We start from the raw sequence: 144,179 nt of genomic DNA on the forward strand, positions 1-144,179 counted from the left end.
AGCCCCACCTTCCAAAGCCTGAAACAACTGAGTGGCTCCATGCCAAGGGCTAGTCCCACTCAGCTGCACTCCTAAGAGAACTGACATCATCCTTGTTGGCCTCAGGCCTATCACAACTGTACGTCCCTGAGCGTAACAACCAGCTACACTGGGTACCAACCCAATTAAAAGAACAATTGCAATAAGAGTGTGCTAATAGACTTTGTAGCCAACAGTGCTGAGGCCCCTCCAAACCGGATTTACAAACGGCTGGCCAGGGAAGGAAAGATCAGACTCCCTGGGTACCTGCAGTGGGAGCAACCCTGCCACAGCAGAAGAACACAAGTAGCCCACAAAGGGGTCACTCCTGGTTCTTATGGTCTGGTGACGAGAGGGAAGCGCACTGCTGGGCCTCATAAGGCATCTCATACATAAGGCCACTTCTCCAAGATCAAGAGACATAGCCGACTCACCTAGTACAAAGAAAATAGCACAGAGAAAGAGGCATAATGAGGAGGCAAAGGAATACTTTCCAAGCAAGGGAACACTACAAAACACCAGAAAAAGAACTAAGTGAAACAGAAACTAGCAACCTCCTTGACAAAGAATTCAAACAAAATATAATGAGGATGCTCACAGATATGCGGAGAAGAATGGATGAACACAGTGAGCACATCAGCAAAGAACTGGAAGATATAAAAAACAAATCAGAAATGAAGAATACAACACTCGAAATGAGAAATTCACTAGAGGGACTCAATAGCAGAGTAGAGGAAGCAGAAGAACGGATCAGCGAGCTAGACCAAAGATTAGAGGAAATCACCCAAGCAGAACAGAAAAGAGAAAAAAGAATTAGACAGAATGAGAACAGTGTAAGGGAACTCTGGGACAATATCAAGCATGCTAACATTCGGATTATAGGGGTCCCAGCAGGAGAAGAGAGAGACAAAGGGGCAGAAAATTTATTTGTCGAAATAATAGAGGAAAATTTTCCTCACCTGAGGAAGGAAACAGACATCCAAGTTCAGAAAGCACAGAGAGCTCCAAACAAGAGAAGCCCAAAGAGGCCCACACCAAGACATATTATAATCAAAATGTCTAAAATTAAAGACAAAGAGAGAATCCTAAAAGCAGAAAGAGAAAGGCCACAAGTGACATATAAAGGGAAGCCCATCAGGCTGTCAGCAGACTTCTCAGTCAAGACCCTACAGGCGAGAAGAGAATGGCACAACATATTTGAAGTGCTAAAAGGATAAAACCTACAACCAAGAATACTCTATCCATCAAGACTGTCATTCAGAATGGAAGGAGAGATAAAGAGCTTCCCAGACAAGCAAAAATTAAAGGAGTTTACAACCAAGAAACCAGTTCTACAAGAATGAAGGGACTTATTTAAGTGGGAAAGCAATGACCACAAATAGAGATAAAAGAAAAAAAAATTATCAAAAAACCCAAAACAACGACAAGAAAAAACAGGCAATAAAATCACTTGTAAGGTAAAAGTATAGTAAAGGCAGCAGATCAACTACCTGTGAAGATAATATGAAGGTTAAAAGACAAATGTACTAAAATCACCTATTTCAATGATAAGAGGGTAACGGATAGACACACACTAAACAAATGACTATATATGATGTGAAAAACATATAATGTGGGAGGAGGGGAGTGAAAAAGTAGAGCTTTTAGAAAGAGGTCAAGCTAAAGAGTCTATCTATTCAATATAGACTGTTATATGCATAGTATATTAAATAGGATCCTCACGGTAACCACAAACCAGAAACCTATAACAAGCAGGAAAAAAAGTAAGACAAAAGAAATCAAACATATTACTAAAGACAGCCATCAAACCACAAGTGAAGAGAGCAAGAGAAAAAGAAAGGAACTGAGAAGAGCTACTAAAACACCCAAAAAAAAGAAAAAGTGACAAAATGGCAATAAATACATATTTATCAATAGCCACTTTAAATGTCAATGGACTAAATGCTCCAATCAAATGCCATAGGATGGCCAACTGGGTGAAAAAACAAGATCCATGTATATGCTACATACAAGAGACACACTTCAGACCTACAGACACTCACAAACTGAAAGTGAAAGGATGGAAAAAGATATTCCATGCAAATGGCAAAGAAAAGAATGCGGGGGTAGCAATACTTATATCAGACAAAATAGATTTTAAATCAAAAACTGTAATAAGAGACAAAGACGGCACTACATAATGATAAAGGGAACGATCCAACAAGAAAATATAACACTTGTAAATATCTACGCACCCAACATAGGAGCACCTAAATATATAAAGCAATTATTAACAGACATAAGAGGAGAAATAGACAGTAACACAATAATAGTAGGGGACTTTAACACTCCACTTACACCAATGGATAGATCATCCAAACAGAAGATCAGTAAGGAAACACTCGCCTTAAAGGACACATTAGACCAGATGGACTTAGTAGATATATACAGAACATTCCATGCAAAAACCACAGAATACACATTCTTTTCAAATGCCCATGGAACATTCTCCAGGATTGATCACATATTAGGCCACAAAACAAGTCTCAATAAATTTAAGAAGATCAAAATAATACCATGCAACTTTTCTGACCACAAAGGTATGAAACTGGAAATCAGCTACAGAAAGAAAACCAGAAAAGCCACAAAAATGTGGAGATTGAACAAAATGCTACTGAACAATGATTGGGTCAATGAAGAAATCAAAGAAGAAATAAAAAAATTCCTGGAGACAAATGAAAATGAAAACACGACATGCCAAAATCTGTGGGATATAGCAAAAGCGGTTCTACGAGGGAAGTTTATAGCAATTCAGGCCTACCTCAACAAAGAAGAAAAATCCCAAAAAGACAATCTAAAAGTGCACCTAAAGGTACTGGAAAAAGAACAACCAACAAAGCCCAAAATCAGCAGAAGGAAGGAAATAATAAAAATCAGAGTAGAAATAAACGAAATAAAGACTAAAAAAAAATAGAAAAAATTAATGAAACCAAGAGCTGGTTCTTGGAAAAGATAAACAAACTTGACAAACCCTTAGCTAGACTCACCAAGAAAAAAAGAGAGAAGGCTCAACTAAGTAAAATCAGCAATGAAAGAGGAGAGACTACAACGGACACCTCAGAAATACAAAAGATAATAAGAGAATACTATGAAAAGCTATACGCCAACAAATTGGATAATCTAGAAGAAATGGATAAATTCTTAGAAACATACAACCTTCCAAAACTGGACCAAGAAGATGTAGAAAATTTGAATAGACCGATCACCAGTAAGGAGATCGAAACAGCAATTAAAAACCTCCCAAAAAATAAAAGTCCAGGACCAGATGGCTTCCCTGGTGAATTCTACCAAGCATTCCAAGAAGACTTAATCCCTATCCTTCTCAAACTCTTCCAAAAAAATTGAAGAGGAGGGGAGGCTTCCTAACTCCTTCTACGAAGCAAACATTATCCTGATACCAAAACCAGACAAGGACAACACAAAAAAAGAAAATTACAGGGCAATATCACTGATGAACATTGATGCAAAAATCCTCAACAAAATACTAGCAAATCAAATACAACAATACATTAAAAAGATCATACATCATGATCAAGTGGGTTTCATTCCAGGGATGCAGGGATGGTTCAACATCCACAAATCTATCAACGTGATACACCACATTAACAAAATGAAGAATAAAAATCACATGATCATCTCAATAGATGAAGAGAAAGCATTTGACAAGATACAGCATCCATTTATGATAAAAACTCTAAATAAAATGGGTATAGAAGGAAAATACCTCAACATAATAAAGGCCATATATGACAAACCTACAGCAAATATCATTCTCAATGGAGAAAAACTGAAAGCCATCCCTCTAAGAACAGGAACCAGACAAGGTTGCCCACTGTCACCACTCTTATTTAACATAGTATTGGAAGTCCTAGCCAGAGCAATCAGTCAAGAGAAAGAAATAAAAGCGATCCACATTGGAAAAGAAGAAGTGAAACTGTCATTCTTTGCAGACTACACGATTTTATATCCAGAAAACCCTAAAGAGTCCACTAAAAAACTTTTAGAAATAATAAAGGAATACAGTCAAGTTGCGGGATACAAAATCAATGTACAAAAATCGGTTGCCTTTCTATACACTAACAACGAAGTAGCAGAAAGAGAAATTAAGAGTACAATCCCATTTACAATTGCAACAAAAAGAAAAAAATACCTAGGAATAAACTTAACGAAAGAGGTGAAAGATCTGTACACCGAAAATTATAAAACATTGTTGAAAGATATCAAAGAAGACACAAAGAAATGGAAAGATATTCCATGCTCTTGGACTGGAAGAATTAATATTGTTAAAATGTCCATACTTCCTAAAGCGATCTATAGATTCAACGCAATCCCTATCAAAGTTCCAACAACATTTTTTGCATAAATAGAACAAAGAATCCTAAAATTTATATGGAACAACAAAAGACCCCAAATAGGCAAAGGATTCCTTAGAAAAAAGAACAAAGCTGCAGGTATCACACTCCCCGATTTCAAATTATACTACAAAGCCATGGTAACCAAAACAGCATGGTACTGGCACAAAAACAGACACACAGATCAATGGAAAAAAACTGAGAGCCCAGAAGTAAACTCACATGTTTACGAACGGCTAATATTTGACAAGGGAGCCAAGAGCATACGATGGAGAAAGGATAGTCTCTTCAATAAATGGTGTTGGGAAAACTGGACAGCCACATGCAAAAGAATGAAAGTAGACCATTCCCTTACACCATGCACAAAAATCAACTCAAAATGGATTAAAGATTTGAATGTAAGACCCGAAACCATGAGACTTCTAGAAGAAAACATAGGCAGTACGCTCTATGACATTGGTCTGAGCAGCATATTTTCAAGTCCCGTGTCTGACGGGGCAAGGGAAACAAAAGAAAAAATGAACAAATGGGACTACATCAAACAAAAAGTTTCTGCACAGCAAAGGAAACCATCAACAAAACAAAAAGACAATCTAACAATTGGGAGAAGATATTTGCAAACCACATATCAGATAAGGGGTTAATATCCAAAATATACAAAGAACACATACAGCTCAACAACAAAAAAACCAACAATCCAATTAGAAATAGGCAAAAGATCTGAACAGAGATTTCTCCAAAGAAGATATACAGATGGCCAACAGGCATATGAAAAGATGCTCAACATTATTAGCTATCAGGGAAATGAAAATCAGAATTACAATGAGGTATCACCTCACTCAGGTCAGAATGGCTATAATTAACAAGACAGGAAACAGCAAATGTTGGAGAGGATGTGGAGAGAAGGGAACCCTTGTTCACTGCTGGTGGCAGTGCAAACTTGTGCAGCCACTATGGAAAGCAGTATGGAGTATCCTCAGAAAATTAAGGATAGATCTACCATATGATCCAGCTATCCCACTGCTGGGTATTCATCCAAAGAACTTGAAAACACAAAGGCATAAAGATACTTGCACCCGTATGTTCATTGCAGCATTATACACAATAGCCAAGACTTGGAAGCAACCTAGGTGCTCATCAAGGGACCAATGGATAAAGAAGATGTGGTATTTATACACGATGGGCTACTACTCAGCCATAAGAAATGATGAAATCCGGCCATTTGTGACAACATGGTTGGACCTTGAGGGTATTATGCTGAGTGAAATAAGTCAGAGGGAGAAAGTCAAATACCATATGATCTCACTCATAAGTAGAAGATAAAAATGACAAAAAAAAAAAAAACACATAGCATTGGAGATTGGACTGGTGGTTACCATTGGGGAAGGGGGGAGAGAGGAGGGCAAAAGGGGTGATCAGGGTCACATGTGAGGGGATGCACTATAATTAGTGTTCGGGTAGTGAACATGATGTAGTGTACACAGAATTCGAAATATGATGTACATCCGAAAAAATAAAAATTAAAAAAAAAAAGGAAAAGATATAACATGAGTTGGGACTTGGAGAAAACATTTATGCTGAAGAAGAAGCTGCATAAATTGTGGAAATCATGGGAAGATAACTAGAGACCTTTTCAGTCGTCCTGTACCCCTTGGCACAACATCTACTCGTTTATCTGTTTCCCAAAGATTTATTGAACAATTGTCTCTCTCAAGCCCTCTGCTAGCCTTCAGAAATGCTTTGTGAACAGGAGAGACAATGTCCCCACCTCAGTGAGCCTGCCTTGTCTTTCACACATGCTTATAATTAATGATCAGTCAGTGCCGCTTGCCTGTTGTCCTGAATACTGACATCTTTGTTGCTCCTCCAGGGTATTCAATCAATAGGTTTATGTTCAATAAATCATAATATTTGCTAACCAAATATTAGCAATTTTCCCGAAGATGACTTCTGACATCTGAGGAAACTGTACCAATATGAGTTTTTAATACAAATGTTTTCCCTCTCATCATACCCTCTGGCCAATATATAATTCATGAAGCTCATTGTTTTTGTTCAACTCATTTCTAAAAATATATTCATTATTGCTCATTTTTCTCAGACTGTTTTATCCTATTTCTGGACACCACTTGTTAGTTTTTTCCCTTTTAATAAATCTTTTAATGCTAAGACCTTAGAACTTTAGGAACGCTAACAGATTTCCTAAATATTTTCAAAGAAATACTTCAGGAAGCAGAACATGAGACTACTCACTACCAATCACTAACCAATGTAACATGTTAAATACACCAAGCGAAGATGACAGTTAAGGGCATTATGGAATCACATGTCACATACATCAACCAAACACATACTCTGGGCAAGCTCCTCTTCAGAACCCCTAATTGTCTTCCAGCAACTTTATAAATATTTTTGATGAAGGAATGTTCACTCCTTCTAAGATACCTAGCTCTTCTCTATTGCTTTTTATTCCCTTTTAAAAATATTGAACCTAAATTATTTCTCTCTATTAAATTTTAAACTATTGGTTCTTGCTCAGCTTTCTAAAGCATTCTGTAAGAATTTGGGGCCCCCATTAGATGATAGCCTTTCACTATCTTGCTCCAGGTTATTCTCTTTTCAAGGTTGATTGTACTTAAAGACTCTCCATACGATGTATTTTTAAACCTTTCTCCTGAAAATATACAAATGTGCTTAAAATGACCAAAAACCAATAATAGATAGTGGGAATGGTAAAGAATGCTTTTATTGTAGGACTAGACTGGCTTCCTCGAAGCGCATGAGGAAATTTTCAGGAAGCTTTGTATCACAGCAGAATTTCTAGGAATAGTAAATATTGGAGCTTCTTCTCCTATCACTTCAAAATAAGCAATACTAACTGTCGAGATAATGACTGTCCTAACACATAGTTGGGTGGATAGTTGTTGACGTAGAGCCTTTCAACCAGTGTGGTTACAGGTGTGCTGAGATGTTAATCTTCTTCACCCACCATGAGGATGGCTATGGTGGCCAGAGTCCCAGGCTGGTTGCTTCTATCCACGAGCGGCTTCACCTGATTATACCATTGTTATATGCAAATAATGTCATTTTCTGTCAGTGCCATGACATAAGTATGTTTGGGGGAAAGTGGATTATTTCGTATAATATACAAGTAATTAGAAGTTTGCTTCCTACAGAAAAAAGCAAAAACTCCTACCCAACACTTGCTCGTCTCACTAGATAGTCCCACCACTGGACATTCTATTGGGTTAGACATTGAAGACTCTTTTGAAGTTACATGTATTATCTGAGGGCGCTTACTCTTTAAGCACTTACACCAGTTTCTTGGGTATATCAAAAAAATTTTTATAAAGATTTTGAGAGGGCCGGCCTGGTGGCGCGGCGGTTAAGTGTGCACATTCAGCTTCAGCGGCCCAGGGTTTGCTGGTTCAGATCCCAGGTGCGGACATGGCACCGCATGGCAAGCCATGCTGTGGTAGGTGTCCCACAAATAAGGTGGAAGATGGGCACGGATGTTAGCTCAGGGCCAGTCTTCCTCGGAAAAAAAAGAGGAGGATTGCCAGATGTTAGCTCAGGGCTAATCTTCCTCAAAAAAAATAAAAGATTTTGGGAAATTAGAAAATAAAGTGATGGCTAAAGGGTAAGACCAAAAGTCTATGATGCTACCAAAAGCATAAAGTGGACAAGCAGCATGATTTGGCAGGTCAAAGTGCAGCATGAGCAGAACTTTCGAAATTTTGAAGGAAAAGAAAAGAATAGAACACAGGATGAGAAGAATATTCCCTAAAGGAGGAAAGAGACAGCCACCAGGAGGTCATGATAGGTCTTCCACCCCGAGTGGAAGTGGTCTGTGGGTGCTATGTCAAAGGTCCTGGGAAAGGAGTGCAGTCAATACAACACTCCTAGTAAATAGCCTGCTGCAACATCTCCTAGCTTCTTTCATATAAGTAATGGATTTATAACACAAGACCAACTTGTGAAGCCCATAAAGAGTAATACTCTGCCCCAAAATTTCCAGTAGAATCATTCACAGAGAAGTGTAGACACATGTATAAGACAGACCAGGATAGAACTTCCACGAATATAATAACTTTTGAAAACAACCGGGGCTAAAGATAGTAGTGTCAGTTTCTGTGAAGTGTTGGTGGCCATTTTAGGATATTAGTAGCAAGTAAGAGAAGAGGAGTGAGCATTTGATTTTTCTAATAATTCTAATGCTCAACATTCAAGAAATTCTGGGGAGAAGTTGTCTTTCCCTGTCTTCTACCAGTGTATGTTGGCAAGAGGTGGGTTAGAATTGGAAATGTCAATCCATACCTCACAGGTCTAACTGCTAGGATAGATCAGGTCTTGAGGCCGCAATGGAGACAGGAGTCTTGTCCAATGCCCACGGCACTCTGCTTGGTGTTCAGTTTAGCCCAGAGTAGGTACTGAAGTTTAGTCCTGTGTCTACTGTCTTCCCAGCATCATGCTGAGAAGGACATCATCTCCACTTTCATAGACAAAGTCTGGTAAGGAAAGATTCATAAACAAATAGAACTGTGCTGTATAATGCATAAAAAAGCAGTCTATACAAGACGTATAACAGTGGAGAAAGCAATACAGTGTAGAGGGCAGGGAGCACTTCACGTAAAAGGTACTGCCTGAACAAGGTTTTAATGATCAAAAGGCATTTTCTAGGAAGACAGGAGAGAGATGTGCATTCTCGGAAGAGGTAAGAACATGTGCAATTGTGTGATGTGTGGTGAGAATTAAAAAGAGTTTGCGATGGCTCAAGTGTTGGTATGGAAGAGAGAGAACAGGCTCTAGAGAGGGGCATGAGGGGCTTTGAACAGCATATAAAAGAGCTTTGGCTTCATCTTGTAGGCACAAGGGAGTCATGTAAATATTGTGAGCAGAAGATTGTACCTTCGTGTTTAAACCTTAGAAAAATTACTCCAGTCATAGTGTAGAAGGTAGATTTGAAAGAATAAGACTGGGTGTTATGAAATGAATTAGGTGGTTATTGGAATAAGAGGGAAGAAGAAAACAAGGGAAGCAGGAGCTAAGAAGGAGAGAAGCTGATGAGCCAAAATGCAAAAGTGGAAGGCAAATCTAACAGGCGATCAGAGAGGTAAAACCGTGGCAGACCAAGGGGGTAGCCAAGAGCACGCAGGTAAACAACTGATTTGAAGTTACCCCTATATGCAGTAAGGACCCCCATGTCACTTCTCTGATGTATGATTGGGTGATTCTGTCTACTCGAGGGTCATTTCTAACAGGATAACACTGCCCTGGGTTCTAGTGACCACAGCTCCAGCAACCACCAGGCTCTAACAGGAGCGTCCAGGGCAGCAACAGAGGCAGTGACAATGGTAACACCATTCCAGAAGGTTCTGGGACCTGTTATCCTTCCTCAGTGTCTTAGTGCTAAAGAAATAGAAGTGGGACATGAAGTAGTGGATTCTCCTCTGTGGCAAAACTGGGCCAGGGCAGCAGCTATGGTTAGCTCCCAACTAGTGGCCTTTGTCAATGACGTAGGAAGACAGAAGTTGGTGAGAATCGAAGACAATGTTTTGGAAACCTCAGAGTGAAATATGGTTGAAAACTTGGTCCCACAGCCTTGAGAAGTCAGGAAGTTTCCTTTGTTAGGTGAAGAGTTGAGAGGTAGTTCTATTTAGAGGTCATGGAAGCTGTGGAGGGAGGATCCCAGGGCCTCAGCAATGCAAGAGTAATTTCTCTCAAGGAAACCAGGCTGTGGAGGAAGGAGTGAATATGTAGTCATCCTCATAGAGTGCGGACAGGATGATAACCACCATAATTAACAGGAGGGGATAGGGATCTCTTGGAGGGAAGCTTCTCCTTTCTCCTGGAGAATATGATCACTGTACTCATGGTACCTACAACACCCTCAAGGTTTTGTACTTCTGAGCATATAAGGGTGGAGCCACCCCTTAGACATAGGGTACTGGCACACCCATGGAGAATAAAGCCACTCACATCGCAGTTACCTAGAGATTAGATACATGTCTCTATCCAGAGGTTTCAGCAAAGTGAGACAGCCAGCCATCCAGGACTCTCCTCCTCTTGATCACAGAATCAAAAGGCACTGAGCCAATTCCAAACCCCAGATCCTAAAATGACACTGGAAGGCATGCTAAGAAATTGGAAATCTAAGGGAGTTATAAGAACCCTTGAAAGCTCAAGTTGTAAGCAGCATATGAGATGGAACAGATCTACAGGGGATCTTGCCTTCCTGTATGCTTTTCTCCCATCCCACCGCACCCCTCATTCTTTTCTCTTCCCTTAAAATCTAGAAAAGTTGTTTTAAAAATCTCTACCTGTCTTATTTGAGCTTAAAAGAAATATGAGGACAGGGTTCCCATTTGAACACCTGCTGGTGGGAAGCATCTGATTCCCTTGGGATCACAGAGGTGGTGTTGGTGTCAGAGGTGAATGAAGTAAAGAAATCCAAAAGAAAGATAAACATCAAGCCCTGGGTTTACCTAAAAATTCTCTTTCTTGTATTAAACATCAGAGGTTTTAGATTTTGTTATTTCATGTACTCTAGTCAAAATTTAGCAGACTCAATGTGTTAAGAGGAAACTGAGGCTTTTTCCTAGCCCAGCACAGTTGGGAGCAGCGCGGTGTAACAGGGGGCAGTGTTCAGGGGACAGGATTTATAAACGTGGCCCTTGCCTGGTACCACTCAGCCCGGCCCAAGACAGCATCTGCAAACTAGTCTGACCATGAAAGTCATGAAAATCACCTGGAGATTCTGATTCAGTAGGTCTTCCCCAAATATCTGTATTTTTAAGAAATGCCAATTAATATTCACAACCAGGTATGTATTAGAAACGGTCTAGTTCTAGGATTATAGGTCAATAAATTGTTTTAAAGTTAAGTTGGGAATATCTAAATAAAGTACATAACACACCCTTAAGCTTAGCAACTTTTCACTTGATGAATGAGTCAGCAGTATTGAAAACCTGTAGAACTTCAGTACACAACGAAGTCAAAATGTTTTGATTTTGCTCATCAGCCCAGAGAGGAGTACCGATCTACACGAGCTCAGCAAGCTGTTGAACCTGCTTTCGCCGTGGTTGGCATTTCTGTAATGTGAGAATATTCATCCCTTCCTCATGTGCTGGTTGTGAGGATGGAATAAGGTAACATACTTGAAGTCACCAGCAAGCACCGAGGGTAGAGCAAAACTCACTAAATGTTGATTCTCTCCTTAGAAGCTAAATGTGGGAGACAATACATGGAGGATGCCTCACATCACTGAAAAATACATGCAGGTGTACTTGCTAACACATGTTATGAATTAATAAAAAACATAGGCAAGATACAAAAACATGAATATTTCAAGTCATGGTATGAATATTTCAAGTCAAGAACAGTCTGGAATCATAAACTTCCTCTATACTTAGCTGTCACTTTTATTATTTTATCACAGCTACTCCTCTGCTCAGGATTATGACCACTGAAATACTTTATCTTCTCTTCCCCCAGCTTTATGGTTGAGAGATTTTATACTGCTTATCAGGTAAACCTTATGCTATCTATACCGAGGGTGTATTTATTTATTTTGCTCACTTTCCCTTGAGTCTTAATTTGAATAGAAACATCTGTTTAATGGACTAAAAGACGCTTTGTCTTTTGTTTCAGCGTTGGTTCGGGTTCATATGACCAGCCACATTAAGGAAAAGAACAAACTGAAACCGGAAGAGAGGCGTTAGAAGTGTTGGAAAATCACAAGAGTCGCTCTGCCCTTTTCACACACAGATAAAAAACTTTTTGGAAGGATAATTTGTCGACATATTGATTCATTGAAATATTAATATTGAAAAGGTAATTCATTTAATATTAATGCATTAATTATTTTTCCCCTCACTCCACAACTCATTTCAAGGTAGCTCGGATCTTTCATTTCTTGTGTCCAGGCTTTTGGAATGCACAGATCTTTCAAGTCTCACTCCTTTGAAAAGTTCTTTGTGAAGCTTAAGTCCTTTGCAGAGGAGACGGAGGCTGCCTCTGAGGCACCGTAAGAAGTGAAGAGACGTTCCTGGGGGCTCCAAAGAACTCCATGTCTGACGTTCCAAAGGGCGCAGAGGTCTGTGAGTTTGGAGAGTGGTGTGGGACTGTGCTGTCTCCCACCGCATCCCCAGTGGGTGGTCAGACCTCAGTGGTGTGAGTCTGTAGGGCACCTACTGAGAATCAGCACTGGGCACCTGGCGTTCTAGACACACCAAAGGCGACAGTCTGTTCCAAAACACGCAGGGCCACAAAACTCAAAGAGACCCAACAGGAAAGAAAATGAGGGTGTCTTGTCAATGATCAAGACTGTTCCCCGAAGTTGTGACCCTTCCTAAGCCCGAAGACCTTAAGGTGGCCCTGTGAAAAGGAACCGATGCCCATGGGGGGGCCAAAAGTTAGAATTAGGCTTATTTAAAGAATATTTTAACATGTGCTTTTTAAACTGAGCTTGTGGATTGAGATTTGTACCCACCGTAACTTTATTATTATGACTTCCAAATAGCTGTTTTGTCGTTTCGTTTTATAGTGATGAATATATTTTTCAAAAATACGCTCCCAGCTAAAAGATCCTAGAAGCTGTTTCAGAGCTTCAAAGTTAAAAAATAATAATAATAAGGTTTATATAAACTTGCCAGGAGGAAGCCAAAGGCTGCCTTTATGTAACATTCCCATCCCCTTTTTCCTCCAATAATTAATTTTTATTTGAATAACATTTAGCCTTGATGGATGGTTGAGTTATTTGAAATAACGAAGGGTTAAGAAATTTAAACACTACTGCTTGGGGTAGGACATAAACTATGAGATGTTCCATCTCGGTTAAGGTCGCCATGAACTAATATAACAATAAACAGTCTGTAGCTGCTACCTGGGCAGTGCCTAGAAAACGAATTTATTGCCCAGAATTATTCTTTATAAAAAATTTATTGTAACTACTCAAAGAAGTTAACATTGGGTCATTCCCTACGATATGGAAATAATAAATGCTTGCTAATCATATATGAAAAGAATTTTACATCAATAATTATTAGCTCACTGCAAGTCCTTGAAAACATTCACAGTTGTACCGTTCCTAGCTATCAGATTAATGGAGTCAACATCCTGAAGTAGAAAAAGGAATGGACAAAAAGGAACAGTACTTGTCGTATAAGAATTTATTTTTTATTAGCATTTTCTCTCTGTTAAGACAGTTCATATTACCAAGGAGATAGATTGTAAAGGGAGGCCAAAAGTGAATTGTTATATTATTTTATCAAAATAGAAAAGTTTTTTTTTAAGGGAAAAGCAATGAACTGAATAGCATCTTACTGAGTCAATAGCTCTTCTATCTTAATAATTGTCTTGAAGATGCTACTCCATTTCAGCTTTTCCTTTGCGTGTCTTTTTATCCTGTTTTATTTTTTCTCCAATTTTTAAATTGGGGAGCCAGGCCCATATTCTAATTGCCATGTTGCTATGCAAAAGCACGGACCATTTTGGCTTGGTTTTTCCTCCTGCCCTTAGCAATAGTTAAATAAGTAAATTGACTTTGCAGCTTATAATAGCCCTGCTGTTCCTCATTCTTCCCCTTGCAAATTAGCCCCTTAGGAAGACACTGATATTTAGACTTAGTAATGGTAGTGGAAAAATACTCAGACTCTTAAATCGAGAAAGATCTCTAGATGAAGTATCATATTCATTCATTCATTTAAAAATTAATTCTTCCACATGTAGGGGTTATGAGTTTGTGAACCACTGGTAGATCTTCGAGAGCTGAAAGAAAACTAGGTTAGCAACATGTAAATGAAAATTTGTTTGCTGTTAAATTGGTTCAAGCAAATTTAATTTTTGTTTCAATAATACTCTCATATATAGGAATACAAATTGAATACAAATCCACTATGAATAAATGCTTTGAGTATGAATATGAATTTAAACAGTTAAGTAAATATGTTCATACGTGTAGCTATGTAAACACAAGTTTACTCACTCACACAGAAATTTTCTGTCTGTCTGAAGAAGGAATAATGGTTGAGATCAATCCCACAAACTAATGCTGATCCTTGACAGTCTGTTAAACCAAGCAATCAATCCTCGAACAGCAAAAGGAAGAGAACAAGGGAGAGATAACATCAGATTGGATGGTTCTATTGCAATAATTCCAGCAATAGGTGCTGGGAGTCTACTCAAGGCTGATGGCAGAGAGCACCGCCCTCAGGAGAGATGCGGTGTCGCATTTACATGTGCATCCTTAGACCTTGGCAGTGCTCAGTACACCCCAGTCACGTAATACATGTCTGTCATAGGGAATAAATTCACAGAAATTTGGGAAAAAACAAGAGCATTCAATGAGTTGTTTCAAATAGAGTCTTAAATCAAGAATTCTCAAATTTTTTGAAATGTAAACAATGGAAAGTAGAGTTGGTTCCTGGGGAAAATTTGTTGGTGTCAGTGATGGTCAGTTTTATGTGTCAACTTGGCTAGGCTATGGTACTCATTAATTCAATTAAACACTAATCTAGGTGTTGCTGTGAAGGTATTTTGTAGGTGTGGTTAACATCTACTATCCCTAGACTTTAAGCAAAGTAGATTATTCTTAACAATGTGAGTGGGCCTCATCCCATCAGTCAGAAGACCTTAAAAGCAAAACTAAGGTCTCTCTGAGAAGGAAGACATTCTGCCTCGGGACTGCAGCATCTACACCTATGAAAAGTTCCAGCCTACCTGACAGATTGGCCAGCCCCAGCAATCACATAGTGCGTGAACCAATTCCTTGAAATAAATTGGAGGTACATATATGTGTGTGTGTGTATGTTTATATGTGCATGTATATATGTGTGTGTATGTGTACATATATATATACATGTGTGTGTATATAGAGGCAAAGGTGGCTCAGGCGTAAGTAACCCAAAAGTCCTTTAAAATGATAATAGGGCTACGTTCAATTTTCAAATGTTGCCTTGAGACCTAGCCTCAAACCACTACATTATAATCAAGTTGCAATGGTCAGCTTTATATTTAAAGTATTCAACCTTCCATTGCTTTAGGAAACAGTTTGAAAACCAAAGAAAGACCATCTCATTATAAGATGGTATTTGCCTGAAAATGTCAACCCAAAAAGGACATTATCAAAGGAATTCTTACTAAGACACTGTATCAGTCAGAGTTGTCCAGAATTTCCTTAATTCAACTAATGTGGGGCATGTTGATTGTTGACATGTTGCTGTAGACACTGGAAGCTCCACGACTGAGCTGAGAGTTAGACATTAGGGCTGATGATGTCTGGGAAGAGGTCTGGGAATCATTAACAGGGATGATGTCATTTGAATCAAGGAATCTTTCACTGGACACTACTGTCTCATTCATTGAGTGTTTACTATGTGTCAGGCCCACTGCCCAGCACTGCATGTACAGGATCTGATATAAGCCTTGTAACTAATAAGTCTTGTAACTACTCTCTCCTATAAATATTACTCTACTGTTTTCTACTGATGGGGAAACTAAGACTGGAGAAGTCAAATAACTTGCCCAAGGTCAAAGATCCAGGATTCAAATGCTTGTCTTTCTGATACTGGATCTCATGGTCTTTTTACCACAAAGCTATTGCATAAATCTGTCTCATATTATAAATGAGGACATTGAACTCACAGCCAGAGTTAGGGGATGGGGAGAAAAGAAGGGACAAGAAAAGTTGTCAAAGGAAAAATAACCCCAGAGATAGGAAGAGATATAGAATAGTGTTTTAAGTTTCCAAAGAAGTAACAGGAGAAGTAATCCTTAAAGAAATAAGAAGGGAGTGAGAATCATTGTTGTGTGCCAAATAGATGTAAAGAATAAGAAGAACAGAGAGAGGCTTTTGATTTGTCTAGAGTCATTGAAGGTAGGAATGGTGAGAAAAACAAAGAAGGTGGTGGTAAAGAAACAAATTAAAAAGATACGAAAGAAATTACAGTTAAAAGGCACATAGAAGCTAATAGTCTTCTGTCAAATGGTTCAACGGAAACACATGAAAGCAATTTGCCTCAGAAAGTGGGGAAGAATATCTAAACTGCCTCCACGGATCCACGTAACCCGTAAAATAAACAAACGGCTGCGATCCTCGCTTCCTGTGACACTTCACAAAGAACACAGACCCACCCTTTTAAAGAAAATGAGCCAGTCTCTGCTGTAATGCAATACCCAAAATAAACCTGAAAAAACAACACTGTTGAATGAGTTTCTTATTAAATTTAAAGACTGAGGCCGAAGGGAAACCCAGTTTACTTAGAGGAATGAGAGAAGCTGATAGATATTTGTGAAGATGCTTAAAGAAACTTCTGAGCACTTTCAAAGGCTTCAGAGATGGAATCAGGTTTTTGCCGTTTAGTTTTATTTCAATAGTGACATACCTTTCCCTTGATCCTGGCACCACTGTGTCCTTTAGACACTGATGTAGGGGAAAGCGGTGTGGTCTTTGACGCACAAATGAAACAAACAAACATACACTGATTTCTTTCATTCAATCAGAAAATTAGAGAACTTAAAGAGATTTCAGAGCCACAAACACAGAATGTCAGCTACAGGGTCTCTCCCTCGATTGCTGCCTGGGCCCAGGGCCGTCTTCAAAACCAACAAACTGAAGCGTGTACCGAGTTAGTCTTGACTGCTATGCAGTGTGGAAGAGGGTAAAAAGCTAAATCGGACGTAAAGCAGCCTATTTTAAAAAATGATATGGAAAAATAGTATATTTTAATTCTCCCTGATTCAGCTATCTCTAATGTTTCATTTCGGGCAGCAAAATTATGTTCAGAGACTCGGACTGTCTTTGACAACGGTTTATTTAACACAGGTTCACTGTAGTAATTAAAATGATTTCACAAGCCAGTACCATACAGGATAATGTCTCTTAATAAGCCAATAAAGAAATAACATAACAGTCCAAACCTATGACAGATTAATCACACTATTGTCCCAGGCAAGGGGTGATGAAAAGAATAAAGTCCAAATTTAATTTGACGCATACCTTCATGTAGATTGGTACACGGGAGCGGTGGCTTAGCCAACCCAGAGCTGACGTCCAGCTGCCAGTGCAAAACCAAAGTACTTTGTTGCTCGAGTGCATTGCTAGGGAATGACAACGCCACTGTGGATGGGCAAGGTGATCTTCTGGGGCTGCTACAGGGCTTTCACTTCTGCTGTAGAGGATTCGCCTTTACCATGGCTGGAGCCAAATGCCCCAAGCTCGTCGGAGAGCTATTTAGGTCAGGAAAGAGTCGCCTGGCTCACACAATATCTTCACAAACTTGTGATATTTATAGTCTAAATGTGTCCTTGTCATAGTTGTTTCTCTACATCTTCTTACGGATAAGGCCCCCAGCATGTTCATCAGCTGAGCTCCTGAGTGCTTGTCAGTGCTAACAGATGAGATGATGACATCCTGACACAGCTCACATCACTTTGATCTCAAAAACAACTTCTAAAAATAACTTTTTTTTGTCTTGGTTACAAACAAGTGGATTTGAAATCATATCAAACCAATACACAACATCTAACTATCAAATTGAACATTTTCCACATAAGGCACTTAAAAACAGGAATGAATCCTACTTACTGGTGTAGTGAACACAGGAGGAATTGGTCCCATTCTCTGCCCCTAGCCCAGAGCACTGCTGTCCAGGAGTCCCAGCATTCTTTCCCTTGGGACGATGTTGCTCTCTGTAAACGCCATGTTAGTGGCTCCTTTGAGACCCCCAGGTCTGCAAAGTTTTTATTCAGAGGCAGTTTGAGGAAGAAGATTCAGGCCATCCTCTGAAAGGGGGTGTTTATGTCAACAATTGCAGCAACCCCAGCACGTCCCACCATCTCTGCTCTCCACCCTCCTGCAGCTCTGGTCCAGGGGAGCAGAGCCAGCTCCTAGCTGTGTCACCTCTTCCTAAGGCGGTTATGTCAGAACTGAGATCTACCTTTCATCGATTCCTAAGATATGGTCAGATCAACATTATCATCAGTTTAAATATTTTATCTTGGGGCCAGCCCAGTGGTGTAGTGGTTAAGTTTGCACGCTCCACTTCTGTGGCCTAGGCTTCGCAGGTTCGGAGCCCCGTGCTGACCTGGCACCCCTCATCAAGCCATGCTATGGCGGCATCCCACATAAAATAGAGGAAGATTGGCCCAGATGTTAGCTCAGTGACAATCTTCCTCAAGCAAAAAGAGGAAAACTGGCAATAGATTTTGGTTCAGTGCCAATCTTCCTCACAAATATATATACATATTTTATCTTACTTAATGAGAAGCAGAGTTAACTAACATTTAGAAATCAAGTCTTCTTGTAGCCAAGACTTGCTGGCCAGCATAATATCATTTCTCATTTTTTTAACATTTAAAAGTAAAGTATGCTCATAACCTAATCCTAAACTAGTGATTTCTATATATAAAAATATCTCTGGAATTTTCCTTATGCAGGCTGACACACACTTTTGTTTTCCTTATCCCCTAATCCCAATGTGAGATCATTACAATGAGAAATTTAAGAATTTTCCCAGGGGCTCAAAATAATGAAGCATGGGCAGGACCCTAACCTAGGCAGCTGGGCACTATGGAAAAGATAAAGCTGGCTAAGCCACCACCAGCCTGAAGGACACCACTCCCGCTCTCTGAGGGGAGAGAGAGAGAAAGGCAGATGCTAGGTGAATCCCAGAGGCTACTTTTTTTATGCCCTGCTTATTTCCAAAAAGAGAGAATTTGAGGTAGTTCCGCCAATGACTGGTTAGTCTGCTGGACTGCTCAGCTTCTGAGAAAACCGCTTAGAAATAAGGCAGACAGGAAGAATGAGAATATCTCAGTGACAAACTAATGATGACCCATTTATAAAAACAAGGAAGAGAAAGGAGGCTAGTATTTATTAAACTGTTATGTGCAAGATTCTGAGCAAGGTACCCAATGCAGACTATCTCATTTCCTCATCTGAATAACCCTATTAGGTAAAAAGTTATGCTCATTTTGCATATGAAGAAACTGAGGGTCAGAGAAACGAATTAACCTGAATCACGCATCAGGTAAGCATCAGAGCCTGACTTTGCTAAGGGTGTCTAACCGAATCCCATGCTCTTTCTCCATTGATGTAATAATAAATATCCCTAAAACAATGAAATAATATACTATTTGCAGAGCTCTTTACGATTATGTAAAGATTTTACATGACTGTCACTGAATTTCCATAATTAACCTTTGAGGTGTTTCTACACTAGGAATTGTATTTACTCTCTGTTTTTACCATCATTTCCTACTTGTTCATATGTGCATGCTTTATCTCCTCAGAAAGAATCTAAGATATAAACTACTTGATTTGGAAGAGGGGCAGTGAAATAGAAATTACCCTCTTGACTTTTGAATCTCCTATACGTGACCAGCATCATTTCTGATGCCCAATAGGGAAACAATATATATTATACATTCGTTGGCTTGATTGAAAAACTGAGTCATTTTTAATAATCCTTCTCTAGTGAATGACTCTAGCACCTGTACTTCTTGATGGCTTCCATAACAAGAAGTGAAGCCACGTTGCCACAACTCTTTAATGTATTCACTACCATTGGTCAAACACATTGAACTGTTACACTGAGATGCTGTTACGGTAGGAAAAGCATCAATGAAGAGTACTTAGCTAAAACCCCATCTTCTTCAAACAAAATCACTACATTGCTGTATGGAAATACCAAAATATTTTGATTGATAATGAAAAAGTCTGTTCTAAAACAATGAAAATCTTACATTGTATTATTTTTTTTATTTAGCATGCCCTGGTTTTATTTGATTTTTTCCTCATTACACAAATATTTTATGTATCATGAGCAAATAAATGCATTATTTAAGGGGAAAAAAACCCACTATATTTGACTGCACCTGAGTTTAAATTTTGTGACCACTGCATTTTAAATTGTACATTAATAAACATTAGTCAGTGTAAAACAGAGTCTTTGACATTAGTTTTCCATTATTTTATTTGCTATTTGGACATACTCAGTGCTTAATACAAGTCAATATCACTGTGATTCTTAAAAAAAAAATTAGTTGCCTTGACAGTAATGTTAAAGCTCTATCGGAGACAAAATGCTAAACAATATATCTCCATTTACTACATAATAATTTATTCTGTGAATTAAACAGTCAAAATAAATTTCCTGCAGTTTATCTATTATTTGGTGCATATTCTAATATTATCCACACTCTAACTACAAGAAATGAGTCTATTTTGGTTTTGTTTTCTTTATAACTAAATAATAGGCTTTATTCACATTTCATCAGTTTTCCCACTAATGTCCTTTTTATGTTCCAGGATCCAATTCAGAGTACCATGTTGCTTTAAGGAGTCATGTTTCCTTAGTTTCAAGCTGTCTGTGGAAGTAGTGGTTTGCCATGGTTAGTGTATGCGTATCTTTATAAGAAATGGACAAACTATTTTCCAAAGTAGAGAGAGTTTTGAGCATTCTTTATATATTCTGAATTCAAGTCCTTTAGCAGATATTGGATTTGCAAGTATTTTCTCCTGGTGTGTAGCTTGTCTTTTCATTCTCTTAACAGTATCTTTCACAAAACACAAGATTTTAATTTTTATGAAGTATAATTTATCAATTTTTAAGAATAGATTGTGCTTTTAGTGTAATATGTAAAAACTCTCTCTCTTTGACAAACACAAGGTCGTGTAGATTTTCTTCTAGAACTTTTAGAGTTTTATATTTTACATCAAGGCCTGTGATCAATTTTGAGTTAATTTTTGTATAAGGTTTGAGGTATGTGTCAAAGTTTTGTTGTGGGTTTGTTTTTTGTTTTGTTTTGCTAAGTTTGCATACAGATGTCCACGGTGGGTTCTAGCACCATTTGTTGAAAAGACTATCCTTTCTCCATTGAACTTACATTGCATATTTGTCAAAAATCAGTTGACTATATTTCTGGTTTTGAACTCTCTATCCTGTTCCACTGATGTATGTGTCTGTGCTTTTGCCAGTATTATACTGTCTTGATTAATGTGGCTTTAGAGTGAGTCTTGAATTCAGGTGGGATGGATCCTCCAGCTTTCCATTTAAATTTTAGAGCTAGTTTGTCAATATCTATAAATGTCTATAAATAAGGTTGCTGGGATTTTGATTGGGATTGCATGGATCAAATTGGGAGAATCAACATTTTGACCATATTGAGTCTTCCAATCTATGAACACAGCTTGTCTCTCCATTTATTCAGGCCTTCTTTATTTCTTTCATCAATGTATTGCAGTTTCAAGATGTAGATCTTGCATGTATATTGTTAGATTTATAACTAAGCACTTTTTTCATGCTATTGTAAATGGTATTTCTTAAATTTCAAACTCTAATCATTCAGTGCTACCATATAGAAATATGGTTGACTTTTGTATAATAACCTTGTATCCTGTGACACTGTTAAGCTCATTTATGATTCTAGGAGCTTCTTTTTTATATGCTTTGGGATTTTCTATATAGTCAATCAAGTTAGAGACATTTTTATTTCTTCCTTTCCAATTTGAATGTCTTTAGTCTTTTTCTTGCCTAATTACATTGGCTATTATATTTTTAAAAGAATACATTTTCAGTATTTTCAGAAAGAAAATTTAACTTAAAGTCACTGCTAGTAGTTTTCAAATACCTTTTCTTATACAATCCATTTTTAATGAATAAAATCGTATTATTTTTAAGTGAGGCAGCAGCTGAGTAAAGAGAAGAGCTCTTAGTCTGGCTGTCAGTAAATTGTGAGGTTTTGAGCAAATCAATCTTACCTCTCAGAATCTCATTTTCAAAATGAGGAAGGTAGTGATGAATTGTAATATTTCTTTTCATTAAAAATGCTGTCGTGCTATGGAAGTTCCTTCAAAAATAAACTTGTCTCACCCTCTCATTTTAATGATAAAGAAACTAAAGTGTACAAAATTTGTGAGTTATGCTTAAGATCACAAAATATGTAATGCCATTGCTGAGACAGTGGCATTTACAAGAATTGAAACTGGAACTTCTAATTGCTACTCCAGAGGCTCTGTTCATGTATATCAAAAATGCTACACACCACCTTTGTGGTTACTAAGCAATATTCAGACAGAACCTTGTCCTCTGTGTTCCACTCCATTCCCATCCCATTTTGTTTGTTTTGCTAGTCATCCATTCCCTAGATTGTGTGAGAATAAGAGTGAGTATTTGCCCCTCCACTAGATTATGAACACCTTAAAGATTGGGAACATGTAAAAAGTAACTTTTTAAATCTCTAGCACTGAGTGAAAGGTTCAGAATTTGGTGGGTTGTTCAACATTTGATGTTAAATTGAAGTATATTAAAATTTAATTCTTGGAGACTAAATACAGAAAAGCCAGAATGGTGAAATTTCAGGTAGTGTAGTGTGGTTGAAAGAGCACATATCAGAGTGTCAATGGCTGGGGATTTAATCCATGTTCTTTCCCATAAATCCATGACCCTTCATATGTCAAATCACTTCTTCAGGTCTCTAAATAGCATGAGAGTAAAAATACCCTATTGACCTGAAGAAAGAAGCAGGACCAGCCGATAACCTGAGATCCTATCCAGCTCTAAGAGACATGTTTCTATGAAAACAACGTAGTCATGTACATGACATTGTGTAAAATAGACAAAGATATCAATGTATGTGTATTCATAGCCTTCTCTCCTCCCCACCTTCAAAAAGGAAGGAGTATTTTTTTGTTGGGAGACTAATGGGCTTAGTATTTTTTGGTATGTTTGTCTGCAAAACCAATAGCCAGGAGAACTGGAAAAAGTCTGGAAAGGCTAGATTTATCTACACTAAAATAGAGAGAAAGGCTTCGGGAAAGAGAATGGAATTCTGAAAAAGAAAGTGTGGAATGATCAAGCCAATCTGCAATCAGTTTGACCCAGCGGAGAATCATTCTGGGGAGAATTGGGGTGAGTTTGGTAAGGCAGAGGCAGGGGACATTCTGGAAGTAGCTTCCATGCCTTTTGAGTTACTGAGAGAGAAACAGAAAAAATAAGAAAGAATTTTCAGTTTTTCTATACATATTTTGAAAGGAATCTCCCACTCTTTTGCTACACAAAGGCTTCAATATTTTTTCAGTGTAGGACTAATGATTCTTTTTCTTGTAATGCCATGCTGAAACTGATCACAAAAAACAGCAAACTATGTTCACATAGCATTATTTTGAAATTTTGGTTAGTTTCACAAGATACGTGATTTTCACAAAACTCTCTCAATCCAAGATGCTAAAATTCTGCTGGTCAATAATGATCTAACTCAAATGTCCCCTCCTCCATGAAGCCTCCCTGCTCTTCCTGTTAAGATACAATTCTCCTTTCTTTGTTGTAGTCATTAGAGACACCCACAAATCATCTGGTTCTCCTGCTCCAAGGCACATGATACAATTGCACCTGCTCATCGTCTTGAAGTTGGGCTCTCCACCTAACTTGTGATCCAGTGAAATGTGGACAGAAGACTTTAAAATTCAGTGCATAATTTTCATGTTTCCCTGCCCTCACTATTTACTCTGCCACATATAAGTAACATGCCACATGGTAGAACTTACCTGAGGGTGGATCCAAGAGTGAGACATAGACCAGAGCTTCCAGGGGACCCATGAAAAATAAACATATGTCAGTATAGACCATTAAGATTTGGGGGCTATTTGTTATCTTAGCATAACCTAGCATTTCCTGACAGATACATAATCTTTGTGAAGCTCTCTGATAGTACTTATTACTTTCTATTTCACTATTAAACTTATTGGAAAATATATCTTAACTCATACTCAAGCCCATAAGCACTTTGAGGGCAGTAGCATTATCTTATATATGTCTTATTATTTCCTATTGTGGGCAAAAATTAGTGAATGTATAAATATGTAGTCAAGACATTATTTATTATAGCTATTACTTACAGCTATCTATTACTACTCTGACAAGTTCATGGTGAGTTAAAATTCTACATAAAGTGTTTCCCTAAATTTCTTGTGGCTTTCTAACTAATGCTCTGTAACTATGAACCTCCATGATTTTCATTTAAAAATAGTTGCTGAAGTCACCCACTGAAGTGATCCGTAGTGAGACAACCTCGGAGAGATGATTATGTTTCTGTCCTAGCATGCATAAAAGCAATCAAGGAAAAGCCATTTTAAAGCCAATCTTAATGAACATAAGAAATGCTTAGTAAAGGAGAAATCTGTAAGAGCCTCTAAATTGTACCCAAAAGAATGAGCTTTAAAAGAAAACATGAATGTAACGAAACTCACCAATATTTCAATGGTTTTGAGATTATGATTCAAACATCTGATTTATAAATTAACACAGAGCTTTTGGTAAATAAAATAAAATTGGTAAATTGAACCTAACTATCATTTTATTGCAAAAATAAATTTTTAGAGATGAATGTCATGCATCAGCTAAATAACTTTTCCTTTTCTTGCTGAACAACTCAATTAAAACCAGACATGTAGAAAATCACAGAATAGCTTAATCACAGAATAGCTTAAGGTCAAAAAGGAAAATTTCTGCTTTAATTTAGCCTGTCTCATCAACTAAAGTTCCGCATAAAGACAAAAGTTCCTCATATTAAAGGTGAAACCCAGAGAATAGACAAAAACAATATGAGAAACAGCCGTTTGTTATCTACAGTTTAATAATCCCAGAGCCACTCCTGACTTTTCTGAAACAGAAATAAATAGATTAATATTGCCTCTGATAGGCATTACTTTAAAATTGTTTTTCTTCAAGGGTTAACGTCGAGTTTTTAGTATTCTATAACTTGTCATAAATAGGAGAAAATTTCAAGTGTTACTGAAATATTCATTTAAAAAAAGATGACCAGACTCCATCCTTTAAAAATATATATTGTTTTAAATTAAATTCCTCTCCTCAGGTTCCCATAAGCCAGTTGGTCCTCCCAAAGAATTTGAAGTCAATTTGGGGGTATTAGATCTATCTTTATCTAGTGGCCAGATTTTGTTCCTGACAGATGCCATGGCAAAGTGATCTCCATCTTCATGAGGCTGGCCCGGTGGCCTAGTGGCTAAGTTTGCACACTAGCTCGGGCCACCCAGGGTTCACAGGTTGGGATCCCCAGTGCAGGTCTAGTACCACTCGCCCAGCCATGTTGTGGCAGCATCCCACATGAAATAGAGTAACAGATCTTAGCTCAGCAAGAATCTTCCTCAAGCAAAAAGAGGAAGAGTGGCAACAGACATTAGCTCAGGGCCAATCTACCTCACATAAAAAGGAAAAAAAAAATGATCTCCATCTTCAACCAAATACCTTTTGGCATCTATTTAGCCTCATCCAATATGCTGATGAAGTGATGCTCTGAAGGGGTAGTATGAAAACACTGATTGACACCAGCCTCAGCTCTTCTCTCAGGCCTCTTGTCAAGACCCTGGCCAACTCCAGCCGGGTATCTACAGTGAAACATCCCCAGCAGCAGGTCCTGTCTCTACTGCCAGTACTGTTCTTCTATACTGCAGAAGAAAGAAAAAGCAAATTAGGAAAAAAAAAAGAGTCAGGGAACGACACGGGCCTGTACTTTCTGGCCACACCTTTCATCCAGGCTGTTCAGTAGAGCTGGCTCTGCTTAAGTAGTTGATGTTAAGGGCTTGATGATCAAATGCTTAATTACTTAATTACCAAAACTGTATGGCACACAAAAAAAGAGATGTCCAGATACAGGTGGAGTTTGTGGACTCAAAGTAGATATAGAACTAGCTGTAGATTTTCATTATTCCCTAATCCCAAAGGTTGCTCATGAGCAATTTTTAAAGCTTGAGTAATTCATGAAACTGGGGAAGGATGTCAGGGGTAGCTGCAACATTAAAACAAAAGGCAGAATTTCAAAAGAAATGGAATTGTAACAAGACCTCAGTTGTGCTAAGCGAAGTTTTTTAAAACTCTTATTAATTTTTTATGATAATGGAGAAATACACAAGGTGACCACTCCCCACCCACTGCAGTCCTGCTCCTACAGAGTGCCCAGTGCTGTTGAGAGCGATCTCTCTGGGCTTTTTTCCTAGCAGGCTCAGGGTTCAAGTACACACACACATATACACACACACTTTTCTTTACCAAAGTGTGAGTGTGCTATTTATGTTATTAGGCAGGTGAATATGGTATTCTATTCTAAGATAACATTTAATTAAAATCTTCCCAAGTCAAAGTAAAAGGAAAAAAAGTCAAGATAAAAAAATAAATATTTATATTTATTTAATATACAAAAAATAAAAAACTTTTTTTAGTTTCAGTTTTTAGTGTTCTTCTAAGTCATGAGCAACCCATTGCTTTATGCAATATGCTCTCTGGTTTCCTTCTATTGCATTTTATTAATTACAAACAGTCCCCTCAGAACAATGAATAAAATACATTTTTTGTGTTATTCTTCCTTAAAGCTCCAAACACAAGAGATTCGAAGGAAAGCTATTATTCTTAGCAGAATGAATTGAGGTTCACTAGGGTCTTTTCTATTGGTTCATCTTTTCATGTAATAGCCAAACTGTACTCCCTCTTGGCAGGGTCCCTAAACCACAGATCAGAGAGCCGCGATCCACATCTGAGCCCCTTGCGTCATTGCCGCTCCTTTCTCGCCAAGAAGGGCTATGACCACCAGGTTTTCTTGTGCCCTGTCATGAAGTTAAATTTGTTTGTAAGCAACAAACAAATCTCTAAAGATATCTCTTCACAAGGAAGGAAAAACTTACAAGTTCATTAGCACAATTACCTTTTATTTCTTTAAAATCAAATTTCTAAATGTTCTATAGACGCTTTCATCCTCAGTACTCTCACTCTAAGAAAATTTTCTTTAAATCCCTACGATAAATGGTTATTTGTGACAGAACAGCTAAATCAAAACAATTTTCTTCATTTTGAATTGGAAAAATTTTTTCATAAAAGAAATATTAGTAAAGTGAATATTTTCCTAGATACATGTCATTACATTAAATGACCCCTTTTCTTTCTCTTGCAAAAAAAGATATTTAAACTTGAAAATTCTAAGGGACAAATCTGGAACAGCCAAGACTCTAAAGTTTTTTTTAAACCAGAGAACAGTTACTATCATCAGAATATATTTCAGATCAGTTCATTCCACGTTTTCTTTAAAGATTGGCACCTGAGCTAACAACTCATGCCAATCTTCTCTTTTTTTTTCCCTGCTTTTTCTCCCCAAATCCCTCCAGTATATAGTTGCATATTTTAGTTGTGGATCCTTCTAGTTGTGGCAATCCACTTTTGAAATCAAATCTTAAACTGTAGAAAATTTAAGTCTGTAGACTTAAAAGATATACCAGAGGATTTCATAAGCTCAGAAACTGATTTTTGAACCATCAAATACGTATATAATAAATGAGCACATAACAATTTGAAAAGAGGGGAAATTGTTAATAAATGTTTATGCATCAATGAACAAAACAATTAAATTTTTTTATTATTAAACTACCTAAATATATAGATATGACTTTCTTTTGAATTCTCCATGATGAGGCCAGTGTTTCTAGATAATTATCACCAGAATAAATATTCATTCACTGAATGAAAGCACAAGCAAATGAGCAAATGACTCTATTAATAACAATCATGATACTATGGTAACTAAGGCCAGTAGACCAAGCTCTCCCATCAGTTTAATGAAATGAGAATATGGGGTTTTAAATGTGTTTAAATATAATTGAGAGTCCATCAAAAATAATTTAGTTTGAAGTAGTGAGTTTTGTTGATTTCATAAGAAAATTTAAAAGTTAATTTGACTTTAAAAAAAAGTGGCCTTGAAAGAGTAACAAGATAGTGTCCCATTCTACACCATAGAAAACTGGACAAAATATATGAAGCAACTGTTTTCAAAAATTAGGTGACACACAGGTGAGACTGTGATCCCTGGGAAAAGGTAAATACACAAGATGAGTCCAAAGATGGTCTTTGATTTTTCCATTGAGAAAATTTCCAGCCCGTGGAAGAGTCCAAGCAAGGTCTCAGTGAGTTGAACAGACAACTCAAAACAACTCAAAAAACTTCTGACCGAGGAGTTCAAGGAGGCCTAGGTAGCTAGAATTTGTGGGGTAGAGTTCTACAGAGGAAGGAAATATGTCATTAAAGAGTTCCAGAAATTTATATAGGAGTGCCCATGAGTCTTTGGCTAAATATCAATCTGAGCATGTGCAACATAAAACCTACAAGGCTGAGGAAGTATAAATTCCAAGAAAACGGCAATTACTGGAGAACTGAAGGCAGAAAAAGAGCTGCGAATAGTTTGAGTTTTCAATAGCCAGAATAGAGGAACCTCAATGAACACACAAGGCATTTAGTAGAAAGCTTAAAAGGGGCATACCTTAGTAGTAGAGCTAAACTAGCCTGAGAGTAAAGTTTCCTCTACACTTTCCCTAAAAAAACCTTTATGTCCTAAAATAAGCATTAAAAAACCAACGAACCAGTAAATTGATTGCCTGCAAGAACAAAATCCAACATTCTCTAAAGGAATGCAACAAAATACAGAAATTAAAAGCATAAATTCATAATGTCTAGGATCTAATTAAAATTAGTTAGATACATAAAGGAGCAGGACAATTATCAGAAGAAAAATCAGTAAATAAAACAAACCCAAAAATGACAGAGGATTTCTAATTATCTCACTAATTTGTTAAAACAACTATTAAAGATGTGCTCAAGGGGGCCAGCCCCGTGGCCGAGTGGTTAAGTCTGTGCACTCTGCTTCGATGGCCCAGGGTTTCACCGGTTCGAATCCTGGGCCTGGACATGGCACTGCTCATCCAAGCCACACTGAGGCGGCATCCCACATGCCACAACTAGAAGGACCCACAACCAAAAATATACACCGACATAGAGGGGGGGCTTTGGGGAGAAAAAGGGGAAAAATAAAATCTTTAAAAAAAAAAAAAAGATGTGCTCAACATGCGCAAGATTTTAACTACATGAAGAAAGAATGCAAGACATAAAAAATAACAAAACGGAATCTCTAGAGACAGAAAATGTAATACCTGAATTAAAAATATCAGTGGATGGATTGAGTAGAATAGATACGGCCAGGAAAAGATGGGTAAACTCAAAGACATAGCAATATATATTATCTGAAATGAGACAGAGAGAAAATTGAACGAACTAAATGAAGAGAATTTAAGTGACCTCTTGGACAATATCATGTAATTGGAGTCGCAAGAGGAGAGGAGACAGAAGAGCATACAGGAAAAATACTTGAAGAAAAAATGGCCCCCAAATTTCTAAATCTGCTGAGAACTACAAATCCACAGATTCAAGAAACTCAAGGAACCCCAAACAGACTAAACCTAATGAAAACCAAGACAAAGTAAATCAAATTGCTGAAAACTGTTGATAAAGAGAAAGTCTTCGAAGATGCAGCCAGAGAAAAAAGGTTACATCACCTAACGGAATAAAGATAAGAACTATTAGAAACGTTTTCAGAAACTATGAAGCTAGAAGGCAATGGAACAACATCTGAAAGAAATACAATGTTAACAAGAATTCCATACCGAGAGAGAAAATAAATTTCCAAATTAAAAGTAAAATAAAACATTTTCAAACCAAAAAGTTCTGAGAGGATTTTGTTGCCAGTTGACAACACAAACAACAAATGTTAAATAAAGCTCCTGAAGTAGAAAGACATCCAAATGAAGCCTAGAGTTTAGTTACTAGCAGCGTGCCAGTGTTGGTTTCCTAGTCTGACAAGTAAATCATGATAATAGATGATGTTAGCAGAGAGGGAAACTGGGTGAAGGATGTATAGGAACTCTCTGCATTAATCTTTGCAACTTTTCTGTAAATCTGAATCTATTCCCAAATCAAAAGTTTATTGAAAAAAATTAAAATGTTTGCCCTTTGAATGATACTATTAAGGAAATAAAAATGCAAGTCACAAAATGGAATAAAATATTTGCAAAACATATTATAACAAATGGCTTATATCAAAAACAAATTAAAACTCACCAGTCAATAATAGGAAAACAAACAACTCAATAAAAATGGAGAAAATAGGGGCTGGCCCAGTGGCACAGCAGTTAAGTTTTCACACGTTCTGCTTCTCGGCGGCCTGGGGTTCACCGATTTGGATCCCAGGTACGGACATGGCACCACTTGGCAAGCCATGCTGTGGTGGCGTCCCACATATAAAGTGAAGGAAGATGTGCACGGATGTTAGCTCAGGGCCAGTCTTCCTCAGCAAAAAGAGGAGGATTGGCAGTAGTTAGCTTCCTCAAAAAATCTTGCTCAAAAAAAAAAATCTTCCTCAAAAAAAAAATGGACAAAATATTTTAACAGAGGAGATACAGTTGACATCTCACTAAAAGCCAATGACCATATCATTAGTTATTAGGAAAATGCAAATTAAAACCATAATGAGATGGCACTACATGCTATTAGAGTGGCCGAAACTTTGAAATCTGACAGGCAAGGGTCTGGAACAACTGGAACTTTCACAGATTGCTCATAGGAATACAAAATGGTATGGCTACTTTGGGAAAAATTTGGTAATTTCTTCTAAAGTTAAACATACAGTTGTCATATTAATCACAATTTCATCCCTCAGCATTTAACCAAGACAAATGAATATATATGTCCAAACAGAGACCTATACACAAATGTTCATAATATCTTTATTCATAATAGCCCAAAACAGGAAACAATTCAAATGCAAATGAGGAACGGATGGATAGAGAAACTACATGATGGACCACTACTTAGCCATAAAAATGAACAAACTACTGATAATTGCAACAACATTGATGAATCTCAAAATCACTTATGCAATGAAAAAGAGCTGATGTAAAAAGCCACACACTATATGACTATTTACATGACATTCCGGAAAAGGCAGTGCTACAGGAACAGAGATGAGTGGGTGCCAAGGACTGGAGGTGAGGATAGGATATTGCCTAAAGCGGTCACAAAGGAACCTATTGGGATGATGGAAATATTCCATGTCTTGATTGTGGTAATGATGCATGACTATATACGTTTGTCAAAATTCATAGAACTATACAACTTAAAAAGTAATTTGTTCTGTTTGTAAGTTATACCTCAATAAATCTGACTTTAAAAAACACAGATATCTTTGGCAGTGGAAGGTAAACTTTGCGTAAATGTTTAAGCTTTAAAGTAAAAATTCAGAGAATCATTTGCTTGTTATAGCTGCCTCAAGCTCTGCTGCTACTTACCCTGGGGACAGTTAATCAACTCTCCTCTGCCCTTAGGAATATTCCAGCAGAAAAAAATGTTAAGAGAAACTGACATTCTGCATAATTCTCCATTCCTTGAAGGAAAATTTCTTTAGTAACTTTTTTCTTTATTGTTAGAAAACTTATCTTTTCTATTCATAAAATATCTGGGCTATACATCTCTGAATGGTAATTTTTCTGAGTTGTCCTAAAAGACTCTGCATTTGTGGTATACTGCACAAAGAAAAAATAATGCAGCTGCCTTCAGGAGGTGACAATTTAAAACAAATGCCGTTGGAAGTGTACGGCCTTGAAGGAAGTGGTTCAATTATTAAGAATCGTGCTAGGGTAAGAAGGTCTTTTTAAGTTTAAAAGGAAATTCAAAAACAATGCATGTTTAAAGTGATAAATATGAACGTCAGCATTTAGAGCTATTGGATGTCAAAATTATGAAAAATAAAATGAAAAGTCAAATGACAAACTGGGAAAAATGTTCACAAAGCATAAAATGGACCGAGAGTTAATATACCAAGGGCTCCCACAAAACTATAAAACAGAATAATCTAGTACAAGTGGAAGCAAGGAGTATGCATTGACAGTTCAGAACAGAATAAATCAAATATTCAAAGGACAATGGAAACTTTTTCATCTTGATTAATAATAAAAGGAATTAAATTTTTATCTATTAATTTTTTAAAGAAAATGATCCATAAGGTGCAAGAAAATGTACTCAAATATTGTTGGTTGAAATGCAAATTAATGCAAATATTCTGGAAAACAATTTGCAATATGTATCAAAACTTTCAAAATATGTGTTCTGTTTGTCTCAGCAATAAAATAAGCACTGATATATGCAAATATTTAGCAGCATGGATATTCATCTTGTGATAATTCTGAAAATTATGAGTTGGAAATAACCAATGGAGCTATTTAAACAAATTATACTACTATGCAAATATTAAAGTAACGTTGTAGATGGGGCCAGCCCAGTAGCATAGTGGTTAAGTTCATGCGCTCTACTTTGGCAGCCCAGGGTTCGCAGTTTCAGACCCCAGGCCCAGACCTACACACCACTCATCAAGCCATGCTGTGGCAGGATCCCACATACAAAATAGAGGAAGATTGGCATAGCTCAGCGACAATCTTCCTCAAGCAAAAAGAGGAAGACTGGTAACAGATGTTAGCTCAGGGCCAATTTTCCTCACCAATAATAATAATAATGCAGAAAAATACATTATGAGATATCTAACAAGAAACATACAGAGCAGAACAGAGTAAAACACAAAAAGTTTGATCTCATTCATTAATTTATTTAAAAATAAGGAGCTGAAAATGTACAAGATAAGCCTGTAACATTTTTGTCATATCAAGAAGCCAAGAAGCTATTAAGAACTACTAAGGTCTTTGTAGGACTCTGGAACAATCTTGGAGAGACTCTTCCACTGGCAAAATATGGAAAAATTTGAGCATCAACAAGAACAATATCTGCAATGGATTTAAACGTATCAAATATATTTAAATCCATGAGTCTGCAATGATACTCCAGATAGAAAAAAGAAAATCTCATTGGTTACCTTTGTTAATCAATTCATTATTGGATACTGAGGAAATTAACTCTATTTTCTTAGCTGGCAAATAAATGGAAAAAATCAGGAATTTATCCTCTTTGCTATATAGAATGTAATTCAATATAACCAAAAGATTGATATAAGATACTTCTTTATACATATAAGTGCTTCTCGTACTTATAGTATATAACTACTTATACATACAAGCACTTCTTTACAGAAGTACTCCAACTAATAAATGGAGAGTGTTAGAATTAGAAATTCATGATTGTTCAATATTTAATGATTAATGGATCTAGGCAATGAGCATCAATGACTGCTAACTCCACAATAAGAAACAATCGGATATCACATACAACTGACTTAAGAAAAGACAAGGGAGAGAGGACTATGTTGAGTAACACTATGGAAACACCATCAGAAAAATGCAGAATATAAGAAATTCTACATCAAATAATATTTCCAACAAAGAAATTGAGAGGAAATAAAATAAATGGAAGCAGATCTTATAGACTTAAAAACAATTAAGACATATCCAACGAATTGCAAACCTAATCTGGATCCTAATTTAGATGAATAAACAAGAAAAACAAGGAAAAAGTAAAAGAGAAAAACAGTCATGAGACAATCAGGGAAATCTGAACACAGACTAGACATTTGATGATTTGGTGATCATTTTCAATGTGACAATAGTATTATGATTGTGTGTTTTCTTAATGTCTATGTCTTTTAGAAATACAGATTTATATATTTATGAATAAAATTATATGATGCCTGGAATTTGCTCCAAAACAATTGGTAGGGGGACATATGGTGGAAATTGAGTGAAGGTAAAGATGAACTCATGTCAGAATTAAATAACTGTTGAAGATGAGTGATAGGTACATAGGCTTATTATATCATTTTCTCCATTTTTGTGTGTACTTGAAACTTTTACTATGTTTTGTGCTTTGTTACAAATGACAGACTGAATCTGTTTAAGTTCCCTACTATTCAATGTGAGGAGTACTTCTTCACTGTCAAATCGTATTGCCACAGAGCCTATTTTTACCCATTTGTGGCAGAGACTGCTATTAATTCCTCAATATTCCTTTTCACTGCTTTCTTAGCAATAAAATTTTCAGCCTAGAATTCTCCTAGTTTTCCTTGCAGCTGGCCACATGACAAAGATTTTGCTAATGAGATGTAAGCAAAAGTGACCTGTGCAGCTTCTGGGTTGCACTCACCCATTGTCATCGTCCTTCTTAAGGGATGGATTGCAGAAGATGTAGTGAACCAGCTTGGACCATGCAGACAAGAGTAATATCCTGGGATGCAGGAGGAGCATCTTTTACTGTCAAAATCACTCTTCATTATTCAGTGTATTTTCCTGGCGTCTGGAACAGCAACTCCATCAGATACTTCCTCTCTGTACTTCTGACAATTTTTAAGTTGAAATACACATAATTGAGGTCTCCTGTCTCTATAGAGTATACAGGAGGCCTACCTGCTTGTGGAAAGTGACTCAGCTGCTTTCTCCTTCTTGGAAGAATGATGTGTGTTCTCCCTCACATACCATGGTAGAAGGAGCAGAAGATACATAGTATTTGCTCTTTGTTTTTTTCAAAATTGTTCTCCAGGAACTATACAAGTATAGTGTGATTGGAGTATGGATTAGACGCAGCTTCATAAGTTTGACATATTTATATTAACTTGAGTATAGATATTTTAGATAAGTTAGTAGATTCAGATTCAGTATCTAATATAAAGGCCCTAAGTTGTTACCCAGATCATAAGCAAAGTCAGCCTGCCATGAATTGTTGGTAACATTAAGAAAGATTATTGTGTGGCAAAAAGTAGACTCAAAGTCACTGAGGTAGGAAAATCCAGTGTGCAAATGGAAAAATTGGCCTCAGATAGAAAAACTCATATTTGAGTATTATGAAAATGAAAAAATATGAAATATTAAAAAACTATATCCTGAAGCACATCAAAGGAAAAATAAACTAGAAAAAATTCTGAAAACTCTGGAGCTCAACTGCCTGCATTTAAATCCCGGGTCTATCACTTTCTGTCTGCATAAGATTGGGCAAGCAACTGAACCTCTCTCTGCCTCAGTTTTCTCATCTGATTATCGGAGATCACAATAGCACCTGCCTTATAGGGTTGGGTTGGCTATTTTACATGTACAGCATTGAATTGTGTCCTTCCAAAATTCATATGCTGAAGTCCTGACCCCTAGAACCTCAGAATGTAACTTATTTGGAAATAGGGTCATTGCAGATGTAATTAATTCAGATGGGGTCATGCTGGAGTAGGGTAGGCCCTTCTCCAATATGATTGGTGTCCTTATCAAAGGACAAATTTGAAGACAGATACACAGAGAGCGAACATCACGTGAAGATGACACCAGAGATCAGGATGATGCTTCCACAAGCCAAGGAAGGCCAAAGACGGCCAGTCAACCACTAGAAGCTAGGGGTGAAGCATGGAGCAGATTCTCCCTCACAGCCCTCAGAAGGAACCACCTTGCCGACACCTTGATCTCGGACTTCCAGCCTCCAGAACTGTGAGACAATAAATTTCTGTTGTTTCAGTCACCCAGTTTGTGGAACTTTGTCACAGCAGCCCTAGCAAAGTAGTAATACAAGTGTTAAACGAGTCATTACATAGGAAGCATTAAGAACAGAATCTTGCACACAGCAAGTGTTCAGTAAAAATTAACTATGGTTATTATTTAAAATTAGAAATCTTTCATTTATGTTTTTATTTGCATGACTCTGCACAGCACCAATAACTATAATAAATGGGAAAAATTAAACTACAACTAAGAAGTTACCAAGACTGAATGATTTTTCTACATTTAAGGAACTATCATGGAATTACAGCAATGGGGATAAAACATTTCTTTAAATTATCCTTTAGTTATAAATTATGCCATTTTCTTGCATATATTTGGTGAGGAAGATTGGCCCTGAGCTTAAATCTGTTGCCAATCTTCTGCTCTTTGCTTGAGGAAGATTGTCACCAAGCTAACACCTGTGCCAGTCTTCCTCTATTTTGTATGTGGGACACCTGCCACAGCATGGCTTGATGAGCAGTGTGTACGTCCACACCCAGGATCTGAACCCAAGAACTCCTGGCTGCCAAAGTGGAGCACACGAACTTAACCACTATAGCACCGGGCTGGCCCCTCTTGCACATGTTTTTAAATGAAAGCATGATAAACCAAATTTCATTCAGCTACAAAAAGAGTAGTATGAAAATCAACAGAAGAACCTCAAGATAACTCTCAGGACCTCATTTACGGTACTCAGTTTATGCCCTGGAGAATGGCAATCTCTCATACACTAATTTACATCATTTTACTATATTTACCTCAGGCATTCTGTCACTTATTTTTTACAAAGTATAATCTCTATTCTTTTTTTTTCTGTAACTGCAAATAAAACCACAGAGTGTGTTAAGAGTTTTATGAGGAACTGCAGCTATCTTTGACTTTGAGCATTATTTCTTTGAAGAAAAATGACAGGATTTTTTTTACCACATTTCCATTTGACAGGCTTTAGGTTATTAGCCAATATTTTAAACATTAAAATTAGACACTTGGATTAAAGTAAAAGTATTAGTATTCTACGCAATCATGCCATTTATAATGAAATTTTCAAAAATGAATATTAGTTAAGGAAAGAACAGTGTTTACTTAGAAGGATGAAAGCCTTGGAAAATGTGTTTGAATCATACACATTTTGAAAAAGTTTCTAACTTTGTTTCAAAAAGCTGACGATAAAGGGGGGATTTTTGTTCTTACTTTTTTTTTCACTATCTTGTTTCAGTTTTTCAAATATATAAGACTACCACCTGCTTTCTGTATCTATGGATTTACCTTTCATGGACATTTCATATAAACAGATTCATACAATATGTGGTCTTTGTGTTTGGTTTCTCTCACTCAGCGTAATGCTATCAAGGTTCACCCATGTTGCAATATGTATCAGCATTTCCTTCCTTTTATGGCTGAATAATATTCCATTGTATGTGTATAGCACATTTTGTTTATCCATTCACCAGCTGATGAACATTTAGGTTGTTTCCATCATTTACCTATCATGAATTAGTGCTATTATAAACATGTATGCACAAGTTTTTGTTCGAAAGCCTGTTTTCAACTCTTTTGTATGTATGTACCTAGAAGTGGAATTGCTAGGTCTTATGGTGATTCTATGTATAGCATTTTGAGGAAGCATCAAATTGTTTTCTACAGTAGCTGCACCATTTTACATTCCCATCATTAATGTACAAGGGTTCCAATTTCTCTATATCCTCACCAACACTTATTTCCCCTCTTTTGGCTATACCATCCTAGTGATGTCAAGTGATATCTCATTGTGGGTTTGATTTGCATTTCCCTAATGACTAATGATGTTGAGTGTCTTTTCACATGCTTCTTGGCCATTTGCATATGTTCTTTGGAGAAATATCTATTGCAGTCCTTGGCCTATTTTTGAATTAGGTTGTCTCTTGGTTGTTGAGTTGTAGTAGTCCTTTATATAGTCTGGATACCAGAGCCTTATCAGATATATGATTTTAAAATATTTTCCCCCATTCTGTGAATTGTTTTTTCCACTTTCTTGATAGTATTCTTTGATGCACAAAATTTTTAATTTTCATCAAGTCCAATTTATCTATTTTTGCTTTTGTTGCTTGTGCTTTTGGTGTCATGGATAAGTAATCATTGCCAAATCCAAGGTTAGAAAGATTTACTCCTCTATGTCTGTGTTTTCTTCTAAGAGTTTCATAGTTTTACCTCTAATATTTAGGTCTGTGATATATTTTGAATTACTTTTTGTATATGGTATAAGGTAAGGTTCTAGATTCATTAGTTTGCATGTAGATAGTCAGCCATTTGAAATTTGTGTTGATAAAGGTAGCATATAGCAACTTGTACTATATTTTTATAAGTAACATATTTGATGTGGTAAAATATCTTTTAGTAGTCAATTCAGAGTGTGAGACAAGTCAGAATAACCAGGGAATGCAATATATATAAATTAATTCCACATTTGGCCTCCATTACTTTCATCATTAATATTAGTAAGTATAAAGAAAAATTTATAAGCAAATATGAGACTGTTACCTCCATTTACCAAGTTGAAAATCACATGGAACAGTCACATTGAAAGGATACATGGTATGTAACTTAAAAGACAATTCATTAGAAAGCCGAGAAATAAAACCACACATCTACAGACAGCTAATCTTCAACAACGGAGCCAAGAACATATAGTGGAGAAACAAAAGTCTCTTCAATAAATAGTGTTGAGAAAACTGGACAGCCACGTGCAAAAGAAGGAAACTAGACCATTATCTTTCTCCATACACGAAAATGAACTCAAAATGGATCGAGGACTTGAAAGTAAGACCTGAAACCATAAAACTCTTAGAAGAAAATATGGGCAGTATATTCTTTTACATCAGTCTTTTCAAATACTGTGTCTACTTGGACAAGGGAATCCAAAGAAAAAATAAACAAGTGGGACTTCACCAGACCAAAGAGCTTCTTCAAGGCAAAAGCAACCAGGAACAAAACGAAAAGACAACCCACCAACTGGGAGAAAACATTTGCAAATCATGTGTCTGACAAGAGACTGATCTCCAAAATATATAAAGAACTCACACAACTGAACTACAAAAAGTCAAAAAACCCAATCAAAAGATGCGCAGAGAGGTCTGGCCCGGTGGTGTAGTAGTTAAGCTTATGTACTCTGCTTCAGCGGCCCAGGGTTTGCTGATTTGGATCCCAGGCATAGACCTATGCACCACTTATCAAGCTATGCTGTGGCGGCTGTCCCACAAATAAAGTAGAGGAAGATGGGCACAGATGTTAGCTCAGGGCCAATCTTCCTCAGCAAAAAGAGGAGGATTGGCAGCGGATGTTAACTCAGGGTTTATCTTCCTCAAAAACAGAAAATGGGCAGAGGATATGAGCAGACGTTTTTCCAAAGAAGACTTATAGATGGCCAATAGGCACATGAAAAGATGTTCAACATCACTAATCATCAGGGAAATGCAAATCAGAACTACACTAAGATATCACCTCACACCCGTTAGAATAGCTATAATCACCAAGACAAAAAATAAGAAATGTTGGAAAGGATGTAGAAAAAGAGGAATGCTCATACACTGTTGGTGGGAATGCAAACTGGTGCAGCTACTATGGAAAACAGTATGGAGATTTCTCAAGAAATTAAAAGTAGAAATACCATATAACCCAGCCATCCCACCACTGGGTATTTACCCAAAGAACTTGAAATCAACAATTCAAAGAGACTTGTGCACTACTATGTTCATTGCAGCATAATTCACAATAGCCAAGACATGAAAGCAAGTCAAGTACCCATCGACTGATGATTGGATAAAGAGGATGTGGTATATATACACAATGAAATACTACTAAGCCACAAAAAAGACAAAATCGTTGCATTCACAACAACATGGATGGACCTTGAGGGTATTATTTTAAGTGAAATAAGCCAGACAGAGAAACACAAAACACCATATGATTTCACTCATATGTGGAAGATAAACTAACACACAAAGAGAACAGTTTAGTGGTTACCAGAAGGGAAGGGGGCTGAGGGTGGGCGCAAGGGGTGATGGGGCACATTTACGTGGTGACTGATAAATAACAATGTACAACTGAAATTTCACAATATGATAAACTATTATGACCTCAATAAAATTTAAGAAAGACAATTCATTGGTATTTTGTTTATTGGAATAATAACAAATTTTAGCAGTTAAATGTTTCTGTGTAAAAGAAGTCACAGTGACCTTGTGTACCTGTTCTGTGAAGAATTTTTCAACACAAACTAGATTTTTTAAATTGGGAAATATGTTTCTTTGGCCAAGATACTTATTTTATTTCTTTTAGAGGTCATACTGTACTAGTGACTCATTTCTCTATCTCAAAGCTGACAGCCTGCTATACACCTTGTTGAACAAAAGCAATATTAGATATAGAATTTTCAGTGGAACTTTCACTATTATTTAAGGCTTTCCTTCTAGTTACCATGACAATGTGATCTAATCATAGATGTTAGAGCTCAAAGGGCTTAGAGAAATGCTAATAATCTTTCCAGCAGGGAGGATACTACTAAGATTATTTCCTGATCACATTATTTTATAGTCACATATTTTACTAGTCATATAGCTAGTAAGTGGTGGTGGAAACACCAGAACCAGATCAGCAATCTAGTACACTTTTCTTATTATTATAGTATATTTTCAATGACAATAATGCTTTTGGTATGATACCTATCCCCATATTCTGAAATCCCTTTCCCCTTATAAGAAATAAATTGTAGACATGGAAAAAATTAGAGCCTTAATTATGCAAATATGCTGAGATATTCAAGAGAGTGCTCTAACAATAACAGCTATGTTGAAATTTCATTAACTCCTCTGTCTCCATAAAAATTAGTCAAAGTTTCTTTTAGCAGTAAGTCAAAGGGCTAATGGATTGCTTTATGAGCTGATAACCCTTACTATTGCTAATGGTCTCAAGAATATTAACTTTGTTTTATAAAACTCTTTAAAGATTTTTATGAGAATTATCCATTTAATAGTAATTAATAAGCTTAATGTTTAATGTTGTGATAAGCAGGCATTCAGTCTTTTTTAAAGGACTCGTGCCATCAAATGGAACTAAAAATCAAAGGGCTAGTGAAAAGGCCACCCACAACGTAGATATTCCCATCCCTAAGTGGGCCCTCAGGCCCCACCCATCCCCATCCCCCCTCCTTCTGCAAGGATACCTACTAAGCCAACAGAGCCAGCAGCACCTGGTCAATGCCTGACGTGGACCGCATTATTGCCTCCCCACCAGTTCACTCTGTTCCGCCACCCCCAAGGCTCTCACAGATCAAATCCCACGATGGCTGAAATTCCATCGAACACCCATAAAAGGGAAAGCACTGGTCAGCAGCAGACAGCCACAACCTCAGTGGGCCAGGTGGGCATGAGGTATTTGCCTACTAGTGCCAGCCCCATCACTACAGTCCGGGGTCGCTCTCGAGGGACACTCAGGGGTGGGGATCAGCATACAGGAGCCACAATAGCCTGCTGGTGGTGTGGCAGGCAGACACCAGAAGAGTCCCTAAGCAGGGTCCACTGGGCCTCCCTAGGGACAGGTCAAATGCATGTGCAAGATAGAGGCTAGCCTTCTGAGAGGGGAGGAAAAGGGAAGCCAATGAAGTGGCCTAAAATACAGAATTTTTAGGCGACTGACTTGTCTGGTCACTAACCAGTCAGAACATAATATTGGAATAGGCTGCTAGAGGTCTGCTGACACGCCTGGCATTACTTCTTTTGTTGCTGGACTAGAAAGGAGGTCCAGAGTCCTGGGGAAGGGACTAGGATGGCCATGGTGCTTGGTGACTGCAGCTATTTACCAATCAGTACAAGAGACTGATACTTTAGCAAATGGTTAATTATCACCTCTGCCTAGAATATGGTAAGTATTTAACAAACACTGGTTATTCTGATATGATATGATCATGATAAGAATCATGTTATAATTATGATTTTTATTCTGTTTTGGTTTTTGCATTTTGTTGTTCTTGTAAATAGCTAGGTAGGCTAAGCAATTACTGACATCTCTTTCAACAGATGAGGAACTCAAGGCTAGCAAGTTTCCATGATTAACACAAAATCACACACTTAAACACATCCACGTCTTTTGCTTCCTATTTCAGTGCACTTTCCCCTCCACCACCGTGGAGACGCAGGCTTAAAATGGCGGGAAACTACAGATGTGAAGGGCTGGGGGAGATAAAGCTAAAAAATCAAGGAGCTTGAAAGATTAGTATATCTAAACTAGCTTAAGGAAGTGGAAAGCAGCTAAAAGCAGAGGCATAAAATCGGATCTGTCAAGGTTCAAAGGGCAGGACAAACTGAGAGGACTTATGATTTTACAGAAGATATATCAAATTTTCTTAACGCTCTTGGGGGTTATATAGCCAAAAGTGAAAACAAGAAGAGAGAAGAAAAGAGGGAAAGAAAAGGTCATTCAAAACTTTGTGTGGAATCCTGGTTAAAAAACACTGGCAAAACCTAATTTTATATACATATATATAATCCTCTACAATAGTTACAAGAAGGAAGAAAACTAACGTTATTGAACACTCTGTGTCAGGCAGTAAATTACATATTAGAGGCAAATATGACACTATTGCTGACCTTGAGAAGCTTACAATGTAATAGAATAGGCCAGACGTGCAGATGGATAGTTTCAATACAATGTGGTAAGCTCCAGGAAAGAGGTGTGCACGGAGTGTCCAGAAAACAAACAGGAGGGGCACTTTGCTGGCCTGGAGGTAGAGGGGGCAATTATATAAGGCTTCTTCTAGGAAATGCCTAAGAGCTGAACAGTGAGTAGTAAGAACTGACCTGATCAAGAAAGGATGGAGACAGAGGGACTGAAGCGTAAGAGAAAAATGGCAGCAGAAGGAAGGGTTTGTCACAAAGAAATGAAATAAAATAGCACGTGCCTTTTAGGTGTCAGGAACCATATTTGTTGTTTAATGCTTATAACAATATTCAAAGTAGGTATATTTATCCATGTTTTACAGATGAGGAAACTGAGACTAGTGTCAGAGCTGAGACTGAAACACTTATCTGATGATAAAGTTCTTTCTGTTACCATTCAGCTTCGCACCCAGCCCATCTTCCTCTACTTTATTTGTGGGACAGCCGCCACAGCACAGCTTGATAAGTGCATAGGTCTGTGCCTGGGATCCAAACCAGCAAACCCTGGGCCACTGAAGCAGAGTGCATAAGCTTAACTACTAACACCACCAGGCCAGCCCTCTCTGCCCATTTTTTGATTGGGTTTTTTGACTTTTTGTAGTTCAGTTGTGTGAGTTTTTTATATATTTTGGAGATCACTCTCTTGTCAGATACGTGATTTGCAAATGTTTTCTCCCGGTTGGTGGGTTGTCACTAATTCACTAGAAAATGATTCACTAATTCACTATGACCTTAAACAGGTCATTTACTCTGGCCTCAGCTTTCCCAACTGCAACAGTGCGGGGGCGGGCACTCAGACTGCTTTTTCCCAGCCATTTTTATTATTCAAAATAATCTTTACTAATGTACATGTAAGCGTTCTGCACAGTTATAATCAATCAATTTCCTTATCTTGAAAATACCATTTTGTATTCATTTTTTCTCTTTAGTGTTATTTCATACAAGCAATAATATTTTATATCTATCAAGATGGGCCACAGAGCTGTGGTTTCAATTATGTTTTTAGTATTGAATTGCTTTTTTTTTTCTTTTTACCTTTTGACCCCCTTCACTCATTTCTCCCACCCCCTAACCCCCACCCCCTGCCTCTGGCAACCACCAATCTGTTCTCCATATCTGTGAGCTCAGGTTTTTTTTCTTAGAGTCCACATTTAAAAGAGAAGATATGGTGTTTGTCTTTTTCTATCTGACATTTCACTTAGCGTAATGCCCTCGAGGTGTATCCATGTTGTCCCGAAGGGCAAGATTTCATTCTTCTTTGTGACTAAATAAAATTCCATTGTAGATATACATGCTACAACTTCTTTATCCATTCATCCATTGATGGACACTTAGGTTGTTTCCGTATCTTGGCTGTTGTAAATAATGCTGCAATAAACACGGGGTGCATCTATCTTTTTGAGTTAGTGTTTTTGTTTTCTTTGGGTAAATACCCAAATTGCTGGATAGTATAGTAGTTCTATTTTTTATTTTTGGAGGAATCTCATACTGTTTTCCATAGTGGCTGTACCAATTTGCATCCTCACCAACAGTGCACAAAATGTTCCCTTTTTTCCACATCCTTGCCAACACTTGTTATTTCTAGTCTTTTTCGATAACAGCCATTCTAGCAGATGTGAGGCGATATCTCAGTGCGATTTTGATTTGCAGTCACCTGATGCTTGGGGATATAGATCATCTTCTTCTGTACCTGTTGGCCATCTGTATGTCTTTTTTGGAAAAATATCTATTCAGATCTTCTCCTCTATTTTAATCAGATTTTTTGTTGTTGGCTATTGAGTTGATGAGTTCATTACGTATTTTGGATATGAGACCCTTATCAGATACATGATTTGCAAATATCTTCTCCCATTCATCAGGTTTCCCTTCTCTTCGTTGATGGTTTCCTTTGCTGTGCAGAAGCTTTTTATTTACTCCACTTATTTTTTCTTTTGTTGCTTTTGCTTTTTGTGCCAGATTCAAAAAATCATCACCAAGACCTATGTCAAGGAGCTTACTACCTATGTTTTCCTTAGGAGTTTTATGATTTCAGGTCTTACATTCAAGTCTTCAATCCATTTTGAGTTAATTTTTGTATATGGTCTAAGATAGTAGTCCAGTTTCAGTCTTTTGCATGTGGCTGTCCAGTTTTCCCAAGACTATTTATTGAAGAGACTGTCCTTTCCCCATTGTATACTCTTGGCTCCTTTTGTCATAAGTTAATTGAGCATATATGCATGGGTTTCCTTCTGGGCTCTCTATCCTGTTCCCTTGATCTGTGTTTGTTTTATACCAATACCATAGTTGTAAGATAGTTTCAAATCAAGAAGCATAAACATTTTCTCTCTCGTTTGCAATTATTTGGAATTATTTATTTGACAGGTTCATTTTGGAAACTCTTTTTTCTCTTGTTGCCTCTGGGATCTCACAAAAGCTAAGTGGGCCTGGGTCAGGGGTTATGGCTTAAAGCAGGTGGCTCTAGGTCTAAATTTCCTAGGAGGAAGGGCAAGGAAATTGAAGTTTCCCACTTATCCTGACAACAGGGCAGAAATGCATGCTGGGACTGAGACAGACGGCCTGCTTAAGAAGAAAGTGCTCACCTACCACAGCATTTCCCATGTGGTCTCAAGTACCCAAGCATGGCACTCTGAGATGTGACAGTGAAAGATAAACTAAGTTCAGTATTCACAGACTATAGTTAAAAATGAATCCTCCTCAGGCCATTTGCCAAGATATCAAAATCTTGTATCATTGTGTTACCTTTGATTTTGCTTCTTATTTTTACTTATGGAGAAATGTATCCTTCTCATTATTCAAAAGAAAAAGTCCTAAAAAAATTTATTTTCATTGTTTTTATTGTGCAATTTTTAAAATACAGAGAAAAATATAATGCTAATGATTCTATTTCCTGTGATATTATGTGTTTCTTTTTATTGCTTCTGGAACCATTTGAGCCTTTCCACTTTCTTCTTATCACAAACTAGTCTCTATTTATCTCAGCCTTTTTATTATTACAAATAATTATAACAAATAATGTTCTCCTAAAACAAATTGGGCTATCACGTAGGTATTTTAAATTTTCTTTCTTTTTTTTTGATCCTATACTAATCCTATTTGGCGGGAAGGATGTTCTAGTGAGCACATAGAGAAATGTTCTTCTCTTGGGCTGCAGACAGTTTTTATGAACTTTCATCTGATTTTCTCAATTGACTCAGCCTCGAGCAGAATGTAATTTAGCCAGACTTAGTATTAGGATACAGCATCACTTCACAAATTTCCCTGCTTACAGACAAGTTCACCTCCCAGTTCAGATTCTAGAGGGTATGTTGTAACTTAAAATGCCTAGCACATTTCCTGCAAAACAGATGGCCTTAGAAAACTTGGATTTCCTTGTAGGTGTGTGGTCCCATCCTTACACTCTAGGTAGTACAAGACTCCCACCAAATTCCCATATGGTGGAAAACACTTTCATTGGTTTCCAATTTGGAGGACAAAGATGTGTGTAAGAGATCCATCATTTATCAGTTATGTCTACCCAAAGCCCTGCGTTAGGAGTTATTTTGAGAGGGTTTTTCACTAAGTCCTCTGCTTTCCAGAGGTTTGTCCAGTTACTACCAATTCTATTCATTTGGGGTAGGTGACCATCTTTAACATCTAATTAGGAAACGAAAAATGGTCTCAACCTCGTGTGCACTTTGGAAACACCTGAGGAACTTTAAAAAATATCAAAGCCCCAGCCCTATATCAAAGATCCTAACATCAGCATTTCTAAATGCTCCCCAAGTGATTTTAACAAACAGCCGAAGTTGAGAATCACTGACCTTGAGTAGCAACTTAGTTTTCCTTCATTTTGGCTCAGCTGCCGTGGAGGAGGGGAGCCCTGTAATCCAGTAGTCCCCAAAACTTAGCCCCCAGACCACTCACACCAGCATTATTTGGGAACTTGTTCAATGCCACTTCTCAGGCCTCGCCCCACTGCATCAGAAATTCTGGGCATAGGACCCATAATCTGTGTTTTTACAAGCCCTCCAGGTGACTCAGATGCACACAAAGGTTTAAGAACCACTGCTATAATATATCAAGACTTTTTCAGATTTTTTAAGTCCCACAGCACAGAGTGACACACAGCACGTGGAGGCTGGGTCACCTCTGTTCTGGAACTAGAGCTTCAGGAAACAGGCTGATGCTGTTTCTTAATCCTCTGTGTTCTATATTGCCGTCCATAAAATCTCCCACCTGAATCCCAAATTTGCTCAATCCTTCATATAAGTTTTTGGTGCTGTTGTGACATTATTTTGCCCCCATTCAAGTATTTTAATGGAAGTTAACGTCATAGGAAGTTAAGCCGAGGGGTTTGGGTCCTCAAACTCAGGTATCCTCCTCCCAGAAGTTCTTTAAGGCAGATTCTTTATGTGAAATTAAACAAGTACAAATGACTCAATATGGAACAGTTCTTTCTCTAAAAGTTTGAACCTTAGATTGGCAGCTAAGACATGGCTTGTCAATTGGAAATTCAGTAAAACAGCATTAGGGCGGGTTAACTGTGAATCAATCATTTCTGTGTATAAAAAAAAAAGGAAGGAAAAGAAGCTTTTCTTTTAAATCCACACTTGATTTGCTTTTTTGATTATTTTTTCTCACCCTCCATCGGGTTCCCGCCCTCAAGGGAATTACATAATGGAAGAAAGTCCTTTTTCGGAGTTAGTGGGAGGTGGGCAGTTGATGGATGGTCTCAATTTCTTTTAAATGGCAATTACTCCGAAAAATAGATCTAAAAAATAACTTGTTGAAATGTTTTTGAATCAAGAGGAAAAGTCAGTAGATGCTATGGACTGAATTGTGCCCCTCCCCACTCCCCACACGCCAGTTCAAATGTTGAAGCCCTAACCTCCAGTGTGACTGTATCTGGAGATAGGGTCTTTAGGATATAATTAACATTAAATGATGTCACAAGGGTGGGGCCCTAATCCAATAAAACTGTCACCTTATAAGAAGAGGAAGAGATCTCTCTGTCTCTCTCTCTCTCTCACCTCTCTTCTCTTCTTCCTTCCCTTCACCATGTGAGGACACAGCTGGAAGGCAGATATCTGCAAGGCAGGAAGAGAGTCTTCACCAGAAACTGACACTGCTGGATCTGAATCTGGAACTTCCAGCCTCCAGAACAGTGAGAAAATAAATCTCTGTCGGTTAGGCACCCCGAGTCTAGGGTATTTCATCATGGCAGCCTGATCTGCCTAACACAGTAGAAACTGTAAAAGAATAACCACAGTGCACATTTACAGAGTAATGGCTCTCATTTTTTAACAAAACAAGTGGACAACTGAAAGGATTTCCAGTTTTATGGTTGCTTTTCACCCAATAATTTTATATGGACTGTGCAAATTGCCTTTCTTAAAATAATCTCAAAATACAAAATATCCTGAACAAGCATATGGGTGTTGAGCAAAGGTATAAAAAGGATTCAAAAGAGCCACAAAGATAGTAGAAAAATAAGAACTATTTAATTTATGTTAAAAAATAGAATTCAGGGGCTGGCCTGGTTGGGTAGTGCTTAAGTTCACACACTCCTTTGGCAGCCTAGGGTTCACAGGTTTGGATCATGGGCAGGGACCTACACACCGCTCATCAAGCCATGCTGTGGAGGTGTTCCATATACAAAATAGAGGAAGATTGGCACAGATGCTAGCTCAGGGCCAATCCTCCTCACACACATACACACACACAAAAATAGAATTCAAAGATGATATTCCTAAAAGCCAGTAAAAATTCACTCCAAGTAAACCCCATAACATACTTGACTGCATTCTGCATGTCAACTGCTTTCTGATCTACTGCCAATGGAAAATCTTTCTGTAATTCCAATTTGAATTATCAAAATTGGGAGCTGATGGGTTGATGAGCACCTTATCTCTTCTACATGAGACCACACACAAGGAGTAGACCAGCCCATTACTGTCCACTCACAGATCATAAGGCCGCGTCAGATCTACTCAGTAAGCTGTCCCTGGGCATAGGACAGCCTGGAACTTCTTCTCCAAGCAAGGAACACTGCTAGGGAAATTGACGTCAGGAAGGAAAGTGGGGAAGGCAGGCAAGTCCACTGACATGACCCACAGGATTTCATCACCGATCTCTGGCAGAGCCGTGCCTAGAACTCGGGTCACCATAAACCAAGTAATTTTCCAAAATTACATCCAAAAACGTAATTTTCATTCAACTATAAGGTAAACTAATATCTCAAAGACAAGAAAACGGTGTAAACATAATTGCCCATTTTCTTATATTAACATAGGTCAAGAGTTTCATGGAAAACAGGTGTTCTATGAGGGGGTAATGGGGATTACTTGAAAAAATTAATGCTTGAAATGTTTATAAATATTATTTAAATACATTTATTTTATAAGTACACGTGAATGTATATGTAAAAAATACTAGATATGTATGTATGTGTAAGGCAGTTATTAGACACCTATATTCAATGGTTCTTTTTTGTCATATGGCAATCTGCCTTCAGGAAGTGGTACGGCTTGTAATCAAATGCCTGAAAATTGCACAAGCTCAAGATGTTTGATCTGAATACTGACCCATAAATAACACTTACCAAGAATCGTTTGTTTTTCAAGGCATTTATAAGATTGCCTTTGGTAAATGTTGTGCTTTTTTTTCAAGTTACAATCTATAGTTGTAATATTATTTGATGACTCTTGGCCCTTACCCTCTCTGCAAGTGTACATTATAGCTCAGCAGCTCCTGTCAGTGTTCTCTCGATTCATTATAACAAAGTGCTCCCTGGTCAAACATCTTGGGGAAATGTTGTCCTCAGTGATACTTCCAGCTTGGAGCTTGTTCCAACCAGCACTTATAGGCGCCATAGGTAATCTGATAAATATTGTAAAGAGAGCAGTAGCCCCGTGACGTTTCTGTGTCTGCTTCATACCCAGAGATATGACTCAGTCATTCTCACAGCTTCATGACCACTGTTGTTGTCATTGGGGGATGGCTGGCAAACACTCAGTTCTACTCTCCCAAGGAGTTTGCTCTGCTACCTGCTTCCATTCTCCTTCTCCACCGGCTGTCCCAGCTCAGCTAACTCTAGGGCCCCTCTGCCTCCTCACTGAGATTAAAGCATGCTGGAGCTGCTCCAGGCGCAATCACAGAGGGAGAGAGTGAGTCACTGCTAGAAGTACCACGGCTGCCATTCCCTTGAGCCACAAGTTGGCTTGAGGGAAAACTGCTAAGCATAACGGTGCCTTAAGGGCGGACAAAACTGATGAAAAGGGTGATGCGGTCTGAATAACAATATAAAAAAGTAAAAAATTCAAGTTCCGAAAAAGAAATGGAGTGTTGCTGAGGAATTGCAAAGGCATACAATGTCTATCAAAGAAGATGATATTAGATAGCAAAACCAGTCGGTGGCATTATGGAATGGGGTCCCCTTGCAAGACCGCAGAACTGGTAGAGACAATCAGAAACATTCCATCTTGATGATGTAGTGTAGTTTTTTTCAGACACAGAATTAAGTTTACCTTTGAGATAGGTAGTCCTTCATTCTGAGAAAATACCTCAGGTAGACTCGTTAGTTGAGCAAACTAAGCGTTCACACATTCTAGGGGGACCTTGGAAGGCACCATTAACCAAAAAGCAGACGATGTAGACTGAACATGTATTATTTTACTCATTTAATTTGTTCTTCCTCCTTACACTATAAGCTCCGTATTGGCAAGAGCCAAGGGAGTCTGTCCCACTCACGATGCTTTCCTCAGCCCGTACAGCACAGGGCCCCGCACACGGTAGGCTCTCACATATGGTGGAATGTATAAACATATGGATGAAGCATAAATCATGTTATAAACATAACTTACAAAGTACGAGGGCAGGACTAACCCATCAACAGTGCTTGTCATGTGGAATGGCTAGTTCCGATTAGAGACGTATTTATTATGAATGATTTTCAGATATGTTAAAATATGAAACAAATGTTAAAGATATATTTAGAACAATATTCATCTAAGAGACTAAACTTTATATTTATCTTTCACTGTTTCTCTGTTATCTTAAATTCAGGAATAATTATTCATACTTCTGTCATACAGTAGCGTCTATTAAAGGTCACTTCAGTTATATTTGCCTCACAACAACCCCTTTAATTCCCTTTATTGGACTTTAAAAAACTGGGTATTGTTATTTGAAAAGTGAAAGGGAACTTTGTAATTAAACTTTTAGATGTACATTTTTGTCATACTGAGGGTTTAATAAGTCAGGGCAGGTAACAACAGAGGAAATGCACAAGAACAAATAAATATCTTCTCTTATCATCTTACCATGATTTCTAAAAATGTCTTTCACCAGAAGTCATTTTTATGATAACCTGGATTACTTTATTTTTCCAAATAAAAAACTTTACATTTCAAATGTTGAAATGAACCCTTCTCTTATACGAATTTCTCAGAGTCCTCTTACCGTAGGACCATGAACCAGATTCCAGCTGGGCCATTTTCTGAGCTGGGACAAGTCATTTAACCACTAAGCTCCAGTTTCCTTATCTGTCAAATGAAGGTAAAAAAAAGAAATACCTGCCTACTTTAAAGAGGTATTCTAGGATTAAATGATATGATACATACAAAATAGGTGTCTGGCATCTTGAACGTGTTCAATGACCTGTGTTCTTGATAATGATGATGGCCTTTCTACTTTTTATATCTAAACACTTACAAAGTGCCAGGCACAGTTCTAAGCACTTGACAAATTTGATTCCTTGAATTCTCATGTTACTCCTTTCAAGTAAGTGCTGTTATTATCCCCAATTTACATGAGAGGAAATCGGGGCACAGAAAGATTGAAGGACCTGCCCAGGTTCACAAAGCTAGTAAATTGCAGAGTTGGAATTTGGGTCCAGGCAGTCAAGCTCCAGAGGGTGAGCTCTTTATAATTTCATACCAGCCATTCATGTGGTGTTTTTTTTTTTTTTTTTAAATTTTATTTTTTCCTTTTTCTCCCCAAAGCCCCCCGGTACATAGTTGTGTATTCTTCGTTGTGGGTTCCTCTAGTTGTGGCATGTGGGACGCTGCCTCAGCGTGGTCTGACGAGCAGTGCCATGTCCGCGCCCAGGATTCGAACCGATGAAACACTGGGCCGCCTGCAGCGGAGCGCGCGAACTTAACCACTCGGCCACGGGGCCAGCCCCATCATGTGGTGTTTTTTAAAACCAGACCACTCTCCCGTACACGAAGAATTGTACCTGCCCTATTAGGGTAAATCAATATGCATGGTAAGATTCTAAGGAAACTATAGCTATTACCTATACAAGAAAGAGAAAAGAAATGGCTCGATTTTTTTGGGGTTTAGAAAAGGCCTCTGCCCCTGCCTTTTACTTGTGAATATCCATTCATTTATTTTTTATTCTGTCATATTCAATATGCACATTTCCATGTAATTATTTAAGTGCAGTGGACTTATAATCATCTTTAAATCTGTATTTGCCATTTGATTGTTTACACAGGATGTTCTTTGAATATAATTCAGGTTATTTTCATTTAAGTATCTAGCTCAGCTTGATACGAATGTTAGGTAAATTTGTTAGTGCAATTTTCCTGATAAAATGATTTAAACCATGGACTTGCCTTCACAGGGTGAATTGCATAATCAATGAATTCACTGTCAAGAGAGGAAGAGGACTTCTGGAGACCTGTTTATGCAGAAAATGCTTAAAAAGGGAAAATATACAACCTACCTTATCTTAAAGAAATATCTTAATATATTAAAGAAATAGAATTGGGATGGAGGTGAACTTACTCCCTTTTATGGAGCATTATCGAGAACTGAGAGTATCAGTGATCCTCTTCTGGGTATTTACTGTGCCAATACCTAGAATTATTACTCCATTTTGGATAGATTTGTAATGGAAATTTTGAGTACTAGGGTCAGGCTGCAATCCTGCCAAATGTTTATATACTTTCACTGAAGGGGAAAATAAGATAATGAGAATCCCCAGTATAAGATGACAATGAGGTACCATTGAAATACAGATACAGACATAGTCTCTAAAGTAACCTATATATTAAGATTGTATACTATATTGACCATAAATACAGACAATGAAAGAGAAAAGACATTATTAATTCAGCAAACACTTTTTAAATGGCTTTTATGTATCAGACACGTTATGTACTGCAGCTACAAAGGACTAGACCATGTTTTCAAAGTTCTTGCAGAAAAATATGAAGACAGGCCTGTGAAGAGAAAATCAGCATGTGACACTGGAACAGCTTTGATATAAGCAGGCAGAGAGATTTCACAGCTCGCCTCGCAAACTTAAATAGGTCTGTGAACCAAAAGAAGTTAAAGGCCATTGAAGGTCTCGTGTTAACGTGCTAAGAGTTTGGATTTTTATTCCGAAAGTTATGTGATGCCATCTAAGAATTTTAAAGAAGGAAAACTTCTTAATCCGGTGTGAATTTCAGTTCAATTAATTTCCCTTTGGGCTACAGCAGGGAAGATGTGGGTTAGAGGGGAGGATATTGGCAACTTGAAGTCCTGTTAAGAGAATTTGCAATGAATAATTAAGGCAAAACATTAGGAGTAGCTGAACTCAGGCAATGTTATAGAAATGGGCAGAAAGAGGGTAATTAAAGAAATATCTAGGAGGCACAGTTAACAGGACTTGGGGATGGGCTAGACGTGACATCAAAAAAGGGGACTTGGCCAGCTGGGTAGCTCTGGGGATACAGGAATAAAGGGAGTGAAGCAAACTGGGGCTAGGGTCAGGGCAAAGGGGAGGAAAGATTAATTAAGTTTGGAACATCTGAATTTGAAGTATCAATGAGACAACCAATAAAAATTCTCACCTGGTAATAATTGGATATATGGATTTGGAACTTGATAAAGGAATGCAAGCTATGGGGCTTGCATGATGGTGTAGTGGTTAAGTTCGTGTGCTCCACTTCAGTGGACCAGGGATCACAGGTTTAGATCCCGGCCATGGACCTACACACAGCTCATTAAACCATGCTGTGGTGGTGTGCCACATGCAAAATACAGGAAGATTGGCACAAAGGTTAGCTCAGGGACAATCTTCCTCAAGCAAAAAGAGGAAGATTGGCAATGAATGTTAGCTCAGGGCCAATCTTCCTCACCAAAGGAAAAAAAGAAAGAAAGAAAGAAATGCAAGCTAGAGATCAAGATTTGAAAGTCATCAATTCATTTAAGCTATAACTGCTGCCAAGAGAGCATATAAGATTGCACAGTAAAGATGAGTAGCATGAAAAGAGAAGTATGTCAAGAACCCAGTTAACCCCAGAGAACACTAATATTTAAGGGACAGACAGGAAAGAAAAGGCTGAGAAATGATTATGAAGAAACAGCAAAAGAAATTAGAAGGAAACCAAAAGAACATGTTGCCAAAAAACTCTCCCCACTTGGTTCTGGGAAGAAAGTGGTAACTAATCAACAATGACAAATCCTACAGCATTTTCATAGATACAAAGAGCTAAATTTCTTCTCTAAGATTAATGAACACAACAAAGAATATGAGTTTTATATAGATGGTCTTGCTTTACCAAGTAAAGTGGCTTGAAGGTTTTTTTCAGAGCATGTCCTTCTTTCCTCCAGCTGGTGGGCACGGACTGTAGTTCGAGTCTCATTAGGAAACATACTGCAGTGAGGAAGAATAGCTCAGCAGAGAGTGATACAACCTTGCCTGAGAGCCAGGCAACCTCTTCTTACTCTCCTGCAGCCATCCTCTCCATCCTTCTTCCATATAGGAAGAGCCAGATTCTAGAGATGGGTTAAAACACACAATACTCATTTCCCTAGTTTTTACTCACCAAGGAATGGAATGTGATCCAATTATGGTCTATAAACATAAAGGAAAGTAATGACAGGCGTCTTTCGCAAAAGATTTTCCACTGTGAAGAAAAGAAGAGACAAGTATGAGCCCTCTCTGATGCAGCTGCCACTCTGCCCCTTTTAACCCTGTCCTATTTCCTGACTTTGAAAACAGTTTTATGAGGAAATGATGCTGTGAGCAGCTGTGGTCATCTTGTGTCCATCAATGTAAATATCACTGACATATTGAGGATGGCAGGGCTTACACATTGAAGGAAATGGGGTCGTGGATAACCTGAATACCTAAAATGTGGTAAAAAAACACTCACTTCTGGACTTCATGTTATATGAGAAAATAACCAACCCACATAAGTTTAAGCCAATTTTAGTCAGATATTCTGTTATCCATAGCCAAGAGCATTCTAACTGAGATAGCCTATATTCTCAAGGGTCTAGACCATGTTATTTAGACATAAAAGGAATAAACCTACTTGATCTGAAAGGAATGTTATAGTGCTACTTCTGAAAAAAAAAATCAGACTGTACAAAATGCGTAACAAGTATGATATTTATTTTCCTCTTGTAATGAAAATGCGTATTTTGACAAAGGCAGCTGAAGCACACAACCCAAAGTATCTGAGAAGGTTAAGTTTAACAGTTTCGGGAAGTTCTGGGAAAGATTTGGGTTGAAATGCAACAAATGAATAAGCTCAGCACATATCTGTTCCTGAGCTTCCAGAGAAAAAGAACAGAATGGCGTCAGGAGAACAGATTAGAATGTGCAGACAGACTTCTCCCCCATTCCTCAACTTGAGATTTGAAGCCAGGTTTTTCTTTCTTTGTGTTTTTGAAATTTCCAGACACAGTGCCTTGCACTGATAAGCTTTATACGTTTCTATAATAAGGCCCTAATAGAAAGCAGCAAACGAAACCATTGGGCCAGGATTAAAATGAACACAGAAAGAAATCAAATTGATGCACATTATCAGAACCAACATCTCTCTCAGGCAGGTATCAGCCAGGTAAAGACTGCATAAAACAGGAGGGTTCTCTTTCATCTTGCCACGTTGTTAAATTCTTTCAGAGCAACGGTAGGACTCCACAGCTTCCAAGGATGCCTAGGAACATTGCTTTTAATTCCTAAAAATCCTTTTTATTTTTATGACCTACAATATTAGCAAGGAGTGGCCTGTTGATGCAGAAAGAACTGGTGAATACTAGTGGTACTAACTTATTGTCTCAGAGTCAGAAAACAAGAAGGTTCTCATGGATGTTAACTTGAGCTCTTTTGATAATAAAGATATGGACTTAACCCAAACATATTCTTGTGATGACTGAAGCAAAGTTTCAAAAGCAATTAGGATAGCCCCATGCTAAAGAGGTGTAAAACAGCATCTCCTGAGTGTGTTCTAGGTCACAGAAGGCCCTCCCCTGCTTTCCTTTAGCCCCAATATCATCCAACTCGCAGAGACACTAGGCAAATATTGTCTGCCTAAAATTTTCCCAGTGACTTTAGCCAAGTCATCAAGGCTCTTCCTGAATGTCTGAGAACACATTTATTACACTAAAATTTTCCATTTGCTCAAGAATTATCTGTTTCTATTTGGCTCATAAGACTCACAAACTACAACAATAAGCATAGAGCTTTGGGACGATTAGGGTGAACAGGAGACTGTGATGTGCTCACAAGGAATAGAAACATGAGGTGCACAATTAAATCTCACTGGTTGGTAGCAAATAACAGCAATCATGTTTTCCTTCCAAACGAGATGTTACTACAGTCATGCATCACTTAAAGACAGGGATACGGTCTGAAGAATGCATCGTTAGGTGTTTCCTCATTGTGTGAACATCATAGAGTCTTCTTACACGAACCTAGATGGTAGCACGTACTACACACGCAGGCTATTTGGTACTCATCTTACGGGACCACCCTTGTATATGTGGTCCATCATTGACCAAAACATCATTATGTGGTGCATGATTGTACTTGGCTTTGTTTGTGAGAAAAATGCTGTGTTTGTCTGGAAACACTGGTATTGTTACTAGGCAAGCTGTTTGTGCATTGAACAAAAAAGAAAGATTCCTCAATGACGAAGGTGTTTCTGGATTCTGAAGCAAAATGGAGCCCTTTTGAAAAATTCAGGGGTTCAAAATTATAAGCTTAATATAATGTTCTTCCAACGGCAGAACTACGTTCTGAATAAATCCACAGATAGAGCAGAAAGGCAATTATTATTATTTTTTAACAAATCCTAATCACAGAGAATTAGTAGGGCTGGCATTGTATGAAAGAAAACATTACAATTTCAAACACAATCTCTACAAACCAGTAGCTAGAAGAACAAAAGTTCAAAGTATCCTTTGATGCTGGGCACTGGAAAATTCCTCAAAGTCCTCCATTTTGGTCAATACTTTAATGACAAACAATGCTTATTTTGATGGTAGCAACTTTTCAAGCTCCCTTCATCCAGATGAAGAAGAGTCTTCCCTCACCTGGCTTTGAAAGTTTACATTTATGTTTAATCCTTTGATTCTGCTATGTTGACAATATCTTTGACTGGTTATTTCTTGATAGTGCATCAGAATAACTAAGGCGCTGTCCACTTTTCAGTGAGGCCAGATTAACTTGAGATACTCTGTGGATAACTTCCCTTTTTTATCTGGGCATATTGATATGCCAGAAGTCTAGAGCTGTTGCTACGCACAGGCAAAGCAAGGTTCTAACTGAATGACATAAATGTCATCATACTGCTAGCCTTTATGTTTTCTACTTAGGTGTGGCTATAATCACCACTTGTAGCAATAATTAACTTAGAGTAAGGAAGTGTTTGCAGAAGTTTCCTTTTTAAATATAAATATATTATCTATAGTTAACATCCTGACCCATTAGTGGTCGCTAATTAGCTCATTTGATAAGCAAAGAGAAGATTCCTGAGAGTGAGGACAGTTATATTTTGAGAAGGAGTGAAGGCATAAGATAAGAAGAAATTTTAGAGTCTGAGAAGGGCATGATGATGGGTGTTATGGGCTAAATTGTGTTCCCCCCAGATTCTTATGTTGGAGCCCTAACCTTCAATGTGACTGCATTTGGAGATATGACCTTTAAAGAAATAATTACAGTTAAATGAGTTCATAAAGGTGCAGCCCTAATCCAATAGGACTGGTGTCCTTAAAAGAAGAGGAAGAGATGCCAGAACTCACTCTCTTGCTCCCTCTCTAGTCCTGGAAAGGGAGATGTGAGGAGAGGCCATGTAAGGACAAAGGGAGAAGGTGGTCTTTTGCAAGCCAGGAAGAGGATTTACCAGAAACCAACCATGCAGCACCTTGATCTTGACTTTCAGCCTCTAGAACTATGAGAGAGAAATTCCTACTGTTTAAGCTGCCCAGTCTGTGGTATCTTGTTATGACAGCCCTAGCAAACTAACAATAAGAAATCCTGAGAAACTGGAAAACACCAGCAAATCCCTAGCTTCAGAGACTAGAACATGGAAAAACAGAGAAAGGCCAAAAAATGAGGTGAACAATCAAGGAAAAAGAAGAATTCTCCGACATTACCCCTTGGCTTAGTGCTAGCCAAGAATATGAGTGATACATGGATCAATAGTCCTATTCTTGGGTTGAAAGGTACACTATAATTAAATCATAGATATTTAGAACCTTCTGTATTTCAGATAAATATGCTATTTTGAAATGAATTTAGTAGTATCTACGTAATAAAAAATTCCAAAGGTATTCTGTTTTTAGTCTAAACACTTGGATAAAATTGTAAAAATATAGGCACCAAAACCCAAATAAAATTAATCACCAATGACAAAACTAATTTCCTCCAACAGTGAGGATGTGAAATATTGTTTATATTTTTCAGCACCATAGATTAGCTCAACCTTCTCATTTGATACATTTATACAATTGTTAGACTTTATTTAACATTATTGAAAATTATGCTTTAATGTAATTGCTAAGATTACTATTTATTCAAGATAATTATTAAAATCATATCATAGTACATTTAGAAGGGCAAACTTTATTGTTTTTAAATTATTGCTTTCCAATCTATCAATTTCCCTTCACTCAAATCAAAATTATTCTCCAACGCAGAGGGTAAATTTTAAAATTATGAAAGTACCAATGTGGTGAATAACATAAATAAACACAGACATAAACAGGGATACAGATATAGATATTTCCAAGTAAAAAATTCTGCAAGTTTTTTTTTTGCAGGTTTCAGTGTCCAAACTACTGAGAAGCTCTTCTCTTCTTCAGGCCCTCCTTACACTAACCAGTCAAGAAGATGCTGAGAATACGAGGGATGATCTCTGACTTCAGGTTGCTTTGTGACTAACCCACAGTATGGATGCTGTAGTCACAGGACAACTTAAACCTGTTCCCTCTCAAAGCCGACCTCTCTATGAAGAAATATAATAGCTCACCCCAAGCATTTTCTTTTCTGGGGAAATGATGACAATTCTAGTCCCAAGATTGTTTTGTTTCATTGTTTTTTAATGAAGAAAAGGATTGGCAGTACGTATTAAGAATATCAGTGAATGAGTATGTTTCTGAGTCCTTTAGTTAATATATATAATATATATCATCAGAACTGACTAAAGTCATTATAGCCTGAAAATTTTGTAAATGTATACTTTTGAATTGATTTATTGTTATTCCCTCTCATGTGCCAAGACATGTTAAGAAAGCCTGTATGTGTTTATTCGTTATTTATCTTTGCAAATATCTATACGTGCTAGAGAAATAATATTTTTGAAAAATAGCAATGTGACTCTTTTCCTCATATCCAGCCAGGGTCACACATAGCCTCCTGGAGAATTGTGATCTTTTGAACAAGAACGCACACAAAATGAGCCATATACCTTTTGGATATATGTCAAACATATATACTGAGGCACAAGATCACCACAGTCTTGAAAAACAGACTTTGTTAAAAGGAAAAATGGGATGTCTAAATGACAAAACTTCCTTTTACGAATCAAACATCAAGGCTAACAACTGAGCCAGGAGCTCCTCTTCCCATTGGATCTTCAGGCCAGACTCTCTCGTAAGGTGCCCTGTGCCAACCCAGGGAAGTCATTCATGGTAGGACGGAAATGCTGGTGCGGCATCTTCAGGCAGGGTGGGAACCTGGGACGCACTCTGCAGTTCCTCATGGGCTGTGAATCGTGTGGAAGGGATCGCGAACTCCCCTAGTGTCTCCCTCCCACATGTTAAATTCAGAAGAAAGTTGAAAGTCCTGGCTGTGTGCTTGCCAAGGGGTCTCCTCCATGAGGAGTGTGTTAAGCACTAGAAGAGTCTCAGATTTTACCTTACTTGCAAGCTAAGAAGTTAGACTGCCATTGTTTCATAGTTACTGGAAGAAAACACGAGACTCCTGGGACAGAGCTGAAGGACTGTTTTGGAATCACAATAATAGTAGTAACTTGAGTTTCAGTGTTTCTGGTACTGATTCTCCAAGCCCCAGTTCCACAGGGCAACACAAAGAAGACCTAATGACAACTGCACACAGCTTAAGGAAGCCAACTCTTTCATAATGGGCAGTCAACAAGCCTGCTCTTTGCTTTGGATGGAGAGCATCACTGCTTTCTGAGACCTTTCAGTGTACAAATAGCCTTGAAATGGTAGTCCAGAACAAAGGGCTATCAGTGCCTTGCTCACAAGACATGCAGAAATGCCAGAGACCCATGGAGAATTGTCTCCCAACAGAGTGAGGTGAGCCACTTGCTGGGTGATGTCATGAAGATCGATCAATCCAGGAATCACCTGAGAGTCACAATCACATCTCTGTGGATCTGGGGAGTTGCTGAGAGCTGTGGTCCGGCTGGTTTAAATGGCCAGAGCAATCACCATGAATTGCTCACGCCTTGAGAACAGAGCACAAGACACAGCCCCTTCAACAGTGAGGTCAGAGGCCTATTTACAGAGACAAGAAGGACAAGACAGCCCCAGAAACAGAGCACTCACTCCCATGAAACCATGAGGGTACCTATGATCTCCCTGAACCCAGACGCCATCTCAAGAAGGACGAGGGAAAAGAGAGGCACCTCAGGAGAAGAAAGGAACGTACTTGGCAGGGAATTAAAATTCTGAATTGCCTATTTACTCAAATAATACTGAATTAATCTGAAGAGATTGCCTTAAATGGAAGAGCTGGGTTACCTTTAATTGGCGTGTTTAATTCCACTGTTGGACACACCCACTCCAGCTTCAATAAAAATTGAGACTCCTGAGCACGGTGAGATCAGTTACAGGTAGACAGTAACTATTTTTTGCCTGACTGTAATGTGTAAATTGACCCAACACTTACGTGTTAAATTTATACTTCATATTCTAGTATACCACAATGACAGGATATTTTTATACCATCATTAAATTTTTAAAGGGCATTTTTAGGAGATATAAAAAAATATTACTTTATACAGTATATGTGTGAAATCCAAAGATATTGCAGGCCAAAAAAAGGACAAAAAGTGGGTCTTTTGGAGAGTTTAAATTCGTGGATGATTCCACAAATCGACCAAGGTAAGATGGAAATTTTTTCAGCTACAACCATAACCTTTTGAAGTTTAATGTCACAGAACACAAACATGTCCTTTCACAAAATGTGCCTTGGAGCCACTGTCAGAGGCATAATCATAGTTTAGCAGACCATTAATCTGATCACATCTTCTGGTCTCCTCAAATTCCAATATCCAATTGTTCAATAGTTGCCTGGCTCTTCTCTGACCTTTCTGTAAAATGTCCTGTTTCCTTAGTTGAAGCCAACACCTGAGACTCTATTATCAGTCTACAATTTCCAATTATTACCTTGAAGTTTCTATATGTAGCCTCCTTATTAATGTACAGCAGTGTCAAAGGTGTAAGGTGATGTATCATGCCCTAGAAATCCAAAGACATGGGACCAAAATCTGGTTCTGCCACTTACTAGCTTTGTGGGTTTAGACAAATGACAATCTCCACGTCCCTCAACTTCTTCATCTTTAAAACCAAGAAGACAATTCATCACTAAAACTGAGCTCGTATTGGGCAGAATTATTGAAACTCACAGACTGATTCACATATAATTGGTCATTTTGTACAAATCTAAGCCGTTACCCAAAATCCCCTGTGGGAGAGAATTGAGCTACTACTAAGAGCCACAAGTGACTAGAGGAATTCTTTACTTAAACAAAACCATGAATGGCTGTTTGGGGGTTGAAGAGGAAAAGTGAAAGTAAGAAATCTAGAAGGCAAAGAAATAAAATAAAGAGAAGTGAAACTGTATGACATGCTGCAATAGGGAGAATTTGGAGTCTCTTTCAAGAGCTTGAGAAAGAGAGATGAAGGGATTGGAGGGCAGGGGGAGGAAAAGGGAGGAGCCCAGCAAGATGGCCAGAAATTGGGGCTCTACATAGTGAGATGGTCAGGGAAAATGGCCCAGTGACTTATTAGTGGGCATCTATTATTCAATTGTAACTAATTTGTTGCATAATGCTCTGCATAATACATCACTCACCTTAGCCCTAAATGTTAGTAAGAACCGCTACAGAGGCTAGTGCGTGTGTGATCTTTTGGATGACGAAAGAATCTGGGGGATGGCCAGGGCTGGATGGTACTGTGGAGGAAATGCCTACAATAGGCAAGACCTCAGGCAAAGGGAAAGCATGGCCAAAAGTGACAAAGAAGAAAAAGTAACACTTCCAAGACTCCCAAGTCTTCTGAAAGAGAGCCGGGTTTCTGCTTTTTGTAAAATGAGAATTGAGTCATTTTATTTAAATCAAAAAGACAAAATGACTTGGAACATCCTGGCACTTAACACCTGGTTTTCCTCAATATTCGCACAAAATAGCATGAAAATACCTAAGAAAAGGTAGAAACAATAATATACCAACAACTATATACCTTGTCAGCATTTCTAATCTACAGCTACCCAAGTTCATATTTATAAATACCAATTCTTATAGATGTTCAAATTTACATAATTATGTATATAAATAATTTCCCAAAAAGGCTCATTTCACCAAAATTTGGAAGTTGTTGATTTCTAAGGCATAAGAACACCATCACAAAATTTTTTAATTTTTTTCCATTAAAAATGCTGAAGCCTAGAAAAATATGGCGTATTAACTCATTTTCATTCCTTGGCTGTTTTTCCTTTTCTTTTGCAGAGTAATCATTTGCTGAGTGACAATAATGAAGCTGTGCTGCTGGGGCACAGGATCCATGTAATGCCTTCGGGAGAATAGGCAGGTGAGAAAGAGTTCTGACGACCATTCTCAGTAAGTCTTTATTTTTTGCTGAGTATTGCTGTAGTAACTAAGTATCCAAAATCTCCAGTGCTTCTTTGCAAAGCATTTCTTAAACTTTCTATTTGTAATAATTTATAATAATTCTTACCTTAAAAATCATTTATTTTACTTTTAGATTCCATGATTCCTGCCTCTTCATATTTCTATGAACATGTCATCTATAAGAGGGAAAATTGCTCACATGATCCCCAAAACTTAGCGTATTCAAAAGTTCCAAAGGGGCTGGCCCCGTGGCCGAGTGGTTGGGTTCGCGCGCTCCGCTGCAGGCGGCCCAGTTTCGTCAGTTCGTATCCTGGGCGCGGACATGGCACTGCTCATCAAACCACGCTGAGGCAGCGTCCCACATGCCACAACTACAAGGACCCACAACGAAGAATATACAACTGTGTACTGGGGGGCTTTGGGGAGAAAAAATAAAATAAAATCTTTAAAAAAAAAAAAAAAAAAAGTTCCAAAAAAATGAAGAAGGAAGTCATTACCACAAAGAATAAGAAGAAAAGGAGAAGAGAAAAAACTAGAAAGAAAAATGGTACACTCCAGAATAGGCAGTTCTATTTAGAGTCCAATATAGGGCAAATTCTCTATATTTTATATAATCAGAGCATCAGTACTCCTCACCCTCCTGAACTAAAAGCAAGATTAGATCAATTACAGACAGGAAAGATGCATAATTTCCCCCACATGCCTAAGTGTTTTTGTAGAATTTTGACCATGCCACATCCATTGCAATCCCTGTGTTGATTGACTGGCCTCCAAAAATTCCAGCTTAGTTTTTTCCTCACATCCTTAGGTGATAATAACAGTAGTTATTTTTTTATTAAAGTTATTTACTTTAATAGTAATCAATATGTGTCAGTATTCATTCTAAGTAATTTACATATATTAACTCATTTAATCCTTTTAACAATCAAGAAGGAATTCTAGAAAATGGAATATCTGCATATCAGGCTGGAAATTAGATCTTTAACTTGAAGATAAATTTGAGGTGAGCAAGACCAACCTCCCACGTAATATTGTAACACGTTGTACAGTTGACAAAACTAAGGCAATGAGGGCTATGTGATTTTCCAAATTGTTTTAATTAAGGTAACACTGGCCACTATAAAAAACTAATTACAAAAGGTATAAAGGCTCAAACCATAGGAGTTTATTTCTTGTTCATATCAAGTCCAAAGCAAGTATTTTGATTGATTGGAGCTCTCTTCCAAGAGCTGACACAGGGACCCAGACTCCTTCCATCTGGTGGCTCTGATTTCTTCAACACATGGCTTTTAAGGCTGCAGTGCATGTTAATTTCCTACTACTACTGTAACAAATTACCATGGACTTAGTGGCTTAAAACAACACAAATATATTCTCCTACACATCGGTAGCTGAGATATCAGACACAAGTCTCCCCGGACTATAAGCAAGTTGTTGACAGGTCTGAGTTCCTTTCTGAAGGCTTTAGGGGAGAAACTGCTTCTTTGCCCTTTGCATCTTTTAGAAACTAGACTTTTTCCTTGGCTCATGGCCCCCTCACGTCTTCAAAGCTAATGATGTCAGGCCAAGTCCGTCACATGCTGCCATCTCCCCGGTTCTCTCTCTTTTGCCTCCCTCTTCTGCTTTTAAGGACCCAGTGATTACATTGGGCCCACTCAGATAATCCAGGATAATCTCCCTATTTTAAGGTCAGGTTATTAGCAACCTTAATTCCATCTGCAACCCTGGGCCATGAAATCTAAGATACTCACAGATTCTGGGGAATAGGATATGGACATCTTTGGCAGGGCCATTATTCTGCCAACCATACAGTGCTTGTCTTCATGATCAGACATATGGAGAAAGAATATGGAGAGTCAGACATAGTAGGTTTCTCTGAGACAGTTCTAGAAGCAATTCACATCACTCCTTCCGTAGTCTGTTGGCCACATTTATGTAGTCTCTGTGTATGCCCAGGAAGAAGAGGAAATAGGTTTATGGAACAGACAGCCCATCAGAAAGTGGCAAAGCAGGGCTTAATCCTGACAATCTGGCTCCAGAGTTCAGCTCTTGATCACAGATCTGTATAGACGTCCACCTCTACTCTCTTTGCTCCTCTTCCAGATCTGGTATTGCCTCCTTACATATACACAATTTCCATCAGGCAAACTCTAAGAAACTTACTCATATCCTCTCAACCTCAATCTAAGAACAATGTCTTCTTTTTTTTCCACCTCTTTATTAAGGTATGATTGATTGACAAACAAAAATTGTATATATGTAAGGTGTACAATGTGATGTTTTGATATACGAATATGCTGTGAAATGATTGCCACAATCAAACTAATTAACACATCCATCACCTCACATAGTTACCTTTTTTTTGTGGTAAGAGCACTTGAGATCTACTCTCTTAGCAAATTTCAAGTGTACAATGTGTTGCTGTTAACTATATTCACCATGTTGTACATTAGGTCTCCTGAGCTTATTCATTTTATAACTGAGAGTTTATACTCTTTGATCAATGCCTTCCCTTCTCTCCCACCAAAGAACAATGTCTTCTTGATGTGTCTTTCATAGTTATCTACTCGGAAGAAAAATCTTATTGATTTTTCACTTAAAGTTATTTGTTTTTAATAAATTGCCTAAAAATGACAGTGTGTAAATAAATATGTATATGTATACAAACACACACAGAGTGGATTTCCATTGTTTCTAGTATCTATGCTCTATGAAGTTACCAAAAACACTGAATTTGTAAATACTGAACCATTGTTCCTTGAGGAAATACACTACGGGTTGCATTCCTGCAAGCCTCTGGCCAGGGCATTTTCATCAATGAATCAACACATAACCTTGGTTTCTGTGTGTTTCTGTTTAAAGACATCTTATTTTAGAAATGCAAATCAAAACTACACTAAGATATCACCTTACACCCATTAGAATGACAAAAATATCTAAAACTAATAGTAACAAATGTTGGAGAGGTTGTGGAGAAAAAGGAACCCTCATACACTGCTGGTGGGAATGCAAACTGGTGCAGCCACTATGGAAAACAGTATGGAGATTCCTCAAAAAATTAAAAATAGAACTACCATATGATCCAGCCATCCCACTACTGGGTATTTATCCAAAGAGCTTGAAGTCAGCAATCCCAAAAGTCCTAGGCACCCCAATGTTCATTGCAGCATTATTCACAATAGCCAAGACACGGAAGCAACCTAAGTGCTCATCAACAGACGAATGGATAAAGAAGATGTGGTACAATATACAATGGAATACTACTCAGCTGTAAAACAGAACAAAGTCATCCCATTTGCAATAACATGGATGGACCTTGAGGGAATTATGTTAAGTGAAATAAGCCAGCGAGAGAAGGATAATCTGTGTATGACTCCACTCATATGAGGAATTTAAAATTATAGACTAAGAACAGTTTAGTGGATACAATGGGAAAGGTGAGGTGGGGGGTGGGCACAAAGGGTGAAGTGGTGCACCTACAACACGAATGACAAACATTAATGTACAACTGAAATTTCACAAGATTGTAACCTATCATTAACTCAATAAAAAAATAAAATAAAAAAATAAAGACACCTTATTTTATATACATTTTTGATTCATTGACATTGAACTCATAACCAACAGCACCGTAACTCATGCCTGAACAAAGCTTATCTAACATGTATTTTCTCCGTCAGGCGCATCACAACCTTCTCGCGCTGAGGAACACTAGAGAGCACTTCAGCACTACTCGTGGGAGCCATTTTAAACAGAAAAAAAGACCAACAAAAGGAACAAAAATGTCAAAAACATACCTAAATAGACCATAAAAAGGACATTCATTTAGAGTATGAGAGCTGAAACATACTCTACCGCAGAGTCACCTTGTTCTACCGCAGCTGGGAATGTGTGTGTCAGGAAACTCAAAGTTTTCACCACTCTGCACTTGTCCATAAACGACAATAAAAACACTAAACTACTCATTTGGGGTTACATATAAATTTTAGCAAGGAGGCAAATTCGCAAATATGGAATCCACGAATAATGAGGATTGACTGTAAATATCCACATATGTATGTAAGTGTGTGTGGATGTGTGTGTGTGTGAGAAAGTTTACATACTAAGAGAGTTCAAGGTTCCATGTGTGATGTCCCTACCATTACCTTTCATTCACATCAACTCATTAAAAAGGTATGAAAAAAATCTCTTGAAGAACACCCTGAAATCTTGTCTACCACAGTAGTGATGGATGCAAGATTATGATGAAGGAAAAGAGGGACTCAAGAGCTAATTCAAAGTAAAGGATGAAGTATGTGGCTTGGTGAAGTAGATTTAGCAATAGCACTTTAGAAGCACAGAAAAAGGGGTCATACTTGGCATAGCTCATAGGGTTTTCAGTCCTAAGGTTTAATAACTTGTGATTCTTAATGTAAATAAAAGAGGAAGTACAGAGAGAAGCACACAACTATTAGTCACACAAGTTCTTTATGTGTTTATAATAAGTTCTTACATGTGTTTATAATAAGAACTTATAATAATATAAGTTCTTATATTAGGAGTTGGAAATTTGATTTTTAAATATTTTGATTAGCTGATATCAAACACCAAATTAGGGAGCTATGAAGAAAAAATAGCAATACTATGCATGAACTAAAAGTAAGTGGTTTCCAGGCAATATCTGCTATATTTTTGACTGGCTATAAAAATAAGAAAACCTCACAAAAGTCACAAAGATATTTGGTATTATAATGATAGCTTATAGTGATATAAGTTCTTATATGTATTTATAATGTTTTCTTAGAAAAAGAAAAGGAAGAGTTAAGTACCCTTTAAAACATTATAAAATCTGAGAAAGCTACTAACACAGCTATCCACGTAATTTTGTTATAACTTTAACTTGTTGAAGTGTCCTGGGTTTAGGCTAAAAACCATGGGGGAATTCTTTTTCCTGTGAAGTATTCAAGACTGGATGCAATGGCTAGATGGATAAATAGATAAATCCCAAGACTGAAAGAAAAAATTAAGAACAATGTATTAACCAAAATGGTGACCGGCTGTTTAGGGCTTCTCAATCAAAGAAATATACTAGCAGAAAATCAAATTTCCAACTCCCAAGTAGTCACTTGGAATCTGTGGCCTCATCCAACCTTATATCCTTTAAGCAGCCCTGTCTAACACCTGAAGCATTTCTGATGACTATCTTGAGTGGTGAGCAATTATTTTTGAAGAAATTTGTATCAAATGGAGTGTATAGAAAGCCTATCAGAATTTGGCATGTTAATTTAGTAACCATGTGTAATATGTTACTCATTCTGGACTCAACAACCACTGCAGAATAACTCATATTGATATGAATAATAGGGATCTTTATTCTTTACCATCGTGATCTTGTTAATTTTCCCAGAACAGATTTTCTTTCAAATTTTTTAAATATTTTGAATAGCTGATATCAAACATCAAATTAGGGAACTACGAAAAAAAAATAGCAATACTATGCATGAACTAAAAATAAGTGGTTTCCAGGCAATATGCTATATTTCACTGGCTATAAAAATAAGAAAACCTCACAAAAGTCACAAAGATATTTACACCATGTAAAAATTTTAATAGAATAAGTTATCAAATGCCCGTTTTGTTCCTAATACTATATATTAGTGATTTTTATCAATTTATGTTCTCTCTAAAGCCCAAATTCTCGATAATGTAACATTGTCCAGATGGCCTCCACTGGGAAGGAGTTATAAGATTCACAAGTCAAAAGTTAATAGTTGCTCAAATCTTTTTATTTTTATTTTTTGAAAGGACCGTTGAAGTGACCTTGAGGGTGGCATTATATTTTTCTGGTTGCATTTCTCCATCTTTTGAGTGTAGATTGATTTTTGGAAATAGCCAGAAACCATCAAGGCCAAGTCTAAAGAATAAAGTGCATGACAAAGCTGTAAAGTACTCTTTGTCAAAAATGAGGTCTAACTATATAATAATGAGACTGAATTTTTATGCAGCTCATAAACTCTTTCTAAAAGCAATTTCTAAATAGGCATTCCTCAAATATTTTGAGCAGAGATTGCTTCATTGGTAAAAATGTAAGACTCAGCTGAAAGAGGAGATATTCAATTTGTATGGCTGCTGTCTAGTACGTGTGCTATGTGCATATACACTTTAAATATATATCAGTTATATTTTATGTTAAGATAATTACTAATAAGTTACCTCAATCGTATCCTCAAGGCGTTTGTACTTGCTTCCTGTTTCCTTCATTTCTTCCTTCCTTTCTTCCTTCTTTCCTTTTTTCTTACTCTTCCTTCCATTCTTCTTTTCCTTCTTTATTCCTCCGTATTTCCCATGACTAGCATCCTTATTTTATTTCTTTTTATGCCCTAAAGTTGCCCCCCTAGAGAAACTTCAGGCAACCAACTTATCTTAAACAGCCATAACCCTCTCTTCTCTTACCATATTTTTTCTTCAGAGTAAAATTTTATCCATCTGATGTTGAACTTTATATTATTTATTTGTTTATTCATTTATTGTATTTGTTCCCCCTAGAATGTAAACTCTGTGAGAACAGAGATTTTTGTCTCTTTCATCCACTGCTGTGTCCTCAGCAACCCGACATGTGCCTGTTAGATAGCATGTACTGCGTAAGTATTTGGTGAATAACTGCTTGAAATGTATATGAAGAAAATAAATTAGCAATTTAATGCTTAAAATACACTCTGAAAATGAGATGAAACCACATGTCAAATCATTGCCCATGTTTCTCATATTCTTTTTATATATCTCAATCTTTAATTGTTTCCTTAGCTAAAAAGACAGCCAAGGTCACTGTTATCAGCATTTCATCTAATGCCAAATGAACACAGCTGAAGCCTAAGAATTATATTAAAATTAAATTCTCTGAAGAGTCTCTCATTTTCCTCAGGGAAATAGTTTCCACTCCAGGAAAACTACTGACAATCCACAGGAGATATGTCCATTTAGTGCTCAGTAGTTGAGTACTATCAAAAATATCTATTTCCATAGGAGAGCACCCCCAAAGACAAAAACCAAATGTAAGCTGTCTTCTTATGGTATTTTCATTAATGTGCATTTTATCAAAGAGGATATACCATATTCAACACTACAAAACATGAAGATGAAACTTTAAGAGTTTCCATCAATTTGTTTCTCTTCAATCCTTGTATCCCAGTTTAAAAAGTGACCTCAGAAAGGAGTAGGCTAAATTGGTAGCTGTCCAAGGTACTTTGCAGTCTCTAGACGAGGATGCTCTAATACTTTAAAAAATTCTGCCAGATCAGTGGTTCTTAACCTTTTCAGTATTTGGGATCTCTTAAGAATATAATGAAGGCAATGCAGCCCCTCTTTTTTAGATTGGCACCTGGGCTAACATCTGTTGCCAATATTGTTCTTCTTTCTTCTTCTTCTTCTTCTCCCCAAGACCTCCTGGCATATAGTTCTATATTATAGTTGTAGGTCCTCCTGGTTGTGCTATGTGGGATGCCACCTCAGCATGGCTTGATGAGTGGTGCCATGTCTGCGCCCAGGATCTGAACTGGTGAAACCCTGGGCCACCCAAGCAGAGCATGCAAACTTAACCTCTCGGCCACAGGGCCAGCTCCTCTACCTTATCAAGAACCCCTGGTCAATAAAGCAGTGATTATATTCAAGTCTTTTGGCTCTACTGGGTAACTTATCTTACAAACTTTTTTTTAACAAGGAAGCAGGAAATTAAATTGTTCATAGACTTAGTTCATACAAATGCAGCATTTCAGATATCTTGAATTAGTAAAAACCTGAACAAGAACTACAGGAAGAGCTCCATTATGAGATTGTTTTATGCTTTTGTTTAAAAAAAGAAAATCCAGGGCCCAGCCCCATGACCAAGTAGTTAAATTCTTGTGTGTTTCACAGCCTGGGTTCTCGGGTTCGGATCCAGGGTACAGACATGCTCCACTCACTAGCCACATTGTGGAGGTGTCCCAAATACAAAATGGAGGAATATTGGCATAGATGTTAACTCAGCACTGGTGATTCTCACCTTTAGTAAATGAGAAGAGCAAGCCCTCCATCAGTATGGTAAGAAGTGGACTGGGGTTATGAATACATTGCACTTCATGTATGCATACCTCATTAGCAGAATGGAGGAAGGGGACATTTTGATTCTGAGAGAGTAGGAAGGCTGGTTGAGGTTAAGTGTGCCATGTTGTAACTGTGTTTGTCTCTCAAGTAACAGCTTTTAAATTGAGCATGCCATTATCAAAGGGACCATAGACTGGATCCCTGGGAAGCAGACTGACTGACAGCATTCTCTCCTCTTCCCCCCATGCTACATATTGTCTTCTGACAGCTCTGTCAGGGGACGTGCCCCTGACTTGTGAACAGGCACAGGTTTCTCCTGTGCTGAGCTTCCCAGTCGTGTTGGTCCTGGATGGCAGAATCTTCCCAGCCCTGGGTCAGTGATTCCACCACCTGTGCTCCTCTCTATCCTCTGTGCGCTGCCCAGGATGTGCAGCCAGGAGGACCTGGTGCTGGTGGCGAGGAGGACTCCTCTTCTTTCACAAATAGATCCACGAGAAGAAAGCCATGTACAGCCACTCATCCCAGCCCCATAGAGCTTATGGGTGGAGCCAATGGCTTCTTTTTTTTTTTTTTTGATACTAGAAAGAAAATTTATAGACCCATTCCCCTTATAACTGTTGATGCAAAAATCCAAAATAAATATTTACAAACCAAATCTAGCAATGTACAGAAAAACATAATTGCAAAGAGGTAGGATTTACCTTTAAACACATCAAGGATATTTTAATTATTGCTAGTTTAATTTACCACATTAACAGATTAAAGTAGCAAAACCCATAAGACCATCTCAATAGATGAAGAAATAAAGTGCTAAAATTAAATAACTTTATGATTCAATGTCCTAGAAAAGTAGGAATTGAAAAATATTTCTTTAAACTATATGTAGGTTATCTATTAAAACCCAAAATTCTTGTTAAGGTCTTAGAAACATTTCCCTTAAAAGAAAAAGAACAAGATGGGGCCAGCCCAGTGGTGTAGCAGTTAAGTTCACACATTCCACTTCAGCAGCCCGGGGTTTGCTGGTTCGGATCCCAGGCATGGACCTATGTACCGCTTATCAAGCCATGCTGTGGCACGCGTCCCACATATAAAGTAGAGGAAGATGGACACAGATGTTAGCTCAGGGCCAGTCTTCTTCAGCAAAGAGAGGAGGATTGGCAGTACATGTTAGCACAGGGCTGATCTTCCTCAAAAAAGAAAAAAAGAACAGGAAAAGATGGCTGCTGCCATCACATCCATTCAATATCACACATGAGGTTTTAGACAGTATTTACAAGATACAAGAAACAGCAGTAAGCAATGTAAGTATTTTAAAAACAAAAATAAAATAATTTGTTATTTACAGATTATGATTGTCTATAAACTAACAGTTGATTAGCAAACATTTTATAACTTAAACATCAAAATATTCACTGAGAACAACACATTTATCATCAATATACTTATCATAACATTCAGGAAAAAATATATTGGACCATAAATTCGAAAACTCTAAGAAAGTTCAATGTAGAGATCATGAGATTTGAAAATTTTTTAATGTTTCTTCACTTTCCTTTACTTAAGGAAAGCTCATGAATTACTGCATAGAATTTTTCTACCCTCCTCTAACTTATCTCAGTATATATAACCATCCATGGAACTTAGATGACTAGGAATTATGTCTTTAATAAAGATTTTGGTTTTTCATGTCTTCCTTTTTTCTCAAGTTTTTTCAGGAGAGATCTATTATTAACAAAAACCATTACTGTGTAAGTAATAATCTAAGAATTCCAGTGAGCCTGGCCACTCTTATTTTATGTTTTTTCTTTGATACAGTCATTCCTATTAAATCACAGAACCCACGCAATAAATTCGGACCTTGAAAGTTCTACATACTTACTACGTGCTGAGCTTGGGAGACCCAAATTATGGATAGGACAGAATCCTTCCATTTAAGAATCCAGTGACGTTTCTCAAAAAACAAATTCTCAAAAAATCCATATACTCACTGCCTATGCCCCGATCCTTCATTGATCTGCAAATCCTGAGAAATGGAGAATTCTAATGTCCTTTGAGGACCAGAGAAATCAATAACTTCAAAGGAATTTAGTTCGTTTCTCAAAGAAGAAAAGCTGGAAAATGCTCAGAAAACAGCATTTTTATTAAAACTGCCAAATTATGACTTGGAATACAGTTTTTGAGAAATAAACATTTAAATATGATGTGGCATTTGTATTACCACTAATAAATATGCAACTGCTTATCATGCATAGCTAGCGAAACTCTGACCTAATCTGCATATTTCATGAAAAACTCATTCACACGAGACACATTCATTTGATGTGTATTACACATTAGCAGCACATTGGTATGGTGAGGTTTGCAAAAGTATGTCAAACACCCAGCCCTCAAAGAAATATTTCAGGAGAGACCACACATATGATAATTGCCACCAGAGTGAGGCAAACACAAGAGAGGGAAGGTGGGTGGGAATCGCATCTGGTTATGGGACATCAGAACAGAGGCCCAAGGACAGACTTCTCCTAACGACCCTGAATATGTGCTGAGCATTAGATTGACTCTGAGCGTCATGCTAAACATCAGGCAAGTTCATTATCAAATGCTTTTGCAGACATTTCTTCATCTCCCTCTCCTGACTTTCAGAACTCCACTCTCTCATCTACCTGCAAACTACTCTCTGTACTTAAACTATCAGACAAGCAAAGAGTTTTCTTTTTCGTTGTTGTTGCTCTAGACTCATTAGCCAGAAAGTACTGTGGTTCCATACCTTAACTGCCCTTCTTTTATTCTCTCCACTTAATTAAATCAGAAAGAAAAAGAAATGTAATACTCTTTCAGATTCTGGAACACACAAGAAAGCTGTTTCCTAACAATTTCTATTTCAGCTCAGAGGTGCTGTTTACATAACTATTTCTACGATAACAACGCTTTCAAACATTTCTTTTTCTCTTTTATTTTCCTTTCATCATATAAGTAATATTCAGCATATAAAATGGCTAATTGTTCTTTCTTACATTACTATATAATCTATATTAAAATTTCTACTCCACAAGGAAATAAACCTATTAATATTTTGGTGTACTTTATCATTCCCAACTTTTTCCTATGCAAGCAGAGATGTCTTTTAGAAATACATGGGCTATTTTTGTTTTAAATGCTAGAAATATAGTATACATCTATTGTTAATGTTTTGCATGTCTATACATAGTTTATTTATTTAACGAGTATTTATTAAGCGTCTTCACCCTCAGACACTGAGAATACTAGACAAACAAGACAAATCTCTGATCTGTCCTCATGGAGATTATGTTCGGACCAAGTCAGACAATAAAAAAGAAAAGAAGTAAACTAATGAGTAAGAATAATTCGGAAACCAGTATGTGCTATAAGGTGATAAAACACGTGCAACCCAAAAAATGACGGGAGAGAGATAGGTGGTCAGGGAAGGTGGTCAGGGAAGGTGTCTCTAGACAAGGGAGATTTGAACTGAGATATGAGCCACAAGAAAGAGCCCGTCATGCAAAGATCCAGGGGAAAGCATTCCAGGTAAGGAGATAGCAAGGATGAAAGGCTGAGGCAAGCGTAAGCTGAGAAAAAAAAAAAACTGCTGATGTAGCTCAGTATGGTGAACTAGGAAATATTAGAGACTGGAGGGGAGACAGAACCTGCAGACCACTACGCCATGGTGCAGAGTGCAGAATGTCACCCAACTGCAATGGAGAACTTCGTCTCCTCCGGGATCTCAGATCCCGTCTCCTCTGGCACCTCTCTCTTCCAGGCTCAACTTTCCTTTTCACTTTTTTGAACCTGTATTCTGGTTCCATTACCCTATCCTAATTTTTCTTTTATATCCTGGGCTCTATTTTGCAAACTGAGTTTAATGACAATCCCTAGACCCAGCATTTTAAGTTATAACATTCTCTAAATGAACAGACATCACTAGTTCATTCACTCATTTATTCAAATATGAGCTCAGATATATAATACAGTCATAATACAGTAAAATAAGAATTTAAATTTTTTAATTTTGGAATTTTGAATTTTAAGAATAAAAATTCAGGGCCGGCCCTGTGGCTGAGTGGTTAAGTTCACGTGCTCTGTTTAGGCAGCCCAGGATTTCACCGGTTCAGATCCTGGGCACAGACATGGCACCTCTGGTCAGGCCACGCTGAGGCAGCATCCCACATGCCACAACTAGAAGGACCCACAACTAAGATATACAACTATGTAGCAGGAGGCTTTGGGGGGAAAAAGGAAAAATAAAATCTTTAAAAAATAATAAATAAATAAAAATTCCTTTGTAAAAAGCAATTTGGGCAGAACACTTCAAATGCCTTTTGTCTGGATTTGCATGGTTAATTTTGTAAACGTACTTCACTGTCTATTCAGACTACTGAGCCCTCAAGAATCTGGGGGAACACTAAAGTGACACACGACCTCCCTGGTTGTACCTCTTTTCCTCCAATGTCCATGCTACACAGTGTATGAGAGGCCAAGCTCACTTTACCTGAGCAGTTAAACTCACAGCATAACAGGGTTTAAAATTCATCCCTAATCATTGTGTCTGAGGATCGTGTTATTCATGAACCTCAGACTTTGGGTTAAGAATTTAGACATGCTGTTCCACATAAAGCAATCCAGTAATCAATAAGAACTGTTTTGTCTGTCATCTGAGTATCAACAGCGTTATATCAACGCTTTGAGCGAGACAGTAAGGAGAGTAACATTTTAGTTATGCTTTTAAGCATTAATTTAAGATCCCGCACATCTGCCCAAAGTTGATCTTAATTTGTTCAGTAGGGAAGGCTAAAACACTCTTCAATACTAGTTTCACTCAGGCCATGTGCTTCCTGGTGTTACGCATGGCTTCCACGAGAACTGAGGGCCTTCTAAAGACAGTTACATGCGGGCAGAGAAAATACTTAGATCCCTGTGCTAGGGCGGAGAAGAGCTTTCGCCTTGGGAACTACAGTGCGGTTGTGGGGAAACCAAAATCACTCAAACGCCCCAGTAGAAAGCAAAAGAGTACTTGGAGCAGGGTGCTTGATTTTCTGGTTTTTTTTGTTAGAAGGAAAATACAGCATTTTATATGAAAGTTTGGAAATACATAAAAAGCAAGCTAACCCAAGGCAACCAGGACAAGTAGTTGGTCAAATAATCAAAAATTGAGATAAAATGGGTAATCACAAAAATGATACATACTCCCTTGAGCATTTTATTCAACTTAGAACGTTTAAATATACATTCTTTGATGATCTTTTAACTTAAGAGTAGGCCTTTTCCTGGGTGTGGGTCCACTGGTTGGAGTTCTGCTTCTTCCTTACACTTATGGTGCATCTGTTTCCATTTCTTTAGAAACAGAGCTGGAACTTAAAATTATGCCTAAAGTTATACGAGTACATAGTCTTCCCAATCTTTTACATAGGTCGTACCCAAGCTAATTTGAAAGCAATTTGTCAGCAACTCTCTGTCATCGCATCTTTCTAAAGAAACAATAACCCTCTTTCTTTTGACACTTAGACTAGGTAAATTAACATAATTATGTAATTACAAAATTACATAAATTTACTTAAGTAAATGATATAATTTCTTCAATAACTGCAGTAATATAGTTATACTGTATTTACACTAGAGTTATAGCTGGCATAAACAGGTTTTAGAACAAATGGTCCTGACTCTCGGCAAGCATACAACTCAATCAAGGAAAGCAAAAGTGTGCAAGCATATTAAAAGTGCGTCCCCAAACTGTAGGCATTGGGACACATTCTAGATAGGTGATGAAAATGTCAATTAATCTAGAGAAGTCCTTGAGAGGCGTTTGCTTAAAAGAGTATCTGCTGTTAATATCAAAGAATAAAAATGCATTTATATCCCCAAAAGAATCTTTGGGCTATGTCTAAATTATTTGTGAATCAAATAGAAAGGGCTATCTGTCAGCAACCAAGACTACTGTCTGTCATCAAACATTTGGAGTCTATCTCCTAAGAGTGAAATAGCAATAGTCATTCATTCACTTATTTTTTGAAAAGTGTTTTTGAGCACCTATTATCCCCTGAATATTGTGCTGAGCTAGAGTTACACAATGAGTAGGATAAGCTCCTTCCTTCAAGAAACCCACAAATGACAGAGGAAGTGGACAATTAAATAGTTATAAAACAAGATACAGGAACTGTGATTAAAGCATAGCCCATGAAAATAGGATTCCAGTAGCATGTTTGACAGCTGGGAACACCTCTGAGAACAATGAATTTCCAGTGTTCTCTCCAGCACTATAGTATTACACAATATTTGTAGAAATTTCGAAGACTTCCATCTTAATGGAGATGAGAATTATGACCTAAAAACTAGAGAGAAATTGAGACACATCTCAGAAATGAGAAGTAAGTGAAGGCACAGAATTGGAAGAGGATAGTTCTGGCAATTTCCAAAACAGCAATTTTACAATCTATAAAGTAGATAATTGAAGAGCTTTGTAAGGGAAAAACCAGAACAGATACATGTCGTTAAGAATGCTCTACTCTCATAAAACTGTTAGTAAATTTTTTAAAAAGAAACAATTATTATATTATGAGAGCTACTTATTTTACCACAAGAATATGAATTCTACCAGGACTCAACATTTATTTTTAATGTTTTAATTCCCTGGTGCCTAACATAAGGCCAAGATCAGTGCACAAATGAAGTTTGAGAAATGGTTGAATAAATAAATAAATGGAATATTAGGGTAGAAAGTAAGATATTAAAAGGTCAGATGCATTGATCTTCCTCCTAACCTTGAGTTCATTAACCCAAGAAGAGATGAGTGTGTACAAAGATCTGAAGCTGTCTATGAGCATAGGATACTTTGGGAAAGACAGGATTCTTCATATAATTATTGTACACTGTATACGTTGAATTGGTTTGGTTATCAGGTGATAAAGCCAGAGCTACACTGGGGTAATATGGTGAAGAGTCTTACAAATCAGCCTGCCATCCTTGTAGGCAATCAGAATCAATCACAGTTTTCAGAGGAGACAAAGTCAGATATGATCTCAGAAAAGATAATTCTGGTAGTAGTTTAGAGAATGAACTGGAATGGAAAGAGACTGGAACAAAGATGTGAATTAAAATTAGTCTCATAATGAACTACAGAAGAGCCAAAAGAAATCCAGTAAATCAAGTTCATACAATTCTGATCTCTGTTTTATTAAAGGTGAGAGAGAGACAAATACAGAATTACTTGTGTTTTTCTCTTGAGTGAGTGGATGCCTAAATCTGAGATAAGAAAATTAAGAGGAGAAGTCATTAACTAATTTTTAACTTGAAGGGTTAGATTGTCCATAGGTCACCCCTATAGAGTGATATATCAGAGAATAGTTGATTCATTTATTCAATAAATATTTACTGGGCATATACTATATAATATATAGTATAGGGCATATAATATATACCCTGACAATGCAGATATCTAGGGACACAAGACAGAAAAGACATAGGTTCTTCCTTCAATGAATTCAGTCTGAGGTGGAGACAAACATGAAAATGAACAATGCTAATATATCATGAAGAAGTTCAAGGTCCATGTGGGTCTCAGCAAGTGTAGCCTCTAAGTCTCCTGAGGAGTGTTGAGTAAAATGTCCAAGAGGATACTGAAGCTAAGACTTGAAGAATAAGTACATCCTTTCCAGATGGAGAAGTGCGTAAGAAGGCCTCTTGGCTGAAACCTGAGATGTTCTGTTCACCTGGTGATAGAGCAGAGCACAGGAAGAAGTTGCTGAGGAGAGAGGGCCTGAGCATGATGTCCCCTGCAATTCAACGAGAGTTTACATTCTGTCAGATGATAGAGAGCAACTGAAGACGTTTGAGTAATTTCTTTCAAACTACGTGAAGCAGATTTGCACATTGAAAGGATATTTTACTGGGGATGCAAAGATTTGATTGCTGGAAGTCAGTACAGAGGCTGTCAAATATACATATATATGACATAACCTGTGCAGAGATCATAACAGAGGAGGGTAGATGTGAGGACTGGAGGAATTCAGGGGTAATTGATGTGTCTTAGTGAAGACTGAATAAAGGAAGGTAAGGGAGAGTGAGGGACTTAGAACGATCTTTGTTTTCATGCGTAGGTAGATGGATGGATACTGGTGTCAGCTCACCAAAAAAGAGAAGATCTCTAGAATAAAGCACATAATAGAGTGCCCTTCCTGTCAAAACTAGGACACAAATACAAAATGTACTGTAAACACAGTATTCTCTGAAGGATGCTGAATCAACAGTGTCCATATCCATGGCTGAGATTAACGTCAAAAAGAACCATTTCAAAATAAACCAGAATTTAAAATGTAATTTGAATAGTAAGATAAAACATTATTTTATATTTGACAAGTCTATATTGGAACAACTGTCCTGAAAATAAAATGTCAACATTTAGATGCCGTTTATAGGCTTATCCCATCTGTTTTCTTCCAGCTCTGCCTGCTAGCTTTTCTCCATGAAATTTCTTTGCCCATTAGCAGTTTTTTGTGAACTCTGCTGTACTGCCGCGATGCTGTATATCAAATCGCCCCTGTTTTGCAAGTGGTCTACATTCTTGGCCAGATGAGCTGTCTAGAACATGTACATATACCAAAGATATTCAGGACAGCAAATTTCTTTAGATTGGTGGGATGATGAAGAGTTGCCAGTGAAATTCACAGCACATACAGCTTTAAGCAGTGCTTTTGAAGGAGAGAAGACAGTGTACTGTAATTTCACTTGAATTCCAATTGTGAGGCTTTGATTTTTCAACAACTTAGAGAATAAAATGACTAGGAAATGGCAAGTTTTTAAGGATTCTCATGACTGCTTCTAAATATCTTTAATGAGACCCAGGATAATTTTCCACTTAGTACGTAATAGTTCTTAACCACATTTCACTCTCCTTTAGAAATTTTTATTCTTTCAACAACTAGCATCTAGGAGATACATGATGGATATTATTTGAAGGAAGGAAGAAAGGAAAGGAGAAAGAAAGAAAGTGAGACTATTACAGACTTGATTTCTATGCTTTTCCATAGATTTCTTCATAAAAGAATAAGATATAAATATTACATAAATAGAATCTGTAGTTTTTCTTAATTCCAAATTATAATCTCTGCAATAAATATGGCTATTTTATAAGAATTTCTTCCATCCAAAATCAATTTAAAATGACATTTATAAAAGGGATTTTAACAAATACCATATCTTTCAATTTTGTAACTTTGAATTGGTGGGGTCTGCAAGGCTGCCTACACTATGTTTATTCATCCACCCATTCATTCATTCAACGGTCATTTTCAGTTACAGTTTGGTTCCACCTGTTATCTGGTTATCAGACTTTCTAATAGGAAGAAGCAAATTACCAAGTAATAGAAAGACAATTTAAAGGGCTTTGTAGTCAGAATACTTGAATTGGAATTCCAGCTCAATTATATATTATCTGTAGGATCCTGGACCCTCATCTGGGGGTCTGTATCCACTCCTTAAGAAGCATTTAGAAAAAACATATACAAGTGATTTTGATTAAACTTGAGCATTTGGTTCTTAGGAATCAGAGACTCTAACTGGCCTCAATATCCTCAAAATGAAGACTTGTCTGCCTAAAATGCCAATCGTCACCCTCAAGAGACTAAGAAATGCACTATCTTAATCAGTAACATGATATGAAAAATAATACCTACCTTATTGTAGGGATCACTGGGAGAAATAAAAGAGATAATGTATGTGAATGAATTTGAATATCATAAAAGTTATAAAATTTTAGATATTAAATTTACTTAAATGATGTAATTGTTGTTATTCAACATAAAACACACTGGATTACAGGGAAAGAATATCGACTCTGATTAGCCCCGAAAAGGGTGGGGTAGAGCAGGGTATGTGTATACACGGTTGGGGTGAGGCAAAGGGCATTATAAATAAATAATTACACATACTTATAGGTAATAATTATATTTAAATAATTACATATAAATTTTATATATATTTATATGTTATTTAATATATATTATATATATATATATAAAACAGTAAGGAAACTGGTTCTTATGGTATCAAATAATAGGGCTTGCTTCATAGACAGTGGAACTGGATGATCAATGGTCCCAACCCACAAAAATCCTCACTCTAATGCTCCACCATTAATATGATATTGCTTCCTTCTCTGCTCATCCTCCTCTTTCCCTGTTTCAGATGACTTCACCATCTCTTCTGTGTGTTTGCTTTAGTGTGTTCTGCAGAATTCTTGTCCAGAGAATTATACCAAAAAGAAAAAGTATCAAACAATTTAGAACATATTGAATGTTCAATAAATCCCAATAATAAAAACGTATCTATTTATCCCAGCATAATTCAAGTATATTTAACCATGGAACCCTATTTCTGAGCAAGACTTATCTTGCAAAACTAATGTAAAAAGTTAATTTGGGGAAATGTTCTCTTATCTCATGCTTTCTCCTTGCTAGGGCTTTATCTTGTTTATCATTTGAAAGCAAGCACTCAATAAATATTTGTTAAATATTGCATTTAGGATCACAGATATGCAATTACTATACCAAAGTTCACCTTCAACTGGATATTTTAGTTTCTTGATAATCATGTTTAATATAACATACTATATAAGTTATGTATATGTCTCATGTTCAGAAACTACTCTTTTTTCACTGTGCTTCAAGTAAGCCTTATTCAGGTCAGAAGACTCTTTTAGGATCATTCAGAATAAGCCAAATATTAAGCACACTTCAAAAAAGTGACCTGAATCTACAGTTGACCCTGATGAAAGCAATCTCAGTGAATGGAACAACTACTATATTAAAAGGTAGGTGTGAGATAATCGGTTTCAAAGGAGTAGCTTTGAAAAGCAAATCCAGTACTTACTTGACCAAAAGTCTCTTGCCCACCTCTTTAACATAACCAATTTATATTACAAAGCCTGATTCCAACCACTAAGATGGAAGAGAAAAGGTAAGAATTGGGCTCCTATACCCACATGAGTCCAAAGTCAGGAAAACACATAAAGGAAGCATCAAGTTTGGGCCTTGAACATTTGAACAGAAAGGTATTGGGCAAACCAACAAGTGGAAAACATTTCAAGTTCTGGCAAGAAGTCCTAAACCTGGCTTTGACTCCCCCTCCATCTACCAATGGCCTGTGAAGTTCTTTACCACATCTCCTAGATATGCAATTCTAATAAAGTGCTTTCACATACCCTCCAACTCATGCCTAAGGACTCAGTGAATCTGAATGGTCCCAAATGTTTCTCTCCACTTGCAACAGAGTCATGCCTGGCTCCACTTGGGCAGGTCTCTCATTATGATTTACAGCATACTTGGTTTCTTCAGTGTGATGGTAGACACCTCCAAGCCCAAGACTAACTCAGCTTGTTTTCATTTTAAGTTTAGGATTTTATTCTCTGAATCACTCTTAAATCATTTAAGAAAGCCCAAATAGCTTTCCCATTTTTCAAACTCCTCAGATCAACTGGAGTGCTCATTATGCCCAGTGGGAGCTCAGTAAGTGTTAGTGAAGAAACTGTTCTCCTACTCCAAATATAACAACAAAAGAAATAGATAACTTCAGGTAGGATGCAGAATGCCTTCTGTAGTTGGAAGGACTTTGTTAGAAAAGAAGAAAGTAACCATAACTGCCTGTTCATAGAATGATGATTTAGGTGAAAAACTCAATTCATACGACGAAATTGGAAAATGCTTTGTGGGACAGGAAAAACATGAATTTATTGGATGCACATTTGAAATCATTTGCATAATACTTCATTCTCATGCTTTACACTTTAATAGCCTCTAAGTAAAATAACTGTTGTCTTCAAAACTCTATGCTGATAGGCTGCAGGGCCTATAGACAATGCCTTTAAGGCCTCAGGAATCACAATATGCCTTCCCTGCAAGAGAAAAGGAAAATGGAGAACTAGTACTTTATGCCAAAGATAAGATGATCCTCCAGAAGCTAAGGGACTGAAAACTTGAGGATTAAGATCCTCACTATAAGAACTATAATAACATGTATTTTAAAAGGCAGAGGTGATGCCCTTCTACAAAGATAAGTACTTAAGAGTTTAATTTTGAGCTTAAATAGAGTAAAATCAGAAAGAACTGTTCTTCACAGGCTGGAGGAACAGGGACACTTAAGAGTTTCATCCCAAGGAGCCACCCAAGCCCATGGAGAGTCCACATAGAGTCGGGCAACAACAGCAGAACCCACTACCCTGTTCCCACCCCCAGTTGCAGAGGCTTTCACAACGTTGGCCCTCCCACTATAGCAGCAGCACCTGCAGACCCAACAAACCTGGATGTGGCAGAGGTTCCCATGAACCCAGCCACTGCCCTACTCTCCTCCCATCACCATGCCACAGGTGGGGAACACATGACCCAGGAAACCCCAGAAGCAGCAGAGGTTCTTGCAGCCAGGTGATCCCAGAGGCAATACCCACAACTGCAGTGACATTGTAAGAAGCAAGGCACCAGCAACCTAAGAAGCATAAGCAGCACAAGGAGGCCACTGATGATGCCTCTGGCAGAGGCAGTAGAGGGTGGAAAGTGTAGACTCTCATGAAGCAGATCAGAATCAAAGTAAGCAAAGCTTTGTCCAAATAAGAAAGATGTTTGCTACCACAAATGCAGTGGTAGAGGAAGAATCATCAAGTACCATGAAGAACTACAGTAACATGGTAGAACAGAAAGAAAATGACAACTCTCCAGAAACCAAATTTGAAGTCACAGATTACAATCTAACTGACAGAGAATTCGAAATATAGCTGTCACGAAGAAACTCAACGAGTTACAAGAAAATTTGGGAAGACAGTTCAAAGAGCTTAGGAATAAAATTAATGAATAGAAGGAACTGAAGCTGAAAGCACAGAGTTGAAAACAAAAAGTCAGATGAAGAATAAAGTAAAAAGCATTGGAAACAGAGCAGACCATATGGAAGAGAAAATTAGTGAGCTTGAAGATAGAAATCTAGAAATAATTCAGGTGGAAGAGGAGAGACAACTAAGATTTTTTGAAAATAGAGAAAGTCTACAAAAAAATATCTGACTCAATTAGGAAAATTGACATAAGGATAATGGGTATCCCAGAATGAGAAGAGAAAGAGAAAGGAGGAGAGAGCTTATTTAAAGGAATAATGGCTGAGAACTTTCCAAACCAGGGGAATAAACTGGATATACAAGTACATGAAGCTAATAAACACCTAATTATCTCAAATCAAAAAGATCTTCTCTGAAGCACATTATATTAAAACTATCAAAAGTCAATGACAAAGAAAGAATGCTAACAGCAGCCAGAGAGAAGAAAATAACTTACAAAGGAACTCCCATTAGTCTATCAGCATATTTCTCAGGAGAAACTCTACAGGCTGGGAGAGAATGGAATGATATAGTCAAAATATTGAAAGAAAAAACTGTCAGCCAAGAATACTTTATCCAGCAAAGTTATCCTTCTGATATGAAAGCCTTAAAAGAAATGTTGAAAGGAGACTTCCTACCTGAAACAAAAAGACAAAGGTATACAAAGCTTTGAGAAAGACAATAAGTAGACAGACCAAATCAGAAAATTTCAACCCTATGTCAGAATAGGTTAGTAAACACTTAATTATACTATATAGACTAAAGGGAAAGAAAGTATCAAAATAACTATAACCACTTCATTTTGGTAACAAACTCACAATACAAAAAAGGATAATTTGTGACAATAAAAACATAGAAGGGGAAGAGGAAAAGGAGAGAACCTGCATCTTCAAATGGAGATAATATGCTGTCAGCAGAAAAAGGACTATCTCCTCTATGAGAACTTTTATACAAACCTCATGATAACCACAAAACAGAAATTCAGAGAAGGGAGCGACTCTGTGGCCAAGTGGCTAAGTTCATGCCCTCTGCTTTGGTGGCCCAGGGCTTCGCCAGTGCAGATCCTGGGCGTGGACCTAGCACCACTCATCGAGCCATGCTGAGGTGGCATCCCATATAGTAGAACCAGGAGGACCCACAACTAGAATACACGACTATGTACTGGGGGGCTAGGGAGAAGAAGGAAGAAAGAAAGAAAGAAGATTGGCAACAGAAGTTAGCTCAGGTGCCAATCTTTAAAAAAAAATTCAGAGCAGAGTCACAAAACATGAGAAAAGAGAAAACTGAGAAACACACCAGAGAAAACCACCAAAATTAATCAGCATACAGAAACACAAGGAAAAAGAAACAATAGAAATACAGAACAACTAGACAACAAAACATAAAATGGCAGTATTAAGCCCTCATATATCAGTAATCACCCTAAATGTAAATGAGCTGAATTTACCAATCAAAAGTCACAAAGTGCAGGCCATCCCAGTGATGTAGTGGTTAAGATTACGTGTTCCACTTCAGTAGGCCAGGGTTCTCAGGTTCAGATCCTGGGAACGGACCTACATGGCACTCATCAAGCCACTCTATGGCTACATCCCACATACAAAATAGAGGAAGACTGGCATGGATCTTAGCCCAGGGACAATCTTCCTTAAGCAAAAAGAGGAAGATTGGTAACAGATGTTATCTCAGGGCCAATTCTCCTCACCAAAAAAAAAAAAAAAAAGACACAGACTAGCTGACAGATTAAAAAACAAGACTCAACAACATGCTGCTCCAAGAGACCCATCTCAGCTCTTAAGACAAACATAGGCTCAGAGTGAAGGGATGGAAGATGATACTCCAAGCAAATGGCAACCAAAAGAAAGCATGTGTAGCCATACTTATATCAGACAAAATAGACTTCAAGCCAAAAGACATAACAAGAGACAAAGATGGATATTATATAATGATAAAGGAGACATTCCACCAAGATGACATAACATTTATTGATATATATGCACCTAACATAGCACCAAAGTATATAAAGAAACTAGTAAGAGACTTAAAGAGAGAAATTGACTGCAACACAATAATAGTAAGGGACTCTAACACACCACTTACATCAATGGATAGATCATCCAGACAGAGAGTCAACAAGGAAACATTGGCCTGAAATGAAATACTAGACCAGATAGACTTAATTGACATATATAGAACATTCCACCCAAAAGCAGCAGAATAGACATTTTTCTCAAGTATGCATGGAACACTCTCAAAGATAGACCATATGTTGAGAAACAAAGCAAGCCTCAATAAACTTAAGAAGATTCAAATCATATCAAGTATCTTTTCCGACCACAATGCTATGAAACAAGAAATCAACTACAAAATGAAAGCTGGGAAAGTCATGAATATGCGGAGACTAAATGACATGATACTGAACAACTATTGGATCAATGAAGAAATCAAAGTAGAAATTTACAAAATACCTGGAAACAAATGAAAGTGAAAACACAACACATCAAAACCTATGGAATTCAGCAAAAGTGGTATTAAGATGGAAGTTTACAGCAATACAGGTCTACCTCAAGAGACAATAAAAACCTCAAACAATCTAACACTACACCTAAAAGAACTAGAAAAAAAAAAAGAATAAATGAAAATCAAAATCAGTAGAAGGAAGGAAATAATGAAAAAATCAGATCAGAAATAAATGAAATAGAGACAAAAAAGACAACAGAAAAGATCAATGAAACTAAGCTAGTTCTTTGAAAGATAAAAAAAAAACTGACAAACCCTTAGCTAGACTCACCAAGAAAAAAAGAAGGCTCAAATAAATAAAATCAGAAACGAAAGAGGAGAAATAACAATGGATACCATGGAAATACAAAGGATTATAAGAGAATACTATGAAAAGCCATACACCAAGGAATTGGATATCCTAGAAGAAACAGATACATTCTTAGAATCATACAACCTCCCAAAACTGAATTAAGAAGAAATAGAGAATCTGAATAGACCAATCACAAGTAAAGAGATTGAAATAGTAAACAAAAAACTCCCAGAAAATAAAGGTCCAGGTCCAGACAGCTTCTCTATTGAATTCTATCAAACATTCAAAGAAGATTTAGTGCCTATCCTTCTCAAAGTCTTCCAAAAAACTGAAGAGGATGAGACACTTCCTAACTCATTTGATGAGGTGAACATTACTTATACCAAAACAAGACTAGGAAAACACAAAAAAGGAAAATTACAGGCGAAGACCACTGATGAACATAGATGCAAAAATCCTCAACAAAATATTAGTGAATCAAATGCAACAATACTTTAAAAGGATCATGTACCACAATCAAGTGGGATTTATTCCAGGGATGCCAGGATGGTTCAACATCTGCAAATTAATCAATGTGATACACTACATTAATAAACTGAAGAGTAAAAATCACATGATCATCTCAATAGATGCAGAGAAAGTATTTGATGAGATCCAACATCCATTTATGAGAAAAACTCTGAATAAAATGGGTATAGAAGGAAAGTACCTCAACATAATAAGGGCCATATATGATAAACTCACAGCCAGCATCATACTCAATGGTGGAAAATGGAAAGCTATTCCTCTGAGAACAGGAACAAGACAAGGATGCCCATTCTTACCATCCTATTCAAAATAGTATTGGAAGGCCTAGTCAGAGCAATTAGGCAAGAAAAAGAAATAAAAGTGATCCAAATTGGAAAAGAAGAAGTAATCTACAGACTCAATGCAATCCCAATCAGAAACCCAATGACAATTTTCACAGAAGTGGAACAAAGAATCCTAAAATTTATGTGGAACAACAAAATACCACAAATAACCAAAGCAATCCAGAGAAAAAAGAAGAAAGGTGGAGATATCATGCTCCTTGATTTCAAAATATACTACAAAGCTATAGTAATCAAACAGCATGGTACAGGCAGAAAAACAGTCACAGATCAATGGAACAGAATCAAGAGCCCAGAAATAAACCCACACATCTCTAGACAGCTAATTTTTAACAAAGGATCCAAAAGATACAATGGAGAAAGTAAATTCTCTTCAATAAATGGTGTTGGGAAAACTGGACAGCCATGTGCAAAATAATGAAAGTAGACCATTATCTTACACCATACACGAAAATTAACTCAATGTGGACTAAACACTTGAATATAAGACCTGAAACCATAAAACTCCTAGAAGAAAACATAGGCAGTACACCCTTTGACATTGGGCTTAGCAGTCTCTTTTTGAATATCATCTCAGGCAAGGGAAACAAAAGAAAAAATAAACAAACGGGACTAGATCAAACATAAAACTTCTGTACAACAAAAGAAACTACGAACAAAATGAAATGACAACTCACCTACTGAGAGAAAATATTTGCAAATCATGTATCCGACCAGAGGTTAATTTCCAAAATATATAAAGAATTCGTACAGCTTAACAACAACAACAAAAAAACCCAATCAAAAAATGGGCAGAGGGGCCCAGCCCAGTGGCACAGCGGTAAGTTACACGCGCGTGTTCCCCTTCTTGGTGGCCCAGGGTTCGCCAGTTGGGATCCTGGGTGCCACCATGGCACCACTTGGCACACCATGCTGTGGTAGGTGTCCCACATATAAATTAGAGGAAGATGGGCATGGATGTTAGCTCAGGGCCAGGCTTCCTCCTCAAAAATAGGAGGACTGGTAGTAGTTAGCTCAGGGCTAATCTTCCTCAAAAAAAAAAAAAATGGGCAGAAGATATGAACAGACATTTTTCCAAAGAAGACATACAGATGGCCAACAGGCACATGAAAAGACATTCAAGATCACTAATTTTTAGGGAAATGCAAGTCAAAACTAGAAGGACACATCACCTCACACCCATCAGAATGGCTATAATTAAAAAGACAAGAAATAACAAGTGTTGGAGCGGATGTGGAGAAAAAGGAACCCTTGTACTCTGCTGGTGGGAATGTAAATTGGTGCAGGCACTATGGAAGACAGTATGGAAATTTCCCCAAAAAATAAAAATATAAATTCCATATCATCCAGCTATTCCACTTCTGGGTATTTATTCAAAGAAAATGGAAACACTAACTCGAAAAGATATATGCACCCCTATGTTCATTGCAACATTATTCACAATAGCCAAGACTTGGAAGCAACCTAAGTGCCCATCAACAGATTAATGGATAAAGAAGATATGGTGTATATATATACAATGGAATATTACCCAGCCATAAAAATATATGAAATTGTGCTGTTTGTGACAACACAGACCTTGAGGGTATTGTGATGAGCAAAATAAGTCAGACAGAAAAAGACAATTACCTCACAACTTCACTCATGTGTAGAAGACAAACAAACACATAGATACAGAGAACAGATTGGTGGTTACTAGAGGGGAAGGGGGTTTAGTGAGGCTAAAAGGGGTAAAGGGGCAGGTGTATGGTGACAGATGGCAATTGGACTTTTGGTGGTGAACACAATGTAGTCTATACAGAAGTTGAGATATAATGATATACATCTGAAATGTATATAATGTTATACACCAATATGACCTTAATAAAGTAAATAAATTAAAATTTAAAAAGAAAACCTATAAAAAATACAACGAAAGAAGAGTTTCAGCCCAATCAAGCTCCAAATAGTCACTTTTAGAGAAGGAACTGGCTCTGAAAACCAAACCACCATGAACAGATTCGATTACACCCTAAAAGCATCCCAAACTCTGCAGCATTATGATGGGAATTGTAAACTGATCTGCAGACAATAAGCTTGGTTAGAAACTTGTTTCTTAGGGAGGAAGTCCTCCCTTTCTTGGTATAAGTCCCCAGATGAGAGAGAAAGGAAGAGAGGAAGAGAGGGGGCAGACCTGGAGAAATTTGGAGGATAAGCCTACTCTCACTATCTCCAAAGAACAGGAATCACACATCCAGACAACACACACACACAGAATCACACGCACACACAAACACTTCACAAAATTGTTAGAGGGGAATAAGATGAAGTTCTTGGAGATCACCTGAACAGTGGGCGATTCCAAGAAGAAAGTATGGTGCACAGAGTGACAGGAAGGAATCTTCACCACCTGAAAAGCAGGAGAAAAAGAGTTAGTCTTCCCTGAAGAAAAACAAGAAGAGACAATATTAATTCCTCAAAATGTCTTGCTCCATATCCTTGAAGAAACGATACGAGAACAATTTCTTTTTACCGTTTTGGCCAATATGACTTCACCTTTATTTGCTCAGGTCAGTGAGGATTGGGGAATATTTACAAAAATCAGGAAAGACCAGCCAGTAGCAAGGGGAAAATAAAAGAAGGGACCCCTTAGTTGGACTCAGCATCCTCACTGTCTGCCCAGCTAACCTATCAGTCAGCTCTTGCCCGACCACCCCCTTCATCTCATCCACCATTTTGCAAACTCTACCCTGGCTTATTACAGGAGCTTTGTCTTCCACCTAGAGTTTCTAGCTTAAAACCCAGTGTTTTCTTTAAGACATAGAAGCACACACAAGAGGAAGGGTTTTTTTCACCCCTCAAGATGAGGCAATGAAATCAATAATACAACCAAAAGGAACCCAAAGAAATTGAGGACTATTAAAAAGAAAATCACAAACATTTTTATTATCTCTTCCCTGTTCCAGAGTTTAATCTCTGTGCTCCATTCTTGGCAGTGAGAATGTGACCTCTCCTAGCTTCAGTTTCTTCATCCACAAAAATATAAAAACATACCAATATTTATTAAAAAATATTTCTAAAAGTTTTTTAAACTGTAGGGTTGCTGTCAAGACTCAGTGAGTTAAGGAAAAGCAACTAGCTCAGTTCTCATTAAATATTAGGAGGGTTTTTTTGCTCTATCCCCAGATAAGACTGTCAAATAAAATACAAGATGTTCAGTTACATTTGAATTTCAGATAAACAACAAATAATTTTGCTAGTATAACTAGGTCTCCAATGTTGCATATATTTTTATTCGCTAAATCTGGCAACCCTACCCTCCAGAAAACAGAAACAAAGAACGTAGACAGCATGGGGTGGTAGCAACAAAACCAGCCCGATGCATAAGAAATTCTAGCCCTGCTGCTCTACACACTGTATACAGCTTGCAAAAAGTTCTCGACCCCAGTAAATCTTTGTAATTCATGGTCTGAAATAGTGATCATTAATATCTCCTTCAAAACCAAATGAGGGGCCAGCCCGGTGGCGCAGTGGTTAAGTTGACATGTTCCACTTCAGTAGCCGAGGGTTTGCCAGTTCAGATCCCAGGTGCAGACCTACACACCACTTGGCAAGTGCTGTGGTAGGCGTCCCACATATAAAAGCAGAGGAAGATGGGCATGGATGTTAGCTCAGGGCCAGTCTTCCTCAGCAAAAAGAGGAGGATCGGTACAGATGTTAGCTCAGGGCTAATCTCCCTCAAAAAGAAAAAAATGACATACACCTATGACAATTATTAAATATTGATAGGCCCTCTCATCTCCTAGAGTTATGAAAATAAATACTTAAATACTTAATATCAAAGCAAATCCCACAAAATCCTTTGCTGGAATAGGCTACCAGTGCTGGGAGACAACCACACTAAGAGACTAAAATGTAGGGTAGCACACAGCAAAGCAAAGGCATAGAAGAAAAATAAGTTCAGATGTGATGAACTTTTGTAACCAGAGAATTTGCTTTAATTTTGGCATATATGTAAGTTTGTGTTTTACCATTTAGTAATTTGGGGGTTGACATTAGTATAGGGGCATCACAATCTTTTCAGCCTCTCTGAAGGTTTGAATCCAAATCTGTTTATTATAGTGCTAACTGAGGGCTGGGGCCTCATGAAGGACCTGCCTGGAAGAGAAACTATTGGACATGGGTCCAAGAGAGCATGAAGAAGAGATGGTCGAAAACCAGCCTGGAAAAGTCCTCATAGAAAAGAGCTAGAACAGGATTCACACCATGTCTCGAAATCACTGGGTGAGGAAAACATGGACTTAAAGGAAAATGCAAGACACATAGCCAAATATAATGAATCAGCTTTGCAAGTGAAGGAAAAAAAGGGGCCTTTGCCTTGGTACCATGTAGCTAAAACTACAGGGGAGCAAAAATATTCTTTAATAAGACAATAGCCCACAATCGTTAGTTTACAGTATTTTGAAGTGAAACAATTTCCACTGATAACAGGTTTCCATCTATACACTTCACCCAAACGTCTACAGCTGGGAATACAAAGAAGCATGAGGCTCTGTCCGCAAGGAACACTCGTCAGGTGGAGAAGACTCCATCAACATGTGATGGCCTTAGAGTGAGATGAGAGGGGCAAGAGCACCAGGAATGGAGGACTTCCTGAGACCTGAATAGTCAGAGAGACCATCACAGAGAAGGTGACACAGGAGCCAAGGCTTCACCAAAGGAAATTAGGTGGCTACTCGGCAGGCAGCGGCATTCTAGAAAAAGGGAGCAGAAAGTCAAAAGCGTGAAAGCCTGATTTAGAAGCTGAATTTCAGAGAGTAGAGAAGCTCTAGAGAAGGGATAGAGGCAGAGAGAAAGGGTAAATAGGACAGGGTCACGAAGGGCATCAATTCTACAAGTTTGGATTTTGTCCTGTGAGAAATAAGGAGTCACCAATGACTTTAAGCTTGAGAATGACTGCTGAAAATATGTAGATGGATGATCCAGCATTTGAGAAGAAGAAAATGTTGCAAACCAGATTCTGAGATTATTCTTGCCCTCTGTGTCTAAATAAAATGGGAGGTGGTGTATCCCTGTTCAGGAGTAATCCTTCCCAAGGAACAGCAGGAGTTCTTTAGGTGAGAAAAAAACAACTGAGATCTTCTTTTTTCTGTATGAAAGTAATATATGTTCATTGTAAAAAGTCAAACTGCACAGATGTTTACGTAGGAAGTCAAAGTCCTATTCATGTGACCTAATGTGTTTTGGTGCTTTGAGTTTTTTATTTGTTGATTATTACGGTTTTGTTATTATAAACACTACAGGGAGAAACACTCTCATGTGTATGCATATTCTGGAAAGCCTTACATTCTTACTGATAAGAAGTTAAGTTGCTGGATCAAAGTGGATATGTGCTACAAACTTTGATGATAATGCAAAACTGCCTTCCAAAAAGGATGCAGGATTTTAGATATCACCAATGTTCCAGGAGAGTGTCTGGTGCTCCCATATCCAACACTGAGTAATATCCTTCATTTTTTTAACTAACAAAGACAACTTATTTTCTCATAAATGAGGCTTATCACTCAGACCAGAACCTTATTCAAACATCTATTGAATGACTGATACATTTGAGTTACAGTACTAAGAATTTTCGGTGTATGTGAAGATGAAGAAGTTATGCTCTCACTCTGGAAAACTCCTGGACTAGAAAGAGCCAATATTGGTGGAAAACCAAATATCTTTGGTGTACAGTGAGATGCAGGATGTAACCTGCTAGGGTAAACTAGTCACTCGGAGAAAGAAACAATTCGTCTGTCCAGGGTGCTCAGGGAAGACTTCTTGGAAGAGGCAGCACTTCATCTTTTTCCCAAAAGCTAGCCACGATTTTAATAAACTGGGTGCTCAGAATCTCCTGGGCATAGTGAACAGCATGAACCAAAAGTGCAGGACAAGTAAGCACACCGTGTGCATGGGCAACCGCAAGGAGTTTCCAAGGACTGGGATATGTGAACAACGCACCTGAGGCTTCCTGCTGATCGGAAGACACTGGAACATCAGCCTGAGGGTCTGACTCTATCTGTGTGGCCTTCCCCACTCACCCTGAGTTACATCATTCATTTCTTTTTCTTTGCTAAAATTCATAGACACTTTACTAGCCCTGTTCTTGTAAGGACTGAATAACAAATTGTCTTTTTGTGTAACCATGACGTAATTTGTATCCATGTAGAAATAGTGGGAAGAATACCTTATAGATTAGTTATAGGGAGACAAAAGCATATTCTAAGTATATTCAACATATCATTCAATATATTATTCAAAATATACTCAACACATCCTCAGTATATATTGATCCCAACATGAGACCGCATTGATATACTGAGTAGCATATTGATCTTCCTACCGTATGTCAACTCTGTTAGCTGAATAACTTATGATCTTCTTTCTCTAGCTTTGGTCTTGTATATTTTAGGGTTAAAAAAGAGATTTCCTTTCCAAAAAGAGTGATGTTTTCTACTTGAAGTGTAACCCAAGCTAAAGAATTCCGTTTCAAGAAAGCTTGTGCTAAATAGAATTACATTGACCCACACTGTTATCAGCAGCATATTAATTCTATTCTGAAAAATCCACTTTTTCTAGAGAAATGGCTTTCTCTACTTAGTTCTTGATAGTTGAGCTTGCTAAAGAAAACTTAATCCTGAGAAAAGTGTTAACTCTGGAACAAATTATTTCTCTTCTAATGTTCTTGGGCAATTATTTCCTACTAGCTTAACACATGATTGTCTCAGCTAGGAAAATAGACTGGCTTGAGAAATCACAGCGCAGAGCTATGATGGCTTTATTTAATTTGCCATGCAGAAGAATTAAACCACTGGCTCTAAATCAAACTATCAAAAGAGAGTTAAACTTTAAAATCTATTAGCAATAGCTTCCTAAATTAACTCAAATACTTTCAAGCAAAGCAGGTGAATACACTTCTTCAACTCTCTCTCCTAAATTACAGACAGGTATGTACGTTTTCCCATGGTTCACCTGAGCATGGTTTTCATATCAACCCTCCAGCAAATAAACACACAAGTGCCCAGTGATGGGGGTAAAAACGAGCATCCTTGTCATCTCCATTCCTATTCATTTCATCTCACAATTTTGCAATCTCCACCCTACCTTAATAGTATCTTCTTTCTTTAGTTCCTCATTAAAATACAAATTTTTTTCTCACAAGTGACAACAATGGAAATAGTAATGTTGTCATAAAGAACCCAAAGGAACACAGGAGAAAATAAGGAAAACATCCACCGGTCCCAGCACCTCTGGAACACTGCAGCTCTTTCCACTCTTTCAAATCTCACCCCCAGAATCAGAGCAGGGACTTTGCTTTGCTACCTGCAGGAAACTCATTTCCAAGAAAAAGAAAGAGGAAGAGGCAGAGGGTTACATGTCTATTTTCTGCTCTCAAACTCATCTATCAAATAATAAGGGGGTGCAGAGAGTCTAGGAGGAGTATAATAATTGATATCCCTTCACTTGGAAAGAAACATCAGAAATGGAGGAAAAACTTGAGTTGAGATTAAACAAAGGATCACAACAGGTACACGGTGCCTGGAGCCAACACACACTCTATTGGAGAAACGTGGATGCAAGTATGTGTGGGGGACAGGAATCGGCCACCCCAAGATATATCTCTTTGGCATGAGGATTATTTTAGGCTGGTTACTTTTAAAAACTGCAGACGGGAAGGAGGCTCTAATGAGTAGAATTTACTTACCCTTTGTTAAGAGACATTTACATTGTAAAGGAAATCTCCATCTGTAAATGCGTCTCCCTCGATGTACCAGGAAGAAGGGGGGATTACCTTATCTCTAGAAACTCTTAATCAATGCCAAAGGCAAGGACTTAAATCTGCATCTTTTTTACTGTACTTGTCTGGTAACCTCCTGTAACTGACTCCTCCCACCACCAACATCCTCCTTTGTCTTTAGCTGAGGAAGATATTTAAGGTGGTGGCTTTGACCATTTTGGTGAGTTGCTCAGCTTGCCTGAACCTCTCCCATGTATACATGTTATAAAGCTTTGTTTAATTTTCTCCTGTTATTCTGTCTCATGTGAATTTAATTCGTTCTCCAGCCAGAAGAACCCAGAGAGGGTAGAGGAAATGTCTTCCTCCCCTACATATGCTTGCCCACAATTGTAGTTCTCAATGACCTGCTGAGTTGCCATGCCTTATTTCTGAATTTCTGCAACAGCACATACTTGGGGTCAGACTTGTTGTCACCAATGGGTGGCTGATTTAGGGATGATATTGTTGTCAGTCTGGATGTGGTATTATATGTGCTTTACTATTTAATGTTTATTCAGTCCTCCCATTCTTTTCCTATCTATAAGTAGCTCTCTCATTTCTTCCATCCTTCTTTATCTGTGTTCAATCCACATATGTTCCATTTATTTTATCTGGCTTAAATATGCCATACAAGTTAGTGACTGCACTATTTGTACCTAACATAGGTACAAATTTCATCTATCCCATTTGTTTTTCTTGTTTTCCATATAGCAGAATTAAATATTCTCATATATTAGAGTGAATGCATGATATACAACTCCAATTATTCTTTCAAATTTACTAATCAGATAAATGACTCTGTAATGAGTAAGGAGAATCCAGGAGTTATACTAATTGAGTTCCCTTGCCAGAAAAAGAAACATTAAGATATTAGAAGTGTTCCCCTATAAAGATGGAATTGGACTAGATGATCTCTAGATTCTCTTCGACAATTATAATGTATATAAATAGGAGATGTTATCTAGTTTATATTGTGAAATGAAAATCTCTCTCAAATCTATAAGTGAAGCATTATGGAATAATATAACTACTGTTTATTCAGGTTTGTTCAATTTTTCAAAAGCATACAAAAGATTAAATAAAGGAACTGGAAGCCATAGAACCCATTTCTGTTTATAGTCACAGGTGGAAGGTACCTTCTGCATAGCGAAGACATTTCTGGAATCGCATAATTATTCATCAAACATTGTAAGGCATTCTAATGTCTCAGAAATACTTTAATTCTATAGTAAAAAAGTTAAATTGTCCTTTCAGTGGTTCATGCACTAATTTGAAAGAGTTTCATTTGCTGGTGGACATTTTAAGAAATGTATAATACTATACAGTGTTATGTAGTTGCCTTTGTGTGATGGCATTTTGAAAGTTCAATCGAACAAATACTTTAATAAGCATGTAATTATTAAGTACCAAAGTATTAATACATTGTACTTCTTAAGTGTCTGTACTTCTAGATATTTGCTTATAAATTGATTATATGTGGATATAATTAAACAGTTATTTAAGGACAACTACATCACCAGCACCACACCTACTCCTTGAAGTTATCAAATGAAGCCCTAGACTTTATCTACTGATATAAACGTCCCATTCCTTCTCTTCTTGCCAGAAGATGGAAGAAAATGATAAGGTTTTGAGAAAAGCACAAATGGAATTAGAGAGTCTGGGCAGCACCGTAGAACTTCATGTCTAATTTTTAATCAGATTTCAGATAATTTTGCTTAGCACTTTCTAATTGACATGTCAGCATGATGCCTAAACTCCTCAAGTGCTGCGAGGCTGTAACATCCCTTTCTTCCAACTTTGCCTTCCTTCCTCTTCGTTTCTCAAAAGTTCCTGCCTCATGTCCCATTCTATTGGGCTTCTGATAAGTAACTGATTGTATAATAAGATAAACTAATTCTTTTCTGAGATTGAAGGTAATTCAAGCCAAGGTGTTGAAGCTGATGACAACTGGATGTTTCCCATCTCTCACTCCTGAAGTGTTATTTTGACATTAACCCTCAGTGGGATAAATCAAAGGAATGTGTAATGTCAAGTACAAAATATGCTAGAAGAGACAGTACTGATTTTTTTTAAAAGATAAAATGGGTTTCAACACTAAAGTCAGAAATTGAAAGTAGCCTCCTGCTCTGGCTCTAAATGAGGACATTAGCTGAAGAGCACAGACCTGGGAACCAGCTGATAAGGGCTCTAATCAAGAATCAGCATGCATTTGGTCTACTTGCTAGAACCCAGTTTTAATCAGGCCAGGTTTTGTGGTGTCTTGTTGGAGTTTTTGTTAATCTTGCTCTCTTTATTGTCCTCAGAGGGCTTCTCCAACCTGTGTCAGTCATCAAAACCCAAGACCAGACGAGGGAGCCTAGATCCACAGAAATACTTACAAAAACAATTTAGAATAGTCTAGTCTCTGTTTACTCCTTTTTATAATGGGAATAATGATGCTTGTTGTACTTCACACTGTTGTTATGGAAAGATAATAACATAAAATATTTTTAATTCAAAATACCATATAACATGCAGGAAATCATAAATTATATCTTGCTATTAAAACTGCTACTAATAAGCAAAATATATGGATAAAATTTTGAGCTTAAACTAAGCTTTAAAAAAAATTACATTACTCTCACTTTGGAAGCATCCTAGTGGAAAATAATTAGTCCCTTCACTGGATTTATGCTTGAGATTGTATAATTGTTTTGACTTTGCTTTTGCACAGCTCAAGCACTTCACAAAACTGAAAATTTGTTCTATTTTTCCTTTAGGGCAGCTTTGTTCTAAAACACAAAATCCCTGAGTTTCTCATATGGCTACTCGTTAGATTTATTCCATTATATCCAACTTTCTGTAGCCAAGTCTGTGTTTGTATATTTCATATATTGTTATTTACCCCCATAGTATGTACACTTATGCTTAGCACCATACACTAAACCGATGCCTAGGATTACAGCCTTCTGGATGGTTTCTGAAGATAACATTCAATCATTTGTTCATTACACATCTCAGAAACTGTTAGAAAATCACCATGATGTTACCAATAGGAATAATATATGTTGAATAATGTAGATATTACTTTATTTATTTATCCATGAATATACTTACTTTTAATATAAATACAGTAAACCTAAAAGGGTGAATAGTGAACCTTTATCTTGGACCATTTGTCACTCAACTGTGGCTGAGATTCCAGAAAAAAAAAAAGTTCTATTTAAGACTTTGAATTTCCCCAACACATCATTTTAAAACTCTTTGTGAGTGCTCTACATAGCTGCCAATACTGACTAGGGTGTAACAGGAAAAAATTTGAATTTACTTCTAGCACAGAAACAGAGTGGAATTAATATATAGTATTCAATATGCTAAAGATAGATGATAGAATATTAAATCAGAAAGTAACTTTCATTCTTATAAACCAAAATTTTCAAAGCTAACATAAGTGCTAAATACTCTAAACTAGGAAACTAATAAAATTCTTTATGATTAACAAGTGTTACAAGGTTTAATCTCAAAATAATTGCATGCTTGCTTACTTGTCTAATTTGCCTCCTGTGGACTGACTGCCCTCGAAACTTGTCATGGCTCTGTGACCTCGTCTGTTCTCTCTCTCAACAAAATTCTCTTGGCCTTTTCTCTTTCCAAATCCTACTTAGACCTATCACACTTATTCCATAAAAGCATCATGAGGTCAGACTTGCTGCAGCATTTAGTGTGAGATTTGTTTGAAGTGATTACAATTTAGTCTAAAGAAAGTTGAGCTAAAGAAAAGTTGGCTAAAGAAAGTTGAGAATTCTTAGCCTCCTAATTTCTCTGATTGACTTGTGTGAGAGCAGGGGCTTATTTTGTGGCAGGCTTGGAAAATAAGGAATTATTGGGGCAGGAAAAATAGACCCATTGGACGTAGACAAAAGGTCCAAGAAGGTTTCAGGAGCAGACAAAATGAGGAAGCCCAACAGACAGGCAATCAGCAGCCAAAGGTTCAGTGCTGGACAGCAGACAGAGTCTTGGGAAAAGGCAAGAGTTAACCTGGAGAGATGAGAGATGGAGAGACAACGGCAGAAGGGCACAGAGACCCAGCCCCAGAACTTGAGGTTCAGCATTTCCCGAGCAGGGTGCAAGGCTAGGAAATAAGATTCCAATTTAAGAAGAAAAGGGTTAATGGGAAGGAATTCAAGGCAAGAACCATCCTGTGAGGGCTAAGTCAGAATACTGTCAATGGAGAAAGGGGGATTTGTCACAAGATCAAACTTTGTCACAAACTTTATCCAACCAAGAGAATACGACTAGAAGAAACCAATAACAGAGCATGCATGTTAACAATGCCTATCAGCAACCCTTGCATACAAATGTTTGTTAAATTGGATCTCCACGGCCAGGGTTTTCCCACAGGCCAAGACAAGGATTGATGACCCCCAGACTGTGGAGACAGGGAACTATGTCCATTCTTATACCAGGGTGGCAAATTTTTGGCACCAGGCCATCTCTCACCTCTCCTGGCTATCGCAGATTACTAAACCATCATTTCACAGTAGTTTTACCACAGAGCTTGGGAGGAGTTGTCAAGGATATAGATCAGAAGTGTTGGAACTAAAATGTTAACTAGGTCTGTGTGGCTCCGATGGGCACTCCACTGTGAGCATCATAGAACGTTGACCAGGTGAGGAGCCAAAGCTCACCCAAGGGGCACCAAGAGCCACAGTGATCCAAATTATGCAGAGGGAGAGACTATGACATTGGTCAAGGGCAAGGACAAAGACCATCAGGCCTCCAGAGCAAAGAGACATCTTTAAGAGAGCAAAAGAGGTTTACAGAAAGCTTTATAATCCAAGAATGAAAGAGCGCCACATAATACTGATCACCTCACTGTTCCCACGGGAGCCTTACGATTCTGACACAAGCTCCTTCAGCCAGAGAAGACATTTCTTGACTGTTCCTAAAAGCCCTCCATTCTCATTTCTCTAAATGGTAAGTCCTTTGAGAGCAGAGCTCACATCCCCATTTTGTGGACAGACTGGACCAATCTGCTCTCCTCTGTGAGGATGTTATTCACTTGGCTGTCAATGACCCTTTGGTGATGTCCTGCTGTCTTTGTGGTGGCACAGTTAAGCTGGTGTGTACTGTAACATAGAGTTTGAATGACATCATCGTTTTGCTTTGAACACATGATTTTGGTGATGGTAGTATTTTGAAAGGCAAGAAAGACTTCAAGTATTGAATTTAAATCATGTGTACATATAACACTCCAGCCTAATTCTGGAAATATTGCCAATCTAAAACCGGTCATTCTGGATAAAGGATCATTTATAACCGTTATTGAGTAAACTTTTTTTGAAATCTTGATATCATAATTCCATGGTGCCTAGCACAGTACCCTATTACAGCCACTTTTCACTTGGCCGGTGATGATCATTTCTAACTCTCCACTGCATCCCTAACATGCATCATCCAACTTCTCTCTACTTTTCACTTTGGTATAATGGAATGAATTCAGCATTTGGACATAGGAGTGTGCAGTTTAAATTCTAGTCCTGTCATTTACTAACTCGGGCAAATTGCCCAACTTCTTTGCAATGTAATATTAATAATAACTGTGACCATCTTTACTGATCACAAGGTATTAGTGAGGATCAAATGAGATAATGTATATAAAACAGTAAAGCTCAATATCAGTTGCTTAATAGCTACATTTCAAGGCTTTTCTTAAGTTCCAAGATCTCAATAAAACTATACTGAGTCCATATATATCTCACACATATCTAATCCCAGGCGAAGAAATCTACTAACTGTAGCGACTATTTTGTCTTACAGCCACCTACTTTATTATATTTTCCTCTAATCCTTTCCTGTGAGTAACATTATAGGCTACCAGGGAAAATGATATCTAGACTTCCTCTGTAACTACAGCAATCCTAAACAATAAGTAGACATTCAAATATTCAATGGATGAGTGACAAAATAAGAAATCCTACATTTGGATTTAATGATAATAAAACAGAGATGCAAAAAAAAATCAAATTGAAAAAAACAGAGATAGAAGCAAATATAATACCATTTTTCATGGCTGGTTTTGATGTTCCACCTGTTTTTTGTTGAAGGAACAAAGAGGTGACAGAGAGGCTTGAACAAATACTGATAAACTGCTGGTGCTTTCTTTCATAGTGACTTTGAAATCATAAAAACAGGAGACATAAACATCATCAGTGGTACAATAATGTGGGTTTTGTCATATGTGTTACTGAGAAAATAAATGAAATATAGTTTTAATTAAGCAATTTTGCTATGAAAATAGGAAATTTTATGGGAAAAGGAATCCTTTTTGAAACCCTCTAAGAACTTCATCTGGACTTGAACTGATTCTTTCGGGGAATTTCAACAGCTATGATTGTACAAAAGGATTTCTATCTTGCAGCCTGAGCCTCAGCACCAGTGGACTAACGCTTCCCATGCTTTAGGGCTGCATCCTTCTCTCTTAAAATCACTCACACCATAGCTCGCGGTGGGAGGTGGGGGGGGAACGGGACCACCTGGAGTGTCTGACATCAGGAACATCTCCACTCCTGGCTCCACCCTTTCTTCAGATTTCCAGAAAATTAGCCGTAACCTTTGTTACTTTATAGTGATCATCCTTCCGAGGACAGCTGTAATGAGCTCACAACCTGACATATTCAAAATTTTCATGCTCCACGAGCATTTATAACAGACAGACCCAAAGAAGTATAGCACTATTGAGAGAGAGAAAGTAGCCCAAAGAGGAAAAACAATATTGTGTACTGAGAAAAATAAGTACTATACTAAGAAAAATGGTAAAATACTATTTCAATAAATTTGTCACTACATTTTCTCTCCAGACAGAAAATGGTTATATGAGTTAAAAAATCAATTAAAGAACTCAGAATAAAATTGAAGTACCATATCCAATCACTACCTAATTTTTCATTAGTTTCTTTTGCCTTATATTACTTTTCTCAATAATTAGTTTCATCCATTGTGTGAGAATTCTAGTATATTTTTACGTTAAAATATAAGCAATGGTACGTGGCATCAGAATCAACAATACTCTTTCTCCTCCTGTTTGTAAGCTCCTTAACAATAGGTTATTTTTTTTTTGTCATTTCTTACTATTCTGTAATCCCTAGGATACAAGATCCTATTTTCATCTCAAGGAACAAAAATAATAATCAAATCTAATAGCAGATTTATTCTATTATTCTCTATCAAAAATATGTAATTATAAAATATGCTTACATTTTAAAGATCATTCATTCACTCAACAAATATTTATTAAACAGCTATTATGTATCAAGCACTGTTCTAGGTCCTGAAGATATGGAAATGAACAAAACACAAAGTCCTTGACCACATGAAGCATATACTCTAGTAAGATAGATGGTAAAATATGTATATATATGTGTGGATATATTTATACTTAACATATATATGTTAATTTTATTTATCAACTTGACTAGATCACAAGACGCCCAGATATTTGGCTAAACGTCATTTGTGGGTGTGTCTGTGAGAGTGTTTCCAGATGAAATTGTCATTTGGTTGGTGGACTCAGTAAAGTAGTTTGCCCTCCCCAATATGGATGGACATCATCCAATCCACTGAGAGCCTGAATAGAATTCAGCCCTTCCTGACTGACTGCTCTAGCTGAGACATGTATCTTCTGCCCTTGGAGCTCCTGGTTCTCAGGCCTTTGGACTCAGACTGAATTACACCATTGGGTTTCCTGGGTCTCCAGCTTGCATGTCAGATTATAGGAGACACAGATAGAGAGAGAGAGAGGTAGTTTATTATTGGTTCTGTTTCTCTAGAAAACCCTAATACAATACATATATTGCTATGAAAAAATAAGAGATAGAGAGTGAGGGCACAGCTTTGCTAGACAGGGTGTTTACGGACTCAGTCTCTACTCTGAGAACACCTTCTCAGATTGTATTGAAATAAGAACCATGTAGCTATCTGGGAGACTTCCCCCTAAGAGGAAGAGGAAGGAGGAAACAGTAAAACGAAATGCCTCTGATGCAGGAAAATGCTTGGCATGTTTGAGGCACAGCAAGAAGGCTAACATAGTTGGAACATGGTAGGCGAAAGAGAAAGTGGTAGGAAATGAGATCTAAGAGATAGCCTGTGGCCAGAGCATGGGAAGGACTTTGGATTTGCCTCTTAGTGTGATGGGAAGCCACTGAACCACTGAGGGTAGGAGAATGGTGCAGTTACCTGATCTACCTTATTTGGAGAGGAGCATGGCGTCTGCCATGTTGAGGACACTGCTGGGGAGCACGGAAGGTTAGGGCTGTAATGTGGTGGCACAGGATGGCGCCTTGGACCAAGCATAGACGTGGAGAGGGTAAACAGTGATCTGATTTGGATATGTTGTGAAAAAAGAGTCTACAGGGTTTGGTTATGGATTAGATGCAGGATGTGAGATGAAGTAAGGAGTCAAAGACAAGATGCTGAGGTTTTGGCCTAAGCAATTAGGTGAAGGATGGGACCACTGACTTCATTTTTCTCACTCTAATTTTCCAGTCTGTCTTCGAGCCAAAGACTAGGTCAATTTATCCATTAGAATAGCAATTAATCTGAACAGAATTTAGGAATATAAAAAATTCTTTCTACTTAGCCACTCTCATCCCAACCACATCTTCTATATGGCTCCAATTCCATTAGTCTTCTTTATTACTTTTCTTGAAAGTCTGCAATCTATCGTCTAGAGATTAATCTGGGTCAAATTGTTCTGTTGCTTCATTTATTTAAAATGCAAACACACTTATGAGATTTGGCAGGCTATTAATCAAACATATTCTAGTATGAATTGATGTACTCAAGTTGTTTTCCTTGTAGCACCAACCTATAAGATGGTGTTGAAGGGGATGGCGATCCCCAGGTGACAAACTAAAAGGGATTATTTGGGAACACATGGTACTTAGGTAATAAGCAGTTTGATGTGGAAAAATTAAACGTGAAGCTTGAAAGCTAGAGGGCAGCATGAGGTCACTGCACTTCTGGAAGGTCAGGAAAAATACAGAGATGTAAGAAAACAAACATGCAACGAAAATGTTCACCAATTGTACCAGGAGCATGTGCTGGTCTATACCAAGAAGGAAATATCTGCTCCAGAGCCACAAACGTTAGTGTAAGTTCAGTACATTTTACAAGTATTTATGTTTTATATTTGTTAATAAAACCCTTTGATTTTTGTTGTATATGTCTCAGTGAAATGCCTTTCACAATTTTATATTATAAAGTCCGTTTAAGCTAAAAATATGCAGACATCGAATAAAAGGAACACAGGTAGAAAGCTAGAGCTGTAATGACCAGATTTCCCAAATCAAAAGCAAATACAATCTGCTAGGTTTGTAACTAAGAGAACAACTGAGGAATCCAACTCCTGGCTAAAAGCCTATTTGATCCTTCCTGCTGACCACAGGCACTTACAAAGGCTTTACCTGGCAGGCCCCACCTGGGTGCTCCCTCCCCACCCTTCTTCCCACCACCCCACAGTGAGATGACCCCTGCGCATGAGCCGACTTACCTGACCCTCTACCAGCACAAGAACATGGGGAAAATGGAACAGGGGAATTGATGCTTCCTCTGGTTTGGCCTCTTGCTTAACTATTTCAGTAAGTGATTAAAGGATTGACTCTTACTGTTATTTTGGCTTGTTGTCTCAATCGGCTACTCCAACACCAGGCAGCTCAGCTTTCTCCAGCTCAACAACTCCTGACAATTCCTGAGCTCCTGACAGTGAAAGAAATTTGAACTCATAACTGCCCATGAAAATCCAAGCCCTCTTACACCCTGCACAAGCCTTACAACACGGTAACAATGCTTGACTGGCTTGAGGATGCTAGCTTACCATCCCCGTTACTTTGTGTGTGTGTGTGTGTGTGTGTGAGTGTGTGAGAGGAAGGTTGGCCCTGAGCTAACATCTGTTGCCAATCTTCTTCTTTTTGCTTGAGGAAGATTGTCACTGAGCTAGCATCTATGCCAATCTTCCTCTCTTTTATATGGGATGCTGCCACAGCGTGGCTTGACAAGCAGTGCTAGGTCTGTGCCCAGGATCCAAACCTGTGAACCCTGGGCCACTTAAGTGGAGCATATGAACTTAATCACTACTCCACCAGGTCTTTGTCTCAATGAGTCAGATACTACATGAGGATCAACCTACATTCACAGTCAAAAGCACATTTCCACATTTCTGTTGCTAAACTGAACTTCTTTTTACTGATTTTCTTCTCTGACCTAACAATAAACAAACACCCTCTTGTGGGTTTCAGCCGGGAGTATATTTTAGCAGTAAGTCAGGGGCTCTGTAGAAGCAAGGTTTTGTTTGTTTGTTTGTTTGTTTGTTTTAAAGATTGGAACCTGAGCTAACAACTGTCACCCATCTTTTTTTTTTTCCCTGCTTTTTCTCCCCAGATCCCCCGAGTACATAGCTGTATATTTTAGTTGTGGGTCCTTCTAGTTGTGGCATGTGGAATGCTGCCTCAGCATGACCTGATGAGTGGTGCCATGTCGGCGCCCAGGATCTGAACCAGCGAAACCCTGGGCTGCTGAAGCACAGTGCGCAAACCTAACCACTCAGCCCTGGGGCCGGGCCCTGGAATGAAGTTTTGTGTACTGTGGGCCTAATACAAAGCTAAAAAAATGTACCACCGTTAAACTCGTAAGATTTAACTTGAACTTGGTTCAGTGATTAGGAGTAAGGTAATTAGGAAAACAGTGGGGACATGCTGTCTTGGTGGCTGATTTTTTATCTTCACACAATCCCCACCTCACTCCCGCCCACCAGCCCTCCAGCCTGCCTCCCCATACACACAAACTTACCCTACTGAGCTCTAGGAATTCTGATTCTGCCAGCTTCCTTCTCCCCTGTCTCTACTTCCTAAAGCAATATCATATTGATCCATTTTCATAAAGAATATAGCTGAAGTAATGGTGTGACTTTCAAGGTAAGGTCATGAAAGACATTGCAGTTTCCTCCTTATTGTCTTCAATCATATACTCTGGCAGAAAATGTAACTTCTATGTCATGCGGATGCTCAAGCAGCCCTGTGGAGAGGTCCGGGTGGCAGGAACTGAGGCCTCCTGCACACAGCCAGCAAGCAGCTGAGGGCTCCTGTCCAGAGACACGGGAGTGAGCTATCTTGGTGACTCCTCAGATCTAGCCAAGCCTTCAGATCACTACATGCTGTCTGAAATTCAGTGAAAAATCTCAAGACAGAACCACCCAGTTAAGCCATACCCAAATTCCTCGCCCACAGGAACTGTATGAGATAATAAATGTTTATTATTTTAAGATGCTAAATTTTGGGATTAATCTGTTAAGCAGCAACATATGACTAGTACCCATGTATAAAATAATAAATTCCTCCTAGTCTGAATCCTAAACCTCTGATGATTTAATTAATATAATTCCCTTCAATAAACCATTTAACTCATCCCCAGGAATATTCTTTTGAGCTGCTTCATTAGGGGGTATTAACTTATTGCAGAAGCCTACTGTGTTTTGAATACAATCAGAAATCATTTTATTTCCATGCCTTTAGTTTTTCTAAGCTTTTGTTTTTACATCTGTTATATTTTTGTACCTTTCATGAAAAATTATAACTAACAGCTTGCTACTTTCGTGAGAAATGTTCCTTTCATCCAGAATTGCACACTTTCAAATATTGACCTCTATTAGCCTATTTCACAGTATAATTAACGCATTGTCGTTGTATCCTTATAAATTCTTTATAAGGTTGACATTTTTCAAACAAGCAACTATGAGAAAAATCAATTTTTTTTCTCACATTATTTTAACAACTTGTTCTTACTTCTTAGGAACAAAGAGGTAAACATGTTGACCTTTATGTTTTAAATAAATTCTTTGTCCCATAAGATCCTTCTAATATCTCTGATGTCAATTCCACCTTCCTGTAACACTCTTTATGTGATTTTTTCAAATTCTAGTATATAGCACATTACTTAATTTAGCCAAAAGCCAAAACGTAACAACGACAGCAATAAGTAACGTTTTCTGAGGCTGCCTAAGTGACAGGCACTGTGCTACGTCCTTTTTATGTTTTAATTCATTTAATCTTCACAACAATCCTGTGAGCCAAGTACTATTATTAATAACCCCCTTTAGAAGCCCAAGAAAGAGTGTTTTAAGCAGGGAAAGCTCAGGAACTCTCTTCCCTGCAGAACCAGGATCCAAACACAGACAATGTAGCCACAGGGCACTTGCTTCTAAACACTGCCATACACAAGGCCAGTGTTGACTTCATTGCGAGATTCAGTGTGTTATGGACTGAATTGTGTCCCCCCGAAAATTTGTATGTTGAAGCCCTAACTTCTCATGTGACTGTGTTGGGAGATGGGGCCCTTAGGGAAGTAATGAAGGTTAAATGAGATCATAGGGTGGAACCCTATTCCAATAGGACTGGTGTCCTTATAAGAAGAGGAAGAGATACCAGAGTTCTCTCCCTTTCCGTGTGCAGAGAGAGAAGAGGCCATGTGAGGACACCACAGGAAGGCAGCCATCTACAAGCCAGGAAGAGAGTCTCGCCAGAAACAACCCTGATGGCACCTTGATCTCGGACTTGTAGCCTCCAGATAGTGAGAAAATAAATTTCTGTTGTTTAAGACCCGCATCCTGTGGTATTTTGTTATGGCAGCCCGAGCAGGCTAAGACTGTTTTGTTTCCTCTCCCGCTGCATCCTTCAGACACTCCTGGATGAAACTTGAACAGTAAACCAAGCTCTATTAATGCAGTTACATACCTCATATAAAACTGATTATAATTAATTGCATATGCAATGTTCTTTCAGGCTTTCTTACTCTCCAATGCATTAAAATTCATACTTTGTTATAATAATATTAGGTTTAACACTGTAATTACCTAGCACATATTAGTGCTATTAATCATGTCATCCATATAATTAAAATTAAAATGTTGTCAAATGTTGTCAAACACTGCCTTCCTTCTCAGCTATAGAAAATGAACAGTTAAATATGACAGCAAGCTTTACAGCATTGGAATATTAATGTCCCTAATCCTTACTTAATTATGAAATTAATTGGTTATGCCTCAAAGAGACCATCTAAATATCAAGATCCCTGTTTTCTAGAGTTCTGACTATCCACATGACTTAGGTTTCCTCCTGCTGAATCCTGGCTTCGCAGAGCTCTCTTCACCCTCTTTGTCACCTGGTCTTGGCCAGCATCCTGTATCCTAAACCATTCTACGTCCTTCTGGTCTCGAAATACCCATCTGCTCCGTCTTGCCATCTGTCAAGGTTTTTCTCTTTGCCAAGACAATACAGTCAGTATAGCAAATGGTTATGGCCCTGAGTTTTAGAGTCAAATGACTGAATTTTAGTGATTTCTCCACCATTTAGTGTAGGCAGCGGAGGTTGATCAAGTTTCTTACATTCGTGTGTCAGAGCCTCATTTGTTTAATATGCTAGTAACACCTCAGTTATTATGAGGAATAAATGAAATGAAAAGCACTTAGCCAAGTACAGGGAACATAGTAAAGACTCAATAAATCATAATTATTATTAGGAGTTGCTGATGGTTCAGAGGAGTCTGCTGCACTGTTTTTAAATCAGTGCTGCTGGAGCTAATTTTATGACTGTAGGGTACATAGTTCAAGACAATCTCTGGCTGAAATGATTAAAACTAAAGAAACGATCGAGGTTGAGAATTTTAGGAGTTGGATAAGACTGAAAATAGGGTAAATATTTGGAAGCAAGTAGGCTTTTTTTTCCTGCTCAAATTACACTAGAAAACAAGCATTTAGTTCACCTAAACAGAACAGGAGACTTCTCTTTGAGATAGTAATTTCATTTCCTTTGGATATATACCCAGAAGTACAATTGCTGGATCATATAGTAGCTCTCATTTAATTTTTTGAGGAAGCTCCATACTGTTTTCCACAGTGGCTGAACCAACTTACATTCTCGTCAACACTGCACAAGGGTTCCCTTCTCTCCACATCCTCGCCAACGCTTGTTATCTCTTGTCTTTTTGATAATAGCCATTCTAAAATGCCTGAGGTGCTATCACAGTGGTTTTGATTTACATTTCCATGATGATTAGTGATGCCGAGCATCTTTTTATGTACCTGTTGGCCGTCTATATATCTTCTTTGGAAAAACGTCTATTCACGTCCTTTGCCCATTTTTTGACTGGATTGTTTGGTTTTTTGCTATTGAGTTGTATATGTTCCTCACACATTTAGGATGTTAACCCCTTATCAGATATATCGTTTACAAGTATTTTCTCCCATTCCTTAGGTGGCCTCTTCCTTTCATTAATTGTTTCTTTTGCTGTGCAGAGGCTTTTTAGTTTGATATAGTTGATTTTTGCTTTTATTGCTTGTGCTTTTGGGGTCATATCCAAAAAATCATTGCCAAGACCACTGTCAAAGAGCTTTTTTCCCATGTTTTCTTCTAGAAAGGTCTAGAAAGTGCTTTCAGTTCTTACATTTAAGTCTTTAATCCATTTTGAGTTAATTTTTGTGAGTGATGTCTTCAAATATTCTTTATCATCTTTACCAGTGTTATCATGGTAACCACTGCAGAAACTGGAGATGTTTAGCTCGGAAAAGACAATATACATATATATATAATATTTATATATATAATATACACATATTATATTATATATATATTAGTATAATCAATTTCTTAAATATTTGAAAGGCTAGCTTTTGGAAAAATTGGACCAAATTTCATTCTGTTAAATGCAAGAGAGCAGAATTAGAATCACTGAGTAAAAGTTATAGAAAAGCAGATTTAACTAAATATGAGACTTCATACAGTAGAAAATTGTATAAACAAACTTGTTATGAAATAAAAACCATAAATCAGATTATTACAATCTTTGAGAGATCATCTACTTACCAAAGTCTGAGAAACAGAATAAATCCTTTGTGTGTGGAGGAGCGTTATACCAAAAGAGCAGAATGTTCTTTAAGAGATGCTTAGTGGGGACTGCGTGTTGGGTGGAACATCAGATATTCTCTTCCAGCTCTGATTCTCCAATTCCTAATCAAAGACACTCTCAGGGACACGGTTACTGGGTCTAAAAAATACAGAGGGCATGATTGTCGCCCACAGAAACCCACGTAGCATGCACAAACAGATGAAAGAAAACCATTTACCAACAGTGCATCTAAGAAACCATAGAATCTGAAATACTACCTCTCAAAGAAAGTTTTCCCTAAATCTGTGATCCCCATGCCAAAAAATAGCTAAATACGTATTTCCATTAGAGAAAAAAGGACTTGGGAAAATTTATGTTGATATACCTAGAATATGTTATTTGTTAATTAGTGAATCCAATTGAGACTCTAGTTCATCCTATGGAAAAATACATGTTCCTCTAAGAAGATGCTGGCAATTTATTTGAAATTGGTTTTCACTTTTATAAACAACACAAAATTTAAGTGTTACCTTGGAAATTTAAAATGTTGAAATGAATTGACAGTGGTCACAAATTTCTATATCAACCATCTGTTAGTAACGGTCACAATTCATTGGATTCGTGTGCTAAGCTTGTGCTATACATTAGCATACATTATTTTTAACTCATTGAGAAACTGTATGGTAATGATCAGTTTCTGATACGTAGGTAAGGAACCAAAGGTTTAGGAAGACTACGACTTGCTGGTAGCCACACAGATAATTACTGGAAGTGATAAACTGGTATTGTTATTTACACAAAAATGTATACATATGTATGTTAATAATTGATATCAATACAAGAAAGGCTTAAATTTTTAGTTCTAATAAATTATTAGTGTGGCAATAGAAGCAAAAATATAAACTGTTTCATCTGCTACTAATCTTTGCATAAATTAGCTTCTATTCTATTGAATCAACTTACATATGTTAAAGTCCATTTTTATGTTAGTTTTCCCTATTATAGCAATTTTAAATCCTGCTGGAAACAGTATCTATAAACTTGAATATATACGCTAAAGTGTATGCACCACATACGATAGAAAAGAAAGTTGTGTTAAACACAGTATTATGTAAAGGAGATAAAGAAATTAAAATTGGCTATGCAATGAATTTTACTGTTTTGTTTACTCTGTGGGATGAAAATCAAGATCTGTCAAGTGTATTTTAATCTCTTTTTTTAGAAAAATATGAAATTACATAAGTGGGATTTAACTAGCAAGGTTTTCTTGGCTGTGTTATTTCCGTTTGCAGCATCCACGTAAATTTCCACAATGATAATTGACTTGAAATTTTAACTCTTCTTTCCTCTCATAGAGTTTTAGATGTTAAAGAACTTGTAAATTTAATGCAAGCATGTTTTTTAAAGGAGGAAATTAGATTCAATTCATGATTTAAACAGTAAAACATTTTCCTTTCCAAAACACCTGTCAATCATTATTTCCGCTAAGACTTAGCTTCTCTCTTCCTGATGACGCATAATATCTTATACTCTTTGGATACTAGAGTTTTTGAGTTTTTATATTTTTCTCTTTTTTTTAACATAAGGTACAAACCACTAGAATCAGCCTAAGTGAAAGCCAGAGAGGGCAGCAGTGAAAAACAACTCTCCTGAGACAGTCAAAGAGAAAAATACATGTATATTGCGTTTTCCTGCTTCTGAACATGCCTTCCAAAACTCTATTCCCCCCAACATCAGAGAAATTCTTTAAAACCTATCAAATCAGATCACTTCTCCCCTCTCATCCATTCCTTGCCTGACCTTTTTACTCACAGTCAAATCCCAAACCCTCACAAACAGCCCCCTGTCACCTCCCCATACTCCCCCCACCACATGATGTCCCTCTCTTCCATCTCCATTCACTCTCCTCCTCCGTCTCTCCCCTCCACAAACACTGGCCTCGTTGCCATTTCTCCAGCACACCAGGCACCCTCACATCTCAGGACCTTTCCACTAGAAATTTGATTTCCTTGGAAATCTCTTCCTGCGGCATCCACATGGCTTGCCCTCTCAATTCCTTTCAGAACTCCTAAAAGGAAGGCCTTTCCTGATGACCCTGTAGCAGCCTTTCCCCATTGTCATTCTCTGTCCTGCTTCCCAGGCTTTACTTATTGCCATCTAGCACATTTATGTATTGATTTGTTTACTATCTGCCTCTTCAAGTACAATGTAAAATCCGTGGGACCAGGACTTTATTTTTACTGCCATATCCACAGCACCTAGAAGAGCACTGACACAAGAAAGGCACACAATAAATGTTTACTGAATTAATTGAATGAAGAAATGAATATGTTTTAAAATTTTTTTATTAGCTAAAGTCCAAAGTTTGCATCAGGGTTCACTCTTGCATTGTGCAGGTCTATGGATCTTGACAAATGCATAATCCACTATCACAGTGTGATACAAATAATTTCACCATCCTAAAAATTCCTTATGGGCCACCTATTCATACCTATCCCATCACCTCACAAGTCCCTGGCCACCACTGATCTTTTTACACTCTCTAGTTTTGCCTTTTCCAGAATGACGTCACATGGTTGAAACTGTACAGTATGTAGCCTTCTCAGACTGGCTTCTTTCACTTAGCAGTATTCATTTCTGATTCATCCACGTCTTTTGGAGGCTTGATAGCTCATTTCTTTTATTACTGATTTATATGCAATTGTATGGATATACCGCGGTTTGTTTATCCATTCACCTATTGAGGGACATCTTGGTTGCTTCCAGTTTGGGGAAGTCCAACGTAACTCTTACCTTTGTTCCTCTGTAGGTAAGGTGTATATTCTTCCTCCAAATATTTTCAAGATTTTTTTCTTTGTCTTTGATTTTCTGCTATTTTAATACAGTATGGCTAGGTGTAGATTTTTTGTAATCCTGCTGGTGTTCCCTAAGCTTTCTGGATATGTGGTTTGGTGTCTGTCACTAATTTTGAAAATTCTCAGCCACTATTATTAAAGATATTTTTTCTGCTCCTTTCTCTCTTCCTGCTCCTTCTGTCATTCCCATTATGCATATGTTACCGCCTTTGTAATTGCCCAGTTCTTTAATATTCTGTTCCCTGTTTTTCATTCACTTTTGTCTTTGTATTTCAGTCTAAAAGTTCCTATTGAAATATCTTCAAACACACTGATTCTTGCCTTGGCCATGACTAGTCTAGTGATCAGCTCTTCAAAGGTATTCTTCATTTCTGTGAGAGTGTTTTTGATTTATAGCATTTCCTTTGAATTCTTTATAAGAGTCTCCATCTCTCTGGTTACATTATCCATCTGTTCTTGCATTTTGTCCACATTTTTCATTAGAGCCCTTAGCAATATTAATCATAGTTATTTTAAATTCCCCATCCGAATAATTCCAAAATCTCTGCATTATCTTAATCTTGTTCTTTTGCTTGCTTTGTCTCTTCACACAGTGTTTTTCCTTTCATTTTAGCATGCCTTATAATTTTTGGTTGAAAGACACGCGACGTTTCAGGGAATAGGAATTGAGGAAAGACTGTTAGGTGCGAGGTTTTATGTTTATCTTGCTAGGAGTTAGGCCGTGTTTACATGTGGGTTTTTTCCAGGTTTACTGAGGTATAATTAATATATAGTATTGTGTAAGTTAGGTGTATAACGTGATGATTTGATACACATATATATCACAAAATAATTGCCATAATAAGGTTAGTTCACACATTCATCACCTCACATAATTACAATTTTATTTTGTGGTGAGAACATTTAAGATCTACTCCCTTAGTATCTTTCAAGTATATAATACTGCATTGTTAACTGTAGTCACCATGCTCTACATTAGGTCCTCAGAATTTATTCATCTTATGACCAGGAGTTTGTACCCTTTGACCAACATCTCCCCTTTTCCCCCACACCCAGCCCCTGGCAACTACCATTCCATTATCTGCATCTGAGTTCAGCTGTTTTTGGATTCCACATATAAGTGTTATCATACAGTATTTGTCTTTATTTGTCTGACATTTCACTTAGCATAATGCCCTCAAGGTCAATCTATGTTGTCAAAAATGGCAAGGTTTTTTTCTTTTTTATGGCTGAATAATATTCCATTCATTCCACTATATATAGGCACATATATATGTATATATATAGACATAATACATGTTTCTTTATGTATTCCTCCATCAATGGACACTTAGGTGGTTTCCATGTCTTCGCTATTGTGAATAATGCTGCAGTGAACATGAGGGTGCAGAGATCTATTCAAGATAGTAATTTCATTTCCTGTGGATATATACACAGAAGTAGGATTGCTGAATCATATAGTTGTTCTATTTCTAATTTTTTGAGGAACCTCCATACGGTTTTCCATTATTGCTGTACCAATTTACATTCCCAACAAAAGTGTTACAGTGTTCCCTTTCCTTTACATCCTTGCCAACACTTATCTCTTGTCTTTTTGTAATAGCCATTCTAACAGGTGTGAGATAACATCTCATTGTGGTTTTGATTTTTGTCTCCCTGATGCTTAGTGATGTTGAGCACCTTTTCATGTAGTGTGTGATCTGTGTATCCTTGTATTGATACCAATGCATTTGAAGGAGCAAACATCTGTTCCAGTCCGTACAGACTGGTTTTAGCAAGTAAAGACATTCTCTTTTTGGTTCCCCAGGCAGATGAGAATATCTCCGGAATGGCAGTTGGAGCAAGTCAGAGTTTTCATTGGCTCTACAGTGGGTCCAGAGTTGGCAGGCTTATTACCACCAGGGACTCAGGCAGGTGTAGATTCTGTCTAGTCCTTGGGTGGATGGAACTACTTCCTGTACCTTGTTAAGTGAAGTGGCATGGGGACAAGTGTCCACTTCAGGGTCCACAGTTGGGTCTTCAGACAGCAGAGCTACTACCAGGCATGAATGGGTGTGGCTACCACCAGGTCCCTGGGAGGGCTCCAGCCTGGTCACTGAATGGATCCATAGGTGAGCAAGACTGGGCCTGAACCATGGCTGACAGGGGCTGGAATCAAGTCTCAGGGCTGTTTCAGGTCAAGACTCAGGTCTCCAGACCTGGATCTGGAGGCACAGATGGACATGTCCCTGCCACGTCCCTGAGTGGGCTGGACTGCTCCCTGACTGCATCTGGAGGGGATGGAGCCAACTTTAGGGCCATTTCAGGATCTCCTAAGGCATAGACGTGTGTGTTATCTGCTGAGTCCCTGTGCCAGCAGGACTGCTCACCGACTGCAGCTGAGAGGGGCTAGAACTGAACTGAGGATAGGGCCCTTCCAGGATCTCTCCTGCTGGGTCCTGGACTGGCTGGTCTGCTGGCAGACTGCAACTGTGAGAGGGGTGGAGCCAAGCATAGGGCCCTTTCAGGATCTCCGAGGGAGCAGACAGGAGTGTCTCCCACTGGGACCCTGAACCCTCAGGACTGCTGGAACACTGTGACTGTGAGGGAACTGGAAGCCACTTATAGGGTCCTTCAGCATCTCTGGGGGGTGCAGAAAGGAATGTCTTCTGCCTGGTCCCTGTGCCAGCAGGCTCATTCATAGACTGCAGCTGGCATGGGCTGGAGCCGTTTCATAATCTACAGTCTACAGCCCGACTTCAGTGGACTTAGCTCTAGCAGCTCCTGGGCTGCAGCCAAGAGGGGCTGGACTGGTTCAAGGGCCACTTCAGAGTCCACAGCCAGGATCAAGGTCTGTATGCCTATTACCTGACACACAGGTAGGTGTGACGCCTACCCAGTCCCTTGACATATGGTGCTGGTGACAGGACCAAAGCCAAAGGCAACTATAGCTGTGTCCTCAGGTACAGAGTTGTAACTGGGACCACAATCAGCAAGTCCACCACCAGGGTGTGAGCCTGGCTTTTCAAAACAGCTCTCCTTGATCTTGGACTGCACCCAGGTCTCACAACCTCCTACCTAGATCACTACTCTCCCACAGAGGAACTTGTGTCCACTGGTGGATGCCAAATTACTGTTGTTGAGGGGGCCATACGTGCCAAGGATGTCTTATTTGGCCATCTGCTGGCATCACTTATTCTAGGCTGTATTTAACATTTGTTGTGGCTGCAGGTGTCAGAGGCTTCAATTTCTTCTATTGCCCTCCTTTTGGTCTCCTCTTTTGATTTATAGCATTTATCTTCGGGTTTCCCTAGAAACTCCATCCTTAATAGAAACTATGCTGCAGCTCTCTCGGTCGTAATCCACTGTAATTATACTGGAGCGCTGTTGATGTGGTGGTAAGGTAGTAGGGAAGGGAAGCATTCTGTAATCTTATGATTAGATCTCCTTTTTTCATTTGGGCCAAAGTCCTTGGGCTGTGACCTTCAGAACTGTTTACCTTTTGTTTCTCCCCTTATACGAGACAGGAGGGTAGAGGGGCTAAAGTTGACACCTTTTGTTACAAAGAGCAGAATGCTCTGGAACTATTTCAAAATGGGAAATTCTCCCCTGGCCTGGAGCACACTGGGATTTTTCTCTGGTCTTCACAATGAAAACCTGGTGGGACTCCTGGAGATAAAACTCATGAAAGTGTAGGCCCCTCCGTAAGACTGGGCCCCCAGGAGTTTTAACTCTCAAGCTAGTCCACCCTCAGCCTCCAGCAAGTCATCAATTACGGTTTAAGCATTCGTACTAGTCAGTGGCTCCAGCAGCTTTTGCTCCAGGTAAGCTGTGATTCTCCCCAGATTTCAGGACAGTGATTTGCCCTGTGTTAGAGGTTAAATTGGACTCCCCGAAAATCCATATATTGAAGTCCTAACCCAGTATCTCAGAATGTGACCTTATTTGAAATAGGGTCATTGCAAAGATAATTAGCTAAGATGAGGTCATACTGGAGTAGAGTGGGCCCCCCAACTCTAATGGGACTAATGTCCTCATTTTTAATAAAAGGGGAAATTCGGGCATAGACATTGCTATGGTCTCAAAGACTGTGTCCCCCTAAAATTCACATGTTGAAATCCTAACCTCCTAGGTGCTGGGAGTAGCAGGTGGGGGTCTTTGCGAGGTCATGAGGTCATAAGGGTAGAGCCCTCATGAGTGAGATTATTGCCTTTGTAAAAAAGCCCCCACAGAAAACCCTTGCCCCTTATACAGTTAGCTTTGTACTCCATGAGTAGCACATACAAATTTGCAACTCCAGGGTCCAAGAAACCCATGAGAGCAAAAATTATCTCATTACTTTAGTTCCTTTAAAAAGATTAAGGGGCCAGCCCCGTGGCCGAGTGGTTTTAGGTTCACTCGCTCCACTTCAGTGGCCCGGGGTTTTGCAGGTTCGGATCCTGGGCGCAGACATGGCACCGCTCATCAGGCCACCCTGAGGCAGCGCCCCACATGCCACAACTAGAAGTACCCACAACTAAGACACACAACTATGTAACAGGGGGATTTGGGGAGATAAAGCAGAAAAAAGAAAAGAAAAGATTGGCAACAGTTTTTAGCTCAGGTGCCAATCTTAAAAAAAAAAAAAATTAAAATTACCCCCAGTGTCCCAACTCATTTGGGTGGACATGCACTCCATTTCAGTCATTTGGGGGATCCTCCCCCCAGCTCCAACATTATGCAAAGTTCCAAGGATTCCTCCAGAGAGCAAAACGGCCTGAGAGGATCTCCTCCCTCCTTTCATTGGTGACACCAGAGAACCCTAAAATGCACATTATCTGAGCCCACACTTTTTTTAAAAGAATGTGGAAGTCATCCTATCAAAAAAACACAAAGACTTTATAAACAGGTTATTATTAGTGAAGAAACAAATTTTGAATAAATCAATGAATTGATCATTTATTAAACTCATTGGGAACCAGATTTGCTTAATCCCCAATAGGTATTTGTTAATACTTACTACACATAAGAAATTTTTTATAAATATTTTAAGCTGCAAAAGGATGACTTAGACATTAATTCTATCTTCAGAAACTTATAATCTAATTATTCTAACGTGAAGGAATAAATTTGCCATGAGAAAAGTAGAGAGGAAAAAAACTAAGTAATCAGAAAACTGAGAGTGCGTACCCAAGTGAGAGAGAGGAAAAGGAAACAAGGCATCAGGGAAGGTTTGTCCTGGAACAAAGCAGCTGAGCTAAACTTTCAAGAGTGGCCACGACTCTCACATGCATTATTTCGTTTGATTTCCATAAAAACCCAGTGTTGTGTGTGGAGCACGAATTATTCCTATCATCATCATCATCACCACAGTTTTTCAAGTGAAAAACTGAAGACCTGGGGTGATTATACAAATTACCCAAGGTCACAAAGCTTATCAGTGATAGAACTTGAACTTGAAATTCCATCTATTGACACTAAAAGCTGAGCTCTTTCCTTTCAGCCACGTGAGCCCAAGTAATGGAGATTTACATGGTAATCATGCTAAATGTTGTAAAAAGGCTTCTTTCCTAATCTGATTAAAATGTTCGTCTTGAACAATTTACCTCAAACTTCTCTATGAATATGAGAAACTCAAGGATTCAAAGAAATTGAAAGTGATGCCTCATAAAGCGTTGAGAGTAGCAGACCAAGAAAACAGGCTGATTAGTCATCCAGAAGAAGCCAATCTTTGGTTAAATTATCAGTACATTGACAAAGAACTTTTTCAGTAGGATGACCTAATCGTTTACTCCATTCCATTTTTCCAAGAAAGAGGGTTTAGGATGTCACACTGTTCCTTAGGGACTGGATTAGTCAGGGTTCTCCAGAGAAGTAGAACCCATAGGCTGTATACACAGAGAGGAAGAGATTTAGCATAGAGAATTGGCCGACACAATTGTGGAGGCTGAGAAGTCCCAAGATCTGCAGCTGGCAAGCTGGGGACGCAATGGTGCAGTTCCAGGCTGAGGCCAGCAACCTAAGAAGCAGGAGGGCAATATTAGTTCACAGACTGGCCCAGTACACAGAGGGCACAGAGAGACTGAAGAAAGGCACACCACTCCAGATTGGCAGGTGGCAGTTTTAACCAACAAGGGAAGTTACAGGTGAGGCTTGTCTTGAGTGGCCGCAAGATCAACAAATGGCCACACCTGCTTGACAGATTCTTAAATGTTTATACAGAGGCCTTAACGGAGTTCAGTCACATGTTCAGTCTGGAAGATCTCACATTGCTCTCTCAAGTCTGTGTCCTTGAAAATGGTTCTGGCTGTGGGAACCAGGGGCAGAGCATACATTCCAAGGACAGGGGAGAGGCGAGGAGCCTCCGATTGCCCAGGTCCAGCTCAAGGATCTACTGGCAGTCATGTCCTCTCGATGACCTCTTCCAAGAAGCAGGTAGTGTAAATTCCAGTCTGAAAGCCAGCAGCCTCCAGACCCAAGAAGAGCTCGTGTTTCAGTTTGTGTCCCAAGGCAGGAGAGGCTAATGCTCCAGCTCAAGGCAGTCAGGCAAGACGAGGTCCCCCTTACTCAGCCTTTTTGTTCTGTTCAGGTCTTCAGTTGATTGGATTGATTGGGGGAGCCCCACCTACATTAGGGAGGCCAACCTGCTTTGTTGAATCTACCCATTCAAATGCTAATCTCATCCAGAAACACCCTCAGAGACACACCTGCAATAATATCTGACTAAACATCTGGGTACCCCATGGCCCAGTCAAGTTGACACATAAAATTACCCATCCCACAGACTTAAAGGAGAGTTGACACAGTGACCCTGATTTGACCCCACAGGCCCTATGTGGAGAATCAAAATTAGGCCTTTATTTATTTTATTAAAATGCGTGATATTTCTTGTGATAGAGAATAGAGAACAAATGCAAATGGATGAAGTTGTAGTTTATTAAGTTGCATACAGTTCCTACCCTAACTTTAACATTAAAAAATAATGAGAGTTTCAAGGGTTAGACTTGGCAGTGACAACAACGGACACCAGTAGACTGATGAGGGAAGTCACTCCCCCTTATCTGAATCCCACAGCAGTGCTTCAGTGTGTCCCTGGACTTGGGCTGGTGCACTGAGCCCAGGCCCTGAGGAGCAGCTTCTCCAGATCAGGAGCTGTCCACCAGCTCATGAAGCTTGTCAAAGAAATCCTCGCGTGGGGAGCAAAAAGCATGCATGCTGAGCAGCGTTCACACTCAATACAAAACAAAAACACAAACAAAAAAACATTTCTATGTGTGTTCTTCCAAAGTTTAGTTTATGTAATGGGACCAAACTGTTACTGAAAAAAAGTTTATTCAACTATGAAAACAATGCCAACAAAACATAATAGTCAAAGCCCCATGAGCTTTACTGTTATTTTAACTTCCGTGTTCAATATTCAATTCATAGTAAATCTTCCCTGTTTTTAAGAATTTTTGAAACTAAAAGTGTGTGACAGAAATATTTAGAGATAAGCCAATAGAGTGTACGTTTTAGTCAGCTTTTACTTCCATTTCTCATTTTCTCGTGTTGTCCTGTCTCTCTTATTAGAGAAGGGAATATAACTTCCACTTCTTGCCAGGTGATGGGAAGAAAATAATTTCCTTTCAATAAAGAAATATCAATACCAAGAAATTGAAGATTTTAATAACTAAAGTGACAAAGGATTGTCTGGGAGATGCATTTTGCTTTTGGAAATAAACATCATCCTTGTGTGAGATCTTGGGAATACAACAAATGAGCTTCTTCCTTCCTTACCCGTTGGAGAGAGCAACTGCATAAAGCAAAATGAAACACAGAGTGTTTCATAAGGAATTATAACTGCTCTTGTTTTCAGAGCCTCCTTCATGTGAAGTAGTCTTCATCTGTGCTAGTCTCCTTAAATAGTCATGTAATCTTCACCCTGCAAGGCATATATGTGTTATTATCCCTACACATGGAAAAGATATTATGAGAAATTAAGATTTTCAGCTCATAAAGCTAGTAAGCGGCAAAGCTAGGGTTTAAACCCTGGTCCATTTGCTCCCAAACTCAGTGTTTGTACCACCCCATCATGAATATCTAAACTGTGTATTTATCAAATCCTTGGGCTTCATCCTAAAATCATACGTAAAACTGAAAAAATAAAATTACAAATCTACAAAACTACAAATCTACAAATCTACAAAAGAAAAAACCCATCATGAAGGGAAATTTGCATTAGCAAATATTTGAGAACCTACTATGGGTAAGGACATTTTCTCTAGAAACTGTAGGAAATACAAAGCGTTATAATGGAGTCCCCATCTTCAAGGAGAGAACCAAGGCAAACACATGACTTATAATGAATAGGATAAGGTCATATGAGAAATAAATCCTACAAAACGTCAGTGGCAAAAACATATAAGGAGGAAGGATTCATGTGGTCTGAACTGACCAAGACAGACAGACTTCAGGGCAAAAGAGCGACCTATGTGTGACTTGAGCACTGCAATGGATGGGAGTCCAATTTAAAGAGTCTTAACCCAGCATCCATGGGGACGTAAGCAAGCTTCAAGGAGCATGGATAGGCCCTGAAATTGTGAAAATTCTGTGCATCTGAGCATTTTTCAAGGAAGAGCTGGTGGTCTTCAGCAGATTTTCAACTATCTGTATGACTCAAAGGAGGTTAAGAACCACAGAGGTAGGAAAGGAGGCATGAAAGGAAGACTTTTAGGTATGCCAAGATAAAGAAACATGAATGTAGACATGCAAAAGATGCGTTCTTGAACAGTGAGCTCACGAGTCCTACCCAAGTGAAGCGCTCCCTCCTGCAGAGAAATAAATGGAGGCAGATTGAGCCCAGGTCATAGAGAAACCCAAAGTTCAGGTCAAGGACTTTGGAATGCTAGTTAGGCTAGGTGTTTGAGGAAGTCCATTCCATGAGGCCTGTGCTCAGGAACAATTAATTTTGCAGTAGTTTCTAAGAAACACTACAGGAGAGAAGATTGTTGCGTATATAATCTAATATAATAAGGGGCTCCAAGCTTATTTTGTTTAAATGTTTCAAAATGTTCAGAGTTTAAATAGGAATAGCAAATGACATACATGTTTATATTTCTATTAGATACTTCTCATTTGGTGTTTAAAGCAATCCTGTTTCACAAATAGAGCAGATATTCTAAATTATTGGCTGGAGGAAGTAAAACATAATCCAATTTAAGACATAGTATTGTGCTTAAAACACAACCAAAGAGAAGCTTAGCATATAAAAGATGCAGCTGAGTATAAACTGCATTTATTTGCTGTCAATTTTAAAAATAACTTTGTGTCACACAATAAATACATGTTCTTTATATAAATTTAGAAAATTGATGTTAATAAATATGAATCTAGAAATCACCCATAATCCTATTACCCAGAGGTAACTACTATTTGCCTTTTGACATACTCCTTGCCACAATTATTTTTATGTATCTTTGTATACTTGTATATTTTAAAATAAAAAATGTTATAATACATACTATTTGTTAACTCGCCTTTCCCACACAACGCTATATCATTTCCGTAACAAGAAATATATCTCTCCATCTCATTTTAATGATTGCGTAGCAAACATGGTAGAGAGAAACTATCTTCTCTTTAACCAGTCTACCATTTTGACAGGTGTGATTGTTCCTGACCTCATCAATGCTATACAAAGTGATCATTGGAACGGCCACCAAGGAGAAGTTCTGGGAATAAAAGTAGGTAGGTGCTGGAAGAAAATTGCAAAAAACTCTTGAATGTTTTCAAAAGCCATGTGTATTCATTTTCTAGGTCTGCCATAACAAATTGCCATAAATTGGGTGGCTTTAAACGGCAGAAGTTTATTCTCTCACAGTTCTGGAGAAGAGAAGTCTGAGGACAAGGTGTTGGCAAGCCCATATTCCCTCTGATGGTTCTAGGAAAGGATCCTTGGCTCTCTCCTCACTTCCGGTGGTTGCCAGCCATCCTTGGCTTGCCGCTCCATCACCCCAATTTCTGCCTCCATCTTCACATGACATTCTCCCTGTGTGACTCTGTCTCTTCATATGGCATTTTCCTCTCTGTGTGTCTCTGTGTCCAAATTTCCTTCTTCGAAGGACACTAGTCATTGGATTTAAGACCCACCTTAATCCAGTACGATCTCATCTTAACTGGACTACATCTGCAAAGACCCTATTTCCAAGCAAGGTCACACTCACACGTGCCAGGGCTTCAACATATTTGGAGGGATGAAGGGGCAACACAATTTAACTCATAAAACATGTGAACTTTGAAATAAGGGAGCACTCTAGTCATCACCAGACCCTCATATTCTGGACCTGTTCACCAGCAAAGGAGACCTGAGAGCCTCTTGGAAGATAAAAACTCAGAAATGCCCACCTCAGGGTGGCTCCAAAACTGGATCAGGGCTGAGTCTATAGCAGGCAATATCAGTGGGCTAGACTGTGGGGATGTGGTGACAGGGGAGCTAGGGCTGGGGCTGACCCATCTGCCCTATTTGCTCACCCTCTCTGAACACGCAAATCCCATCCATCCTGTAAAGTCTAGTCCCGTTAACTTGTCCCTTAAAAGTCATCTAATACTGATTCCTGTGGTATATTCCATCCACCCTACATCATTTAAATATTTTATTACAACCTCTCTGGGCCTACTTTTTTAGTTACTTAGTTTCTTCAATAAGCCTGCAAAGTGCTTAAGATTAGGTGCTTCACCTAACATTTCTTTGCAATCCCATGACAGCAGTCATCACAGTGCTGGGCATTTAGGAACTATCTGTTACACATAAAATACTTATTAAAGAAAATAATTCTTTATTTGACCTGAGAAAAGGTGACATAGCCACATCATAAGGGCAGAGCAGATGATCTGGAGCCCAATTTATGAGTCCTCACACTTGAACTTGGAGGAAACCCAAGTTGCCTCTCACTTGTATCTGTCTTCGGCGCATTGCCACTCTTCAAATTTGCTTTCTGTGTGTAACCTTTGTCTGACATTTCTCTTCGTCTAGCAGGATCTCAATCACACACTTGAAATTTTTTTATAGAAGCTGGACCCAGAAAATACAAAGGGTTGCTTTGAGATCTGACGTCTTTGCAGTCCAAGAACACACTTCGATTTTGCACTCAATCAGCACCTAGGGAAAGAAGCCCTGCGTGCTCCAGATATATCTTCCTAGCATGTCAACACAGCTGCCCCTTGAAGCCTGCCTTCCTGTGAATGAATAGGCCAGCTGAGATGCAGTGAGTCTTGAACATAGCCCAGATTGCTAGCAGAGACCTGCCTAAACTAATTTACAGTCACTTTCTGACTCCGTGCCCACGCCCTTCAGCTAACAAGGGCATTAGCTCGCAGCACTTCTAAGAGCTAAATTGCTTTTCTAACAGCAATTATAAGAGTGCTAACAAAAAGCTGAAGATTTGGAAAATCAAAGAACTTCTTTTGCTTTGAAATCATTGTATCCGAGTTTCCTCATTGAATTTTAATTTTATGACATGAATAAAGAAATTGCTTCCTTTCACTGAGTAGGAAAGCTGCATTTTTTCACATTATATGCCTTTTTTTAAGAAACATCACTTTCATCTTTCCATTGAATGGGCATAAAGAGGAAAATCATATTTTGAATAATTAGAGGGAACAGTTTGCTGTAGATGGCATATATGATTAAAACACCTATTGACTACAACTAAGTAAACATTGTGGGGAGGATCACAAAAGGGGCCAATTTGCCTATAAAAAACACACAGTCCTCCAATTTTCTATACAATTACTAGAGGATACTTCAGAATATGAGCATGAAATCCTGTGTTTTTATTTCATTTCAACTGAAATCCTTAGCTCTTACTGTCTCTCACTTTAGGGATCTGTTGTTCAAATTACATGTGGAATAAATCCCTATTTTTAATATTCTCTGTGATTATACCATATATTTTTTCAATTAGAGTTGTTCTCATGCAATGAACAGATGACATACTCCAAGAAGCCCACTAGACATAGTATTAATAATGTATAATGTAATTAATAATGTATAATGTAAACAAGGTTTCTATTTATAATATATCTCCAGATGAAGTGAATGGGTGTTCAAAAGACTTAGAAAAGAAGTTGATCAACACCTTAGTTTCAGGGTAATTCTCTTCTCATATGGTTCACCTATTATTTAAGTGGAAATAGGCTGAATCACCTTGAAAGTATAATCAGACATGAACCAGCAGTAATGTTCAAAATTTTATAACCCTAGAAAGAGTTCACCAGTATTGTTAAGGCCACACTTGATACTCATTGGCCAGTGATCTGAAAAGCACCTGAATACTAGTGTTACTTTTCTCTTTAAAATACTTTCTGGAGATTACAACTTTAGTAAAATTAAGTATATTTTTATTTCTTTAACTCCAATGGAAGTCAAATAGGTTTTTTATTCAATAATATTACTTCTACTGTCTGATACTTAATATAATGAACGTAACACACACTAAATGTTGAATGAGTGGTAAATAAGGCATGCCTGGCTTCATCGTGTGCTGAGACTTAAGCAGCACACTAGAAGGAAAATGTGAAGACACTGGATCTGGAAGACTGAGAGAGTTTCAGGGATGATCCCCCATGTGAGTCACCATTAGTGTAAACTAGAATATCTCCAGGGGAATGGTGAACTTGGATTTAATTTAGCAGTATTCTAGGAGTCTAGTCAACTATCCAAGATGTGGCTGCAAGAGTTTCCACTGGTGATAAAATGCAAGGAAAGGGATTGTAAACAATGAGATTCCAAGAGGATTTATTCTGAACCAGATTCTAGTTTATATATACGAAGATAGAGAAAATTTGAGGAAACATTCTATCCTTGAGGAAGATGATAGGCAAAGTTAACCAGGGATTTCAAGACAGAAATCCAACCCCAAAGAGGGAGATATGGCTTCTTTTAAGAAACAGAGTACAGATCAGGAGCCTGAGGCCAAATCTCAGTCAAGGATGAGCATTGTGGTCAAGTTGATGAAAAGAAAGGCTGTTACCCCAGGCATCCTGACAACTAAACAGACTTAGTCATTTGAGACCATTTACTTTGAATATGATACTTACATATTTCAGGATTGACTTAGAAACTGTGCCAGAGGGATGCTGAGTGAGCCTGAAGCAATAAACAAATGACCAAAGATTCCAGAAGAAAAGATAGTATGTACCGTCCAACACAACAAATGAAATAAAAATTGTTTTGATTAAACTTTGGAGTGTATCTTACAGATGGCTCATTGTTTATCAATTTATGGTTTATATTTGGCCTACTCCCAAAGGAAGAGAAAACTGTTATGTATTTATATATATTTATACAGACAGGTCTCCCATGGTTATTTATGTAATTATTTGTTATATGAAAAATAAAATGTACAGAGCAGTGTACTTGATGTGCTATCATTTGAGTAAAAACAAGGTGGAGATAAAGTAAATTTGTGGGTACTTTTTATTTTGTATTTGTATCTATAGAAAATTTTTAAAATCTCTGGCAAGAGCAACAAGAAGTGGGGAATGGGAACTCAATACATAGAGGCAGGGATGGGAGGGAGCCTCCCACTGTGTACTTATCTTTTCACTTTGGATATTTGAAGTATGTGATTGTGTTACTATTTTAAAAAGTAAAGCACTTTCAAACATAATGAATATTTAAAATATGACAAGCAAGGAGCCTAAGAACTTGACTGCTAAGCACTACTGCTTCTTTCTCTCAGAAAAAAGATCACAATTGTATAAAATTTTGCTTGCACTTGCAGAAGCCTCACTGATCCTTATTTACTAAGACCCACTGTAGAAGACTTATCAGTCTAACCCACTGGCTTTTTTAAATAACCAACAAGGTTTTGAAATGGCGCTAAATAGCAGTAACATGAAACTGAGAGTTCTACTAGGGGTCTGTGGTAGATAATCTCCAAAAACAGCCACCTAATAAGTTTCTTCCTTCCATGTACATATGTGCCACCCCCACATTAGAAGGTAGACTTGAATTCACCTCCCTTGAAAAAGGGCCTTTCCTGTAATTGGGCTATTGTGACCAATAGAATGCAGTGGAAGTGACCTTCTGAGCCTTGGCCTTAAGAAGAGGAATACCTTCCACTTACAGCCTCTTGGACTGCAGCCACTATGTTATGACCAAACCAAGCCACAAAGAGAAGCCACATGGAGGAGAAGCAAGGCCCTCCAGTCAACAGTCAGCACCAACCAGCAGTCACATGAGTGATCTACCTTGACATTCCAGGAGAGCCCCAAGAGGACTCCAGTGTAGTCAACATCATGTGAAGAAGAATTGCCCAGTGGAGCCCAGCCTACAAGCAGAGTCTTAAGAAATGTTTAAATGATTGTTGTTATAAGCCACAAAGCCACTGGGCGTGTTTATTTGCACAAATAGATAGCTGAAACACAGATTAAAGGTTGCCTTTTATCTTTTCAGTGCTATTGATTAGGAAGAAATCCATATACATTATGTCAGCTACCAGACATCTAAAGTGGCAAAGTTCATATGTTGCCGTAAAACCAAATAATTTGATCTGTTGCCTACATAAATGAAAACCCATTTCATCTGCGAATTAAGATGGATGGCTGGAGAGCATATAAATTAGTCCTAAACATGCTGCTTTGAATCTTTTCCAATACTCAAAATATATACTTTGTGGAAATAAATATTTGCCATAATATGGCAAGAGGCCACACATTCACTTCTAAAAACTGCCCTGAGTTATGAAAACAAAATTTAAAAATAAGGAGATCTAAGACACAACTGTTTATAACACTTAGTTCTGGAATTTTATCTGCAGGGCCCTGTTCCTTTTCACTCTGGTGTCATGGGAGTGTTGCAATAAATGCTTCTTTGGAGCACATATATCCTGGAATATAAATCAAGGTCATCAAGACTGGCACACAGAAGGTTTTTACCTAAGCAATCAAATATCAACAAATTCTACGGAATTAAAGGTCATAAATTCTAAATTTATTTCAATAACAGATGTCCAAGGAATTGAAGACTGATTAATTCTAAAACTAATCTTAAACTAGACTTTTCTCTGTAAAGTGAAACAAAGCAAATAAAAACTGTAATAGCAAAATATCTGTGCCCCAAATCAACATGTTCCTCATCTAGGATATTAGATTGGAAGTCCCAGACCTGCTGTTTATTGAGAATAAAGCCAGACTACAGATGTGAGAGGATATGCAGAAGACTGATGGGTCTGTAATTTAGAAGACAGAACATCATCTTTTTCCTTTAATTTTACCTTTAATATGCTTCTAGTAAAGTAGATTAAATTTCTATTTTCAAAATTACTTTGCATTCCATGACAACACAGAAGTTAAGATATCTAAAATCAAGTTAAAAGGTAGAGAAAAGCATTCTTGGAAATCAAAATTTGCCCTAGTTATTTACAATACTCAAATTTGGATAATCAACTCATAATGCACTTTCTTCACTACTTCATTTATTCAGCCAACATACAGAGCCATGATACATAATGAGATTCAGAAATGAATGAGACAGATGCTCTGACTGAAGCAGCTCTTAATATGACATGACAAGGTACAATAGAGAAAGACTCTCCAAATGTGGCAAAAGAACAAAAGTGGGCAGATAAGACTGGGAAGTCTTCACAGAGAAGTAATTGTTTTAGTTCTGTCTTATCCTTAGTTTAGTCCTGAAAAACAAGGACATTCTGGGAAAAGAGAACAGCATATACAAGGAAAGTCACACTGGAGCAGTGTGGAAGATGGAAGATGGTCTCAAAAGGGAGTAGATTCAAGGTAGGGAGGGAAGAGAGAGAGAGAAACTGAGAAAGCAAGAAAGAGAGAAAAAGAGAGACAGAGAAATAGAGAGAGAGAGGGAGAGAAGGAGCGAACATAAATACAGGTTTCTGAAGCACTAACTCATTGAATGCCTGGAAGAATGGCTCTCGATTGATGGCTTATCTACTCCAAACTAACCTCATTCCAGTTAATATTATGTTGTGTATAAGACTAAAAGTTTCAAAACAAATAGTTGTTTTTTTGGTTATTGTTGTTTTCTTTTTGGTGAGGAAGATTGGCCCTGAGCTAACATCTGTGCCAGTCTTCTTCTATTTTGTAGGTGGGTCGCCACCACAGCATGGCTTAATGAGTGGTATAGGTCCACACCCAGGATCCAAACCCGCGAACCCCAGGGCCAAGCAGAGCGTGCAAGCTCAACCACTACACCACCCAGCGAGCCCCAAACAGTTGTTCTTACAGTTTGCTGAGATAAAGCTGAAAATTTTGCTAAAAACACAAAGCTTTTAGCTAAACTAGTTCAGCTGCAAAAAGAGAAAATACAAATTTGAAGAGAAGGGAAGAAATACAGACTAGGACTTCTAATTAAATAAGAAAGGCAAATTAATGACATTTATAATGTGTTCTTAGTATAATGTTAGTACCAATGCCACAATTTTAAATCTGAGACTCTGCCATTCTGTTTCCTTTTGCAAGCCCCATGAATTAAGGAATTATATTAGAATATCTCCCTTGGCAGTGCTACAAGATAGACCAGAACTCTATAGTAGTAGTTACTATATAGTTTTAAAACCCCATAGCACATAGAGCCATGACTTTTCCTCTGGCAAAAAAGAACAAAAACCTGGGTTTGTGTTTGTTTGTTTGTTTGTCTGTTTATCTGTTTTAAGGTGCAAGAAAGAGATCGGGAATCTGATTCTCACCAGTGTCCATGGTTTACCTTATCACTCTGGCAGGGATGTCACACAATAAAAGGGCAGCAGTTAATACCATTCTTCTTTTCTTTTCATGTTTTTGAAAATACAAGGTAAGTCCAATGGTGGAAACTGTAAAGTAATATTAAAACAGAAACATATCATGAAACCTGTTCCAGCAAAAGACCTGAACAGCAACAGAAAGAAGACGTCACACTATCATCAACTGCAGTCACCTAGGAGAGAGGAGGCAGGGTGTAAATTAAGGCAGTGTTAGCGGAAGTGCAGAGGATGGACAAACACAAGAGATGCTAAGAAGACAGAACTAGAATGGCTAGTGGTAGGTTAGAATCACAAACGAAGCAAGAAGAAATCAAAAGTAATTTCCAGAACTCTATTTGAGTGACGGCCAAAGAGATTCTATTTACCCTCCAAGTCAGAGCATGTCACTTTCTCTCCTCAGAACCTTCCAATTGCTCCTCATCTCACTCAAGAGTCCTGTCCCCATCTCCTAGTACTCTCCCTTCTACCTACTCCACACTAGCCACACTGGCCTTCTTGCTATTCCTAAAACACTAAGTGTTCCTTAGGGCTCGGCTCTGGCTGTTCTCGTTGGCTGGAGCATTGCTTCCACAAACATCTGCTTAACTAACTCCCTTAGCTCCTTCAAGTCTTTGCTTAAATGTTAACTCCTCAGTAAGATCTATATTCACTACTCTTTTTAAATACTAACCCCTCCTCCACCAAAAAATTTCTCAATCACCCTTTCTGTGCTTTATTTTTCATAGTCCTTATCATCTTATAACAAATAGATACTTATTCTTATGCTTATTTTCTATTGTCTTCCTGAGATTAAGAATAGAAGAGCAGAGAAGATTTGGAAGAGAAGATAAATAGTTCATTTTTCTAACAAGTTGTGGCATCCATAAGCAACTAGACAGAAATACTCAGTGAGCAGTTGGATATAGTGATCAGGAACTCAGAAGAGATTTGTGGAGTTGCAAGCCAGAAGTCATCAGCTTATAGGTAGTAGTTTAAACCGTGAGTATAGCTAAGATCACTCATGGAAGTATATTATTCCAGTAAGAGTTCTTAAGTGTAAGCAAAAGAAACTCTGGTTATCTTAATAAGAAAAAGACCTTATTGAATATCTATCGAGGACTCGCAAACTTGACTGGAGGTTGGAAAATGAGCAGAAACCAAGGGGACTACAGAGACCCAAGAAAAAGGAAGCACAGCAGTGACCTCTTAGCATTTCCAGCCCCGCCAGATACCGATGCCGAAACAAGACACTGCCCTTACCCCTGGTACCACTTCTGGCATCGCGAATAAATTCTCTCCACTCCTCCACCTTTGCATCACTTACTCAAAGACACAGAATTAAGCATCAAGTTTGTGAAGTCTAGGTCACTCATCCATACCCTGGCTATCCATATGTAGGAAGAGGTAATATCCTCTTTATCCAGGTCTTCCTCCATCATTTATACAAACAGGGACACCTCCAAGCAAGAAGGAGGTTTGAAGGCTGAACTGCCCCATACGCCCCACAACCTGTCCAACAGAATAAAGAGAGTAAAAATTGTGGAAGACCAAAGATGAAAATCTGGTGCATGCTACGTTATTAAAGATGGATGATGGCATAAAAGTTAATGATGAAGTCTTAGAACAAACCAAAAAGTAAGGAGTAAACAAGGAAAAGTGGTATTACAGGAGGCAAAAGAAATAACTTGAAGTAGTCAACAGTTCCAAATGCCACAGGAAGTTCAAGTAAAATGAAAACTGGGAAGGAATCACTATGTTAGCCTCAGAAAGAAAAGTTGCAGTGGAATAAATGCAGACGGAAATCAAAATTCAACAGTCCAGGAAATAAAAACATTTTAAAGAAATGACAGTAAGTGTAGACAACCCTTTCAATAATCATTACTCTAAAGTCATAATTATATGCCTCAGCATTTCTACTTCTTGAAATAAATGCAAAGTGAATAACTCTGTCTTCATGCAAACAGATAGCCAACTGAATGTTGTTTTACATGCTGTTTATATTAGTGAAAAATGTGATGTGACATAAATATCCAAAGTTAGGGGAACAATTATACATACATCTATTCAACAGACCATCATATAACCATGTAAGGAATGGGGTAGGAATGTACTTATTCACACAGAAATCTGTTCATGATCCATTGTTGGGTTGATAAAACCTGAAATATTATGTTTGTTTGGATTTTGTCTTTAGAAAAAATTAATTTATAAAAGAATGGATAGCTAGATAGATAGTCTGTGTATTTGTATAACATTTAGGATGCTTTGGGCTATAAATAACAGAAGATCAAATTCTAAGAGGGTTAAATAGTAAGACTGTTTTTTATCTCATCCATGGGGGGAGAGTCTTTCAGCAGGGCAATACCAAGTTGCTCAATGGTTAAATCAGTCGCTCAGTAGTAGCATCAAGGTTTCCATCTTTCATCTTGATCTTGAAGCTCGTTATGGTCAATTGCACCTTAAAATCTATTGACCTTATCTCTTCAAGGGTGTATCTGAAAGCAAAAGGGCTATTTTCACACCATGTCAAATAAAAAACATCTCTCATCACTATCATCAATCTAAATCTCTCAAAGACAATAATTCTTTTACTTAAATATGTGATATGTAGACACACTTGTCAAAAAGACTACAGTCCCCATTCTAGAGCATTGTTATCTTGTTACGGAAAATGAACATTCAGGTCCTCCCAAAATTCTTATGTTGAACCCCTAATCCTCAACGTGATGGCACTAGCAGGGGGCCCTTTGGGAGTAAGGTGAGGTTTAGATGAGGTCATGAGAATGATGGGATTAGCGTCTTTATAAGAAGAGGAAAGGAGACCACAACTGTCTCTCCACCAAGTTAAGACACAGCAAGAAGGTGGCCAACGGTAAGCCAGGAAGAGTGCTGTCACCAGGAATGGAATCTGCCAGCACCTTCGCCTTAGACTTGCTAGCCTCCAGAACTGTGAGAAACAACTGTTGTCTAAGCCACTCAGTCTATGGTATTTTGTTATGGAAGCCCCAGATAACTAAGATATACCTAAATATCTAAATTAACATCTCTTTAATTATACTTTGGAGTGTCACAAATTTCACCAGAGTACATAATTATGTATAATAATAAATATGTTTCAATAATACAAAAGCTGTAAAATTTTCTTTAAACTCTGCCTTCTCTATGCTAAATTCTAAACTAATGATTGCGCTTCTTATAGCATATGTCATTTCTATAAATCAAGAACTCAGCAGAATTTTGTATTAATTGCATTTCTGCTTTTATTCAACCAATAAAAATGCAAATTAATGTTCAAAATGTCCTTGGCAATCTAGAGAAAACAATTTATGTATGCCTTAAATTATAAAACAACATTGAATTAAAAGATCAAAAGGAATTAAAATGATGATAACATTTTAGTGCAAAAGTTGACTATCCAAAGCCAAGTTGGAAAGTATTAAAATATTAAATTTTATACTTGTACTCTTATTGAATAGGCTATTATTATTTAAAAACACGTCCTCTATAGAAGAAACAAAGCAACGTATATTGAGCATGTGCTTGTATGTTTGTTGCTTATATCCCTCTTACTTCCAAAAAGAATTTTAAGAAGCTGACAATAAAAAACAATTATTAAAAAGAAGCATTAAAATAATTCAGAAAAACACACAAACAAGGGCCACTGATGAAAAGGTGAAGATAATGCTGCCAAAAAATTTTCATTAAGGATGGTTTCTGAGACTGAGCAAAATGTCAGTCTCTGAGCTTGGGTGCAGCCAAAACACAACTTTCTATCTAGGGTACTAACTGTGTGAAACAAGACCGTGTACACCTGAGTGTTGCTGTCATGCTGAGAAAACATTTTCTTGTCTCAGATCAGCCCCTTATTGGATAGTGTGATTGTTTCATTCAAATTTTTCAACAAGCTAGGCAATCCTAGATGAAATTGTGAAGCAATTAAACTTTCTTTTTTCTCCAAACTCCCTTTTGAACATCTCTGAACTCAGGACTTGGCCCCCTCCAGTTAGAAGTTTAATAAAGTCACGCACACAAAGCGGTTGTTCCCAAAAGTGAATCTCAAATTCACACGTGGAGCCTGAACTCAATTTTCGATGTTAAGCACCCCAGTGGTTGTGAAGCTCTGGTTTACCTTGTCCTTACCGTAGCTAATAAGCTAGTAAGCTCTATTATCCTTTTGGGGGTATTTTCATTCAACAGGGGAAACTCTGGCGCATCGAGTATCTGAAGAAAAAAAGAAATATTTTACCATTCTTTTTCTAGTTATTCAAAAACACATATATACTCTGGAAAAGAAAACAGCGTATAAGAAAAAAAATTAAAATCCCCTACAATCAATCCCACCACACAGAATCAAACCTTGTTAACATTAGGTAGCTTTCCTTTCATAATTTTTCTTATGCATGCATATGAACAAAAGGTAGGAATTAACATATATATTTACAAAATTGAGGTGACACTTTTTTTATTTAAGATAACATTTTCAAATATCATCAAATACTCTTGGAAAATATAATTATTGATAGTTTCAAAATATTTCACTATATGAATATGCTACCCTATTTTTTTTTTTTTTTTGCTAACATTATTATTATCTGGATTTAGTTTGCTCTGGGGAGTTTATTTCTATTTCTTTCTTTGACCAAAAATTTCTTAAAAGGATGGGAAGGAGAATCTAAATATTGAGAAAAAAATAAGATCAAGGTAAGGATGCCTGTTTCTTGATGTAAGTAAGTGAGGAATGTTTTATTCATTGTCCCCATTCATCTGTCAAGCTTCCCGGCCCACCTTCCAGGCATCCAGTTGCCCCAAGTCAGACTAAATAGCAGAACCAAGGAGAGCAGATGTGGCTCTGTGAGCCAGTACAGCACGTTGTGCACCGTCTCAGTTGCTGACCATTTTTATTATTCTCCATGGAGAGGCCAAGAGATGGGTGGTGCCAGCATTCTTGAACTTTTATAGTATTCGTGAGCAGTGCTTCACTGAGCCAGATATTTCCAAAAGAGTAAGCAGGTCACTTTTGGAGACAAATTTATAATTAAAAGTTCAGGCATCAAGAAGCTGCCCTTAGGCTGAGGGCTTAAGTTGAAACCCCATTAGCTTCCTCTGCAGAAGGGCAATTTTGAGGTTAGGCTGAGGTTAGACCTAGGATGACCTCCTTTTGTTTTATACAGCGTGCTGTGGTAGGTAAACCCTTACTGAGAGAGTTGTGAAGACTGATGGGCAACGGTACCAGCTGAAATGGGACAGAGGCATCGTCCTAGAATTAGTCAGCATGACTCATGAGGACTCTGAGGTCAGTTATTGATTCTGTAAATTACAGAGTGGCATTTTATTCACTTTGGGTTGTTACAGTGTTTGCTTTCCCAAACAATGAAAATGAATTAAAACACTGAGGGGGAAAAAAAGTGGCAGAATTTTTTTTTAACCCCTTGAAAACATTTTAGTATCCAGGAGAAACTGATCTTCAATATCAAGAAAAAACAAAGACAGAAAATTTGATAGATAATATAAAAGCTATGGAGTTTAAACCAACGAAAGGAATAAAAGAAAAGTGACATCAAGTGAGGATGAGGATAAGCTGTTCCAGGTGTCAGGGAGGAGGAAGCAGGTGAAGGAGAGGGTGGCGTCATGGAGAAAATTACTGGAGTGAAGGATTCAAGACAATTATGGCATTGCTGTGACAGAATATAGTAAATAATTTAAACTGGACTCTCTATTCATGCACTAAGTTGGAGTAGTCATTATTATAGAATCTTAACTTCAGTGCCTCACAGTGGGCACAAGTCTTCCCTTCCTCAACTCTGTGGGGCTGACTGATTCGTTTTCTGCTCTCTGCTCAGTCATAAATCAACATATATTAAGCCCCTGCGATGAACCCAGTTCTGTTCATCCACTCACTCTTTATTCCTTTATGTATACAATTGGAGCAAAGACACGGAAAGGAACTATATTTCTTACATTTCTTAAGTTTGCCTATTAATTAGATGAGGGACTTGGTGAAATGGGATAAAGGCATTCTGAAACCATTTTTTTCTTTTGACTGAAGCAGCACCAGTTCAAAAAATTAATAAATGATGAGGTAAGTCTCACTAACTGGAAGAAAAGGAGAACAGCACTCTAGGCTGGGAAATTATGATGCATAAATTAACTTAGTCTAGAATAAACTTTGATATGAGCTGGGGACAGTGGGAACACACATAATGGGTGAAAGGAGAGGTTCTGCAGGGAGTTGTAGAAAATAAAGAATAGGCAGGATAGACTTTAAAGGCAAGAGGATTGACGTGTATCTTAAAGGCAATATAGGAATGGTTGAGCAATGGTGAAGTTACGCCAGCGGTATTGTAGCCTAGGGAGTATATATAGAACAGATCTGGAGGACTATCAGGAACCTGCAACAGTCGTACAGCTGTGAATGGTTATTGGTCTTATGTGGAGTACTGGCAATGAGAAGGTAGAAAAGACAGAAAAATTTAAAAAGTTACTTCAAAGCAGGAAAAGATAAAACTTGATTACATATTAAAAATTAAAATGCAAACCCAACTACTTCCATGTTTCTAATCTAGGATATAAGCAAAGTGTTAGCTACTAGCAAGCATGGGCCAAAAACTCCCCCATGGTTTCGTATCACATATGACACCAAATCTAACTTTTTTTGGCCTGGAAGTCAAAGCTCAAGAAAATTTGACTCTTTTCTCCCCACAGTGCACTAGTTCAAGTATTCATCTAATAGGGAGGTATTTGGTTGTCACCATGTGCCCAGCCAGGGCTGGGTGCTAGTTGATAGTATTAATCCAGACATGGTTTCTGTCTCAAATGTTCTGCTCTGTGGTGTTTGGTGTCCTAATTTATATGCCAAGAGACGATGTACAGTGTTGTCACTGGTTTGTACTCCACCATATGTTCACCTTTCTCTGCCTATTCATATCAAACCCATCAAGATGCTCAAATCCCATCCAGGTTATGCAGGATTCCATCAATACTTCAATTCTATGTATCTCTCCTTTCTTATCCATAGCATATCTCCTTTTCTTATCATAGCAAACAAGTTAATACCTCCATTGTTCCATAGTTATTTAGTGTTAATAATCTTCTCCTCCCCTTCAATTGGACTGGAATGCCACCGAAGACAGAACGCTATATTCTGTCTGCTTTGTGTCATCCGGCACTGGACAAACACTAGGCATATTGCCTGCTATTGATAAATAGAGAAATTCACTGTCAAAAATAAATCAAAAAATTTACTTTACTTCATTAATTCTCTCATATCATGAAGAATGAGAGTGTTTGCATTTCAATAGGGAAATTAAAGCAACAGCAAAATACCAAAACAAAAAAAATTTATTTTGGATTTTTCTAGTCTGGAAAATAAATATAAATCTTCTCAATCCCATTTTGGAATTTTTTAAAATTCTTTAAATCTAGAACAAACCATTAAGAAAAAAGGATAGATAAATTTTAATTAACATTAAAACTTCCATGGATCAAACAATATAATTAAAAGAGTAAAAAATATGCGAGAAGATATTTGGAATACACATAATAAACAAAAAAGTATAGCAAATACATATGAACTATTACAAATCAATACATTAAGCAAACACCACAGTAGAAAAAGGAATAAGAGGTATGAAAAGGTAATTTACAGAAGAGGAAACCCAATGGCCGAATGCACATGAAAAGATGCTCGGACCCACTAGTAATCAGGGAAATGCAAAATAGGACCCCCAAAAGGATATTATTTCACACCCATCAAGTTGACAAAATTAAAACATTGGTAATACTATTTGTTTGTGGAAAAATGGAACCTTTCATCCATTGCTGGTGGGAAAATGCAAATTAGTATATATACTTGGAAAGCCACTGGCAGTATTTAGTAAAGTTTAAGATGTACATACCACACAATCTAACAGTCTGTCTCCTAGGTGCAACCCCGAGAATAATTCCTGCACTGATGCCAAGGAGATATATATAAGAATTTCATACAGCATTGTTTTAATAGCAAAAAGTTGAAAGTAATCCAAATATTCATCAACAATGTAATGGAAAAATAAATTGTATATTCATATAATGCAATTCTATACAATGAATAAATGAACTAAAGCTTCATGAATCAACATGGATGAATCCCACAAACACTATGTTAGTGAATATATATGAGATATATATATATTAGTGAATATATAGTGTATAGGGTATATGTGTGTGTATATATGTTGTATATATAATATATAAGAACATATGTATGCATAGAATATATGGTGTGTATATATGTTAGTGAATATATAAATATATGTGTATGCTATGCTACCACAGATGCAGTATTTAAAAACATACATCCTTTGTATACTTTAGAGATATACACCTATGTAGTAAAATTTTAAGTGCATCAATGGGAGTAATAATAAATTCTAATAAATTCCAGAAAACTCTATACCTGAGAGGGAGGGATTACGATGCAATTGGGGAAGTGCACAAAGGGAAATTCAGCTATATCCCAAATGATATATTTTTCTTTAAGCTTGGAATTGTGTACATGGGTTGTCAATATATTAATATTTCTATTTTAAACCTTTTTAAAAATTGTATCATGGAAACTCTCAAATATACACAAAAGTAGAAAAAAATAGCATAGCATAGCACCCTGCACCCATCACTCAGATTCCACAATTACAATTTCATAACCTATCCTGTTTTGTACATATTCCCATCAAAATCACCACACAAGACTTGTTTCTGAGAAACTCTAAGGCACTGTATTATTTCACTGAATATCTATATATTTCCCAAAGATAAGGATCTTGTGACATAATCACAATAGTATATCAGGCCTTTAAATCTTAGCGATAATACTTTAATATGATCAAATATTACCAATGTATGAATATCTCCAATTTTTTTTTTACAATTCTTCAAATCAGAATACATTGCATTTGGTTGACAGATATCTCAAGTGTCTTTCAATCCATAGATTTCCCTCCATTTTTTTCCTGCAATTTCTATATTGAGGAAGTTTGATCGTTTGTCTTGTAGTGTTTCCCACAGTCAATTTTGCTGACCTCATCCAGTTTTACTTGTTCCTCTGTCCCCTGTATTTCCTGTATTGAAAATTAGATCTAGAGACTTGAACAGATTCAGGCTTAATGTTTGACAAGAATACTCCATGAGGGACTTTCTATGTTTCTATGAGAAGTATGTAATTTCTGCTTTTCTTTATTTTTGTGATGTTAGCATCAATTGATTATTGTTTCCTAAGCCTTCAATTCATTAGAAGTTACGAAAGTGTGATTTTATAATGCTATCATTCTTTCTTAATTGATTAGCTAAAACTCTTCTCAGAAAAACTTCCTCTCATCAATTATTTGGTTACCCTTAGGTACAGTTCATATAGGAAAGAAGAGCAAATGTTGATTTTTTTTTTTTTTTTTTTTTTTTGCTGAGGAAGATGTGCCCTGAGCTAACATCTGTGCCAATCGTCTTCTATTTTTTTGTATGCGGGACACTTCCACAGCATGGTTGGTGAGTGGCGTTAAATCTGCGCCCAGGATCTGAACTTGCAAACCTGGGCCACCGAAGGGGTGCTTGTGGAACTTTAACCACTCTACCACAGAACTGAGCCTGATAAATGCTGAATTCTTACTCTGTAATTTCCAGTTTTTAAAATAATGGGTTGGTTCCCTACCATTCTCCATAGACAATCAATGAGGGGTTTTTTGTTGTTGAAATATTTCATAATGTTATTTTTTTTTCTTTTGCCATGGGGAGATGGGCCAGATCTGGGCTCCAGCATCTGGGTTCTAGTCCCAACCTGGCCATTAACTTGCTGTGTGCCCTTAGGCAAATCACTCTGAGTCCTATTTTTCTTTTTTTTTAATATCCAGCCACTAAGTAAAGAACATGGTGCTGGACCCAGCTCAACCATCTGGTCCATAAATGATGTCTCTCTCCTCCCTGGCACAGGGAGCTCATGTTTTTTATGAGTGAAAAGAAGATAATAAACTAGTTGTGGGATTAATAAAATAACCCTCTGAAAAATTTTTGGAAAGGTAGAAATAAAACAGCAATTTAAGGACCTAGCAGTGTTGAGGGAAGCGCTATCTTTTAGATAGGAAAAAAATAGAAGAAATTGGCCTTGCAAAAGTTGTTTCATGCGAATGTACTAGAAATTAATCAAAAAAGAAACATTTAACAATTGTATTTATTGAACAAAAATTTCAAAAAATAGAATAGAGAGGCAAATCAATTATCTTATTTATTTAGTTAGTTACTGACTTGCAGACTAAATGTGGCTTACACAAATTCAAAGAAAATATGAAGAAAAGGGTGTCACTAACAAGGATTATCATTGGTCTACGCAATGTGCCAAAGGGCTCTGCCTATTTGCTTGGAGAGGGTCTCACATCTGTTGCCTGATTCACATTATCTGTAAATTTTCAAAGAAAAACATCAACGGCTCAGGAGACATACAACTATTCCTCTTAAGGTGACTAGAGAAAGTTCTCCAAGGATCATCACAAACAGCACATGGTGAAGGTAACGAACTGAAGACATTTAAGACAGACTTCACTTTCCTCCTCCCACTCACCTCTCATGTGCTCAGAATCTATTTTCAACGTCCAAGTGACACATAAAGACCTGTGCCCTTTCAAGAAGGAATGCGGCGTACCATTTTTTATTGCCTCATTTCCAAGTTTGGAATACATATGTATTTTTTACCAAACTTTATTTTTCAGAACAGAAAAATTGCAAAGATAGTACAAAAAGTTTCAATTTACCTCACTCCTATTATTAACATCTTACGTTAGTATGGTAAATTTGTTACAACTAATGAACCAATCTTGATACATTATTATTAACTATAGTCCACGCTTTATTCAGATTTCCTCAGTTTTTCCCTAACATCCTTTTTCTCCTCCAGGATGCCATCCAGGATACTGCATTACGCTTACTCGTCCTGCTCACTAGGCTCTTCTTAGCTGTGACAGGTTCTCGGGCTTTATTTTTGATGACCTTGACAGTTTTGAGGAGTATTGGTCAGGTATTTTATGGAGTGTCCCTCCACTGGGGTTTGTCTGATGTTTTTCTCAGGATTACACTACGATTATGTGCTTGGGGAAGGAAGACCACAGAGATAAAGTGCCATTTTCATCACAACATATCAAGGGTATTGAACAAATCTAACAGCATTGAACACTGCCCTCCTCACACCCTCACCTTTCATGTGCTCAGCATCTATTTTGGATGTCAGCCTGACAAGTAAAAGTCTATGCCTTTCAACATGCTACTAACAGGACTTATCACTGATGATGTTGACCATAATCACCTGACTGAAGTAGTTATTTGTCAGGTGTCTACACAGTACAGTAACTCTTTTTTCTCCTCTGCTATAGATTGAATGTTTGTGTTGCTCCAAAATTCATATATTGAAAACCTAACCCCAAAGGAAATGGGGCTTTTGGGAGGTGATTATGTCATGGGGGCTCTGCCCTCATGAATGGGGTAAGCGCCCTTATAAAAGAGGCCCCAGACAGATCCATTGCCCCTTCCTCTATGTAAGATTATGGAGAGAAGATGACTGTGTCTGAACCAGGAAGCTCTCACCAGACCCTGAACTGCCATCAGCTGGCCCATGATCCCGGACTTCTCAGCCTCCAGAACTGTGAGAAATAAATTTCTGCTGTTTATAAGCCACCTACTCTGTGGTATTCTGTTATGGCAGCCTGAACAGATGAAGACACCCTCTTTCCAACTGTACCCTTTGGAAGGAAGTTGCTATGCATAGTCCACACTTAAGGAGTGGGGAATCGTGCTCCGCCTTCTTGAAGCAGTGTATCTACATAAATTCTTTGGAATGCCACACTGTTTTTACAAGAGATACCAGTGAGAATTCAGTATCCGCCAGACTGGCTCCCTTTCACCCTGTCTCTATCTACCTCATGACTGACATTCTTGCTTTTTCCTCCCAGCCTCCTGATTAACACAGGAGGTTACTCCTCCATGTAGTAGGTCTCAAGCTGTGGTTCTCAAATCGCATCATCAGTATCACTTGGGAATTTGTTAGAAAGCAAATTCTCAGTCCGCTACTCCACCCTAGAATCAGAAACGTGGAGCGGGGCCCAACAATCTGTGTTTTAACAAAGGCTTCCAGGTCATTCGTATTTCCTATGGTGTTAGAAGTAAGGAAAACTGCTCGAATTTTTTCGTGCTTCCGTTTGCCTCTCCTCATCACCAAATCCCTGTTCCTTCAGCCTATGGCTCCTAGCAAGCCTCAGCACTTCCTTCCGCACTGATGCTGCTTAAACTGACATCCGGTACTGAGACCTTAATCTCAGGACTCGTCTCTTAATAAGTGGCCCCACAGACATCTCTGGAAACCGGAAAGTTCATGTATTACGTCTTCTCATTTCCATCAATGAGATAGAACACATTCTATCTAGGATCTTCCATCAATGGGTTATGTTCTCCCTGATCTAAATTTCTGACTGAATTCCTCAAAGGAATGTATTTGACTGACAGTCCTGTCCCCATTTGGTCCTTTTTAAGTAACGTAAACAGATTCCACTGTGGACACTCAGTGCCAGCTTGGGAGTGAGGAGCACTGTCGGGCTCTTTTTTAAACTTGATCCTCAGTAGTTACTTCTCTCCCTGGGAATCCCTGCCAGTGTCTTCGGTTGTTCCTGGTTTCTACCTCCTCCCTGCTACTCCTCTGTTTCCTGGGCCCCCATCCGGTAGCAGGAAGCCTGTCCCACCTCCTGCCAGGGGCCAGCGCTGACACGCTCAAGTTCTGTGATTATTCCTTATGCCAAGTTTTATGTACACAGTACGCTAAATGACAAAAGTTCTGAGACCTTTTAAGAGTCATTCAGCAACTATATAGCAGTTCTAAAAGAGGTAGGAATAAAACAGTGGTTCCAGCTCCCACACTATCCATTTTAACTTCACTCTATCACAAAACTATTATATATAAAATTCTCTGAGACATAAAATATTCAGTTATTCATTTATAAACTATTTATACCCTTAATGAGGAGGCTATTTATATCACAGTGTTTTCATGGGAACTTCTTATAAGAGGCTAGCTATTGGAAGAAATGCGAAATGTTCGTTTTCACTGAAATATCATCAATCCAATCCATAAGGAGCTCACTTAAAACCGTGAGTCCATCAGAACCCACTCTCCCACGTATTGACTCACTCATCTGAAAATTATCTCTTGGCAAATGCACAGTCCTTACCCACCTCATAGTGTCCTTTGCTGTACTTGCATTGACATATCTTTCTACTTTTATGGTTTTTTGTAATTTTCCCCAATGGACCTGTATTACTCATAAAAAAATGGGAAGGAAAACATAAAAAAAGCAAATAAATAGATCCATAAGGATACTTTCCTCAAAATTTCACTACAAATTCAGTGAATAAAAATAGTGAGATGGAAACAAGCAATTTTTTAAGCATTTTGTATTACTTATATCTTTATTTAAAAAGAGGAAATGAGCTTTCTTCTGTATTCTTTGTCCGCGTTTCATATGTAATCATCAGAATAGATTTTTAGAATTGGGATTTCTGGCTGAAAGGGTATGAAAAATTGTAAGACTTGAAATATAGTGCCAAAATTTGTTGACTCTAATTCTTAAAGATATATACTCATACCTATTTCTTTCATAATTATTGAAGTAATATAATTTTAGTGTCAAGTATAAGTAAAAAGCAACAAGTTTCAAAGAAGGGGAAAAAAATCACTCATGTTCTCAGTCCTAGAAATAACTACTTGATGTCTCCACTTTAGTCTTTTCTCTATGCATGAGTGTTTTGTCTTTTTTTTTAATGGAGTGGTTTTTAAAATAGTTCCATTTTCTTATTTTATGATGATTTATGTTTTTAAATTTTAAACACTTTATTTTTCCAAATTATCCATATCAAGAAAAACTATCTATTGACTTTTATAAAATTTTATAAAATTATGTTAGCACATTTTTATTTCCCTTGCACTTCCCCTTCCACAACTTCCTACTTTCCCCTTAAATAATCTGGAGATTTTTAAATTATATCTCATAATTTAAGAGTTACTTTTTAATTGTTGCATTATTTCAGAACCATAATTGCAGTGATAATTTAAACTCAACATTATGTTTAATTAGCTCCAGTTCTTACTGCCACTCCACTTATACTACAATTTCCTTTCTTGAATAATCTATCTGATTAAGACCTCATGAATCCAAAGTTAAAAGTGGAATACATTTTTCAGGAAGAGTATTTGGATGGCACACATGCTAAACCTTTGTATATCTAAGAATAACTCTCACTTTTCTCAACCTTTTGTCTTTAAAAGCCATAGGCAAAAGCCCACTGTCTTCTGGCATTTCATTTCATTTATTCAACATTCAATAAATATGTTTGAACTCATACTATGTTCTAAGAAAACCCTGCCTGGATGCTTTTGTAGGAGACAGAGATAGATGGAGATGGGAAAGATATACAGATATATTGACAGTTAACAATGTAACCAAGAAATGTCTGAGTCGTGTCACCAAAATAAGTTCTGTGCAACACTATTCCAATGCATGTTGATAGTGTTACCCCCTAAAAGTGGCCGTATAAATTATAGAGGTACCAGGTTGAAAATTGGACCTGTTTTTCCTAGTATTACTTCATTTAATTGGCAAACGTATAATGTGAATCTTTCAGAAGCCATTACATTGTGCAAAATTTCCCACACTTACCACGCCACAAAACCTTTTTTCAAATGAGTATCAATTAAGGATGTTGTTCTGTGAAATACACTTTAAGCAGAGTTCTAGACATT

This window comes from Equus quagga, chromosome 9 (genome assembly GCF_021613505.1).
Source record: "Equus quagga isolate Etosha38 chromosome 9, UCLA_HA_Equagga_1.0, whole genome shotgun sequence".
NCBI classification, from domain to species: Eukaryota; Metazoa; Chordata; class Mammalia; order Perissodactyla; family Equidae; genus Equus; species Equus quagga.